We start from the raw sequence: 144,179 nt of genomic DNA on the forward strand, positions 1-144,179 counted from the left end.
GCAACATATTTACAGTGGTACACTGTAAAAAAAACTGAAACCTTATGAAACATATTGTTTCATTTTTTGGCAAAGAGTCACTGATCTGAAGTCTAGATGACAAGTTTCCTGATTTAGATCTTCACCTGAAAAACTTCTCAGTTAAATATTTCTTAGCGCATTGGCAGGCCTACATATTCAGTCAGTGAAATCTTGATTTGTGGCTTGTATTGACTTGAATTATAAGATATATCTGGACTTTGCAGGTCAATGTGGCTTACATTAAGTGTATTTAGTGTATTTTTACTTTTTTTACAAGCTTGTTTGAATTTATCTTACTTCACACCTCTTAGCAGTCACACAGCATTCCGTATTACCTTGTTTCTGTTCCTTATTGAAGATTTATCTCAGTCATCACTGAATCAAATTTGCAAACCCAACAATCATACAAATGCAACTTATACACGAGGTTCAGTGCAGCTTTTTTTATTCTATATTTATCGATTGGTTATTTTGGTTTCCTTGTACAGTCACGGCTCTCCTCTGTCAGTACATGTGTTGCTAGGCACGAGATATTGTTTTGATGTTCTCAAACAGGAAAAAGGCTGAGTTACAACTGAAGCTGAACTAAGCATCGAATACAGCTTTCACAGTTTGCACAGGAAGCGGAGATGATTGGTTTTGCACCACTGAATTTAACACCTCCACTCAAGACGTGTGGTTGCTCTGGTGTAAAGCAGGTTTTAAGTTGGATGATGTATTCAGGTATAAGTGTGAGGAACTAATCCTGCATGAACATTTTACTTCTGCTCTCCAGTCCAGAGTCCAGAGGAAATGCTACAAGTTTAACCAATATGTTTAAAGGAGTAAAGTTTGTGGGTAGTACCAAGGGCCTTTAGATAAGTAATTCTTTATATGCAATTCACTGTATGCATTATGACCACTTTAAAAAGGTTATATGGAAAGAAACCAGCATCTAAAGATGATGAGTAATAAAACTGTGACATTGTGTAAGGTATTAGTTTGATACTAATAGTATTACCAACCAGGTATATCGATCAGTCAGCAGGGCCCTGTTGATGACAAACTGAAGCTAGGCTTTCCTAGCTGCAAACCTCATAAATTAGACTAAGAAACTTCAACCTCTTGTGTCTGTTGCACTATCTAGAAAAAGTTTCAGCACTTTACTCTGTGGTAAGCAGGCTCCATTGCACTATTTATAAATGAAATAGTAATTCTAAGATACATGCAAAAGATAAAAGAAAAATAGCTTGCTCTTAATGTGCTGGTAGAAAAACAGACAAATATTCATTTGTGCTGTACTCCTGGGCTTTGTCAATGGGTTTGTATGTAGCTTTCAGAAGCTAGCAGCAAGTAAACAACCAAGAAACTGTATGTTTTAGCTCTTTTGCATTGGTTTTATAGGGTATTCAACGCCACGGATTGTCTTAAATTAGAAAAAAACAAGCCAGATTTTCTGTTTATTTGTTAAAGTGCAAGGATACAGCACAAACTCCGTGGGCCTCTACTTTGGGGTCCTTACAACGTGGGAGCCAGCCTTTCATGGCCCCCAAAAGGATTCTGTTCACCTAGTCTATCTAAGAAAGCCATTTGTAAATATTCATAACTCAGGATAATTTCTATGTTTATAAATTACTTTTTTGGTTTCATTGGACCTGTAATGCACCAAACACGCATGCTAACCAGTATGAATTGGTTTCATTCACTACATCCGAGGTCGAGACGGGTTCACTATTTCCCGGTGTGTTTGTTCCTTCGCCCTTCATATGCCGCTCCTTCCTGTGTGGGCGGAGTCTAACCAAGAAAAAGAGGTTTGTTGAACTGTGGGATAAAAAAAATCGACTCCACAGCAGCACAGGGTACGCGACTGTAACGTGTTCAGGAGAGCCAGGGACTCCTCGCCTCTTACATTGTTTTTATTTATTGTTTCGGGACACATTTCGGTACAAAAAAGACTAACGGTCAACATCTTCGGACGGTCACCGTTTACCGCCGTGCGGTTTATTAGCTAAATCAAAGCGGACTCTGTACAGTTTTAGCTAGTCTCCTCAGTGACTGTTTCTTTTTCTTTCAAGAGGACAGTTTTTCGGGACAGATGTTACTTTAAAACAACACACACGACGGTGTACTGTACTGCTAAGGTAAGTTTTTCATACATCACAGAGCTTTTTTTCCACATCTTGCTTGTATGTCAGGTTAAAGAACGACTGAAAACACAGTAAAAGACAAAAGAGGGTAGCAACAAGGAATGCTTGTCTTCGGGGGCAAAACTTTGGGTGTGGATTAACGATAACCTAACGGTCGTTAAGCTGTTTAGTCTTTCCCTTATTCCCTTATTCTTTTTCTAAGAAGTCAACACACGTTAGTGTTTTAACGTATTTTTCCAGTACTTCAAGTCTGCCCCTTAAAACTCAGACTGGGCTTTGTACTGAAAGTGGGCCAATGAGCCGCATTGTATGACGAAAGGGCTGCATGGATGGTTAAAGCGTGAGAAGATGGTGTGAGTTATCTGCTTACATTTTTTTAAGAGTATGTGGATATCTTAACTTGTCATACATACTTTTACAGATCATATTTAGTGTTTAAATCCCACATATATGCTTGAAATCATTACAGAAAACTACTTTGGCTTGTAATGAACATGTGGCTTTAAAGTTTCTTCCTTTAAAGCTCCTTGTGAGTAGTTTTAAGCTAGCTATGTAATGCACCAGAATTGTTATTGAGGCCTCTTTATGACATTAAAAATGCAACAAGTCCATTAGTAATGAGAGTTGGTGTATCTCTTTAATTCATTTTAATGTCTTTACCATCCGATTAGGGGTAGGTGTAAGACCATGTTAACTTTTTTACACCTTTTTTTGCATGTTCCATGTTAAGGCCCCCATTAAAGAAAAAAAAGGGCTGGACTTTAGTCAAGTAACACTTATTACACATGTATTTTACAAAAACAGCTAATTTTACTTTTTTTTTTTTGTTTGTTTCTGCCTTCAAAAGTCAACATTTTATTGATTTCTATCCTCTCACATGATGGCAAACTGAAAAACTTAGAGATATGGATCAAACATGACCATTAAGCACAGTTTAAAACATATTCTTTAAAGCTTTCTGTTCATCTGACACAATATCTGAAGCCATTTAAAACATCCATCAAGCCTTTTTCTTCCCTTTCAAGTCAAGATACGATTTCAAAACCATCTGTGCATCTTTAGTTATGCGCCTGGCACTTGGTTTCATTTGTCCAGCCAGACATTTCTCAATTTGTCAAAAGATATCCTTCAACACATGCTGGGGAACCCTAAATGCAGGCCTTGAGTTACTTCAGGGTTTTGATACTCCAACAGAAAGCCAAACAACATGTCTTTGAAAGCCAAACTCGTAAACATTGAGTGAAGTTGGACATTTAAAGAACAAACCACAGCCGGACCCCAGTCTGGTCAGCTCCATTGTGGACACTGGAAGAACATAAACTGTGGTTGGATTTAAAGTAAGACCGAGATGTGTTAAAGCTTGTCATATTGGTTAACCAGACGCTCATGTCAGACCTTGTCCTCAGCTCTGAATCAGGACTGTTGACTGTGCAGTATGTGAGCTGAACAAGATCGGTCTTGTCTGCCTCGTTCACTTCCTGTACAGGAATGGCAGCCTGAGGTGGTGTTTTTTTTGCCCTCCTGTGTTGAACCAGTGTTCTGTGCTCACCAATCTCAGCTGCAGGGCCTAATTTAGCAAGATGGAATCAAATGCCACAGGTTAATTGCTAGCCTGCCTTGGCTTACAGGCAGCATCTTAATGACATAGCAACAGCATGGTATCGAGGTGAGAAAACACATATGTCTTTGATCTGGAACAGTGGATGCAGGTAATACACACCAGGCCTGGTGATTGTAGACAGGAGGGGAGACGTGTCTGTAGACTGTCGACTCCCTGCAGCTCACTAAGTCACTTCCCTTAGTTACATTGTTGTCATGTTTGGACATTTGAGCATTGCTCGGCCTTCAGCGAGGAGTGTCCGGGGCAGTCTGAGGGGTCATTCAGCATTACTCAACAGTGGGCCATTACACCGGCTTGTCAGATATGAGTCATAGATGATGAAGCTTCCGGCGATGGCTGGGTGAGACATGTGGGAAGGGTATTTTGATATGAAGGTTCATGGTTTAAACATTACCCTTTATGAACATGTCTCTTGTAATGCAGCATGGTACAGTTTTGAAAGCTTAGACCTTTGCTGTTAGAGGAACTTGAATTAACTTATCCAACCACTTCTGCTAGGGGTGCACTGATCACAATTTTCTGGCCGATCACCTATCTTTAAAAAGCCCGACCTGCTAATACCGATTTGGGCCAATACCGATTTTTATTTTTTATAACTGACAGCATATACCTTCAATGTTCCAATCTTATTTTATTGAAAACCATTGAAGAATACCTGTGAAACAATAAAATCTTTATGTTTTAACTTTAACAACCAATAAAGTGTCCTGAGTTTTAGGTCTCAGAACAAAAAGAAACAAAGGCTGTCTGTCAGACCTTTTCAGAGATATGATCAGTTTCTTGTTTTTTTTTTTATACTTTTTATTTTGCATTTTTTAAGAGTGAACACAGGATAAACCTAAATTATGTTGAACTAAATAACCTTGGTATTACAACTAAAGAGTACAATTATACTTTTGAGAGATATGAACAGTTTCATATGAAGGATGGGCCGATCCCCCCAAATTTAGGCAATTCACACCGATTGATCGGCCAGCCAATTGATCGGTGCATGTCTAGTTTCTGCTCAATTTAGACTTCTGTTGACAAAAACTTCAAAAATAAATAAATCAAAAATGCGATAATCATCAGACTTAAATAGATATATGTATGTAAATTTAAATCTGTTCATTATTTAATTTATCTTGCCCATCCCTGTACGTAAGGTACACGTGGCATTTAAAGTCTCTTAGACTGCTGAACAGTTTTTTTTCCTTTTTTCCTCTTAATCGGGTTGACCTGTTATTGATTGTGTGGATAATTTTTTTTTGTAATTATTTTATATATATTTTTTTTATATTTTTATTTTACTATTTTGTTTTTTTAATATATATATTTTTCGACTTTTTGGGTCTTTTATGTTTATTTATTCATTTTTTTACCTTCAGGGTTTATAATGTTTTGTACGTAAAAATTCATAAGTGTAGTTATTGGCACTGTTATGCACCCTAAAAATCTCAATTAAAGAAAAGGAAAAAAAATAATTAAAAAGTGATAACTCAAAATTGCGAACGTGTTGTATCCTCCAAATTTAAGCTATTTTTTTTTAGTAAAGTGTGACTAATTAGCAAAACATTTGTATGACTGTACTGTACTCTAGGGAAACCTTGTTTTATACATTTTGATTTCTTTCCCCATATATTGTAACACAGTGGTCTTTTTAGCTTTTCAAGTATAGATTAAGACTGCAATGCTGAAAGCTCAGTGTTTATCATTTGTGACTTAGTCATTAATCTTTGTGTACTGTTAAAGAAAACAAGACTTGGTGCTGGTCAGTGTAACAAGTCTTGAAATGAGAAGTCTTAAACCTGTTATTCACGAACATTGCAGAAACATAGCTATTTTGTCTATTTTCCAAACTTCAAAATACTCCATACAGCCGACATGTTGAAGCTTCTGTACATGCTAAGCTGTCAGTGTATGCAAAAAACAAGCAGAATGGGAGAAATTTTTATATTTGTTCATACATATGTTGATGATATCTTGCATTCCTATTTAAAATCTTAAATTTGAAATCTTATCTGATGGTCACTGAAAGTGGTAGGAAAAAGACTTTTCTCACCAGCTTAATTTCTCATCTTGCCTTAGTGAGCTACTAATCCACATCTTATTCATGAAAACTTTCCTGGCTGTGTTCAAAAGCTTGTGGGAATCCCAGGCGTCATTTCACAACTTGACTGTCAGCTTTCAACCAGACCCGTGATCCAAAATTATATCACGCTCACTCTCCATCAAACTGACACAGTGAACTCAGGCTTCAGGTTGGGAGGAGGTGGAAAAGAAACCACATATTTCACATACGTAGTTTTTCCACGGCTCAGTATGGAGTGAGTTAAGGAGGAATGTGTTATCTCATCTCTCCTGGGAGGGTTGTGAGATCAGGATCTCCAGCATGTGGCAGAAAAAAAACCCAAACAGAGACGGCAGATCTGTGTTAGAAATCTACAGCAGCTCCAGCTGTATCTCTCTTCAGGATCAGTGGACAAATTCTAAAGGTTTAACATCGATAGTTTGAGCTGTCAACAGTCTATGCCTCTAACATGTGTTTAACATGTTGCGGCATGTCAGAGTTTATTTATTGTCCAGCTGTTTTCCAGAAATGAGGATCAAGACTGGTCACATTTTGTGAGGCTGAAAATCTTTGAGATCCTGTTTTGGGACATGAGCAAATCACCTGGAAAAAGACACTGTCCATGAACACTTTTAACTGTTTTTACAGTCAGCAGGATGTCAGCTGGTCAGAATGCTGAGCTCAGATTGAGCAACTTCTTTTCTGTGTCTTTGTCTGAAGAAACAAACTTCACCTGTTGATACTCATCCAGTTTGATGGCACTTTTATCTTCTATCTTAAAGGCTCTGTAACAGATTTTCTTCTCTTGATAAGGAATGACTTCTGTAGCTTTTCTTCATTGACTGTGTTCACAGTTAAAACCAGGAGTTCTTCCTCCTTCAGCAGCTTGTCAGTGGGGGGAAAGTGGGGCCTGGGTGTGGTTAAATTAAGGAAATGGACGGAGAGTCCCGCTGAGTTGTTTGGGGACCTAATGGACTGAAAGTGGACTGTGACTTTTAGCGGCAGGTGGGGTCTGTCTGGCTGACCGGGTGGCAAACAGAGCCTGAGGGGGATGGGTGCTGAGCTTGTTTTGTGGACTACCAGATGACCCACATGTGGTGATTGCCACTTTGTGCTTTGCTTGTTTCTCTGAGGAGCTCTCTTGGCACCTCAAGGCAGCATTTGTCTACTCAGGGATGGATTATGTTGCAGACCTGGGACATTTAAAGTTATATATTTTTCATATTCAAAACACCCAAAAAGCCAGATTTTTGAAGAACTGGTTCATGTTGTCAGGTTAAAAAAAAGCATTTAAAGAGCTGCCTTTGGCTACTTAAGATTTTTAATGTGTAAATACTAGGGCTGTGACTTTAACGCGTTATTTAGATTAATTAATTACACCACACATTAACGCGTTATAAAAATCAACGCAAGATTAACTCATGGGCTGCCAGCCATTTCAGAACATCTTGAACGATCTTTTAAGACCCAAATAATAATGTTTTCTATGACCATGTAAACACCAAAGTTACTTAAGAAGAGTTGACTCTCTTCTTTTATGTCTTTCTTCCTGTTTTTGGTCCAAAAAATAGAAATATCAAACTTTTTTGGTCGTGTTCATCTAGGGCGCTCCATCCTTTGATCCTCTCCAGGATCTCCGTCGTCTTTTCTCATGATGGCGCCGCTCTTTCTCTCTGAACTACAGCGACACATCCTCAGTTCGAGCGTGAGCTGCCTGAACTTTTCTGACTCGCAGCGCCTCTGTCATCTCACATTTCTCCTAATATCCATGCTGAGCTCTCGTCCAAAGAGCGCACCACCCACAGTAGTATACGAGCAGGATTTTGATTGACAAGCTCCACCAGACCCTGCCTCTCTTCGCTGAAAAATATAATTTACTTCTATAGACGCTGTAAACAGTAATCGAATGTCAATGGCAGTGAACACAGACATTTTAATTAATATTGTCCAGATGAAAAAAAAAAAGGATTTACAAATCTTCTCTTTTTCATGTATTCATTCCATTAGTCACACACTATAATTTTGTAATGCCCTAGAATTCAAATTCTTTATGTGGGGACCTTAAGCAGATATAAGATTAAAATGTGATTAATTAGATTAATTAATTACAAATCCTGTAAATGATTAGATTATTTTTTAATCTGTCCAAAAAAAACATATTCTAACCAAAATAAACAGGATTTTGTTGTTTAAACTTGTGTATGAGAATATTCAATAATTTAGTCCTCTACAAAATCTGTTTGAATTGAAAAGTGTTGCTTCTGATGTTGAATATTGATGTGATTAAAATGTGATTAATTAATTACGATTAATTAATTAATTACAAATGGCATAATTAATTTGATTTTTTTTTTGTTTTAATCAAGTCCCACCACTAGTAAATACACCTGAGTTGCTTGATTGGTTAATGCCCAAGTCTGGCTAAAACATGTCACACAGAATCATCCAAAGTTGACTTCTCAAAGCCTGGCTATCAGACCCAGTTGAAGCAGTTAATCTTTACTCTTACATGTTTGCACCTCAGCTGGCACCAAAATAGTCAGGCATTCTGCAGAGGCGCCAACAGCAGAAATGCACTGAGGAAGTAGGGTGGTGAACAAAAATCAACAGGGGAAAAAGAAGAAGAAGAAAACTAAACAATATAAAAGATACAGAGCATAGTTCAGCATACAGCCAATAACTTGTCATTTCTTTTCCTGTCCAAGCCATCTGGGAGGAGATCCAGTCGCAAATGTATACGCCCTCATGTAGTACTGATTAGTTCAGTTACCACAGTGAAATTTGAGGAACAAACTGTTAATGAGAAGTTATTTTCAGCTGCATTCAAGTTCCAGTCTCTGAGTTCAGCCTGTTATTAAAGTGATGGGCTAACAGAGCCTGTGGCTGATCAGGGGTGGAAGAACTCTGTCTGTGGTGGAGGCTTTGTGGCGACGGCATCTAAACAACAACAAAATGGAAGTTGTGTTGTTAGGTGGGTGTTGGATCCATGTGCACTTCTCTTTTCCAGAGTAGAAAGTGTACGCACCCAGCAGGGTTAGAAATGCACCGCGGCTGACCTCTGATCCCATGAAACAAGGAACAAGCGGGAAACCAGCTGTGGCAGCTTTCGTGGTAACTTCCAGTTTGATCTGAGTGACCAGTGCATGAAAAAGGAAGTTCTGAATTAGCTTTATTTGTTGTTTTTTTTGTTGCAACCAGCTCACTCATGAATTTTCACCCCAGATACAACAATGAGACAGCAGACAGCTTTAGATAATGGGATTCAATTTCAATTTTCTGACTGCAGCACATAAATGCTATAAACAAACCCATATGGGGGAACATAATGAGGCCTTTTTGTTGAGCTGTGGTCATCCAGTCAAAACATGGACTTTGTAAAGGATGACTAAACACTCACAGATGTGTTTTGCTCCACCTTTGGACAGCATCAGGCTTGTCTTTTCAAAGCCATATGAGCTGTAGCAGCAACATCAGGGCAGCCCACAGACCGGCTGTTAACAAACGGACATGTCCGGACTGCTGGCTCTTTATTTAACCAACACAAAAACTGTTAACAGGAAGTGGTGGCTAACTTCAGATTATCTGCAACTTTCCTTATCAAGAGGAAGTCTTCCATCCCAGACTTTGCGCATTGAGTTTGTTGAAAGAAGCTGATAACTTCACCAATAATGCAAAGAAAGAGTGAAGAAATTAGTTGTTCAAATGTTTTTCAACACAGACAGCTGTTTGACATTGACAATAGGGCTGCAACTAACGATTATTTTAGTCATCGCTTACTCTGACGACTATATTTACAAAAAAAAGGCTGAGAATGCATAATAGTAAAATTTGCAAAACCAAACATGCCTTGTTGTTTTAGCTGATGACTATTGTTAGCTTAGTGATATATACCAAGAAACAACATATTTGAACAAAATCAAACTGACCAGATGCTACATTTATAAAGTATAAAAAGTGATATGAATGTATTGTCACTTAAAGAATCAACAGTATGAGCAAAATTACAGAAAATATATTATTATATCATCAGATTAAGAACTTAGTGGGCCAAAAAGGCAAATAAATAAAAACGTGTCCTCAATCTTTTCACCTGAAGGCCAAACAGTTCACCATCTCTGCCCTACCACTATCTGTAGCAGCTAGCGCTAATGCTAGTGTTCGTTAAATGGACTCCTCGTGGTTTTCAAAGCAGGGGACAATTTAATAAAAAGACTAAATGAGTCCTAAAAGGCATACCATGCATTTCTCAACATATGAAAGGCGTGTATGTGGGATTTTGTAGCTCCCCACCTTGCTGTTGAGCTCCCCCAGCTCGTCATTGTGAGGTCATTTTTGCAAATGTTGCATTTAACATGCTGTCAGCTTTTACCCGGTGTGAAAAACTCCCAAACTCAGAAATTTTTGGTGGACAAACAGCTTTCTCTGGCTCTGCCATTATTATTTGTAATGGCATAGTTTATTTGTCTCCCTCACCTGCAGGCTCGGCTTCTCTTTCGATTTGTCGTTGCAGCCCTAATTGACAACGAGAAGATTTGGCAAAATTTTTTATGGGAGCAACCTACATACCAAGCTCTGTCGCTTGTCTTTTAAATGCATGTTCCTTACAAAAGTGGCTCTATTTAAAAGTGGAATGGACAGGCTTTACAAGGGCATAAGATTTATTGCCAAGAAAAATTATTTTGACTGAGTAACAATCTACAGAGCTTAATTTATCTGCTTTTTTTCTTAATATAGATATGGAATAATCTAAACAAGCTTTTTAATCCACACAAACAGTGACTTTCCTTTCCTTAACTCTGGTTAGCCCTCTGCTACCCCAGAAACGTCAACCAAAGAATGCGACTGTCAGACAGGCAAAGAAGTCACACAGGCAGTCAATTATTCACAGCACAGCTACATGTGTTAGCAGAGGAATGCACTGTGTGAATTTACATCAGAGACAGCTCTCCTCAAGGTCCCTGAGGCGTGCTTTCAGCCTGCAGATTGAATCAAAACGCCTCTGACCCGACTGCTGGACTATAACAGAGAGAGCCGTGAAAGATTGAGTTTCAGCTGGCTCACTCTGGCAGCTGTCGGAAGAAATTCTTGATAAAACATTTGTCTGGGTCTGAGGATGACCTCGCTGGGTTCAGAAATAGCTTAAAACAAACAAACAAAAAAAAAAACATCCAGCTTATTGTTATATGACCAAAAGAAGATAAATTTATAAAAGTATATAAGCTAATTGAGAACCTTAGAGTCTTAAGAGTTTTAGGTGTTTTAAATGATTTAAACTGTTCATTCAGTGTGGTGTAAAAAGATCTGATCTGTTTCCGTCAAGCCCAGTCCTACATCCACCCTCTCCTTCTTAACTTTGACCATACAAAGTCATAGCAGGCAGGGAACAAAGCCTGCTTCTCTTACTGTAAATATTAGGCTCTCAGGTCACATCATGAAGCCGACTCACAGACCCGCTGATGGAGGAAGAGAGGAGGGGGGCAAAAAGGAGGATGAGTCAAGACTTAATGAAAGGAGTACGCTCTGATGTTTGTTCACAACCCTTATATTAACCAAGCAGACGGGTTTGTGTCTTATCTCTCTGCCCTGGTTCAGTGTTTCCCTCTGTCTGTGAGGTGGCCTCACATGGGAAGTCAACTGATCTCTCTGCTGATATTAAGGACAGATAAAGAATATTAACTTGGCTTTAAATGGGGGATGTCACCATGCTTTTCCATTCAGGGTCTAGACTAATTTAGAAGGTTGTTTTCCTCTGTAGCATGTGAGGGAAATACAGCGTCTTTGTTGAGGGATCAGGTGATTGAGTGACACACAAAGGCGTTTGTCATAAGAGTTCATTTCGCCTTTCTTTATCCAAGGCAGAAAAAGAAAAACAGACGAGAGGTTCTTTTCTTGTTGTCAAACACAGATTTATATTGTTAACTTGTTTACAAGGTCACTTTCACTGGATATTTATCAGCTCCTGTTGTGTATTGAGTTATAAGTTTTCAAGACTTAGTCGGTCTGTCTGCCTGAAGTTGCTATCAGCTCTTATCAGCTGTGAGGTCCACTGGGCGGAAGCAGCTTGGACTTAAGTAGTCCACCATTTCCGCTGAATAAGTGGTGTATCCTCCTCCCACTGCTAGAAGAGTATCGAGTCAAAGAAGCGACCAAGCAACAAAAAAAGTATTTTTTTAAGACGAGGAAAAAACAACTTGGATGAAACAGCGAGAATGTAGAAGTGTCATCATCTTAGATTCAAAATGTTTACAGCGCCTGTCAAACTCAAGGCCTGTGGGCTAAATGTGGCCCACAAGAGCAAAAAAAGTCTGATTGTCTTATAATAGTGAAGTCAAAAGGGTATATTGACCATAAACTACGTTTCCCATAGTACCTACTAGGGGTGTAATGGTGCATGTATCCGTGCCGAACCACTCCATAAGGCCGTTCGGTTCGGTACAGTGCTGTATTTGAATGAGTACAGTAAGTTTATGTTAGCTGATGCGCATGGCTCTTTAATATTCACGTGCGTACTCGTCTATGATTGGCTGAGCAGGGAAGGCGATTTAATATTCATGAGGAAAGTGGTCTGTGATTCGTGCTTTGCGATCAGGTGCATATCATGTGGATGTGACGTCTCACGGTGAGCCAATCAGAAGATGAATATCAAAGAGCTTCAGGAGCTTGTGTCTGAATTGTGCATCATGGCTGCTGCTAACGACCAACCGGAGCTTGAAGAGCCTCCCCCCTCGCTGTATAATTGCAAGTTTTTGGTTTAATAAACATGATAAACAAGCAAATGGTTTTGCGTTGTTCCATACTGTACCGAAAATGTACCGAACCCTGACCCTAAAACCAAGTTACGTACAGAACCATGATTTTTGTGTATTGTTACACCCCTAGTACCTACTGATTATGTTACCTGTGAAGTGATGACATCCCGCCACTAGATTGCAGTATTTTCCCATCAGTACCATTTTCCAAACTAGTGGAATTGAGAAATAAAACAATCATCCCAAAAATGTCCAGGAAGAGAAAAGTTGATGGACGGCTGTTTTAAGAAAGATGAGAAGGCTAACATGTTTGTGTGCTTTAAGGAGAAAAACAGTATGTTTTTTGTGTTGTGAGGCCGTGGCGGTTGTCAAAGAGAACAATATACGTTGGCGTTTTGACACCAAACACGGAGCTTAGTGTGTCAAAGTTAGCCTACAAGAAAAACAACAAATAGTGCAAGATTTAAAATGCAAACTGCAATCGCAGGATGTGTTTAAGAAAGCCACAACCAAAAACAACACGGTAGTGAAAGCTAGCTTTATTGTGGCTGACGAAATTGCCCGCACTGCAAAGTATTTTTCAGAGGGTGCTTTTTTAAAGCAGTAGTTACATTTATTTTACATTACATTTGGCTGGATTTTATTCTGTTTTACACTAACATCTGGCCCTTTGAGGCCAACAGTTATGCTGATAACACCCCTGCTTTAGAAATATAACGATACATAGCTATAAACAAAATCAATTACTGTAAATCTGGGCTGTAAGTCACATCCTTAAGACAGTGACACAGTCTGTTTTGGGAGGGTTTCCAGAGGGAAAGGGTCAAAGTAGTGTAGTAGTGATTTTATAATTGAGGGGTGAAAAGTTCAATAAATGAAATGCCTGAATAAAAAAACACACTTTATGAAGATTATCTTTGTTAGATGAGAGAAGGAGAAAATTTGAAATAGGATTTTTGCACCCTGATGCTCATTAGAGAAGTAGAAAGGTAGAAGTACAGTTATCTATGTTTTTGTCTTTGTGGTGCACACATTAACTATACTTGCTCAAGTTATCAGCCCCAAAGATCATGTCTAGAAATAAAATGCCACTGCCTCCTGATCTAATGCCACTCTGTGACACAGAGGCCCCGCTTAACTCTCAGTTCCTCCCAATCTGTCAGCCTTCTGCAATTTGCAGCTCTTAGCAGGACAAGCCCTGAAGCGGTAAACAATCTTCTGGAATGCCAGGGAGGAGCCCTAATGGTGTAGAAAGTCTCTGCAGTTGGTGTGACTTGAATCCTGTGAAGCATTTTGCAGGAAAGTTTTTGTCTTTGTTGCTTAAAAGTTCCTTGAGTTGAGTTTTTGTTCAGTAGTATGTTTGTTTTAACAGTTCCAGGTGTGCAACAAAAACTCTGTTTCTGTGATTACATTTCCACTTGCAGCGTGATGCTATATCTCCACAGCTCTTAAGTGAAACCAACATTGTTGCGTGTCATTAAGCCCCTTTCACAGGATGTGGTTGTTTGGTAGAGGCATGTACCCTCTGACCCACAGCACTGGAGCAAAAATACAGCTTGGGACAGAGCATCTACTAAAGGGCATGAAAAAAAAAAATCTCATGGTTCAATATAAGATTAAATATCCTTGTTTGACTTTTGTGTAAGTGGAGATGGCACATTATCTGTTTGCACTTTTGCGAAAGAGACTGATTGAGACTCAACTGTCAACCCGGCACTGCAAAAAAGTGAAATCTTATCAAGTGTTTTTTGTCTTATTTTTAGTAAAATTGTTTTATTAAATTTGATATGAGCCACATTCAACTTACCAGACAATAATGAGGTCTGAATTGCTTGTAACAAGTTCAAAATCTGCCAATGGAATAAGAGAAATTAGCTAGAAAATTTGCTCAAAACTAGAATAATGTCTTCATTCAAGAAACTGTACAAGATATAAGATTTTTTTTTAACTTGTTACAAGCAAGTCAGACCTCATTTTTGTCATTAAATAATTTAAAAAAAGACATTTTTCTGGACTGGTCAGTTGAATGTGGATCATATTAAGTCTAACAAGACATTTTCTACAGAAAATGAGAAAAAAACTAGAAAAGCACTCAGAGAGCGCAGACCTCCGCCAAGCACATTGTGATTCTCATGCAACACTTAAGTCCTACTTTAATGTTATACTCCCTTTTCAGCAGACTGTCTGCTACAATTTGGTGTTAGTTGCAGGTTTGTATAATAATGTGTTACCTGACAGTGTTAAAATTATGATGAGCCAGTACATATTTCATATTCTGCATCTTAGTATCCAGAATATTGCCAGGATCTGGATCGTACTTTTACATCTGTCAGAAATTATGGTGACCTTGTCTTGCATTGTTTTGCAATGCAATCTGACCATTTATGGTGGAGTTTTAAACACGTGGTGAAAACAGTCCTATCTCACATTGATAAAGAATCCTTTAAAAAAATTCTGGATCCAGACCAACTCCAAAATTTCATCACTTCTTCCTTATCCCATTTTGAACATCTGAAAATTTCATAAAGATCTGTTTGTTAGTTTTTGAGTTATGTTGTTCTTAGACAAACAAACAGACCTACAAACTCTCTAACTCGACAAACTCTAAGATTTCAGTTTTTTTGCCGAGTGCGTATAAATCTGACTGAGGTCAAACACACTGAACATTGAACAGTCTTTCTTAGTTTGAGGATTGGGCAGACAGTCCAGGAAGTGTGTCAGTGGAGCTGTGGGAATGGCACAGATTCATGAGATCTGAATTAGCCTGACCAAATATGGAAACACACATGCATGAACACACATCACCTCTTTCTCTGTTTCCTGCTATCAGTTTCTGGCCTTGTCTCATGATGTTTTTTTCCTGTACACATAATGATCTCCCACCAGAACTATTCACCACACAGTTACTTTGAAGACTCTGGTCTTTGTTTGGATCTGTTTTTGGTGCTGTGGCTGCTTGGTTAATGCCTCCCAGCTCAGCTCATTGAGGTTCATGGAGCAGTCTCATGATGCCAGTCCACCACAGTTATGCTGCTCCAGCATGCTGTCGAAGTGTTGGTCATCCTAAAGCTCTTTCTGCTCTGCTGAAGTCATTACAAGTTTGCTGTTAGACTCAGAAGACGGGAAATAGATCAGACAAAACACTAACAAGGGTAAAAGTGACTTTTTTCTCTTGCCTGTTTTATCGTGTTCCCAAATTTTTCTCCTGTCTTGTGAAATCTGGAATGCCCTGTCTGGCAAAGAAACTACAGTATGAAGGCCTGTAGGAGCATGAATGTTTCCAAACCACAGTCAGAAACAAGTATGGGGTATGTTGGTTTGAGAAAGAGCTGATAAACTGACGTCACTGATTGTGGGCAAACCATTGCTCCACATTTGGAACATACCAGTGTTAGTTAAGCTTTCATAAAACATAATTTTAAGTCCAAGTAGCGCTAAATGTAGATCTTTTTCTCTTCAGTCACAGCTCCCTCTGCTTTCATCCTCTAACCTTGAATTATTTTTATTTTCTCCCTACAGATGGATCTGAGGTTACTTTTGATAGCAACGTTATCAGCAGTCCTTGGTGGCAGCTGGGCACAGCCAGGTAAGAGCATGTGTCATTAAACTGCGCACATTTCCCGGCTTTTCTTATCCGAACTGTTAAATATTGGCCAACCAATGGGTATGACACATTTCCAGCTCTGTAAACACACTGACCAGTGCGCTGCAGTTATTTTAGAGTCTATTGTTAGACATCTTGTGTGTTTTTTTCCTTCCTGGTCTTGTTTTCATTTACAGTTTGTCCACACAGCACAGTTCAGTACAGTACAGCCATGCTTTCACTTCTTAATTCTTCAGATTTGGTATTTCTCCATTCATGCTTTAATGACAGTGTGGGCTGTGTTGGCTTGTGGTGGGAGGCTTTTTTTTTATTTTTTATTACAAGCTGAAGTCATCGTTTGGTGAGCTGCCTCGAGCTTTTCTCAGCATGACTCAGTCCAGTGAGCTGGGAATAGTCTACCTTTTCCAGCCAAAACCCAAAGCTGCTTTCAATCAGTGTGCTAATGGAAAGTCTGTTTTGTCATCTCGGCTAAAAAGGAACATGTTTTGTCTTTTTCAGAGGCGAGCATATGCATCAAGAGAAACGCACAGTCATGTGGGGAATGTATCCAGGTCGCTGAGTCGTGTGGATGGTGTACGGATGAAGTGAGTTGAATCAGTAAAGCGGGCTCTGATGAAAACAACTGTATCTAGATGATCTTTCTCTGTGGGTGTGGCTCAGTCAGAGGTTTGTCTGGAAGTGTTGCTCAATGGTTGCATTGAACAAACACAACCAAGAAACCCATCTGACAGTTATTATCCTGTACATTATGCAATCTCTAATGAATAAACCAATGTAGTTTAATATAAAAGATTGGATAGAGACCATCAGAGTCATAGTTCCATGTGTTCAAACAAATCAAACTACCACAATGTTTCCACAATGTGTTGAAAGATTGAAGGATGCACAATCTTACTCTTATCTTTCAAGGCTGGGAGAAGTCCTGAATCAAGATGTTCTGCCTCAGGAAATGTGAATTTTATAACATTATCAGTTCTATCATTATGTAACCAGTTGTGTAAGAAAACAGGGATCTGAAAAAACATTGTTTCTTTTTATTTGAGGTGTCTGACACCAGACAACCAGAAAGTTTGATTCACTCACATGGGTGTGGTGATTGTTTAGGGAATGTTCTGACATGTGGTTAACAACCTCAGGTGGTCATGTAACCTTTATTTTGTTTTATCCTCCAAAATCGAAAGACAGACAGACATGTGTAACCCAGGAGGCTAACCCTAACATGTACAGTGTGGGAAGAAGGACAGACCTATATTAGGGAGTGGTTTCATAAACGATGAACACTAACAAGAACGGCTCCTTCCTGCCTGGGGTCTACACTCCTTTTCACTACGCTCTGCTGGGTAAAGACACCTGGTGCTCCCAGCCCAGCGCGGGTCCAAATCTCTAGCCAGACTCTTCTCCTCTGTTGTGCCCAAATGGTGGAATGAATTACTTAACTCTATACAATCCGCAGAGTCTCTTTCTACTTGAAGAGATGTCTGAAAACTCATCTGTTCAGGGAACATTTAAGCATTAAACCTGACCCTTCTCCTCTATGTCATCAGGGGTAGAATGAGTCAGAAAGTCTCAGACTCGGGATGGGTGCCTTTCACATTTGAAATCATGCTGTACCAATGCCAGGTACCTGGCAATGGGTACCGGTGCTCAACGGTACAAATTTTTGGTAATTTTTGTGTTAATGTGGTAAAAAATATCAATTTGTTTAGTAATTAGATATATATTTTTTTCAATTAAACATATTTATTCTTCAATATATAACCTTGCAATGCTGTGTTCATGTTCACCATGGAAAATCACCTACTCTTCCACTTCCTCATAGTCACAAGGTTGCATTTGGGTCCCTAAACATGGTACCTTTTGAATCGGTATCCGATACTTTTGACAGAAATTGGTCGGTACCTACAAAAGTATGTAGTTCGATACCCATCCCTATTTCAGACTCAGCTCTTAGTGAATTTCCAGCACTAATTTCTGAATGTTGTTGAAGGTTGAAGTGTATTGTTGCAGCAATTGATTGTGGTTAGTTGGCTAGATTATTCTACATTATTCAAAAAAGAAGAAGAAGAAAAGAGATATCCTGAACTTAATGGCAGCCCCTGCCACCAAATAACTTACAGCACTTTGTCACACTAACTAGGTTTTTCCTTCTGTCTAAATTCTTGCTTTTGTTGTACATCCCTTTGGACAAAAGTGTCTGCTAAATAAAACTGTAGAACTGAAGAGAAATATAGCGAGGATAAGCTCACCTGGGCTCCAAAGGCTGGTGGCGTTAAGGGAAGTGGCCGGCCCAAGCGTTATTGTCGAAGTTCAGATTTTATTAGAAATAAGTTGAGTCTTGACAAAAAGCAAAGTGGTTTCAAACCAAAGTGTTGTCTGTCGAGCCTCTAATGCCCAAGTGCGTCTGATGCATCAATTCCTCCATTTTTCACTGTTTGAAGCCACTTCTCTAAATTACAATAATGTCTTAAAGAGAACCGAGCTGGCTAGCAGTTATAAAACCAGTCCGTTAGTAATAGGTATTTATTACTTAGAAGAAATAGAAATATGAAAAAGAGAAACACTAGTAGAAGTTCTTATGTTATCTATCACACCTAACACGTGGGTTTTTTTCCCTTCAAGGTACAAAAGTCTTCCACTTTCTCTCTTTTTTTTAACAAAGACAAGACAACCACAAAATCTCCATCGATTGTAACCATGAGTGCAGCTACTTTTAAAAAAGACAGAGAACTTACACTAAAACAAGTTTAATGTTATAACGTTGCTGGTGCCATTTTTAGCATTTTTTAGTCTGCAAAATCAAGGTGATTACTTGAGAAAAAGGCATCCATTTTTAACTGAACTGAAATCAGCATTGTCTAAACACAACGTAATCAAATAAATAAGGAATCCAGAAGTAGTTGAGTGTGTTTGTTACTTTACCTGCTCGCTGTTTTAATCAGAGGGGGTGAAGTATTCTCATACAGTGGCTTCATTTAGTTCAGTATTTTTATTTTATTCTCAGATCAACCCAAAAAGAAAAAGTATGATTTAGATGTGCCCTGAACTGAATTATATAAATACTCTAATTAACATATTTTTGGTATGCTTCTCAATGCTGAAACATGAGTTGTCTAGTTTTTAAATGTTGCTGTCAGTGTTTACTGATGTGCACAGAGGAAGGCAGGAAAAGGAGTTTTCTCTGCACCACGTGGTTACACAGGAATTCGGTCAAAGCTCTGTTCTTGTTTTGACTGAGCTCATTGTCTCAAGTTTCCCCCACTTTGCCTTGTGGGATATCATGTGCATCCAATCTATACACTCAGTCTGTTTCTTCTCTTTCGGCCTTAAACAACAACCTGAAATGAAAACCATACCAGGGATTGATTTAAGGTGCATTATTGATCCTTATTGAAGTGCTGATTGTATTTCGAGCATTTAAACCTTCAATAGTCTTTGAAAAGGACTCCAAATTATTGTGAAATTACAACCTATTATATTGATATCTAAGACTCCGTATTGTCCTCTCTCTTGAGATGTTGATCAGTGGACTACTTTACCAGTTGCCAACATATTTCTTTATACTGAGGAAATTCTTATACACTTACAAACATTCCCACATGTTTCTGCACACACCCTACTTTGAGTCTGGACTTATAATTTGTGTGTGTGTGTGTGTGTGTGTGTGTGTGTGTGTGTGTGTGTGTGTGTGTGTGTGTGTGTGTGTGTGTGTGTGTGTGTGTGTGTGTGTGTGTGTGTGTGTGTGTGTGTGTGTGTGTGTGTGTGTGTTGGTAAGCCTTTTTACCTGTTCAACTTTGATTGAAAACATTCAGTATCTTGGCGTCTTGTCGAATGTCATTAAATCTTAATCTCACAGACTCTTTTCTGCTTTTTCTCAGAACTTCCTCTCAACAGGTGAGCCTAAGTCGGCTCGCTGTGACGATCTCAAGTCCCTGAAGAAGAGAGGGTGTGCTGTTTCCAAAGTCGAGAACCCACGTGGAAGCAGCACCATCGACAAGGACAAACCTGTCACCAACCGCAAGAAGGATGTTGCTGAGAAGCTGAAGCCTGAGCAGATCACACAGATCCAGCCTCAGAAACTCACTCTGACACTCAGATCTGGTGAATATTTCTTCATCATATTTTGCAAAGCTCTAAATGAGCTGAGGCAGTTCAAATGATACAGACCACTGGAGTTAAGAGAGAAAATCATCACATGCATTATGGGACAGCTGTCTATTTAAATAACGCCAGTTAAAACAAGATATACCCATAGACTGTTTATAGAAAGGAAAGCATGGTTCTGCCTTTACCATTGTACAGTTTGAAGCCAAAATACCCCCATCACAGGCACAGTCATTTTGCGGTTAGAGTCTGCGCAGTAGGGCAGCTAGGTCACAATTTTATTTTATTTTATTTTTTATTTTTTCTGAAGGTCTATTTTCTTTATGACGCGCCTTAATATTCCTGAAAAACCATACGTGACCATAGACTATATAAAGAATGGCTCTGCCATTTACCATTGGACGGTTATGAAGCCAAAATACCCCCGTTACAGGCGCCACCATTAGCAGCATCTGTGTACAGCCAGAGTCTGCACAGTAGAGACTGTGAGGGATTCTGGGAGAATCTGAGTGGAGCTGGGTGCCAATTTTTTATTCTTTTTTCAAGAGTCTAATCACTTCTTGACTCTACCCCCTGACATATTTTACTACCCCCGAAAAAAAAAACACATAAGAACGTCAGCTGTCAATCATTGTTAAACGTGACGCAAAACCTTGTTTTTAACCTCTTATAACTAATGAAAATGAAACTCTTCTGAAAAAAAGAGGACTTGAATACAAGGCAGCCAAATGATATATTCAAATCACCACAATAAACGGACGTGAGAAGCATTTTTACAAGGTGTATTAATTTTTCAAAGTTTGACCACAGCCCAGCTGGAATGACTGGAGGGATGTTTTTTTTAACCTATACTGCAGCCAGTCATCAGGGGGAGCAGTTTCTGTGGCAAACCCACTTCGACGTTCTCTCTTTTTTTTTTTTTTTTAACTTGTATGAACTTGACATAAAACCTTGTTTTTAATGTCTAAAAACTGACGAAAAAGAACGTTTTTAGAAAAAAAGAGGACTCCAACACAGTGCAGCCTATCTTCACAGCACATCACCACAGCATACAGATGGGAGAAACATTTCTATGAGATGTATTTGTTTCATTTTGACCACAGCCCCAGTCAAATGAATGGGGCAGACAGAGTTTTTGACCTGTACTGCAGCCAGCCACCAGAGGGAGCAGTTTTGTGGTGACCTCAATTCAAGTCAAGCTGAATGACATCCATGTTTTTTGTGTGTGTTTTTTTTTAATTTAGTGGAGTCCTGTAGAGCCAAATATGGCATTCAACAAAAGTTTTTCTGTCTGAGCCTTTCACAAAGATGAGTTTGAACATTTAAAGAGATAGTATGTTCTATTTCAAAGCTGCAGATTTTTTTCTTTTTTGTTTGTGATGTCCTCTTTAGTCAGACTGAACCTGGTGCAGCTGTAAAATTCTGAGCCACTCATCTTCAGTGGTTGTCTCTATGTTTGAAATGCCCCCTAACATCTGCAATGTCATTTCTTCAAGGCGAGCCACAGACTTTTGACCTGAAATTCAAGCGTGCTGAGGACTACCCCATCGACCTTTACTACCTCATGGACCTCTCCTTCTCCATGAAAGATGATTTGGAAAACGTGAAGAACCTCGGTACTGACCTCATGAAGGAAATGCAGGCGATCACCTCAGATTTCCGGATCGGTGAGGAAACTTGAACTTGTGTTTAAAGTCTGTAGTTTCATTGATATTTTACACCCATGATTAAAAGACATTCCCTATTAGGTTTTGGCTCATTTGTGGAGAAAACGGTCATGCCTTACATCAGCACCACGCCAGCCAGGCTCCTCAACCCTTGCACGGGGGGCCAGAACTGCACCAGCCCCTTTAGCTACAAGAACGTCCTGAAGCTGACAAACCAAGGAAACGAGTTCAACCGTTTGGTCAGCCTGCAGCAGATCTCAGGAAACTTGGACTCTCCAGAGGGAGGCTTTGATGCCATCATGCAGGTGGCAGTCTGTGAGGTAAAAGAGAGTTTTGGAGTATTTTATGTGCTCTCTCCTGGTTGTGTGTTCTGCTTGTGCTAAATTAGTCTTTTTTCTTTCTCCTCTTTTAGGAGCAAATTGGCTGGAGGAACGTGACTCGTCTTTTGGTGTTCTCCACTGATGCTGGTTTCCACTTTGCTGGTGACGGAAAACTCGGGGGCATTGTCCTGCCAAATGATGGGAGGTGTCACCTTGAGAACAACGAGTACACCATGAGCCACTACTATGTATGTATTTAGCCATTAACTGAATAAGAAAAAAGTATTTCTAGAGATTTGAAGAAGCATTCAAGCTGTTTCATTCTGCCTTTTTTACATCTCTGTTTGTTATTGATGAGCCACATGTGGCCAAACCAGCTGGGATCTGAATTCTTCCTGTCATTACTGATGCTTTGGTTTGTTTCTTTCTGTGTGTCACAGGATTATCCCTCTATCGCACATCTGGTTCAGAAACTGAGTGACCACAATATCCAGACCATCTTTGCTGTCACTGAAGAATTCCAGCCTGTTTACAAGGTGAGCTTTTTGTTTTACCGACATAGTATTACTTTAAAAAAGACGGATTGATTAAACAAATGGCTGATTTTTATCATTACTCTTGTTTCTATTTCAGGAGTTGAAGAATCTAATCCCTAAATCAGCTGTGGGCACACTGTCCTCAAACTCCAGTAACGTCATCAAACTCATTATTGATGCGTACAACGTGAGTCCAGACATCATTTTTCATTCATGTAGCTGAAGTTTTATTTTTCACTTTTTTGTTGTTTTTCTTAAAGAACTTGACATATTTTTTCTGTCTTTGCAGTCGGGTAAAGTAATTCATGTTTTGTGCACAAAGGTGCTGTGGCTACTGTGCAGGTAGAGCCTGTAGTTACTGTTTTTCTTGTTTTGGACAGTCTTTGTCCTCTGAGGTCATTCTGGAGAACAGCAGGCTGCCAGAGGGAGTTTCCATCACCTACAAGTCCATCTGCAAGAATGGTGTGGAGAGCACAGGAGAGAACGGCAGAAAGTGCTCCAACATTTCCATCGGAGACGAGGTACAAAGGAAACCATCTTATCGGCTTTCTCCAAATTGAAGAAAATAAAAAACTTATACAATTGTATAAAGTATGAGAAGATTCCTTTTAATAGTTTTTGATCCTGTTTTGTTGTTTCCAGGTGTTTTTCAAGATTTCCATTCAATCTGAGGAGTGTCCAGCACATGGCAAGACAGAGACCATCAAGATAAAGCCACTGGGCTTCACAGAGGAGGTGGAGGTCGTTCTGAACTTCATCTGTGACTGTCAGTGTGCCAAAGACGGAGAGCCTGACAGTGAGAAATGCTCTGAGGGCAACGGCACCTTCGAATGTGGAGCCTGCAAGTGAGTTTAGAAGAAAACGTATTGACATCAATTAGTGCAACTGAACCCTGTAGCCTCAAAGTGTGTTGGTTTCTAATTTCCAAGCAGAAGTTTAAATTCTTCCTTGATTAAAATGTTGCACTGTAGAGAAGAGAAAAAGTTCATCTCCCCTGTTTTCTCTGTTAGGTGTAATGAAGGACGAATTGGACGTCTTTGTGAGTGCAGCAAAGATGAAGTGCGGACAGAAGACCTGGACGCTAACTGTAGAAAAGACAACGGTACAGATATCTGCAGCAACAACGGTGACTGCGTCTGCGGCACTTGTGAGTGCAAGAAGCGGGACAACCCTTCAGAGATCTACAGTGGCAAGTTCTGTGAGTGCGACAACTTCAGCTGTGACCGCTCCAACAACAAGCTGTGTGGAGGTGAGCATTATGAGCCGCCAGTATTCATAAGACTGACAGTTTTACATCCATGCCTGCATTAGTAACCCACCTCTGCTTTAACAGGACATGGACGCTGTGAATGCAGGAAGTGCATCTGTGAAGCCAACTACACAGGCAGCGCCTGTGACTGCTCACTGGACATTTCCACCTGTCTTGCCAAGAATGGACAAAAATGTAACGGCCGGGGTGAATGTGAATGTGGAATCTGCAAGTGCGACGACCCTAAATTCCAGGGCCCTACCTGTGAGATCTGTCCCACCTGCCCGGGCGTCTGCACAGAGCACAAGTAAGTGTCATTGAAGGCTGGGAAATATTTCAAATACAGCTCACCACAGATTTTATTTAAAAAAGAAACAACACCTTGTTTTAGAGATTTTATTCCACTGAGGTAAATTTTGATGAAAGGAAATCCAAAACTAAAAGACAGATGACTTGATTCATAGTGGATTTTGTAAAGTCAGGGCTACATTGGTCAGATTATTTGTTGTTTTCTCAAGTATGAATGATGTTAAATGAAATTTTTCCAACCTTTGAGATTAATCAACAGACATATTTTGAAATATGATGAATTTAAAACGAGCATATCACCTTGAAGAAAGTATATTTTGTATTTCATCTTCACATGTTCCTCCATGTGAAAGTGCTCCAGCCTCATTGTTGGGACAAAATATTATCAGTAAACACAATGAAGGACAATAAAAAAAAACACTGGTTCAACAGTTGAAGAGACTTTACTTTCTGTACCATGAAGTGTGCGGTGAATTTATCCTGAGTCCATGTTTCTACAGGGATTGCGTTCAGTGCAGAGCGTTCGGTGGCGATGACAAGAAGGAGGAGGCCTGTGGGAACTGCAACTACTTCGACTTGTACAAGGTGAAGGAACGTGAAAACCTGCCTCAGCCCACAGACCAGAGCTTCCCACTGACACACTGCAAAGAGAGAGATGCCAATGACTGCTGGTTTTACTACACCTACGCCATCAGGAACAACAGCAAGGAGGTGTATGTGGTGGAGACTCTGGGTATGACTGGATGTTCTGTTGATTACATACCGATTTACAATTGATTTACTATAATCTTTTTTTATACAGAGCATTGTGTAATTTCTTCTGTGGTTACTCCTTATTGATATTTGCTTCATGATCTTCATCAAAGAGCTTCTTTGACTTCCTCTCGCCTTGTATTTCTCCATTTCAGAGTGCCCAGCAGGACCTGACATCATCCCCATCGTGGCAGGTGTGGTAGCAGGCATCGTGCTGATCGGCCTCGCTCTGCTGCTCATCTGGAAACTGCTCATGATTATCCACGACCGCCGAGAGTTTGCCAAGTTTGAGAAGGAGAAGATGAATGCCAAGTGGGACACGGTGAGTGAAGCATATCATAACATAAGAAGAACAAAGTATGGGAATCTAAGTCAAGTAACAAATATTTTAACCTTACTCTGAGCATTTTCAGCTCTCAAACTTTTTTTGTGGGAACTTATCAACTGTAAAGACATGAGCATAAAATAAAAGGGATCTAAAAACGAGAAGGAGATTTGGTCAGTTCAGTGCAAAGTTCCAGCCTTTGGCCCTTCACTGTGTCCTGGATCAACCTCAGCTCAGGTTTGTTCAGTCCTTATTTGCTCAGGGAGCAACCTCCCCCTCAGCTAGCAGTGCTGCCTCACACTGTCCACTTTGAACAACTGCACGACCATATAAGGAAATGAATCAGAAAAAGAGGAGGGCTGCTGGGAAGCTCCATTCCTGCTGCAAACTGAGAGGACCTTCTGAGCACCAGCTTGCTCTTCTGTGGGAAAAGGCCTCGAAAGAGTCGCATCATTACATCACTAAATACATGTCTCATTTCTAGGAAACACATGATGCAGAGTTTATAAACACAAGTAAATAAATTTGTCTCTGTAAAGATGTTTTTCATTGAAATACATGGGAAAAAGAGTCATAGTCAGGATTTACTTTGCTCTGGTTTTGTGAAGTTCATGACTTTTGCCCTTGACCCAAAGAACTTGTTCCTCTGTGGTTGTGATCCACTGAGGAAACAATAGGAGCTAAGTGTAGTCAAGCTTTGACATGCCCTCATAAAAAAGTAGAAGAAAACATTGAGAACACGAGGAAAAGGTACTCCCAACCGTGTGGGAGGAGGAGGTTTAAGAGTCAACCAAAACATAAAACGGGCCAGTGAATCCATAGTGTGTGAGTAAGGCACACGTCTGCATCAAGGTTTTGATAAATTTAAAGTTAAGTTTCAAAACAGCTTTTTAACCTTAAACATCTGGAAACACAGGCAAAGGAATTTATTAAGGCTGCAAAATAATATATTTTAAACCCTCTAATATTGAATATGGACACAAGTTATTACTCTGTTGAAACTGAATTAGACATGAAGACAGTACACTCTTTTTTTCTATTTAGCTTAATTGGCTTTCTTTGCCACAACAAAGTTTTGGGTGGTGTAATTTTGGCATCATCTTGATCCCAGTGATGAGTTCCTACCACTCTGAAACTGTTTTTTTTTCTGGCTGAGGTCCAGATCTTTGGTATTCAGAACACAAAGGACTTGTTCCAGTATAGGCAATAGCCCCAAACCAGCCCTGAAACTGACTCAGTGGAAAAGCAGAGCATGTGGAAGTCACACCAGCTGTGTTTATGACCTGATGGCAGGAAACAAACATCACAGGCAGCATTTCTACTACACTACCATTGTAAAATGTTTACTTCATTAGAAAGTATAAGAGAGTAGATACATTGAAATCTCTTATAAGTTGCTTCTTTTTATCAGCTGTTCTATGTTTCCCCAAAGCTCTTCTGAAGTTTTTTTTCTCTCACTAATTTTAAATAGAAACAGAAGTGTAGCTGTCCCACTGACTATTACAGGAAATGAACAACACACTACAACAATTGAATTACCGAGTAATAAAACTCTGAGTTCCCTGGAATCAGTACTTTCCTTGAACCAGAAACTTTTTCCAGTTTAGGATTTCATTTATCCTCTTTATTTTCCTTCTGCATGTTAGCAAGGGAACCCCATTTACAAGAGTCTCATAAACCATTTCCAGAATCCAGGCTATGGGAGTACAGGCACTGCTCATTAGGTCAAAGTTTGTATCACATGTTGCATGTGTAACACTGCATGAGCTCTCTCTGTGTAGAGCGCTGTGTTCAAACTAAGCTGACTATGAAGCAGGGCTGCGGTTAAATAAAGGCTTGGTGACTGCATGTTGTGAAAACAGAGAAGGAATATTCATTTTGTATTGAAGCTGGTGTTATGTATGAAGGGAAGGAACTATTTGAAGAACAAGGCTTTTAATTGAAACTGGAAATATTAGAGCAGTCAAGTTAAAACCCTGTATGCTTCGATTTGGTATGTTTTAAGGTTTTAGATGAAAAAGAAGAAAGCATTTCAGAGATGCTGGCCTTTTTCTATGTTGCATCAAGTGTTGGCTTCTTAATGATAAAACTTTACAGGTAATTTTAGGTTAAATAGTTTGTTAAAAAGTTTGCTATAATCCCAGCTGTTGTCATCACTCTTGCTTTTGTCTCTCCTCCTCAGGGTGAGAATCCCATCTACAAGAGCGCCGTAACCACTGTCGTCAATCCAAAGTACGAGGGCAAGTGATGGAGCTCTGCCTTCTCTGTGACAACACTGTATGGAAAGAAAATGGGCCAGGGTGCAGGGAGGGAGGGGTGGGTTTTTTAATGCTCTCACTGTTTGTTTGTTTTTGTGTTGTAGTCACCAAATGATAGCAAAGCAATTTGCCACTATTTCAGTTTGTTTTTTACTAACTTTTTTATTTTCTATGCATCATCTGAATTGTGTACATTCTGTATAAATATGGGGTTATTGTATGTTTTTTCTGTGCTGAGCTTGAGAGAGTGTGTTAAACTGATTTGTAGTTTTCTGCCACAGGACTGGGGAGGTAATGAAAAACCTAGCTGTGCCTTTTTAAGAAAATAAAAAAAACATCAAGCCATTAGTGTTTCGATCAGAGGTGAATTGGATGTTGATAATGGGCAGCAAAAGAAGAGTAGCTTTCCAAATTAGCATATACACAATGATGAGTGGGAGGTTAAACTGTCGTTTGTCGTGTGAGCAAAGGTCTCACTGAGTCTCTAATCATTTTGACTGAGCAGATACCTCTCTGTGTAAATGTTTCTCTGGATTGAAACTCCTTAAGTGTAGCACCAGTTGTGGTAGCATTGAAATGTGTACAGTATGTTTTGGTTTCTGTGTTAAGCCATATATGTATTCACTGAGCAGGATCTAAGGCGTAAGTACAGTTTTTTTTTTTTTATCTAATCCATCTGAACAATCAATGAAATGTGTCTTTTTGTCTAGAAAAGATGTTTTCTTGGGCTACCTTTTGGAAGTAGAGGACATCAGTGTACAGTAGTATTTACTGTGTGGCTCCAGGGTTTACTCACTTAATTTAAAGCCAACTCAGGTCCTTAAGTCTTTACAGCAATGCCAAATACACAAAAATCTGCCTTATTGCTAACTTAAGTAGCTTTTTATTGAAATGCCTCGTTTTATTTGTAGGAAATGAACTATGGTTGGGTCCAACTTTTTCTACATGTCTGTGATTCCACCTTTTGTGGTGCTTAATCAAGCGTTTTTTAAGAAAAAGAACTGGGAATAGTGTTCATGTACTTGAGTTTGAAACATCAAGGAGTGGATCTCTAGATCTGTGGAATTAGAAAAAAGGTTACAGCTGTCACCAGTGTTTTTAAGTGCCTTTTTTATTTCAAAACATTCACATTTGCAATTCTGTATTTCTGAAATTATTTATTGAATAAACATTGGAAACAGTTTACCCCCAAATTTCTTGATAACTGTTGCGTATGAACTGTCTCTTGAATGTTTTATTCCATTGTTTGATGTTCTGAGTGTTTCCATATTTATATTCCATAACTGTTTACAGGTGTTTTTGGGTGTGAAAATACTACGTCAGCTAATCTCAGGACAAATGCCTTTGGTTTATGCCTTTCACATCTCAATGAAAGCAGTGAAAATATTCAGCTTCTTTTTTAACAAGTCAACAATTTAGAAACTACATTGTATTGTCTGGCTTGTAACAATATGGATATGTTATACTTTTTTCTGGCCTACTGGTGCCATGCGGTAAAAGTTTACTTTTTTCCAACGTTAACATAACTAGAATGTTTTCAATGGAATTGGTATCCCATCTCCAGCAGAGGCATTTTGAAAATATTTGTCCCTTTATGAAGAATGTGATAACCCCAGTCTAGCTATAATTGCTTTGTTGCCTGTTGGACAGGGGTGGGACTTAAGGTTAAAATCTATTTCAGTAACTAGCTTTTGTTTACAGAAATGTTTTCTTTCCTTTTCTTTTCCTTTTTTTGGGACTTTGGTCAAGAATTTTATGGAAAGCTTGAGTCCTAAATAATTAAGCTTGGAAGATTTTACTCTGTACTGTTAATCCTTAAAGTAAAAGCTACACATCAAAATTACAGCTGAATAGTACACAAATGATAGTCATTGAAGTAGATAGAGGAGATTTGATTGGTGAATGCGCTCATACTTAGGTCACCCCTGTCTGCTTAATTCCCCGTTGAGCCACCACAGTCAAAAAGCACAGGCACGCCCTTGCTGATCAGCTGTTTGGTGAATTTGCAATGTTTGATATGCTCTAAATAGCTACACTGTGTGCAGATGGTGGAAGACTAAGCTCACGTGCAAATTTCTTGAAAGCTGTGCCAAGCTTTGTCGAAAACTTGTTTCTTTTTTACAAGTAAATGTGATATTTTTACTCCCGTTTTCGTTGTTTGACAGCCATTATTTCTCACAATGAGCTGTCGAGAATGATTAATAAAAAGATGCGTTTGTTTAAACTCTAATCAAAATTAATCCCTGTCAAAATACTTTCAAAATGTAAGACATAAATGTCACACCAAAATGGGCTAAAGGCTAATGCTTATATTGTGACATTATCAGCCAATCACGTTGCGTTCCATCCCTGTGGAGCGTGACGCCTCGAGCCCAAGTCTCTCCACAGGTGATTGGTGGCTGCGGCTGTCCAATCAGAAGCCGTGTTTTACAGCAAAGTTGTTAACCCCCAACAGTAGCACTTTGGTGTCCACCTCTCTAGTTTCAGCCTGCTTTACATCGACAGGAAAACAGACTTTTCATCGACCGAAAAACGCTCGTGTCGAGGGGGATACAAATCGGACAACGACTGCTTTTGACAGGATACCGGCACACCGTGTGTGTTTTCTCCTAAAAACCAGTTAGAAGAACTAGCAGTGGCTAACGTTGATGTTAGTTGGATCCTTCTCTGGCTAGCTGCGTCGTGTTGACTGGCGTTTTTTATAACTTCTGACGTGCAGAAATGTTTTTCATCTGTGTGTAAAACCCGGACGTTTGCTGACTAATCGACCTGGTGAGTATTTTCCTGTTATGGTATTAAGTTGTATCGACGGTCGCCAAAAAGGCCCACCGTGAACACTGTTTCTGGCATCAGATGATTTCATACACGCAATCAAATTCCTGGCTGGTCAGCTGGATGCAATTCAGCCCTAAAACACACTAGTTCCTCGTCAGTTTATCGGCTTTTAAGGCAAGGAGGCGGTGATATCAATCAATTTAGCCTAAAGGATTATTTTCATTCTGTATAACAAATATATACTTCACAGGTAGTTACATTAAAGGAAAAATTATAACGTCGGAAGCCTGATCCAGAAAACAGGGAGAAGAGTCATTAGCAGAGTCCATGACGGCTTTGAAGGCCTTATTGCAATGATATCATATGAGGGATTTGCATCATCCTGATTGTAAATGTAACATTGTTGGATCATGGGGTTTAGGGTGTGTGGCTAAACAGTGCCAAGCAGCTCCTGTGGTCTGACAGGGAACTGCTTGGCCCTGGCCTGCATGGGTCTGGATCCGTCATCACATTCCCTGCATTATCCAGGCAAGGCAAGTTTATTTCTAAAGCACCTTTCATACATAGAGCAACTTAAAGTGCTCTGAGAACATTACCGAGTAGTATTATGCTCAATCCTTATGTTATGTATGACCCTGCTGCTAGCTATGTTGCAGCTTGACATGGTTTACAGCTTATAAAACTCTTCATCTCAGAATGGTGTTTTTGAACCCCTCCCCCCACACACCCACCCCATTTCATCATTTGTCGTAAAGACTTAATTTGAACTAGTGTCTCTTTTATGGCTCCCTAACACTCTGGAAGCCTCTTCCACTGTTGCCATTTTTTTTTTATAAAGTTGTATTTTCAGGTTCAAAATGTAAGTTTTTTAAAAAAGCAACCTGTCAGGAAACGCAGAATATGACCTGTAAAGTCTGGGGAAAAAATCCTTTATATGCGCTTTCAGAAAGTCACCAATTTGTGATGTCACAATTTTAGTTTTCTCACATAATTCTTAGTAGACCAAAGCATTTAGATTTAAATTGAACAATTAAATCAAATGAAAAAGCACATCACTTCCTCAGAAATTAACAACATCAACATCCAAGATAGATTTTTTTTAATTAAAGATAAGAGTTTATTAGTTATCAAAACACCAAGACAACATGTGCTTATTTTCTTGGAGGTCTTCTGAATTATAATGCCTTCACTGTGAATTTTCTTAGTTTTTAGGAATCCCAGAAGTCTTCTCTGGGGTCTAAGACCCTCAAGTCATACGCAGCCCTTTTTACACCTTTCACCAATATCTTTTATGTTGCAATTGAAAAAAGAATAAACTCAAGAATTACTAAAGAATTAATTCAAATAGGAAAAACAGTTAGCCACAAGTGGTTGCATTCATTAGGGTGGGGTAGGTGGTGTCAAAGAGGAGCATTGTTAGAGTCGACTAAAAGGTGGTCTTAGTCAGGCCTGGTCAAACATCCTCCAGGAGAAAATTCCAGGTCTGTGTGCTCTTTGATTACAAAATCCTGCTTTGTTTCCTACAACAATAGTAGTGTGTCTCTCATCCTACATGGACTCAAAATGGAGCTGGTAACCAATATGGCCAGGCTTTACAGACCTGCTTCCTGTCAGGGATAAAGCCCACTGTTGTAGTTGTCTCACTCTCTATAAAAGCCTGTTCAGGACAGTAGAAGAGTAGTTCTTACTACACCATCTACATCAAGGGAAGTTAATCAAAAAAGGCCTAGAAATTGGGTCTTCATTGTTGTCCTGGGATTGTGTCAACTCTGTGGCCATTTGGGGACAAACCCCACCCTCATGGGACATTTGCTGGCAAGCACAAACTATGTGAGGTATGAGAGTACTGTAGGTTGAGAGAGCCTGTTAGCATGTTTACAGACCCTACCAAGATTTCAAAAGGGACCCAATTCCTAAGGCAAAATAATTATATTCAAGCTGTTGATGTTTTTCAGTAACAGGACACTCAAAATGCTTCATGTCTACAGATCAGCAGATCAGAGTTTGTGTTTAAAAGTAGGAATTGCAATGACAGTTACAAATTAATCAGAGGTTCAAAAAAACAGAATTTTTATTTTGATACACAGTAGCTCGCATGTGTGACAATAATAGTGGCAGAGAGCTCAGCTATAAAGAAAGGACAGGATACATCTTTGAAGTTATTGATTAGTCACTGTTGCTTCCACTGAAACTTATCACATGTAGTGTTAAAGGGATCAATGCGCCAACAAAAGCTAATAGTTTGATTTAATGGGAAATATGGTGTTATTTCTCTCAGATTTAAATATTCACATAAAAAAGTTGCCATGATTTCAGATCTGTTTTGCATGATTTAACTTTGTTCCTGTTGTTAATGTGCACACAATTTGTAAATTTTAAAAAACATTTTTAAAAATTAGACATCCAAAATTCACTTCTTGTTATCTAGTACTCCCGTGTGATTCCTTTGTATCATAATTTAGTGGCGTAAGACTTCTTAAAAAACGAGCCAGTTGTTGTTCACCAAGTCAATTAACCCAAATACCAAAGGCAGCCTGCTAACAGGCTTTAGCTCTGCTGACAATAAAATGTGTCTCTGGAGATCTCATCGCCACTTTTAGTAAAATTTAGTTCAGATATCTTATTCAACAAGATTTTATGAGTCAAATATGATCACATTCACTTCCACAGGGTGTATGTAAATGTGTCCCAAGGCATATTAAAAGGACTGCCTTCACAGCTGATGTTCTCTGTGCAAACAGTATCTCCATTTTGCCCCAACCACATCCTACTGAAGTTAAAACAATGAGAAGAAGCAAATAGCAACTACCTGCCATCTCTACATACATGGACACAAAACTAATCTCTATTTAGATTACTGGTTTAAGACAATACATTTGGTTAGCTTAACTCTGCTTTACCATGATCAACCACAGGAATGAGGGGTCACTAAAGTTTTCAGAGCTGCTGATGTTGACAGCACAGTAGCAACCTTTTCTACCTCTTGTCCCTAAATTCAGAGGGGAAAACTTTGACCTTTAAGGTAAAATGTGAACTTCAAAGACGGAATATTCAGATTTGAACATAGCAGAAGAATTGTGCCTCATCCAACGTCTTGACTCCTGACAAAACTTCAACTCTGCCTGTGCAACTGAAATGATGGCACATTTTTGAGGCATCATTTGAGTTAGGATTTAAAAAAAGTAACATAACAGAAACGTACGGCAGCTCAGTATAGCGTTTTCAGGGGTAGTTCCTATCACCTGAACCGACAGCACTGGGAGAGTTGTGTTCAAGTGGTGGACAAATGTTTAGTCCTTGCTCCGCCCATTCACCCCTTTAACAGTTCACAAAAAAAGAATATGGCTTGAAGGGCATTTTGTTTGATGTCCTCACAAAGCTGAGGTTTTGTTATCCTGTCATCCAGAGTTTTAACTCAATGTTCCTGTTGCTCTTCACAGCTAACTCTGAGGTCGTCACAATGCCGTCAGTGGATTTAATGATGGACGGGGAACTATGTTTCCTGTGGATGGATCCTGGCTGAACATAATGTCTCCAACTGGTAAGGTGTTAAAACAATTTAAGACTAATATTCTACGCATGGATAACTTTGTTGTTGCTGTGGAGTGCTACTGGTGTTGCGTTGTGCATTTTTAGCACAAACCTATCAGTCTATGATCCCTACATCCACAACATCATGCCACAAGTAATCCCAAAAAATACTTTTACTGAGTCACACATCCAGCTGCACTGCGTCTTAAGCGCTAATATGCTGCAAATGGTGTATTTTTGCTCTGTTCAGAGACATGTTGATGTTCTTGGGTCAGCTCCTTTACCTGTCAGACCAGAAGAGGGAGACATTGTTCAGGTGGTGAGCATGTTGCTATGATACACTGCACCTGGCATAAACAGGGCTCTCAGGTCTGCTGTTATGAGCTCAGCGCTGATAGATAAGGTTCAGTGGATCTGAAAAGTTCAGTTTACAGGAACAGCTCCTTCTGTGGTATTTGAGGCGTTGGCCTGCAGTCAACAGTGTGGAATTCTAACTCCTACCTGTGTACTGATTTTGTTGCTCCATTTTTTAGACAAACTACGCAAATACAGTCTTTACACTGGAGCATTGAACTGAAAATGCAAATAGATGTGTAAACAAAGATGAAATGGCATGTCTTTTTTCTGCTCAAATTTGAAGTATATGAATTGTGGTGTTTTGGATGCTCTGTAATTATAGTTGTGTTGCTTTGAAGAACCAGAAGCTGATATTTGACAAATTGTCTTTGAAAATGTTGTAAACTTAGTTTGGATCCCACGAAAAGAGGCTCGACTTTAAGTGCTTGACAACAAATGTTACCTGATCAAGTTTAATTACAAGAGAAAATAATAGGGGGATATGAGGACAAATAAGCTGAAAAGATAAAGCAATTAACAAATCAATTTAATAGAGGAATGAGGGGCAATATAGGATGGAATAGAATAAAAGATATAAAAGAGATTAACTGGTATGAATAACAGAAGGCAAAGAAATGTACTGTAGCATACTTCTTTTTTAAAAGCAATGCAATGTGGCTCAAGGACGCTAGATTAAGTACTTAAAAGGAAACAATTTTAACTTTTGAAATACAGAGCAGAAAAAAACTATTTGTGTAGCTATTAAAGAGGTGTGTAAAAGCAAAAACATCAAATTAAGCTATATTGTTATGGGTCTCATTACCATGCAGACATGCACTGTAACATTAATAATTATTTAAATTTTAATTTGTTCTGAAAACGTAATTTTGATGGCGACATTTTTATATACGCCAACGTTTTTGCATCATTCATTCAAGGTTAAGTACGTAAAAATATTAATGTAATTCAATATTTTGTATTTAGTTAAAGTAAATTAGTTGTTAGTTGTTTTTTTATATGTTAATTTATTATTTTTTCCGTAAAACAATCTGTTTTTCTTAATTCTATAGTTATTTTTTGTAATTTATGTTCCGGCCATTTCTAATGTTTATTTCAATAATTTATGTGCATGTGTACAGAGGAGTTAGTTTGCAAGAAAATGCCCCCTTCCCCCCACCCCCGCAACGCGCAAGCGCTAGGGATCGTGTGGGAATGGTCGGTCCACGAACTGGGGGTTGGACCGCTCTTAGCGAAACAGAGCAAAAGAGTTTTAAATGTCCGCCATGTTGTCCATGGCGCACTGAACCAACGGTAGGGAGCGGAGCGTCGGAAAAAAACAGTCCGAGAGAGAGCGACCAAGATCCGGGCCTTCCCCCGGCTCCGTTGGCGACGCCCTAAATACAAGCTACAACCATTCGAACGTTAGAATAGAGATAACCGCACAGAAACATCCATGAAAGCTCCACTCGGTACCGTTGTGAATATTAGGAGATCCGATAGATTTATATTGCATCTCGACTTGTGAAAAATGAGTAAATTGTCGTTTCGGGCACGGGCGCTGGACGCTTCCAAGCCACTACCCGTCTTCCGTTGTGAGGATTTACCCGACCTACACGAATATGCATCCATTAACCGGGCTGTGCCACAGATGCCTACGGGGATGGAGAAAGAAGAGGAATCGGTATGGTTTTAAAATGTGAAATATATGCTGTGGTTTATTTTTTATTTTTGAATCATCACGGGCGTCCCTCTTTTTTTCTGCGCAAGCTTTCACAAAATGGCCGCCAATTTTCTCAGGAGAAACACGACGGATTTCGGTTGTTAACGGCTTCTTTGTGGGACATGGCGGGATGTGTGGGTTACGCTGGGACACATTGTGTCGAGATTGGTTAAAATAACCCGGTTTCACCGGCTTATTTTTGTGTGAGGTGATTTTCAGAGTACAAAGGAGTCATGTGACTTCAGCAATTCCGACATTTTGTCTTGCCTGTCAGGATGGGGCCTTGTGTTGGCGTAATTGCAAAGGACCAGGGCAAGGGGGAGCTAGTGATATCCGATTATATGTGGCATCTGAGCTAGTAGCAGGCAGAAATGTCAACACTACTGCTTTGCTTTAAATATAAACTCAGTCTCTGTCAGTGTGAATCTGATGTAGTGTTTGTTGATGTATGTCTCTGCACACGTTTCTGTGTCTGTTGACATTGTTTTAGCACGTTTTGTTAAAACGTAGCTTCAGTTAGCCGTTAGCATCGTGTCTTGTCAGATCTGTCTGCACATGATACAGCCCTTCATGTTCGTTTGTACAGTGGCCGATGGTTGTTTTTCATCACTGTCTGTACTTGCAAAGCAGCAGCTGTTTGCGAGATATTGCATCTGAAATGATTACAGTGTAAACTCTTAGTTCTCTGCTACAGCTGTTTGGCTTGTTCACTTTTTGATGGAGCTATGATATTAAATAATCCAGTCAGTGGTGTTGTTTTAATTAGCATTTGTCTGGGTTCTTAGTGCTGGCGCTATGATTTCCTAGATAAACAAATCCCACCTTCAAACCATCATCACTTGATAGTGAAAAGCTCTACAACTCATTTGGGTTGCTAATTGAGAGACTATTTGGTTGTCTGACGATGTATGTGTCTGAAGATGAGAAGATAAACAAAGTCAGCCTCTTGCTCGAGCTGCATCCCTCTTGGGTTGTTGTTGTTTTTGTTATCAGGGGGATAGGGGGGTTGTTCATGACAAATCATCCCTGTGGGAGTTCTACAAAGCTGTTCTTCTACTTTTTTCCACATTCATTAGGAAACAGACTTCATACTTGGCTGAATACTGAAAACAAGATATACGCTAATGGCTGACCGTACAGCCTTGGCTGGTGTTTAACTCTAAAAGGGGAAAGAAAAGTTACAAGGGAATAACCTAACTGTAGAGCTTGTGTTTTGCAGCCAGTCTTCCTCCAGGCTCCTGCAAATGCTTGGTGTCAGGGGTTCAGTGTGTCAGATGGCACAGCAGGCTGGCAGACCAGCAGCACGTGGCGCTCAGGAGGAGATCAGTGCAGCGGGAGGAGGTTTGGGGGGGTTGCTGTCACTTCAAAGTCTGTGCTCTGTTCAGCTGGAACACTCAGGTTATGTAAGAATCATATTATCATAAAAGGTAGGCTAAGGTCTGCTACCTGCCTACCTGACAAACGCTCAGTGTTTGGAAACGTCTCTTTTTAAAACTACCTTTAGGTGCTTGGTGGAAAAACACTTTGAGTCATCCACGGTGGGTTAAAGTAATGTACCCCACGCTATTTATGAAGCACTCCATGAAGGGATGTTCTGTTGTACTGCTTGTCTTGTTTTTATACTTTTGAAGACCTCCATTGGGACTTGAATCTGCGAGTCTTCATTTTTGATCTTACAGGAAATAGCTGTTGTGTGTTTCTACAGATATACTTAACCCACTGAGCTCGCTACCGTCACCACCACTCTGTGTTCTGTGGTTCACAGGGTGAGTGTGTGGTGTCCCAGCACTCAGCCAATCAAGGGCTTTTAAAATTGAGCTGTTGAACTCGCACCACAGAACAACGTGTATGCTTTTCTTTGAGCTACATTTAGCGCTTCTGGCTTGAATCATTGTTGCTTGTCTATCTTCTCGGAAAGCATTTCTAAACCAGTACATGGTTTTGTAATTTACATGCTGTGTGTGTGTTTAGTTTGGCTTCATCAGTGAAAACTCCCTGAGCACGTGCAGTTTGTTTGTTTTGGATCAGACACTTTGTCTTGTGTTTACGTTTGGGTGAAAGTGAGGTCAGTGTCTGCAGCCGTGGTGGAAACCCACATGCATCTGTTTTGCCAGACACACTCCTTGTGCTCTTTTATAAAACACACACAGGCACACAGAAATTCTGGCAGACCCCCAGATTCCCACTGCGCGACCTTGCTTGGTGGGAATGTGGAGCGTTTCACCTGTCCAAAGTCTCTGCAGCTTACATGCTGTGTTAAAGAAAGCTGCCATGTCAGCTGTTTCCCTCCTGCTTTTTCCTTCTTTGTTGACAGTCCTGGGCTGACGTCTATGTGGGCAGCGTGGGAAATTAACACAGGCCTCGAAGGCAGGCTCTTGATCCAACTTCACAGCATGTTTGGCAGCTTGGAAAGCTGGAGCTAAAACACCACCTGAGAGAATGACCTGTGAATTTGGGAAATTTCATGAATGAAAGCCCACATACAGTCACTGAATTACTGTCTTCATAGAGCTATCAAAGCAAAACAGGCTGATTCTGTGAGACAGCTTCAGGTGAAATACTTAAGCATGGAGACATTCACTGTTGCTGAGGTGACGGCTGAATTTGGGATTTTTACTCTCGCTTGAAACAGACCCTTCTCATTGGAATCTGGATTCATTTGACTATGCAAAGGCGCCTAAGGGGATGTTTTCATTCAACAAATAACTATATTCATGCTGCATTTTGATGCAGACAAAGCAGAGCCTTTGAAAAAAATGGAGCGTGCTCAGTTTAATCAAATGAGATGAAATCATAAATCAACCCAAACATTGTCTGACCTATGGTTGCTGCAGAAAGTATGAGTCAGTGATTGAAAACAGAGCTTGCAAAATTGTAAGACACATTCAGTGAATGTGAGGATGTTTCCACCTTTTCACGTTCAAAGCCGTCTCTGTCTGCAAAAATGTGTACATAGATCACTGAAAAACTGGATTTTGAATTAAAATCTAGTTTATTTAATACCTTTGCAATGTATAGTCATATGCAAAATGGTTTGTAGATGTTTTAAATTCTTTTTGTCTTGCCTTATCCTCCTGTGTCACTAAGGCGAATGGAAAGTGTCTTGATTCGTGACAAGTTACTTTCAGAGTTTGAATCCTGCAGTGTTGCTGTTAATTTCTCATCCTGCTTATGTGAGGTGTTAAAAACCCTCCTCTCCCACGCAGCACATAAAAACACTTCCCGTATGTAGCGATACATCCCTCGACAGCCCTACCCGACCGTCCCCTGTGGCTGTCCGTCATGTTAAGTGGCATTTACAGTGTCTGGGACAGTAGCCGTCAGAGGCGAGAACGGCGGAGGAAGAGGAGGCTTGGGCTGCCTCAGCAGACTTGACAGTGATCGATGTGGTCATTTTAGAAAGGCTATTTCTGGACTCCAGTGTGCATGTGTGAGACAGCCCCAGCGTGAGAGAAACGCTGTGTGTCAGGGCACCAGCTAATGCTCTGTATTCTGACCATTCACCTCAATCTAAGTCTATTTATTCTCTGGCAAACAGCCACGGCCGGGAAAGTAAACAAACACATCGCTTGATTAGGTTTGGCAGCCAGCGTGTTCTCGCTCAGGGCCATTTTTGATTTTATGAGTTTTCCCCTCATTGTGGAGAGGCCTGAGGAAGTCAGTGCGAGGGTTTGGCTGATCGCTGGGGGGGTGATTCAGTTGGAATCTGATAAGAATACGAGGGTTACACAAGCATAGATGCACAGAGGAGGTCGTGGCAAATACTACAGATTGGTTAAATGTGAAATAGTTTTGTGTTGTGAAACTCAACTTCTCCCACTAAGAGAGCAGCTACATCATCAGAACAGATCGCCAGAGTGGATGAAGCTATAAATGTGGAATAAAACCATTTGCCTTGGGTGTAACAGATTGTGTGGAAGGTAGTTAGCCCCGATAGTCCAAATGGTGTTGATGAGCACATCGCTCTGGGATGTAATAAAAGACATTTTCATTTAGTGGACTCGTATGTTAGATGTCGACAGACGTGATGGTTTACTTTAGGTCACTTATTGAAAGGTAACTTTTCCCTTTTCAAATCATATCCCTGTTTTTGTTCTCGAGATTCGTTGTGCTTTCAAGCTAAAGTAACACTTTTTGTATACATTGTGACGACTGGATGTTGTGCTGTGGACTCTATCATGATCATGAAACGATTTAAAGAAGAGACTTTGGAAGAATGCCGTAACCAGGATTTATTGTTACCAGTACAAAACTGTCAACACTGACCAACACTGATGTGCATCACCTTGATAATTCTCTGTCATCAAAACAATCAAGGATGAATTTCAAGCTAAAAATAGCAAAACAATCCCCTGCCATGATGGTTCTTCCACATTGTTGTGAGGATCTATTTTCCTTGTCTATGAAACAATGCTCGGCATGAGAGTCGGCAGAACGAACACTGATCTTTCATGAATTGGTACAGCTCTCTGAATCATCGCATTGAAAAGCCTGCCTGCTTTTTCTGCCACAGAGGCTCAAATAAATCTGTTTCCTGCTACAACCAACTAAAACTACAAAGCTGAACACTCACCTCGTGTAACCTCTCTAAAACAGTTTGTCGTCCTCATGTTATGGAATCCACGTGGTGTCAGTGAAAGCCTACATTAAAGCAAAATCCATTTGACATCATAAGCTGGAAAAGCTTGAGCTGAAATGACCCATTAAACCAGCTTATATAGAAGTTTAAATTCCCTCTCCATGTAATGGGACTGCTTAGAGGAGTCAGACGCACTGCTAGGGCGCTGAATGTTAATAATTACAGTGTTTGGACCCACCTCAGGATGAGGTGTCGGCTGGATTAAGAGCTGGGTCCACACCACAAAATGCAACCCAAGAGCATGGTACCAAATCTGTGTTAAAAAAAGCGTTTCACACAGTGATGTGTGGAAATGTCAGCCAGCAGCAGCTGAGGTGATACATTTCTGCTTTCTCGCGCACCTGCGTGGAGATACAGCTGGAAGAAGAGATTGATTGGGTGGAGAATTTGAATTTCAATGCAGATGTTGACTCATAATTCAGGATCTATAAACGCTGAGAGATGAAAAACTTCCCATTATACTACTGTATGGGCAGGGGCGTATTTAGTGGTTTGGGGGCCCAAGGCAAACCCAGTCGATGGGGCCCTCCATGTCCTTGTAACCCATCTTCCTCAGAGCTAGACTGGCCTCCCCTGGGTCCACTGTCTCTTTCCGAGAATCAAGGCACGAGACAGTGCTAATCTTGTACATGGTAACTTAACGCAACTAAATGCATTTCCTCAAGTTCTGTACTTTAGTTTGATTTTAAAAAAAGTGAATACATAATTTAGTCCACTTTGTCCTGGATTTGAAATCTTTTATGGTTAATTGACAGCTTATTTGTCCCACAGTGGGGAATTTACAGAGTAACAGTAACAAACAAGAAAGTTGGAAGTGAAAAACATTACAATAGGTAAATATTGAAAAAAATAATAATTTAGTAAAGAGAAAATATGTAAATATCAAGCAAAACATAAAACTGGAAAAAAAATCTACTGAAAGAGGTGATATTGACAGTTACCATACTTTTTGGTACTATTATTTTAAAATTAATGTATTTTTATTTGACCCCCTGTCCAATGAGTTATGTAACAAAAAAGAGATTTTTTTACAATAATGTTTATCACCAACTCAAAAAGTTTGATTTTTAGAAAATTATCCTGTTTCCTGGGCTAGATGAAGTCCTTAAAATCCTAAAAGTCGTATACCTTTATCTGAGATCTCAGAGCGACATTGTTTTTATTTTCAACTTGGTTGAAAATGAGAAAAAAATGGGAAAAAAAAAGTTTTTTATCACTTTCTTCCTGAATCAAATTTTCAGATCTAGCCCATTGAATAAGAAGGGAGGGGGAGTACCCAAAACCATCATTAAAGATTAAGACTTTGGATGTATTTTGAAGCATGTGAAGTAAGATTTAGAAAAAAGAAATGCTTTCAATTGAAGAGAACTTCATAAATCAGTTTTTAAGGGGTGCTTTGGGGGCCCCTGGGAATCTTGGGGCCCCAGGCAACTGCCTGTGTTTGCCTAATTGTAGCTACGCCCCTGCATATGGGATAGGGCAGAAGTATTTTCTATTGGCTGCATTACCTATTGAGACACAGATAAAGCTGAGAGGTAGTTTACAGCACAGTTTATGGTCATAGTACGTGTGTATCAGATAAAACTACATAAACTATGTAAGCACTTTTGAAAGCTAAGGCAACAACAAGTACATGTGTTTGTCTCTTGTGCCTCTGCTTTTTACTCCACGCCTAGTATTCCTAACTGGACACAGTATGATGTGTCTGTTGAGGGGTTTGTAACTGATGCTATAATAGTTGATGCAAAGTCTTGCTGTGGATGTCCCCTCAATCTTGTGTCTCTGTAAATATCTGCGTACAGGCTTGATGTGAAAGGAACTACCTTTTCCACTAATGTTTTGTGTTCCCTAAGAGTTTGCACTCGCATTACACATCAGTGACTATGCTGTGACTGGTCTTTGTTGTTTTTATCAGTAGAAATTGTCAGTTGTTAAAGACTGTTTGTTTTTCACATGGTGTGACTGTTCTTCAGTGCAGTCACGCGTGCTTTCTTTTTGGACTCATTCATTCACACACTCCGTTTGCCTTCACTTAACTTAGAAATTCCCCCCTTCCCCTCCCTTTTCTACTCTTGTGTCTCTGACAGCCTGAGGGAAAACAATAAACACACACCTTCTCCTTGGAGAGCTGCTGTACGAGGCCGGCAGCACGCTGCCTTGTTGACAGAGCGCCTGCCTGTGGCACAGCGCCCAGCTCAGGGGCCAAAGGCTCTACTACAATGACTGACTGGGACTGTTCAGACAAGCAGCCCGCCAGCAAACCAGTTAGTCAGCTATCCAGCCTGTCTGTTTTCCCTCCTTCAGGCACATGAGCCCTCAGCAGGCTTGGCAGCAGCCCGCTCTCATCACAATAGCGGCAGTTAGATAAGGCCAACCGGCAGAGCGTTGGAGACAAATAGTGTCAAGTTTTCCCTCAGTGTCCCTACTCTGAGATGACGCTGGTGGGTCAGATTTAAATGTAGACGTCTTAAGACTTAAATAATAACACCTAATTCTCACGGAGAGGTCTATAAGAGCAAAAGATTTCAGGAAACTCCACATTCAAAGCTCTGTTTCTGCAGAGCAGGATTGTTTTGATCCTGTCAGCTCTTCTCTGGCTGTTTTTCAGAGATTGTTGTATTGTCTGGTTGCCAGATGTTGCTCAATGTGTAACTGGATAATAGTGAGTTTCCTCCCACAATTCAGTCTGCAGGTGTACATTTGGCTTGTTTCTACGTGAGTCACTTTGTTGTTCCCTCAGAACACAAAGTGTGATGGAGTGGCTTTTGTTTGGTAATGTTTGACTTTGCCATCGTTGGCTCACGATTTGGTCTTTGAAGCAAACTTCATGGAAATATTCTTGAGCTGTGGGTTGTTTCAGCTCTTTGAAAATGTTATCCTCTCTTTTTGAAGGGCTGATTCAGCTACAGAATTTATTGTTGTGTTTGATATGATGCTTGACAAATGTCACCAATTCCAAACTTTATGTTTTGAGTGGACTTTTTCCAGCTTTCAGACATCAAAACAGTTTGAGCACATTGATCAATACAGTTTGACGTCTTTTCAGTCAAACCCATCAATCTGATGTGCTTTCGCTGCCTGATTACTCGCTCATTCACAGATTCCTTGCTGACAGTCAGCAGTATCTGTATAAGCAAATCACAGACTCATTTATGTTGTGTTCTCTAAGGCCAGCATTGACATTCAAAAGCCTGTGGGGTAACTTGTGAAAATAACCTCTCTAAAAAAGTAGGAATTAGAGCAGAGCTGTTGTATTGATAGGAATGATTCCTAAAGGTAAATGGCTCCAACTGTTCCTGCATGGAGACTGATATTACACCCAGCAATGTGTCTTTTCTGTGCATATGTGTGGCCCTTTGCACCCCCTGCAATGTTATACCAACTCATTAGATAAACAGCGCTCAGTTTAACTTTTTTTTTTTGTAACGGTTTTCCTAAATTTTTCTTTAAAAGACCATGAACTGTGTTGCTTTTTAGCAGTTAGTTTATATTTTACAAGCTAACATCTGTAATTAATATGTTAACATTGGTAGTCGCTGCTGCCCTGGTTCTTTTTGGGCTTTTTTTAAAGGGGGCATATCATGCTGAACCCTGATTTAATACTTACATATAATATAATACATTTGAAAACAAGACCTTTCACCCCCTGAATTTTCGAAAAATGAGATATTGTATTTTTTCTGATATCCTAGAACGAGATTTGATGCCTCTGAAAAGAGGTCATTGCCATTTGGCTTAGAGATTTTGACCTTCATGACGACATGAGGATCCTTTCCTTTTTGTTGGAGTAATCTGATAAAGCAGCTCCTCCTCTGTGATGTCAGTTAGTCACACAACCGCCACCGAGGGATACACCCACCAAGAGCCGAGTATAACCGTATAAACTATACATGTTACAGTACCGGTTTGACTCGCCACACTGAAGCGTCCTGAGATGATCTGTGTCGAGGTGGATTTTCTTCCTCCTGAGCTGCAGAACCGTCCGGGTCTGACTCGGGGTCCAATACAAAAGGACGTATCCTACACTCTGCCATTTTATTAGTGCTATCAATGCCTTACAGTGAAGTTTTGGCAAACAGCAAACTTACTGGGTTTCCCCTATCTAGTATGGCGATTTTGTAAATACTGCCATGCTGCAAAAACCGCCCCCTGGCTCTATCCCCTCAGCCCCTCTGATAGAACTGACCAATCAGAGCACAAAGGGCTGTGACGTTGCGAGGTTACTAGAGGTCATTCTCGAAACAGAGCGTTTTAAACGAGATCTTCAGAATGGCCTAAACTGAAGATATTGAGAACGCTATTGTGGGGCAATGAAGGAACTAAATGACTTGTACTGAGGGCAGAAATGCTTTACAGGAATCCTAGTCTGGCATAGTGAAAAGGAGACACAAGCATGATATGTCCCCTTTAAAGATCACTGCGGCTGCTTTTTAAGCCTAAGCTAGCGCTACCACATCACATCGTATCATTTTGGAGCTCTTATTGCTCTCATATCAGTTTAAGGAGTCTGTCAGCTCAAAGACACCAGTGTACTTTGTCATCTGTCGCTTTGTAATCAAATCTGTTTGAATGGTATGAAACTGCAGTCCATGTGTCTCAACCTCCATCTGTGTCTCTGCAGGAACATCATCTCCAGCGGGCCATCTCGGCACAGCAAGTGTACGGCGAGAAGCGGGACAACATGGTCATCCCGGTCCCCGAGGCAGAGAGCAACATCACCTACTACGATTCCCTCTACCCTGGGGACTACAAGATGCCAAAGCAGCTAATTCACATACAGCGTGAGTGGGCTTCTCTAATGGCACGAGAGTGATGCAGGAGGCAAAGTGGATGAAGCTGAGAAAATGATTTGGATAAAGAAGAAGAAGAAATTAGTTGGATGGGGTGCATTTCAGAGCCTTAGTTGTGCCATTAGGTTGTAATATTTTTCCCCTCAATTACTGCAAATGCGTTCAATTACTCTCTGAGGCTGTTCATCAAATTTGTAAGAGGCAATTAGAAGATTTTTCCTCGTTTCTGTTCTTTTGATTGCCCATCAAACACCACTTAGTCCCAAAAAGTGTGATTGGATTAACATTTTGACTGTAAAGCAGAGTATGAGGACTTTTTAACAGCTGTCATGACTGGAGTGATGTTTTGCCGATGCAGCAAAATTAGATGAGACCAGATTTTAGTTTTTAGGGGGGAATTGATGAAGTAAGGTGTGTAAAAGCCTTGAAAATGTTTGATTTATTTATGATTTATAGATAAAACAGGTCTCTGCTGTTTCTTATAGGTTTTCCTTCATTTAATAGCATTAGGCATGTGTTTTATGAGCTTTTACCGGCTTGTCATATGTTTGTCAAAGTAAATGAGTTTGTGAGATTGCCTCGTTCAGTTATGATATAAAAGGAAAATGAGTCGGCCAGATTGCTGAGTTCAGTGACCACGTCTGTCACAAGTGGTTGTCATGATTGTTTCTCTAAAGGGAGGCAATTTGCTGAACTCTAACAGAGACACTGTTATCAGCAGGAGGCTGAAAGGACAAATGTTTGGTCCTGTCAGAGCGCTGTTGGTCTAATTTCAGAGTTTTCACAGAAGCAGAGACGGTCTGAACGGTGTAGGAAGAGTCTGGGGTTATTTCCAGGTTTGAAAAGTGTAGTTTGCTGCCAACAAGCGTTTTTGGACACATACAGCAAACTCTAAACATTTTGTCTTATCCACCGCAGTATAAACAAAAAAAAAGGAAGAAAATAGATTGAAATCTGGATGCCAGTCTTTCTTGGGAGTTTTCCTCAAAGCTGGTTCATTATGAAAACACGCTTTCTTAATTAAATCTGAATGTAAACAAAAATACAGCGAGTCTGGGGGGTTTAGTTTTCCAACAGAATACATTAAATGATTTGAATCAGTCTTGCTGGTCTCAGAGGTTTGAGGAAGCTTAATTCAGCGGATAGCTTTTATATTTTCTCTTTCCTGATTTATGTTCACACTTAACTGAAAGGAAAAGGCAGAGAGTCACATTTTATGCTCCATCTAAAATGATAATGATGGTGGTGTTTGCGTCACCCGTGAGGGCGACTTTGAACTGCAGAAATATTACATGTGTAATATTCCGCTGTTAAGTCTGGACTCCATTAACTTGTCCTGATAAATAGTCGGGTCAGAGTGTATTTTTTCCAAGTCTACACAACAAAACAGGCAGTTATTTTTCCCTGCATGTCAGTTCTCTCTGTTCCTCACACTTTCAGATGTCTGGAGGGGCAAATCTGCTGTAATTACACCAGATAATCATCAAGTGTGTCTGTAACCTGCAGACCCGACAGATGCTGGTGGACTGTACTATTACTGCATCACTCTTTTCGGTTAACTGCACGCCATTAGCCTTTTGTAGTTCAGTGACCCTCTGCAGAAGGGTGATGTGAATGAAGGGGATAAGACTGGGCTCTGTTTTACTTTGGGATTGTCTGAGTTGACAGATTTTTTGTGTGTCAGGCTCCACAGTTTGCATCTGTTTGTACATGATCTGCCTTACAAGAGTCTGTTACGCAGCCAGTTGGATCCCAAGCTGCATGATTGAGGCAAAAAATGGTTCTCAGGATTATTTTTGATTAATATTAAATCAGATGTTCACATTTGATTTTGTACCTTCTGATTTTAAGTTAACAAAGCAGTGATTGTAGTGTCAGCTAACCAACTGGAAATGAATAGCCGTAAATAGTGACACAGCAGGGATTCTCAGAGCTGTCTGTTTCAGGTTTTAGTTCCAAAAAGTTTATGTGGCGTCCTGGCAAAAACGTATAGTTTGAGATGTTCAGGTCAGGTTTTTTGGCCTCCAGTTCAATAAGGAACATCTGCTGATACTGAAGTGTGACCCAAATCCAAAACCGATCAGTTAAAAACGGCCCAGATACACTATGTCCCGAACCGGGTACTTATGATCGAAATGGGGGACGTTCAGACTTGAGTAGGGCTTGATACCCTACCTGAATCTATGTGCGTTAATTTGAATTCTACTTTAAGTTTTACATTTTCTTTGGCACGTATGAGGTATTGTAGCCAACAAAAAGCCATAATAATAACCAGGGATGCACCAGAATGACGATTCTGAAAGGAAAAAAAAGAAAATAATATGCATCCCTGATAAAAACAACCTTGATACGCTGAATATTACTGTGCAAATTTTGTGTGAGCTCGTGTTTGGACTGATGGTCATAGTTACTCAGCTGGTAAAGTGTGGACTGCATGTGCACACTGAGCTCTTGCTGCATCATCCACATCCAGCCCTCTGCTCTTTACTGTGTGTCATCCTCCTGTCCTGTTCCTCTGTAATCTTTACAGAAACTTGTGCAGGGCGAGCAGCCAAGGCTCATGCTCAGTGTGTAGAATACACAGCCTGACAATCTTCTCCTCCAGTCATTCAATCAGAAGCTCTTTGGAGCCGTGTGCTGGACATCATTTCTTGTCTTCAATTAGAATATTTATCACTGCTAAAAGCCTTTTTGTTTGAAACATTGAATCACTGAATGATGAACTCCAAACACTGACTGGTGTGTAGGTGGAGGTCTTGTATCTGTGTGGGAATGATGTCAGAGCAGAGAACTGACTGTATACATCTCTTTGTACGTTTATTATGTGACTTCACAGCAAACACAAACTGACCCCGAAAACACAAAATAATACTTTGAAAGAAAGTCCATGACTGCTTCATACCACGCAATAAGCTGAGGGTTTCATTTGAGAATCTGACTGCTAAAAAACAAACTGATGAGGCATGAGTTAGTTTCTAGTTTCACAGGATGTTTTTTAATGTAGGTGTAAAATCTGCTTTACAATGACTCAAAGATAAGCTTTGTGGAAAGTCTGCTCTGTTTTTTTCAGAGATTGTTAAGTGATGATGTGTGAACTTGGCTGGAAGCTGGTCAGTCGCTGTTAAATAATTCTGCATGTGGAGCTTTCACTCATTACCGGACCAATTAAACAAACTCTACTGTTGAGCTGATGTAGAGAGGTCATATCAACCTGATCTCTCTGAAGATGTGAATATCCGAGGGCATCAACACAAACAAGGCTCTGCAATCAGGGGATCTGATGGGAATATATATGTGCACTTTCCTGAAGTCCAAGCTCCTTTTTTCTTACTTTAATGTTAAATCTGCAATGCTTAATAAGCTTTTCTGCTCCTGTTAGTGACTCATACATTGTTCCTTTTCTTGACCTGCAGCTTTCAGCTTAGACGCAGAGCAGCCAGACTACGACCTGGACTTGGACGATGAGGCGTTTGTCATCAAGCTGAAAAAGAAGATGGAGATCAGTTTCCTGCAGTTTGAGGAGATGATTGACCGTCTGGAGAAAGGCAGTGGACAGCAGGTGTGTCATTTTTCCTCCAGTTTTAAAAAGCATATAAAACGTACCTTAATAACCAGTGTGCTTGATTGCAGACATTTAAAACCTGTCGTTATTACAGCCCACTTTTTTAAAGATTCACCTCCACCATCATATAAACTCATCTTTCTCTCATAGCTCGTGAGCCTTCAGGAGGCCAAACTGCTACTGAAGGAGGACGACGAGCTCATCAAGGAGGTCTTTGAATACTGGAGCCGCAAGAGGAAAAACAGCAAGGCGAACGCCCTGATCCACAATGTGAAGCAGGAGAAACGGGACGGCTCCAGCACCAACGACCCGTACGTGGCCTTCCGACGGCGGACAGAAAAGATGCAAACCAGGAAGGTCAGTCGTCTTTGTGCTTCAGCGGCAGCTTGAAGGTGGCAGTAATTAGCTCTTAGATTAGTCTTTTATTGTGGGCCACACAAAAACAAGTCGTCGTGCTTTAATGAGATAGATTCGAATAGATGTGTCATATGGCATCTGAATGGTTTGAATTCGAGGCCTGAAAAATAAGAGTTTCATTTCATATTCACTGAAACAAAGACAATCACAAGCTTTCAAAATAGATATTTAATGCACATGCATGAATCTACCTGTTGGTTTCTGACTTTAAAATAGGTTTAATAAATGCTAAAATACATTGAAGTTTGTAAAACTATTTCATTAAACATTGGAAGGAGACCTGCTTATTTCCAACTTCGTGATTTTGATCTTTTTCTTGGGTTTTGTTTTGTTTTGTTTTTTTATTCAGTGAAATGCCACAGAGCATTTCTTGCATTCTGTTGCTCTGTTAATCAGTAGGTTAATCAGTATTAACCTCATTCCGACCAAAATGTAGTTTCAGCGTTTTCCTGCTAATGCCAACCATTCAAAACTGTTGACCAAGACTTTTCCTGTTGTCCAGCATTTTGTCTGTTATCAAAGCAGACCCAATCAGGAGGAATATGGCTTTGAAACCTTTTTTATAGGAAATATGTTTTCATATAATAAAGCCCGAGTGATTCAAGATAAAACATGTCATGGTTACATCTCACTGTCACCATCTTTTATGAAAGCCTTGATTAAAAAGCTGAAACAGATTTTCAGTATCTGACCCTGACATGCCTCAAACCCCCTTATTAAACAGCTCTGATTTCACTCCTGCATCATGTCTCTAAAGCTTTCACTGATGCTGTTGGGTTGAACACTGTGAGTGAATAGAAGGGCAAAATGTGAGTTTTAAAGTGCTTTTAAATTGTTGTTATTCGTCCATGCTAAAAAGAGAGGTGCTTTGTGAGTTTTTATTGAGCGGTGTTGAGAATGACGCAGAATGAAGGCCCTGAAAGGATCGAAAGCACACTTTTTTATTAAACCTGTAACCTGAACTTTTGTACACTCCATAAAAGACACATGAGATAATTTAGATATAACGTCAAAATCCACATCACAGACCAGATAGTTGAGGAAAAACTGCACCTTTTGTGTGAGACTATCATATTTTGACAGACTCATGTGGATTACATTTTGATATTTTCTATTTTTTTGCAAAAAAACCTGAATGGTCATCTGAAGAATAAACTCTACTCTTTAAAAAACATCTGCTCTTGATATCTTTGTTTTAAACAAAGAAAAATAAAACATGTTTAACAAGTCGTTGTTAAAACTTCTTCTCTCCCACGCTCCCTTTGAACTTTAGAACCGTAAGAATGACGAGGCGTCCTATGAGAAGATGCTGAAACTACGCAGGGATCTGAGCCGAGCAGTGACCATCCTGGAAATGATTAAGAGGAGAGAGAAGAGCAAGAGAGAGCTGCTGCACCTCACACTGGAGATCTTTGAGAAGAGGTTTGTCTCTTTGTGGTTCTTAACACACCAATTGCATAAAAAAACAACTAAAGTTTAAGGTGTAAGAAAACAAACCTGGAAAAGGGCACATGGTCTGCTTAAGGTCTAAAACTAGGATGAGAGGACAGTTAAAGCTGTGTTTGATTTGCTTTACTCATTGTTTTTCTTTTTTCCCTGTCAGAAATGTCATGTCAGACTTTGGTGGTGAGGTGATGGCAGAGGTGTTGGCTGAGCGGGCGCTGGTGAGGCCGCAGATCATTCCCCTGGTCCCTCTCACCAACCAGTACCGACACCAGGACCACATGGACCTCAAGGACTACAAGTCCAAGGTGAGGCTGACCTTCAAGATGAGGACAGTAGTTGAAAGAAACTAGTGTTGATTTTTTGACCAGTTTTCAAAAGTGTGTGCTCTTGTCTCTAAACTGTTTTCTCCATTTTTAGCCTGAGAAGTCAGAAGTTCCCCGGCAAAAGAGGAAATATGAGAAAAAGAAGGTGTTGCCTCTGTCATCGGGAGCCCCCCACCATCAGGGTCCTGTGGTTTTCAATGCAAAGGACCTCAACCAGTACGACTTCCCCAGCTCAGACGACGAGCCCTTCTCCCAGGTACAAACACCGTCCTCACCAACTAAGGTGCTTATTTTTGCTAAGACATGCTGTTTTAAAGAAAAACACTCACTTAGTTAAAAAAAACCTTTAACACACATAAACACAAACACATTTGTAACATCATTCACTAGAAGACTTGCAATAAACTTTTAGTTTTTTAAGCATACACAGAACTCATTCTGGACCTTCACTTTATGAGTTCAAACTTTGCCACTGCCCTCAGCTCTCAATCCTTATAATTCTATTCAGACTTGCAGAACCATATGAAGCGAGTGGGTTGGTTTCATATTCATGTTGGAGCGCCTGGCTCTAGAGGTATAAATTATGCTCCTCCACTGACCCTCTTACTGACCCTTTGACTCCTGTGTCCACAGCTGCACTCAGGCTCATCAGAAGCAGAGGAGGAGAACGACCCAGACGGTGCCTATGCCTTTCGCAGGAAGGCAGGCTGCCAATACTACGCTGTAAGTACAGCGAGCATCATTCCCATTAGGTATAGAAAGCTTGTCCCACCTAAAGAGATGCATAAATGTCTCATTAGCAGTACCTGACTGTTGAAGGTGCTCTTGAAAAACAAAAACAGGAACACTGATCTCGAAGAACAAGGAGGAGGTTTCATTATGACAGGACCACCCTGACATTGAGCATTTCATTTGCATGCAGGCTCATCAGAACCGTGTGGGGAGCTGGCCATGGTGTGGACCCTGGGAGGACGGTTTGGCAGAAGCTCGCTTTCGCTACAGTCTCACTACGCTCACTGTTCCGCGGCGCTGCCTCGGCATGGCTCGACGCCGTGTGGGACGAGGTGGCAGGTCAGTTAAGTTTCTGTTCAATGGAAATGAAATGTTTTTACTTGCGTGATGCGATGAGAGTCATGGGAGTATGCAGTGTTATGAAGCAAGCTGTACAACAATTTTCTTTGTTCAGTATCTCCGGCACATTCAAGACATACTTTTATCAAGCTTTGAGTTAACTTTGACAAATATGCTACAAGACCTCACCTCCTCCCCTCCTCTTGCAGGGTGTTGCTCGACCGGGCGCACACGGACTATGACAACATTTTCCACGGACTGGATCAAGAAATGCTCGACCTGCCTCTCCCACCCTCTCCTCCTCCCCCTCCTCCTCCTACAACTACTTCACGCTCGCCGGCCACCAACAAGTTTGCCAGTACCTCAGAAACAAATACCTCAGACAGAAGCTCCACCCCCTTCTCCTCCCCCTCTTCCACGGACCTCAGTCAGATACTGTTGAATATAAAGTCGTGCCGATGGAGGCACTTTAGACCACGGACACTACCACTACACGAGCTGGACAATGCCCACCCGCTATTCAGGAAGTTGAGTCGAGGCCTGAAGCGCTCGCTCTCGGCCTCTGCAGGCGGGGGGCAGCACGGCCCCCAGCGCCCGACAAGGGTGGTCCCTGCACCCACACCCACTGCTGGTAAGTGAAAACACACCCATACACACACACACACAGTGCTTTACTCGACTCAGCTTCAGGCTGACGTCATGATCTTCTGGAGGATAGGACAGACTCGAGTCGTTCAAAGTGCTGTGTCAAAGTTTGTCGTTCTTCATCTGGTTGTTAGGGTGTTACTTGGCATTCACAGCACTTCACCTCACGTCTCCTCCCACCCCACCCAGTCTGCAACGTGTCAATTAAATCGGAGCTTGATAAATAAATTCATGAGATGCTCAGGATTTGTTTCAGGTGTGTGGAGACCGAGTCACGTAGAGGTGAATGCAAACTAAAAGCCACAGATCCCTGGTGGTGTTGATGTAAAGGCAGTCAGGCGTTAACTTTCTGCTACATGCTGTAAACAGGAGTTCTGCTTGTTTAGATGCACATGAAAAACAACTGCGCATTGATTTCTAAAGATAAATCTGTTTTTATGAACCACAAAGAAACTCAAAGCAGCACATACAAGAACAGGAACAATTGGTTCAGTGATGAGACCCACTTCTGCAGTGACTTAAGTCTGCAGAGAGCCGCCGCGTAGAAAGCTGTAATTATAAGGTTCAGTGTTTTGATTAAACGATTCAGTGTCAGGTTGCATGAAATGTGCATGAAGCGCGTTCCAGATGGAGGCGGCACACGCCGTACGAGCTGTGACTGATAAACGCTCAGAGTGATGAGGAGTTCTTGATCCTGTGAAGCAGAGCGTTGAACGGCTCTCAGGGAATAAAAGAATCAATACTGCACTGAAGCACAAGGCCACGTAATACCTTGAAATGTGGGAATAGAGGTTTGAAATCAATGGAAAACCTTTAAAGAAAGACTTTATTAGGGGATATTATTTACTGGAGGAATCGCTGGGATGTTCAGTAGACCGTGGGTGAAGTCAGATATTCCCAACTCGTAAACATGTGAGGTTGTAAGGAATTTTAGCAATTAGTCATGAATCAAGTCATTGATTTTGAACGTGCTGAACATGTTTTTCCATTTTGCATGAGATCAGCTATTAAGGTGTCATTTGAAGCGTCTTTCAGTGGAAACCAACTGGCTAAAAGACATTGAACTGAAGACATTGAACTCTTATATAGCTTTAGTATCCCTCGTTTTAAAGAAAGTGTGTATTGGATCAGTTAAGGCGTTCTTAAAAACTAATTTATAATCACTGGCTCATGTTTTCAAAGACGGATCAAAGAAGACATCTCGTGGTTGAAACACGATCACGGTCAAATTAAAGTGGTAACATGCTGCTTAGCAGTCAGATTTCCCTCCTGTTCAGAATCAAATGTTTGGACTAGGGCTGCAGCTATCGAATATTTTATTCGAGTATTCTACTGAATATCCCATCAATTAATCGAGTAATCGGATAAAATACAATACAGCAGTTATTTTTCGAATGAAAATTTTTCATTTTAAGAAATAGAATTTTCTTATACAGCATGTCAATATGAGCACTTGCTTTGGTAGCTCCAAAATTTGTAAACACACTGACACATTTTTTGTGCCTTGCACATGTCATCAAATGTTGCGGACCTGTTTCGTAGAATGACCCATTAGTCTCCAAACTCAAGAAAATAAGCTAGATTTGTTGCTAGTTGCTATTTTGTATAAGAGGTAACTTGAGGGGTCTGAAAACTCTCTTAATATGGCCTCAGCTCTATTTGAAATACCACTCTTTGATTTTTTTTTTTTAATTAAACGATTCCTTGAGGCGGAGAAAATTACTCGAGTATTTTTTGTAATCGAGTACCTCAAATCATTCGAGGAATCTTTTCAGCTCTAGTTTGGACCAAAGCTCAGACAATTAGATCATCCTAAGCTGATGTTTCCTTGTTTCAGGAGTCTATTTAGAGGCACTGGTTGCTAGTTTTTGCTAATTCATTTAGAATGGTATCATTTCCCTTTGATGTGAAGTTGTGTAAGGTTGGCAGTCCTGTCAGAAGAAATATTGGTTAAGAAAAACAGTGTTTGGATAGGTTGATGCAGGAAGCCTTTGCTTTCCTTTGTGTAGCAGAAAAATCTGTTTTTTTGTTTTCCCAATCCTTAAAATGCTCAAAAATCATGTCTGTTTAAGGCTTTGGGTACCCTGCGAAATGCTTCAGAGGCAAAAATGTGCAACATCCACGTTACTGAAGCATCTACAAGAGCAAGCCTTGAAAAGGCGTGTTTGTATAAGAGTCGTTATAGCAGCTACTTTTTCAGTCTTTTGAATAGAAATTGAAATTTGGACCCACTTATTTGTCCACAAAACATCCAGAAGAAAATCAGTTATCTGTGTTGTTGTTGTAATTGCTTGAGGATAGGACTATTATCTCCTGAAGTGTTTTGCTTCAGTGAATGGATGTTTAAGTATTTTTAAATATCACACATTGAAAGTCGTAGTTTAGTTTTAGTTTCTCATCTTGGTGTCTTGAAGCTGTTTTTGTTTCAATAAAGGATGCTAATTGGGATGATTTGGGAGGAAAACGAGAGCTTGAGAGTTTCATGTGGAGCATAAGTCACTGTGTCACCTCAGCAGGTGTGGCTGAGCAGTCGAACAATAGGAGCCAAAAATAGCTGCACAAACATTTTACAGCCAAGGCATTTCATATTCTGACAGCTGTTTGCCACGCGTCCACGTTCAGCAACAGTTTGATTGGTCCACCTGGATGGCTCGGTGTGTGTCATCCTGCCAGGCTTCCGTACACGTTACTAAGACGGGAGGTCAGTTCAGTTCTGAGTCAGGAGGCTGAAGCAGACTGATCCCTTCTCCAGAAACCATCACATGAAAGAGACACAAATAAAAGAATTGGGTCTAAAAAAGGAAGTCGGCTTGTTTACGCGCTTGTTTCTAGATTTTTATTGGAGTTCAGTAGAAATTTGTCATAAACTAGGACTGGAACTGATGATTATTATTTTGGTTAGTATTTGGTTGTTTACACGACCAGTAATTATAAAGTTGAGTCGTATTGTGATATATGCTGTATTTTCTAAAGCTCAGGGTGACACAGTGACATCTGTGTTTTCATCAACAACCTGAATATAGTCTTTTCACTGTCAGATGAATGTAATGAAAAGGAGAAGACTTCACAAAACTGGATCAGTTATCAAAAAACTTAAATAATTTAATAGTGTTTCTGTTGTTTAAATTTGTACAGCAGTGTACCAAAAATGTAAATGACTTGAGATCGTGCCTGGATGATTCACCGACTCTCGCCTCTCTTCCTCAGCTTTCACAGCCGAACAGTACCAGCAGCATCAGGAGCAGCTGGCCCTGATGCAGAAACAGCAGCTGGAGCAGATCCAGCTGCAACAGCAAGCCAACAGCACCGCCACTGCAAACAGCACACATGTCAGTATCCAAACAGAACACTCTCTGATGCCGCCGTGTGACCGTTTCCATTATTTCCTCACTGAATTTATTTGTTTTCCTCTCTGCAGGGTATGGCGAACACGTTGGACCAGGCCAGCGCTCAGTTAGCTGCCACAGCCCTCGTCACTGCTGAGCAACTGCTGGCTATGAAAACCAAGGAGGAGCTGGCCCTGGGAGGCGGAGTCAACGGCGTCCTCTCCCCCTCAGGTATGAAGACTGCTGCAGAGTCAAAGAGTTGAACGTTAAGGAAGGCAGAGGATGTAAGAAGAGGGTCTTGTGCGAAAGATTATCAACCATTTCCCATGTGTCTTATAAAGTGACTGTTTAAAATTAATGCAACCATCCTATGCATCCTACCCTCCATTATTTTGTCGAGATGAATGACGTAACCAGGTTTAAAGTGCTCTTAGAAAAGTGTTGCAGTCTGGTGACACTGAGCAGACAAAGCAAACAATTAACCTAAAGTAATTACAGTCCTAAACGCTGTGCAGTGAAAGAGCAGATAACAGCACAAAGCAGACAGAACAAAAACCAGCAGCACCAAACCCCCCAACAACTGATGTCGTTTCAGGCTGCAGGTTTTTGGAGAAAAGTGACAAAAGAAAATTTCCATTCCAGAAAACGCAGATACAAAGTGCTGCATCTAAGATCTGTCCTCCACAGATAAAACACTGCAAACTCAAGAGCCTGATAATCACTGCTGAAGAGTTTTTGTTCCTGTATGTACTGTCTTTGTTATTGTGGAGAAAAGGAATGAATCCATCCCTAACATGACCTCATCCTCGTAGTAGATTTTCACTGTCGTTTGCACAATTTAAACGCCGTTTTCATCATTTTGCAGCGTTTGAAGTCGCACTTTTAAATATATATATATGAATTGAATCAGCCTTGAAAGCTTCACTGGAGGACAGGTTGTCAACGATCATTTAATAATTAAAACCTTCATCTCCAAATCCCACCCTCCACCCTGTCACCCATCTCCACCCCAAGGTGTCTACAAGGGCTTGCACCTCTCAAGCACAGCGTCCCCTTCCCCCGCCACCCCAGCTCCTCCCACCACTACCCAAAAACCCACCCTGCTCCACCCCTGCACCACCACCAGCTCCACCTCCGCCACCAGTAACAACAACGGCACCGCCCACCCTGCCAACACCACTACCACCACCGCCGCCACTCAGGTCCTGCTGGGAAACAACAGCCTCCGTCTGGGCGTTCCCACCGGGAAGCGCGTCCACGCCCCCCGGACGCTGAGCGCCACCATGCCGACATCCGCCTTAAAGCTCGCTCATGCAGCCGCCGCCACCGCCAACTGTCAGAAACCTAAGGTCACTACGGCCGCAGCCTCGCCGTTGGACATAGTGCCCAGGTAAGAAAGAAAAAACATACTGAAACAACATGGTTATGATGCTCTGACAGAAACAGAAAAGACAAACCAATCAAAGCCTGAGTCGTTTTAAAAACTAAACTTTCTCCTGAGACTTGTAGACTTGACTTTAGGCGACCACAGAAATGGCCTCTCGGCGTTGATAAAGTGGTTTGTGTTAAGTTTGTAGATATCTCAAAACAACAGAAATTGAAAAGGCTGTTTTCAACGCTTTTCAGTCGGGGATGATTTAGGAAAGCTTTGACCTGTTGTGTTTCTCATCGAAATTCAATTTCTTTTGAAATCAGCCAGTTTATTCTGTATTGATGTTTTTATTTGTTGTAGAGAAAAAGGGCCTCTGTGAACTGCACTCATTCCAACATTGATTTTTACAGAGTCCATTATAAGTTTCTCACTATGGCTCTATTTTAACAAACAGCTCAGCTAGTGACAATTAAAGCTCCTTTCCACTGTGGGAACTAAGAGGAAATTAATGGAGCTTCATTGTTCTGCCGCCAAACTTCTTGGGACTAAAATTTGCCTCTGAGAGTGCAAGAAACCTTAGGATACCAACATCTATGAATACTCCAGGAAAAATACATGCAGGGAAAAGTATAACTTGTATAAAACATTTAGTTTCACAAGGATGTCACAATTTAAACGAGTTAACAGTTTAATACCACAGGAACAAAAATTACTCCTTGGTATCTTACAAACGGCTAACTCTTAAATTTCTACAACCTTAACGAAAAGCCAGAACCCAAATTGAGAAAACATGTTGTGATCATAGACTGTATAAAACATGGACGAAGCATCCGCAACGTCACCCGTCTGTTCCTGAAACCATGAAATGAAGCCAATCCTTGGACGCAGCCAGGCGCAATTTTTCTTACTCTGCAGTTTTGAGGATTTTAAGATCACAAGTTTACCCGATCAGAGGCGCAGCTCATGTGACTAACAGGTCTAACACCCTTTAGCTGTTAGTAAGGAGACGTAAAGCCCATTTCTAGAGTCAGCATTTCCAATATGGCTTCATTATGCTAGTTAGGACCAAACAGGTATCACATCAAAGACTATGTCCATGTGTTTTACTGCCTTTGGTTAATAACATTCCTTTCAAAATAAAAACACAGGAAACTTTATTTTATTTTTCCTATTTTTATTTTTTTTTATTTCTTAAGGCAAAAAAACACTGTTGAGTTGCAACCCTTTAATTGAGAACCACTGTGGTTTAGAGTGTCACTTTTGAAAAGAAAAATTGTTATTTGTCTGATTCATGGCTTTGTTTTTATTAGAGATGCTGGCTTTCTTCACTTCCTCTCTTTGGCTCATGACTGAAAACATTTGTTTTGTTTTCACAATCTGCTTTGATTTTGATGTTAGTGGGCAAAAAATATTATATATAACAAAAATTCATATGGTATTGAAAATGATCCAGCTATTGAGAATTCTCACATCTTAGCCACATCCATGTAGTAGTAGTTTGGCAGGAACACACAAAATACTCATCGGAAATTGGGGAGAAGAGAACTGGAAGTTTAACCTTGTGATCAGTATTAAGATTGTTTTGTTTCTGATCATCCTTTTCTTCTCTTTCATTGTCCTCCAGGGAGAATCACGAACAAGACAAGCCAGCACTGAACAGTCTATCAGAGAACACAATGGCCATGGAGGTTACGTAGCCTCCTGCTCACAGCTCGCAGGAAGAGCAACTCCTCTGTGGTCGTTTCTTTTTTTTTCTTTTTTTTAGGTGCTATGCATCATTTGATAGTCGTGGAAAAAAAAGTGGTGGCGGAATGAGCACGGCAAGGCTGAGTTTCCATAATAACTGTTCTGGGACTTAACTGCAATGCTCGTCTCGTACAATTTTTTTTCTCTCTCCCCATTTCCCCATTTGTTACTGTTAATAAGAGATCGTCTGTAAATTCTTAATATGGCAATTATATGTACAGTACTGCATATTTGTAATACCCCCCTCCCTGACCCCTGTTCTTGTATATAACATTACTTGAATACAGAATTGTTCATTTGTGATGTTTTGCACTCAAGATATTAAAAAAAGAAAATCAAAATTAAAAAGAGAAAACAACAAACTGCAACTGGTGCGAGTATGAGGTGTGAAAGTTGTACCACAGAAAAATGTATGTCATCACATGCATGGTGCGGAACCTGCTGTTTGATCTATTTATTGTGCCGTGTTTACAAAGGTTTTTTTTTTCTTTTCTTTTTTTTTTTTTTTTAAATCTTCATTTTTTATACACTGTACCCCTCACCGGTTCCCCGTGTTATAGTCAGTGTTTAGCTAGAGTAAAATAAATCTGTATTTTTATTTTTTTTATTTTTTTTGGATGTTGCAAACATGGCCGGGAGCTCGTCTGTTTTTGTCAGGCTGTCTCCTACGATGTGTCCATGTCATTTTAAATCCATGTAGACATGCATTCATACAGGTTGAGGTGCAGGGACGTAGAAGAAGACGGCGGGTGTGGATTTGTTTGTTGTAGGCATCAGTTTGTCTGTGGGTTAATCAGTTTCCACAAAGCTCTTCCATACATATATTATTCCTGAGACAAGTAACAAAACAATGGGGACGAAGACTCTCCCAGAAGACATCGCTGCTTCTGACTTATCTAAGCACTATTTTTTTTTTTTTGTCTTTTTTTTTTTTACCGATTGATGCTGCTTTTGTATGATTTCAGTTTCTGGTTTGCACCAGAGGCTTTATTTACATTTTGTTTTCTTTAGAAGATAATCCCCCACCTTCATTGTCATTTTTTAAAAGAAATATTTTTGTATCTACCACTTTTTTTATTTCAAAATTCTTCACAAAAGGCTTCATTTTTTTGTTACTTGTTGATCTAAAGATTTAAAAAAAAACTAAGGGAGAAAAAAAATGCAGTAACTGACATTATCATTCCAGCTTCTACATAATATGGAAAAAAAAACATGTATGTATTGAAAGAAAAAAATACAAAAAGGAAAAAAAAGACAGTTTTCTCTACTTTTAAGAAAAAAAAACTCTCCAGAAGGCTGCAAGGCCATGAACCACACGTTATCGGGTGCCTTCATTTGGGACAAAAAAAGAAAAAACCTAAAAAATTTGCTCTCTTCTGTGAAGAGTTTGGTACTGAACAAGGCTACTTGTAGTTTTTCTTTGTCTGTACCACAATCCCAATGCCCATTCCAATGGCCCAGTTGATTCATGAGTTTTTGTTTTGTTTTTGTAGACCCTACCACCACACACACACACACATACACACATACACAAAGAGACACGCATACACAAACACGGGAAAATACTAAGAACCCTTTGAATTGTCACAAAATGAAATAAAAATCCAGGGCATTATGTGTTTTGACCTGCATGTCTCGTTATTTGTCGTCTTTGTCTTTCATGTTTTTTGGAAATTAGATGCACAGTAGATTTATTTCCATTCTGAGTACCAGGAACCATAGTAGGAAGAACTCAAAGCTTTCTTCACCTTGTTTTCTGTGCATTCACCTGGATTTAAAACACCAACTGACATCAGGGAAATTTCAAGCTAATTCTGTTTTTCCTACACTAGTTTTCCACTTCATAATAGCAGTGACATAAGTCCCCTCTTTTCTTGTTCCTGGAACTACTTCTTGCAGTGTAAATGCACCTTTATCCAAGTTAGTCCAAAATAACTGCCAAACTCATGTCATCATCTTTTATCAGTCTCTTTCTGGCTTATAGCCAGCCGACTCCAAAGCTCTAGTCTATTTTTAGAGCTTTGTTTTGTTTGTCGTATTCAGAAGAGAACATGAATGAGTGAGCAGACTGTCCTGGCAGCAGACCAGTATTTACTTCAAAGTGCTCCAGAGGTGGTTGGTTGCTTTTGTGTTCAAAGGCTCCTGTGACCTATCTAAAAACTTTTCTATGTACATGGCAGATGTGCTGACTCATACAGGTGAATTAATTTGGATACAAACATGAAATCTGTATTCATAATGTAAAGTAAAATATTTTGAGGCTCATGATATCCAGAAACTAAAAATCTGAAGAGGTCAGCAGATTCTCTATGGGGCTCAGGTCAGACAGGTTATCTGTTCAGTCAATCTCAGTGACATCATCATCAGCTAAATATTGGGTCATAGTTCTTGTGTTGTGGGCAGGCGCTAAATCTTGCTGGGAACAAATCTGCGTAAAGTTTGTCAGCAGATGGAGGTGCTCTCAAATCGCGTAGCTCCTCTGTGTTGTCTCAGCTGTGTTGATCCTGGATTAGATAAAACTTAGCTGATGACATCACCACTAGAAACTTCACTGCTGGGCTTCGAACATCTTGGATTCTGTTTCCCTCCACTCCTTTCTCCAGACTCTGGACCCTGATTCCAAAAAAAAAATCCTGTTGTTTTTGTTGGATTTGGAACAAGGACTAAACTACTGAACATCAGCCAGGTCATTTTCCACTTTGGCTCTGGTAAGATGCTTCCAACACCTCTGGTTCTGGTGGTCTGGTGGTCACTTTGCTGCTCCAGTTCAAAAACCTGAGTTTGATAGAGCTGGCAGGAAACACAAGTATACTGATAAGCATATTTCTTCAGCAGCAAACTGTGTAACAGTTTATCTAATAACTTGTACTGAACTTATTTCAATAATGTAAAAATATAAGACATAGTCCTCTTGGCCTGTTATACAAGTTAAAACAAAGCAGTAACATCGACAGCATGAAAAAAAATATGTGTAGAAAGCAAGCATCAAAAAAAAAATATCGTCACCTTCTTAGAATAATTACCCAGATAATTTTTTCCTTTTTTTAAAAAATGACTTAGATAATAATTGTAGGAAGGCGACAATGTGAAAAATAAAACCATCCAGTCTTCCCACAGACTTTCTTCTTTAGCTCATCTGCAGACTTTTCTACACCCTCAGTGGCTGCCTTAAGATTCTTAAAATTGTAGAAATAGGTAATATTTCTCTGTCATCTATTCCCTCTTTCACTCTAATTCTTCTACCTTTCCATTGTCTCCTCTTTGCCTGATTTAACCACCTCTTAGCAGTCATAAGCTTCTTTCTTTCCTTTGACACTCATACAAAACAAAAGCGAGATCAAGAAAGAAGTCAAATTAGCTAAAAGATTTCAGTAAAATCACTTTAAACTTTACATCTTTAGAGTTTGGTTAAAGAGATAATCTCTTTGATCTTTAAACTGTAAATCTCTCTTCACTGGCTTCCAGTGGCAGCTCAAATCAAATTCAAAGCTCTTTTTCTGACGTACAAAACATTGACAAGAACTCCTGCTCCTGCCTACCTGGGGTCTCTCATCCAGGTCTACACTCCTTCTCACTCACTACACTCTGCTTGTGAAAGACGCCTGGTGCTCCCAGCCCAGCACGGCTCCAAATCACTAGCCAGACTTTTCTCTTCTGTCGTGCCCAAATGGTGGAATGAATTACAAAACTCTATACAATCCACAGTCCCTTTCTACTTTAAGAGATGTCTGAAAACCCATCTGTTCAGGGAACACTTAGGCACTTAATCTGAGCCTTCTCCTCTGTGTCCTCAGGGATAGGATGAGTCAGAAGGTCTCAGGCTCAGCTCTCAGTGAACTTTCAGCAGCAGTTACTGAATGTTGTTGAAGGTTGAGCTATATTGTTGCAGCAATTAATCATGGTCAATTGGCTAGATTAACGGCAGCACCTGCAGCTTAATAACTTTTAGCCTTTTGTCAAATTTACTAGGTTTTCCTTCTGTCTACATTCTTGTTTTTTTTGTACGTTGCTTGGACAAAAGCGTCTGCTAGATGAAACTGTAGAATTGTACTGTAGATAATCAAACTGAAGTTTAACAAAGACATAGGACTGATAGATGTGATGCAAGGAGCAAATTCATCGTGACGTCGAAATAAGAAAAGAATCTGAAATACACCACAGGTCACACATTTTCAAGTCTTGAAATTTGAAAATAGTCAAGTTAAGCTTTCATTTATTGACAGAAAAAGTGTTTTAAAGGATGAAATCTCTTTTGTTTTTGTAAAGCTGTGGAGACGAACGTCACATGTAGAAATGAGATCAGTACGTGAAATGTATTTTTCATTAGTCTTATTCAAAAGAGGCCAATTTCTGCAGAAAAGTCCAGAGCCCGTGGTTGAGGTGAATGTAGAAAAGGTTCGACCTCAGAACCTCTTCTCCTTCTTTTTTTGCACACTGCTGCATTGCGGTATAACATTTCACTTCATTAAATATATAGGTTTAGATATATGCTGGATTTCTCAGTGCTTTTTCAAGTCCGGTCAGGCTCGCTGCTGCTGTTTTCCCGCGGTTCCATATTCATTGAAGTGAACACAAATTGGTTTGGATAAGGAATGACATTTAAATGTAAATTCTACCTCCAAATGGAGAAAAAGAGGAAAGTCGATAAGAGCTGGAAAATAAATCAGCAGAGTGGAGCCTAACTCCCACAGAGAGGCCGTGTTATCGTCTGCGTCTGACTTGATCATATTTGGATCTTCGCCTGTAATTGCTTGTTTCAGAAAGATGGGGAGAGAGCAAAACTGTAAATGCAAACAGTTTTTTAAGAGATGGGAAGAAGGCTGATTTGTATTCCTCTAGAAATGTGCATCTTAAAACCCTGGGAAGGGATAAATCTGGCCTCTGACTTTAAATGATGCAACACAGCCAGGAGTAAACCTCTGCAGAAAGTTGCTTTAAAAAAAGAGCATGTTGCTTCAGAATATCAAAATTAAAATCAGATTAAATTCTTCTCCAGTTTCATCCTTGTCACTGATGTCAGTATCTTTCTTGGCTGCTGCTCTGATGCTGGTTGGGGCCTTGAGTGACGTTCTTTTCTATAGAGCTCAATCAGAGCTGCTCACAAAGAGGCTTTCACATCACAGCCTCATTATCTGAGCTTCATGTATGCTGACTTTATCTCCCCGGGCCACCTTCGTACCTTCAGCTTTCAATTACCAGCAGCTCTAATGAAGAGCAGGCACACTGAGTGCAGAGTGTGGACGGGCAGGTTCATTAGAGCTGGTGAGTCAGAGGGTGAAGAGGGATGAGGAAGGTTGTCTGGCTTATCAAAATCACCAAATAACGGACTGTCTGCTTCGTGAGTCTCCATCACTACCGTCTGGGATTCACAGCATCCAGACGCTTAAGCTTCATGCTGCCCAGAGTTCATGGAGGTTTTATGATTGAATCAGTAAACCAAAGGGAACATTTACAACATGTCGTAACTCCATCTTCAATAGCTGCGCCTTGTTAATCTCAATCTGTTTGAGCTCCAGGCTCTTTTAATACCTAATTAAAAGTTTCAGATGGAAATACATCCCTGATTGTTTCTTGAACTTCAAGAAGTCACCAAGAAGAAGCTGAAGGGTCAGAGTCTCCTCTTTGGGCGGCGGTAGCCCAGTCCATAGGGGAGTGACTTTGTAGCCAGAGGGTTGCTAGTTCCATGTCCCAGCATGGACCAAGTTTGGGAGTGGGCTGATTGCGGAGGAAATGTTAGCATAATTTCCTGAGCACTGTTGAGGTGCCTTTGAGCAAGGCACCATGCCCCTCAACTGTTGTACATTGCTTTGGACAAAGGCGTCTGCGAAGTGAATTTGAAAATTGTAAGTGACAGGTTTTTATTTCAGCTTATGCTTTCTTAAAGATAGATTCATAAATTCCTACCATCTCCCAATGAGGAGGAGATGAGGCTCTAGCCAGTCTGCATTCATTGTTGGGGCAAACGAATAAATACTGCTCATCCTTTCAAACCAGAAGTCAAACTGAGGACCTTTCTGTTGTGAGGCAACCGGCAATCCATCCCTGAGCAACCTATGCTGAGATCTGTTGCTACAAAAAGTCAGTTGGACTTTCTTAGTCTGAGAGAATATATCAACAGAAAATGCTCATTTTTGCTAATTCTGCGCTATCGAAGGGGCTGTGAGAAGTTTGAAAGTGATCTTGAAAAAGTCTGCCTTCTAGATTTATGCCTGACTGTAATCCACACTTTAAAATGAGACTATGCTCAAATGCTACTAAGCTACCTGATCAAGTCGAGCAAGACAGGATTGATGTACGGCACGTCAAGGTCTCTATGACAACACCACACCGGCCGATGAAGCTTAGTAGAGAAAGGAGAGATCTGTGATTTTCTCTGCTGAAAATGATTTCTGTCATTATTTTTGTAGTGATGGTGGACACAGGAGCCTAACTGTCAGACAGAAACAAAAACAGAAGAGCAGAAGACAGCTCAACGGGAGAGTGATACAGCCCGAGCTAAAGGCTAACACAGGGGCTAAACTGTTTGGCATAATGTATATTTCAACCCACAGTCAGCAGTTATTCTGCAGTGGTCTGTTCAAACTTGAGAGTCTATCAATAAAATGAAGAGTGAGGTTACGTTAGCTCTGCTTGGTAGATGACTGGCAGGACGTAGCTAACCAGGATTCACAACGTTACACATTACAGACATGTCTCATGGCATCAGGCAGTCAGTAGCGCTACATATAAAGATAAAGATAAAGATAAAAAATACTTTATTAATCCCAGAAGGGAAATTCATTTGGTTTGTAGCTCATCTTCCAAATATTAAAGAATTGAAGACTCTGGTGGCTGCAGGGAGGAACGATCTTCTGTATCTCTCAGTCCTGCAGCGCACAGACGTGAGTCGTCCACTGCTGCTTTTTCTCTGGTCTGGTCTGATCTGGTCTCTTTCTCATATGGACGGCTACTTAACTACCAAACAAATTGACAGTTTGCTTGTCGTCACCAAGGGGCAACATCCAGTTTAGAGAATAAGGCCTATGTGGGATTTGCTAAAAGTTGCTGTTCATCGAGAATCAGAAAGACCTGAAGTCACGTACACACACAGCCATAAAAACAGACTTTTACGATATTAAAAAGCATATTTACTGCCTAGTTCAAAAAATAGCTTGAGTCTGAAACGCTGATTTTGTTATCAGCACACACTGTATGGTGGGTGAATTTTTTTCTAACTCTACAGTTTGGAAGTTAGTAGGATCGTTTGATTGTCCAATCAGAGACGGATCAGCAGTGAAGCTCAAAAGTTGGCGACATATCCAGGGTGGCTGCAGCTGTGGATTGGCTTCATTTCACGGTATCAGGAACAGACAGCAGCGTTGTGGAGACTACACCTATGTTTTATACAGTCCATGGCTGCCACGTTAGCCTACAGATAGGCCGTAGCACTGGGCTGCTAGTAGTGCTACACATAGCCGGTCACTAACGTTAGGTACAAACTTACATTTACCTGTTGTCATGTTTAAAACAACAATGCTACGTATAGGGATGGGTACCGAATTAGGTACTTTTAAAGGTACCAACCAAATTCTGTCAAAAGTACCGGGTACAGGTTCACGTAGAATCAAAAGGTACCATGTTTAGGTACCTAAATGCATCCTTGTGACTGTGAAAGAGTGGAAGAGTAGGCAATTTTCCAAGCTGGGCATGAACACAGCATTGCAAGGTTATATATTGAAGAACAAATATGTTAAGTTGAAAAAAATATATATTTTATTATGAAAAAAATTGATATTTTTTACCACATAAACACAAAAAAGTACCGAAAATTGGTACCTATAGACAGGTACCGGGTATCAGTACCGCATCGTTTCAAATGTGAAAGGTACCCATACCTAGCTACGTAACTGTACTGATACCTTTCCCTGTTACGTAATAACCAGTAAAAAGTGTCTCGAACAAAGAAAATTAATTCCAAAAAAGTAACGTCTTTACGACAGTGTGCATTAGACTCTAGGCCAGAAGGTGGCGAAGCAGTCCAATTAAAACAGATCCTCCTCATAGCATCTTTAACAGAGCAGCTATTTTATCATGCAGGTCACCACGAGACATCAGAATGAAACTTTTAAAAGTCTGTTCAAAAACTCCTCACAGTGCCTTTACTGATAAATAAAAGGAAACACTTATCAACCTCAACAAAATCTACAAAGTGAGAGACTCTGATTTGTCTGCTTCTCACCGAGTGATGAAAATCATCGTAACTCTGAAGAGAACGATGAAACATGTAGAGAGGAAGAGGGAGATCAAAGGAGGTTTAATGAAAAGATGTGACAGGTGAAAACAATCAAGTATAACCTTAAGGCTGGGTGATGAAGTGTCAGCAATGTCTTCGTGATATCAGCCCGTTGTGAGTCAGCAACTCACTCTGAAGCATCTTAACTCTGCGTGTGAGCACACAAAGGGAACATTACGCATTCTGTCCTTATTTTATTTTAATCAACCTAGAGTACAAACCGCAGCACGTCCACACGACCACAGCTCAGAACTCAATTATGACTTTGTGATTGTGTCAGCAGAAACAAAAAGCAGCTGGGTGGTGAGGGGAGTCGCCCACGTGTTCATCGTCTGTGCATCTCAGATTCCCCTGGTTCCCTGGAGAGAGGCAGGATGAAGGAGGGATTATTGGTTACACGATTGAATTATGTCCCCCTGAATGTGTGTGTGCGCGTGTGTGTGTTTCTGTCATTTGTTAAATTAAAGAAAAACCAGAGATACAAGTGGAAGTGGAGGGAATTAATGCATTAGGTATTCATGGGCTTGCTCATTGGAGCTGTGAGTGTGTATTCCTTTTATATGTGTGTGTGTGCTGGTAACTTTTAGTGACACAGGGATTATGAAAGGTTACTACAGGTCAGGTTTTCCTCCCTTAATCTGTAATTCCAGCTCTGCTCTCAAACACTCTGATGCTGCCATAAAACCTCTGACTTTTTACTTTTTTTTTTCACTATTGGTGAAATATTTTAGAGTGACGTCTCAAGTCAGACATTTCTTCTAGTCTAGTCCAATACGGTTTGAAAGCTGTCAAAATGTTATTAAAATAAGAATATGATGGTTTGCAGATTGTTAAAAGCCTCTATTTGATTCTAAAAATAGGGTGCACAGACAACTTGTCGAATGCTAAAACTGAAACATTTGATTTTTGGAAAATAAATGCACATTTTACATATTTTTTGATGCCAGCAACGTGTTGCAGTAAAGTTTCGTTGGATCACTTCTTTTTTCACAATGCTCTGTGTGCATTAGGGAACCCAGGAAACCAGTTTGTGGAGTTTTGTAAGTGAACTGTTGACCCATTCCTGCCTGATACAGAATTTGGTGGTCCCTCTCTTCTTTATACAGCAGACAATGCATCATCCATGATTTCCAAAAAGACTGCCAAATTTTGATCCGTCAGACCACAATACAGTTCCAATCATTTCAGGATCACGTTCACATGTTTTCCTCCTTGTAAGGCATGATTTTGACCTGGGGCACCTGCTGGTTTCAGTTGCCATCAAAAACCCTGAATCTGAGGTTGTGCGAACAAATCCAAAACGATGAGCTTTCATATACAGGTACAGGATTTGTTATACAAAACTTTGGTTTATGCTGTGTGTGAGTAATGTGTTTGGTTCTAAACATAGACTGTAAAAAAAATGGACATCATCTTGCTTAGCTTGAAGTAAGGTTGCCACAAAAACTGCTCCCCATGGTGACTGGCTGCAGAATAGGTATAAAAATACAGCTCTCCAGTCATTCCAGATGAGCTGTGGTCAATCTTCAAAAAGTTAATACACCTCGTAGAAATGTTTCCCATGTCCGACTGTTGTGGTGATTTGAAGATATTATTTGGCTGCCTTGTATTCAAGTCCTCTTTTTTCTGAAAAGTTTCATTTTCATTAGTTTAAAGAGGTTAACAACAATTGACAGCTGCTGTTCTCGTGTATTTTTTGGGGTGACTGTAAAATATGTCAGGAGGTAGAGTCAAGAAGTGATTAGACTCTTGAAAGAAAAAAAAATAATTATTATTTATGTAACCCGGCTCCACTCAGATTCTCCTAGAATCCCTCACAGTCTTTACTGCGCAGACTCTGGCTGCACAACTGCTTCAATGGCTGCACCTGTGATGGGGGTATATTGGCTTCAAAACCGTACAATGATAAATGGCGGAGCCACGTTGTCCATTCTATATACAGTCTATGGTTCTAAACAGCAAAAATGACAAATATATATCAGAAAGTGACTTTTGGAGAAGTTTTGGAGCTGATGCAGTGCTCTCCACTACAGAGTTGTGGCTGTTTTTAATGCAGTCACCTTGATTTATTCTTTGGACCCTTTTGTGAAAGTTTTTTTATGTAGATTCTCTTAATTTTTCAATAATGTCAAACCGTGTAGATGATAAAATTATCTGCTCATTCAGTTTCTCACAGAGTTGTCAATCTCTTTGTTCATTTAGTACCTGGCTTGCCTTCAGTTTTTAGTCCGTATGGTGATGTTTGAGAAATTTACACACCTACATTTACACAAACACTTAATCTGAGCTGTCACTCTTTGGTGGTGGGTATCAAACCAGCAGCCTCTCTGCAGCATCAGTGGTCAAACTCTTTTCCTGGATTGTAAAATTTTAATCCTGAGGGGATTACAGAATCCCTCCAATGTTTGAGGATAAAAGAAACTCCTGATTCAATTATTCTTCTGCGGAGGAACACTGTGGAATTCAAATTATGGTAAATCCCTTTTGAAGACTGTGTGTGTGTGTGTGTGTGTGTGTGTGTGTGTGTGTGTGTGTGTGTGTGTGTGTGTGTGTGTGTGTGTGTGTGTGTGTGTGTGTGTGTGTGTCTGTGTGTCTGTGTGTGTCTGTGTGTGTGTGCACACTTCTTTGTATGTTTACTAGTGTGTGTCTGATGAGGATTTTAAACGCAGACACTTGTTGGTATCTGGCTCCGCCTAGTGGTCAAACCCTGTAAGTGCTCTGAATCTCTTCACTAGAACAAATTCTTCTGAGGCTCTTCCTCATAAATTATTTCTTACATCTTTTCATTTTTCTAATTCAAAAATTTGTTTTTTTCCAACAAAAAGCTGCAGATAATAAACTTTCCTACAAGTTTTACATTTGCATCATAAAACTTGGACTACAGACTTGATATTCCTGCTTTAACGCCTGAATTCAGATTTGAAAACTTATATCTCAAGTTTAGATAAGAAACACTGTCCTGTAAAGAAATAAATGTTTGGATTATGCACTGAAATCCAAGCTTCTGCACTCAGCGCTCAGTTTTGACCTGCAGGTCAGACAGAAAATAGTTTGTCTGACCTGCAGTTCACCTTCAAGAATGTGAGACTTCACCCAGACTTACCCAGGAATATTTGACTCAGTCAAAACACAGCTCCTTTTTAAGTTTTTTACTTTGTGGAATACATTTTTTTCCCCCAGTGAAACATCAACAGAAAAAGAGTGAACACTGTTTTTTATTTAACCTTTTATTTACTCAGGGTGGAGAAATCAAGCGTTCATTCAAAGCATTTCTTGAGAGCTCTGCTGCTCGCACACACACACAGACACACGCACATACACACACACACTGTCACACACAGCAGCCACAGACCTGGTTTGTTGGATGCTGAGCAAACAAACTGAAATATTTGGAGGTTAGGTGTTTCTCTCCCTCTCAGAAACACTTCACTTCAAAGAGGTTTGCTCTAACACGCTTCACTTCCTCACGTCTATTTTCTGAACTCTGCAGCTTTTATTAACGATATAAACCTGTAAATAACAATATTTCAGAGAGCTGGAATTAGAGCAGTTTCTCCAACCTGTGAATAACTCTATCGGTGTTTCAGAGACAAAAAAAACTAAGTCCAAAGAATTAAATAACTTAACTTTCCCCTGACTGAATAAACTTAAAAACATATGAAGACTATTTTCAAATCATGTGCAAAATTTCTATGATACTGTCACTTAATGCCTTAAAATGCTTAAAATGTTACTTTTTTGTCTAAAACAGGGATAAATAAGTTAGTAAACTATATCAAAAGTAGAGTTTCTGCTTTTCACAGACATGTAGTGGACTAAAAACTCAAACTAGAAGTTCAAAGTTGAAATGTGCTCACAGATATCTGTACATTCAGAGAGCGTCAGCATCCAAAAGATGTTTTGGACGTAAATTTACATTTAAAAAAACAACACATTTAAGTGTTAAAACATAATGCTGCAATTTTAAGTGTTAAAAAATGTGAAAATATTAAATAAGTACAGATAAAAACAATAAAAAGTGATATTATAATAGAAAAAAGTTCATGCACTGTCGCTGCAAAAAAGAAAATATTTGCTTTAAAACCTAGATTTTTACGGTTTGAGTTGTAAACATTTGTTGAACTCATGTCCATCATGCCACACAGAAAACAGTGATTCTGTGGATCATTCTGCTAAAACAGAAAAATAAAAATAAAAAAATAATAACATTATAAAAAAGCACTTTCCTGCCACACAATGTGAGTCCTCGTACCAGGAAGTCTGTTTAATGACGGAGAGGACGCAAAATGTACCAGTCACATGATCAACCACATGTAGATGCTGCAAACAGCAAAAGATCTGCCTTTAAAGGGCCAGTTCAACAAAACTGCATCAACTAAAAGCTCCAAGAAATCTTTTCCAGGTCAAGTATGACTGACGACTAACTGAGCCTGCTCTTACCTTCAGACCTGCAAAACCACAACTTACTACATACTTAAATATCACAAGGATATGAGAATATAAGAAGCAAAGTTTTGATTTTTGTGAACTGGCCCTTTAAAAGTACACAGAAAGCTGTCTTTTTCATAGAAATCGTTGAGATTTGATAAATGTTAATCACCATCACTGCTCTTCTCAGAGAGCTGGACGGTGGTTTGTAGAGTCATTTCTGCAGGATACACAGCTACACCAAAAAAAAAAAAATGGAGGATGGTTGGATGGTTTGTTTTTTTGTGTTTTCATCATAGACTGTACAAAAATAATGGACGTGGTCTCCCCGGCGCCACCTGTCTGTTTCTGAAATGGACTTTTGAAGCAGATCGGCTATTGCAGCCATATTGGAAGTACCGGGGACTTTGAGTACAGCTGAGATGTGCCTCTGATTGAGTGAGCTCACGGTCTAAATATCCTCTTGACTGTGGGGTTAAAAAAAAATTCAAACCCCCCCACATTGTGTGTGGGTGATAAAATTAGCGATTCAGACAGGAAATGTTTTTTGAACCAGGCTGTGAATACATAAATTTCTGTTGGGAAAACAGCATTTTTTCCCTTAGTGTGTATGTGACCTTGCAGTATTTCGGGAGCCAGCCTCAAGCGGACACTGCAGAAACAGCAAATTTTAGCAAGTCTTCATTGACTCACATTTGTAGACTGGAGGTTGCTGCTTGGTTTTCATGCCTAATTTATGTTCTTGATGTCATTGATTCAACAAGGTGCCTGAAACCTTCCTCGGAGATTTCAGAGATCAGAAATCTGGTTAGCATGGAGGCCACTGGAGCTCCTTCTCTGGTGTATGAACTTAAAAAAGTCCCACATGGCGTTCTTGGACCCATGTTAGTGTGCGTATCCAAAGAAAAGATGCTCTGTGTTCTGGCTTTAAATGGGACGATGATGTGAAGTTCCTCAGGTCCAAGAAAAAACCCTTTGATTACAACAAACATGACTTATAAATAAAGTTTCCTAGACTTAATTTACACAGCTAGCAAAAGGACATTTCATGAGAATGTTTTGTGGGATGGTTCCTACGCGTTGTAGTCGTCGGCTCATATCCGGTTGGAGATCATCCTGGTGTTCAGGTTCAGGAAAAACGACTGCAGCTTGCACAGCTTACACTTCTTCTTCTTTTTCTTCTTACTGTTCCTTCCTTTCTTATACACGCCGTCGTATTTCCCTTCCTCATCCTCCTCTTCATCCACCCAGGGCACCCAGGCTCCCTCATGCAGGTCTGGGTTGGCTCGGGGATCATCGGGCGGAAAATAAACTGGGACGGCTGTTTGGTTGTAGTAGACGAGTCTCTCCAGAAGCCGCTGGACCACGTCTGGTCTCTGGTCTGCCAGGTCCTGCCGCTCACAGGGGTCGGCTGTGATGTTGAATAACCAGATGTTTTTGTGGGCGGAGGTTTTGTAGGACGTTGTTTGGGCTCGTTCGAGGTTCCACCAGGGACCGGGTAGTGTGGCAAGCACCTGAGGAGTAAAACATGTCATCGTTTGAGGCTGAATCAGACGTTTCAAAATGAGTCATAAAAGTGGAACTCAGTGTTCTGCTGTACCTGTGGGGGGACCCAGTCTCCATGACCCGGGTCTCCTGTGAGCAGCTTCCAGTCTCCCACTCTGATGGCAGCTTGGACTGACGTGTCCCACACAGGAAGGGGGGACTGGAGCTTAAACCTGGGTGTTGGTTGGGATTTGGGAAGCAGACCTCCTTGCTTGGATGTATTCTGATTCTGGGGTAGTGTCCTCCTGGACTTGGACTTAAGATGAGATTTGAGTTTGGCCTTGGATTTTGGTGGAAGTGGTCTTGTCCAGGACAGGTTTTCAGAAATGGTCCTCCTGGATTTGGACCTGATACGTGGTTTGATCGGAGGCTGAGATTCAGGAAGAGACGTTCCCGATGGCGCTCCACTTGAGTGGGACTTGTGATGTGGTTTGTAATATGACAGTTTCTGGCTCTGAGGGTACACTTTGGTCTTGGTCTTGGTTGTGGGTCTGGGTTTGTGTTTGGGTTTTGGTTCAGGGAGGGGTTTAAACTTTCCTTCAGAGTGGTGGGAAAACGTTGGCGGTTTCTTGAACTTCTTCACCTTGAACGCTGACTTCTGCTTCGGTTTCTGCCTCAGGATCTTTTTCTTTTTCAGCTTCTTAGAGGCTGAGCCTGGACTTTTGGGTTTGGTCACTAAAACAGTAAAAGAAGGCACGATTTTATCCATGAAGGATTTAAAGTGAACATTTGTTGGTGTTTAATTTGACAGAGGCAGGTTAAGACTTCCTAACAGATAAAAAATTACTTTCCATAACCTGTAGGTAGAAGGCTATGGTGAAAATTTTGAGTTATTCACCAAGTTTACCAACTCATTTTGATCCATGAGCATGCTAGCATTGCAAAAATTTAGTGTAAATCACTGAGATCGTATTAAGTGATTTTGTCTTATTTCTGTAAAAAATGTCTTTTAGACTTAATATGAGCCACATTTACCTGACCAGTCGAGAAAAATAAACATCTTATTTCATGTTATTTAAAGACAAAAATGAGGTCTGAATCACAGGTAGCAATTTTTAAAAGATCTGCCAATGGAACAAGAGTAAAGTTACTTGTATCAAAACATTATTCTAGTTTCAAGTAAAGTTTCGAACAACTTTTTCTTGTTCCATTGGCAGATTTATTTTACTTGTTACAAGGAATTCAGACCTCATTTTTCTCTTTAAATAACTTAAAGAAAATACATTTTTCTGGACTGATGATTTGACTGTGACTTATAAGTCTAATAAGACAATTTTTACTGAAAATAAGACAAAAACACTTGATAAGATTTCAAATTTTGCAGCAATCACACTAATGGTTGTGATATTTGATCATTTTGCAGGTAGCAAGGTGTTGAATCACCTTAGTCTGTACTTGTGGGCTAAATTAAATATGGATCATTTGGTGGACAAATAAAGAATGTTCTTCTAACCCTTTCATTAATTCTAACCCTGAGCACTGCAAAAACTGAAATCTTATCATGTGTTTTTGTCTCATTTTAATTAAAAATTGTCTTGTTACACTTGATATGAGTCACATTTACCTGTTCAGTTCAGAAAAATGTCTTGTTTTAAGTTATTTGAAGATGAAAATAAGGTCTGAATTGCTTTTAACAAGTAAAAAATCTGCCAAAGGAACAAGAAAATTTGCTTGAAACAAGCAAAATGTCTTAATACAAGAAACTTCTCTCCTGTTCCATTGGCAGATTTTTTTTCACTTGTTACAAGCAATTCAGACCTCATTTTTGTCTTTAAATAACTTGAAACAAGACATTTTTCTGGACTGGTCAGGTGAATGTGGCTCATATTAACTTCAACCTTGAAAGAGAAAAATGAGACGGGAACTTTTGAAGGTCAAACCTATAATCATACATCTGATGGTATGTTGGTGAAATGTATAACAAAGCCAAGAAACTTTCTGTCAGAGAGACAATTAATGATGTTTTATTATTTTGTTGGTTACCTGAAGCTTCTCCTGCTGAGCTTGGACGGTCCCACTTTGTAGTTTGAGCGTGAGGTTTGTGCAGAGGGTCGATGTTATGAAGGATCTCCTGACGAGGCGACTCCTTTCCTTCACTGATGGTCGGCCAAACATCAAAACCATCCAGGCCCTGGCTCTGGAAAGAGGAACATTACCACTATGAGGGCGCAGAGAAGCTAAATACACACTGCAAAATAATGAAATCTTATTAAGTGTTTTTGTCTTGTTTTAAGTAAAAATTGTCCTGTTTTACTTAATAGGAGCCACATTCAATTGGCCAGTCCAGAAAAATTTTTTATTACTCATAACAAGCACTTCAGGCCTCATTTTCTATCTTTGAATGAGACATTTTTCTGGACTGGTCAGGTGAATGTGGCTCATAGTAAGTCTTTCAGTAACATCATGGCCACTTTTTCAGCACTATGTTGAAGCAATAAACACAACAGACAAGTTGAGAAGCAGGAAAAAAACAAATCAAACTTTTACTCCTTCAGACATTAAATCCAAAAATAAACACACACAGTGGCTGGAGTTCATGTGTTTCTAATGAATCTCAGTTTCACTGATTATCTTCTTTCCTGAGTACTTCAGAGATAAGTCTTCTAAAACTAAGTGATATTCTTGTGACTGACCAGAAATCAAAAAATCTTATGTTTTCTCAAATAAAATGGAAAAATCCAACATCTAGCATTTGCATTTGTTTGCAGTGCTAAATTAACTCATAGACCACTAATGTAAAAGAAACTGAAACAAAAAAACTTCTTGAGCTAAAATCAAGGCCAAAAATCCAGATTCTGCAACTCTGTTTAAAACATACTGAAAGAGATGGCACACAGAAGTCCATCAGGTACTATAAAAACTGATTAAAGATCAACATGTTCCTGCGTGTTGCCAGAAAAATACTTGAACCCCAAAGGAGTAAATGATCATAAATTTCCTCTGGTAATAAAGAGTATCAGGTTCCTGTGTTACTCACACTGTTGTGATTTCAGCCAAGACATCAGAGCTTATCTTCCTTGGCATGAAAAGCTTCTTTTGTCCTGAGCCAACAAAGCTCTCTGGGAGCTGGGCTCAGACTGAACTGACATGACAATAAAAATAATTTATTGAACTGAAACACAAATTATAATACAGCCACTGTAAGGAGACCGTGCACTTAACATAATGGCCAGAAGCAAATTTATCTATGTGAGGGCAGATGAAGACATTTTTACAGTAGCGCTGTGTCATCTGACAAAGTCTGATTGGGCTCCTTGTTCATCTCTTACTGTGAAAAGAAACTTTGTGTTGATGTGAAGTCACTGGGATTCATTTCATCCATCAAAGCTGACTTTGTCTGAGTCATGTATGTTGGCAAGAAAAGAAGAAAAATATTCAGGACCAACATCCAAAGTACCGTGAAGTAGCTGCTCATATTGTCTCCTGGGTGGCCTTGTTGAGAAACACATCCCTACATCTGCTGTGTTTTACAGAGCCATTAAATGGTCTGAATGCACTCGGGGAAAGAGCGTTTCTCTGATATTCAATCCTTACTGTCCCACATTCAAAAATGGAGAGGATCATAAATTTGAAACAAACCCCGTACAACAAACTACAAAGCAAAAGCTCTTAAGAAATCCATCCTTTTTGAAGCCCTGAGAGAGCTCTGAGAGCCACCAACCTCACTGACGTTCCCTCCAGCCAGTCCCACCAGGGTGGGGAACCAGTCGGTGATGTGCAGCAGGGCTTTGGAGACTCGTCTCCTGCGCTTTATCAGAGGGCTGTGGACGAACGCCACTCCACGCATTCCACCTTCCCAATATGTCCCCTGAAAACACAAATGAAGCAGTTTTTGATCCTGTGACAAATTTATAAGAACGAAGATGGAGGCTGTCACAAACTCTCTTCTACCTTCCGGCCTCGTAGCGGCCAGTTGCTCCCTCCTGTGAACGGCTGGGCTCCGTTGTCAGTGGAGTAGATGATGACGCTGTTGCGGTAGTATCCGTACTTTCTCAGGGCGTAGGTGACATTTCTGACTGCCTCGTCCACCGTGGACACCATGGCAGCAAACTTTCTCCTGGCCACATTGGCCATGTCCCGGTACGGGTAGATGTAGGACTTTGGAGTCTGTAGAGGAGTGTGGACTGCCTGCAGGAAAACAAAAATACATGGTCAAGATGATCTGCTGCAGCTCAAACCAAGCATCAGAATGGGGGAGAAAGGTGATTTAAGAGACTTTGAACGTGGCATGGTTGTTGGTCTGGGTATTTCAGAAACTGCTGATCTACTGGGATTTTAACCCACAACCATCTCCAGGGTTTACAGAGAATGGTCCCAAAAAGAGAAAATATCCAGTGAGCAGCAGTTCTTTGGGCCAAAATGCCTTGATGATGCCAGAGGTCAGAGGAGAATGGACAGACTGGTTGGAGCTGATAGAAAGGCAACAGTAACTCAAATAACCACTGGTTACAACCGAGGTCTGCAGAAGAGCATCTCTGAACGCACAACATGTCCAACCTTGAGGCAGATGGGCTACAGCAGCAGAAGACCACACCGGGTGACCCTCCTGTCAGCTAAGAACAGGAAACTGAGGCTACAATTCACACAGCAACACCAAAACTGGACAATAGAAGAATGGAAAAACGTTGCCTGGTCTGATGAGTCTGGATTTCTGCTCCACATTCAGATGGTAGGGTCAGAATTTGGCATCAGCAACATGAAAGCATGGATCCATCCTGCCTTGTATCAACGGTTCAGGCTGCTGCTGCTGGTGTAATGGTGTGGGGGATATTTTCTTGGCTCACTTTGGGCCCTTAGTACCAACTGAGCATGGTTTAAAGTCCACAGCCTACCTGAGTATTGTTGCTGACCATGTCCATCCCTTTATGAGCACAGTGTACCCATCTTCTGATGGCTACTTCCAGCAGGATAACGCTCCATGTCATAAAGCTGGAATCATCTCAGTCTGGTTTCTTCAACATGACAATGAGTTCCCTGTACTCAAATGTCCTCCACAGTCCCCAGATCTCAATCCAATAGAGCACCTTTGGGATGTGGTGGAACGGGAGATTCTCATCATGGATGTTCAGCCGACAAATCTGCAGCAACTGTGTGATGCTATCATGTCAATATGGACCAAACTCTCTGAGGAATGTTTCCAGTACCTTGTTGAATCTATGCCACAAAGGATTAAGGCAGATCTGAAGGCAAAAGGGGGTCCAACCCAGTACTAGCAAGGTGTACCTAATAAAGTGGCCATTGAGTGTATGATGACAAGGTTTAATGAACATATCACTCGTGTTGTGCATTAAAGTTGCGTAAAATAATTGTACAAATATTGCGCCCTCCCCAACCTTTCCCTCTACTCCTGCTTAAATACTTTGTTTCCTTTTTTTCCAGGAGGTCCCACAACGAGTGCATGCAAAGCACAAGTTAGTACTCACTGTTCCCGTCTCAGTAAATCAAATCAAACATTTATTTGTTTGGCAGTTTGTTTTGCAATTGTCCGGGAATCAAAGTGATTATTCATAAACTCCTCTGACCAGCAACTGCAAATCAAACGAACATGGCTGCCCATGAAAAAAAGAAAGTCACGAAATCTTCAAATCTTCTTGATGCCTCCGAAAGTCATCAATTAACAAACAAAACAACATGTAATCTAAGAGTTTAGTGCGTCTAACTTCCAATAGAGATTCTTGTGTGGCCTGATTTTAATGACAAAGCGAGGCGCTGCATGGGGCCAAATCCATGATGCTCATTGACTAACTGTTCCTTTAATGTGGTTTCCATGTTATTACAACGTTTCTGGATCCAAAACATCCAGACGTAAACAACACGCCAGGCTCTGATGCATCTGACCTATTTTATGAAACTTTAGGCTCCACTGACTCTGAGTCATTAGGAACAAATTACAAACATATCTGTTTACGCAGGTAACCAGCTGGGATGTATTTATGTTTATATGTGTTTATTATAGCAGTTGATTATCATAAATGGAAATTTCAGTCCCATTGGTGGGTAATATCTATTTCTATCATTGATTTTTCTGTTTCTTTTTTCCATATGCCTTCATTTCTTACATCATGTTACGGATTCATCTCTTTCACTTCTGCTTCTCTCCTCTGATTGGCTGGTTAGGAGGATACAGTGTGTACAGCATATTTCAGAGGTGTGAGCTCTGACCCAAACAGGCTTCTTGCCTTGGCTCTATCTTCTCTCTAACAATCCTTTATCGACTTTTCTTGGTTATCTCTCTTTCTCTCTTCTGTCTTCTCTCTCAAAAGGAGGAAATACAGGGGGAGGTAAAGTGAACAGCCCTTTCCGGCTGGGGTGATGTACGGTTGTATTCTTCAAGACATGACCCATCAGTTTCTGATACGAAGTTTTGAAGCCATATTGGAAAAGGTGAATTAAAGAGTTGAGCTTGGAGTTCTCTGATAAACATCTATAGGAAGTCCTTCTGTCTTTCAGGTGAGCTCTGCCTCTAAATGATCAAACCTAAGACCTTAACTCATTGGCTGCCATTGACGTTAACCACTTACTGTGTCTATTGAAGTACAGATGTCTCGATCCGGTACACTGATTGGTATTTGCACCTGATATGGCTATTTTTGGAGGATTAGATAGTATCGACTTTTGTTACGTTATCGGGACTAACCCAGTTTTCATGTGTTTTCAGCACTGTCACGCTTTACTGCTGCTGTAAGTCAAACCATGTTGCAAACACCTACGCTATGTGGGACTACTTCTTTTTGGAAAGCAATGCAAATACAACAGCATCTTGCAACATTTGCAAAGTGAGTGTGAGTGTCCTCGAGGAGGTACCAACAGGGCTCACTTTAATACAACAAAAATGATTTGTCATTTACAATGGAATCACCCAATTTGGCAAAGAATATCATGAAAAAAACAGATCAGGTCAAAAAATCTGTATTGGGTCTTTCCTATATAGAAGCTGATTATGTTTTTCAGCGTGGGGAGGCGGGTTTTGTGAAGCTTGTCAATTAGTTTTTTGGCTTGTGAACAACTGTGGGCAAGGGTGGTGCTCTCTTAAGACGAGAGATGAGAATAGATATGAGAAGAAGATGTTAGATGATAAAGACATGGTGAGACGTTGCAAGTCAGAAAAGTTCAAGTGTACTACAACTGAGAGTGTGTGGCGCGACTGTGAGAGGATTAAAGGATGGAAGGCCCGAGATGAAACATTCTAATAAAGTACATTTTCTCTGTTTTTTTTTTAAAAAAAAAAAAAAGCAGGAAGAAAGGCATGAAAGAGGAGCGTCTACTCTTTAAGGAGGTTTCAGTGTTTCATAGTCATAGAACATATTATCTGTGGGTCGTAAAAGATCGCTCAAGATGCCCAAAAAATGGCTGGCAGCCATTAATATCTCCCAAACTGCTGACCCCCCCCCAAAGGGTTCAGATGTTTGAAAAATAAGCTATCCACTGAAGTCTGTAAACTTGATCATCTCTGCTGTGAAAATTGTCTCTTTTGGCTTGGTGTGTTTGGGGTTTCCATCACTTCTGGAGCCAGCTCCAAGTGGACACTTGAGGAACTGCAGTTTTCAGCACTTCCACTTAAGCTTCTCGCATCTGTAAGCTGCTGCTTGGTCACGGCCTAAGATTTTTTCTTTTACGCTGGCTTTGCATTTTCTGTCTTCACTTTAACGTCACCCTACTGACTCTTTTTTCTCCTTTCTTTCTCTCTTCTCTTCCTTTCTTTCTTGTCTTAAATATATCCCACTCTTTACTCTCTTATTCCACTTTTTCCTTTTTGGAGATTGGGGGTTGGAGTAGGTAGAGCATACAGTCCAGCCCAGTGATTTTACGTGCACTTACTTCTACAAACTGAAGTAAGCTAGTGAACTTTTCTTTTATCAAACCTCTTCTTCTGTGATACCTGCAGAGAGAGCAGCAGGAAGAGCGGTCTGTCTGTGGGGTCGTGAGTCTCCAGGATCTTGCGAGCTCTCTGTGTGAAAAGCGTGGTGGAGTACTTCCCCTCCTGGCCCCACGCTACTCCTTCATCGTCATGGAGGTCATACCCACAAAGTCCTGGGCCATCACAGGACCCGTAACTGAGGAGAGGATGGAGAAGTGTGAGAAATAGAAACTCAAGACACATCTCTAACAGTCTTTGATGTGAGAATATTCATAGGTTACCTGTAGTAATCCACACTCCCTGTTAAGGAGCCAAAGAAAGTGTCAAAGCCCTTTCTGGTGGGTAGGCAGGCCCTCCTGGAGGAAAGTAATGTGTATTTATCAATCTGCATTAATTAAGTCTGTGTGAAGTAGTACAGGTTGCATATGACACATTCCTGACCTTTAAACTAAAACTCGTGGGTGAAATTCATCCGGACCATCTCACCTGTAGAATCCCAGGTGCCACTTTCCGACCATGTGTGTGGTGTAGCCGGCCTCTCGCAGCCTCTCAGGTAGAGTGTCCATGTGTGCAGGCAGACAGCTCGGCTGCCTCGGTCTGATGATGGAGTGCTGTAGTCCTGTGTGGATCTGATACCTGGAAGAAAAAAAGACACGTAATCAGACTTACTGCTTTGATCTAACATTCACTGCCTGTCGCCACCTGGATTCAACTAAGCAAATAGGTATGAGCCTCCTATTGGATAATTCCTGTATTGGCGATTATCTTTCAGTTGGCAACAAGTTGTTCAACCCCAAATGGTCCAATGAGTTGCTTCTCGTTTCTTAACCAACCATGTGGAAAGAAAAATCCTGTGGTTGTGGAAAAGATGTTTGTCTGATTGAGAGGGGTCAAATCATTGGCATGCATCAAGAAAAGAAAACATCTAAGGAGATTGCAGAAACTTCTAAAATTGTGTTAAGAACTGTCCAAGGTCCAAAAACTGGAAGGATAGTGGGGACCCATTGTCTTCAAGGAAGAAATGTGGCCAGAAATTTGTGATCACTTAAACATTTGTTGAATTCAAATGGAAGAAAAACAACAGTAGAAGTCAGGGCTATGTCAATAGTGAAAGTAAGAGCATTTCCAGCATTAAGAAAACCACTGATCAGTGGGGCTAATCGGAAAAAAAAGGCTCTAATTTGCTAGGGAGCATAAAGATGTGACTCTGGAGCAATGGAAGAGGGTCATGTGGTCTGATGAGTCCAGATTGACCCTGATCCAGGGTGATGGGCCATTAGGGTAAGAAGAGAGGCAGATGAAGTGATCACCCATCATGCCTAGTGCCTACTGTCGAAGCCTGTGGGGGCAGTGCTATGATTTGGGGTTGCTGAAGTTGGTCAGGTCTTGGTTCAGCAACTGTCTGTGCTCAAAGAATGAGGTCAGCTGACTACCTGAAGATACTGAATGACCAGGTTATTCTATCATTGGGTTTTTTCCTCCCTGATGGCACGACCATATTCCAAGATGACAATGACAGGATTCATCAGGCTCAAATTGTGAAAGAGTGGTTCAGGGAGCATGGGACATCATTTTCACACATGGATTGGCGACCACAGAGTCCAGAACTTAACCCCATTGAGAATCTTTGGGATGTGCTGGAGAAGGCTTTGCACATTGCACAGAGTAAGACTCTACCATCATCAATGACAGATCTTGGTAAAAAATTAATCCAATACTGGATGGAAATAAATCTTGTGACATTGCAAAAGCTTATCGAAACAATGCCCTATCAAAGCAAAGTTGTGCTTTTATTTCACACAAATTTTAGGCCTATATATTTTTGGATTAAAAAAAAACTTTATTGTCCATCACAAGGTGACAGAACAATGTATTAACACATAGGTTTCTGTCTAGCATTGTTTATAATACTTACTGCAGTCTGATTTAAAGAGTCATTCGAAGTTCTTTTTGTTTTGTTTCGTTAATCGGAAATTGTAGAGGGTATTTAAAGTAAGCTGTGAAATGTGTTGGGTCAGCAAAGAATGAATGTAACATTACTGAACAAAACATGGAGATCAAACAAATGCATGACACTATTTCAAAATAAGATTTGAAATGGTAAGTGTAAGTGAACAGCCTCTCAGTTTTTTTGTGTGTGCATTTCAATTAAAAAGTAAGTTAAACAAGCGATGAAATATGACAACATAAGTGTTGCTGCCTAACTGGTAGTTGCATGTATGTAACGACATTGAATCTCCAGCTTTAAGTGTCTTTTCCAGCACTAAGATGGACAAAAACAACCTACAGGGCTCTGCAGAGGAAGAAGCTCAAGTGTTGTTGAGTCTTTGTACTCATCACATACGAGCAGTCTTTAGACACTTCAGGCTCGTCTTTCATCTTGTGATGGGGTAGTTACAAAGGTTTCAAGAGAACTCAGTGAAAACATGAACACAGGTTTTGTCCTTCAACAATCACTCCAAGGCAAAATGAAGGATTTGTTTTTACTTTGAACGCAAAAACAGCCGACACGCTGCGACTTGTTCAGGCTTCCATTATCTGCTCTGATCCTGTGTTGGAGTTGTTTACAGGGAGACAAAGTTTTCTTTTTAGACTGATTCACTTTTTGTCCATGCAGCTACGCAACCTTCACAGAATGAGCTCAGAAAGCATGGAGGTGTTGGTACCTGCCGGTCATGAGCTGGCTACGTGACGGCGTGCAGATGGGCTGAACGTAGTAGTTCTCCAGCGTCACGCCTTCAGCTGCCAGTTTGTCCAGAGTGGGAGTCTTGAGGGTGGGGTTGTGGTAGCCGATGTCATTGAAGCCCTGTGAAAGAAATTCAGCCACAGAGTGTTCAATGTTTAGGGGAGAGATTTGCAGCTTTTTGTTTGAACCACAGATTATCCTTGCTTATTAACCCAAACTGTCATTGTTTTCCGAATAACCTTGTGTTATGCATCAAATATATCAGATGATTTAAGATGCTCCCCCAGGCTCACCCACCTGGTCGTCTGTAAGGATGAACAAAATGTGCGGCTGGTTCTTCGCTCCTCTTTTAGCATCACTCCGTGCGTTCCTGTCATTCTGCTCCTGGATCTGGATCTGATTCTGTGTAAGCCGCTGAGCTGACAGGCAGTCCAGGCTGAAGAAAACACTCAGCAGAGTCAGAGCAGCCGCAGCAGCCTGCATCTTCTCTGCAGGAGCCCTGAACACAACAACAACCACAACAAAGAGAGAGAAAATAAACTTCACAATACAGTGAGGACTTCTACACCAGCGAGGTGAGGCTTTAAAATGTATGATTCAGCACGTATTCACACAGACGTGCTATCAGAGGTGGACTCGCTGTAGATCATAAAACCACATTTACAATGGATTTGCCAACTTGGCTGCAAGTGGGATCTGAAACGAATCCATCTGGTTCGGCTAAAACTCTGAGGAGGTCTTTTTTTCTCCACCGTTGACAATCTTTGGAGCTGAATAATGACCGTTACAAAAGGATGAAAACATTAGTGGTGCCTGAGACAGCAGAAAATGAACAATTTGGATGGAACTTTTCTCTTTTTTTTTGTCTGATTCCTCTGCGGACAGTGATCGGGATTGATTTGGAGGATAATGGTTTCTACAAAAACAGAAGGGGGACAGTCTGTTTGTTGGAGGCTGCAGCAAAGTCAGCAAAAATTTATAGCATTTGATTATATCAAGCCAAGTTATCATGTAAAAAATATAGTACAAAAAGAAAAAAAAATGTTATTACAAACTTTAGATTTGGAGAAAAAGGTCGGATTTCATTTTATTTTTGTTTTTAAAGTCCTGAATGTACACCAGGTTAAACAAACTTGATCAACTTTAAAGAAAGTAAAACTAGCATAAACTAGTTTTCAATGACGTTCGTATGACTTCATCTGAACATATTCTTTTTGTACTCTACATGAAGTTTTGCCCAATTTTCCATCAAAATAAAGTGCATATTACACTACTTTCCAATATAACGTAAGGCAAAAGGCTATTTTTTTGAGTCTTTCATTGTGTTATAATGGGTTTTATAAATCTTGACACTCTTGAATCATCTATCACTTTTCATTAAATGAGTCAGTTGTTATGTGTGCCGGTATGTGTAACAAAAATACCAAGAAACACACTCTAACACCGTCAGTTTTGCACATTTTATTTTCCAAAATAACCTTAAATCCAACAATTTTCTCTTGCAATATTAAAAACAGACGCCAAAGTAATAATATTGACTTTGACTGGAGCACAGTGATGTGTTTCATAGTTTTCGTCTTCCTTATGCTCAGCAAAGATGGGTTTATCTCGTTAGATTGCTTATCTCTAATACCTAATAAACCAGATGCAATCTGTTATTCATCACACGCTCTGATAAAACAGCTGAAACTCTCTCTGCTTTAGATTTTCACAGGTATTTTAAAGTCTTAGGACCTTCACATCAAGTGTGTGCGTAATGGAAAACAGCAGATTGTGTAAATCTGTATAATTTAAGACATGTTTGCTAATGTCAAGAGGTTTTCAAGATGAGTGTTGATCGTCTCTGTAAACTCAGCTCAGAGTGGTCACAAAGCTGATGACTATGAGGGCTAGATGCCTCAACTGGTTTCCCATTAGGTGACACACTGGTACTCATGGCAACAGGAGAGGGTACAGACACACACACACAAACACACACTAACACACACTTTTCTCTCTGCGTGTGTGTGCATGTGTTTTCCCTGGCTCCCCTTCTCTGTGACAGCATTGTTAAAGTTTTAGACTAAACAGGCACAAACTGATCTCCCTGCATTGACTTTGTTTAATAATCAAGTCACAACCTGATGAAAGCGTCACTAATAATATTTTTCTTTTTCAGTTTTCATTATGACAGCACAGCTTCATCAAGATGTCACTTCCCCAAAAGCTCCATCATATGTTAACAATCACAAATCTTCTATTAGGATTCACATCGATCCTTAAAGAGTGAAGAAAAACTGTGTTATTGTAAAGCCAGGCCTGAATCAATACCTCGATTTTGGATCAATGGGAGTGATCGGCTCTTCTCCTCCCTCCTCTCCTCTTCTCTTCAGTTCATTCCTCCGAAGTAGGATCCTTCTCCGGCTCGCAGAAAGTTTGGATTGAGTAAAGTTTGCAGGAGACGCCGCATGTCCTCAAGTTTCCACCAAAACCTTCTTCCTCCAGTCTGAGCGTCCGCACTTCCAATGAAATACGACCGACGTCGAGTTCGACACAATACAACGACGACACTTCCGGTCTGTCCTGTCAAAATAAAGCACTGAGTAACGGCTGTCAGCTCAGGAGCAGAGTAACGGTTTACTAGGAGCAGTGTTTCAAAGTGAGAACTCTTTAACTAAAGTTTTCAGTAGATGAAAACAGCAAGCTTTTAAACACAATATAAAGTAACGGCCTGTTATTACAATTGTAAAAAGGTTACAGTACCTAATGTACCATTTTAGCAACCTAGCTAGCCTTACATTTATGCTAGTCCAAGTTTTTCCAATACATTTACTTTTTCTCCTTTTTTTCTTCTCCTTTTTTTTTTTTTTTTTTAAATTTTTTGTTTTAATGATTCAGCTTGCTGGCTTAATTTACATGTCTGATATATGGCAAGACAGCAATTAAACAATAAACAAACAAACCAAAGTTGAGAAATATTATCAGTATATGTTATCAAACTCATGTATTCTTTCATATTCTAATTTTTTTTCAATATTCATTATTATTATTATTATTATTATTAGTATTATTAGTATTATTATTATTATTATTATTATTATTATTATTATTATTATTATTATTATTATTATTATTTATTTTTTTATTTATTCACAAAAAAAATAAAGAAAAAATTTCTAAGACATTACATTTACAATTCCATGAATTAAAAAAAAATTCTCTTGTACATTTTTATCCACATATTTAGAAGTAGAGGCTCATACACTTATATTATTTTCATTGTGGAGATAAAATAGACTTTGTGTCTCGGGGGTAACTTTAATCCAGGTCAACTAAAGCAAAATGGCTCCAATAAATTTAAAGGTTTCAGAGATAAACCTAATTCTTAACTAATATATAACTTTAATTATTGTCTTTTTATAGTAACAGGCCTACTGTTTGTATTTTAAAAAGCATCTTTATTTGTTATGTGTGTAAATTAGATAACCCAAAGTACCATTACTTTTATGCTTATCAAGCACATTTATGAATGAACAAATCCATATAGTACACATTCCTGTACTTTTTTTGCATTCAAACCAAACCCACACACATGAACACAAAAATACACTCATATTCTATAATTGAAACATTTACATATACCTCCGTAAATGATTAATTTAGAATCAGAATCGCAATTTATGAATCAAAGCCCTTAAACAGTCTTGTCCTTTATGAAAATCATCTTTTTCTTTTTCATTTTTGAAGTCTTTTTCAGTCGTTTTATTCTGAAGGGCAAAATGAGAAACATCCGTAGTTTTTGTTTTCATATTTCGTACTTTTCAGAGAGAAAGGGGTAATAAAGCTCCTCATTCTTCTTTAGTCTCTGTTTAATAGTTACTTTTATGTAATGTACAGTCGTTGTCATCGCAACAATGTGCCCTGTTAGGGTTAATGGGAGCCCGGACAGAACATCACCCGAGGCGGTGAGACTACAGGCTGGACTGTTCAAGAGGCAGAGGAGCCAGCTGGCACTCCACAGAAAACCAGGAATTTCTCTCTTTACGCAACAAACTGTGCAGCTGCACTACGGCATCAAGTCAAGCAAAGAAAAACCCGTTTGAGACTGGAAAGAGGTCAAATAGATCAAGTAATAAAGACTGTTATTGATGATTTTATGTGACATGCGGTATGCTGCTACACTTTTAAATTGGCTGAAAACACGCGATGCCAAAAACAGTTGCATCAGAGGAGGTGTAGAATAGAATGGAATAGCATTGAATAGAAAGTACTTTATTAATGTAAATGTGTGCACAAAAATGACTATTCATTTATTTATTTTTTTTCGCAATTGATCAGTCCAAGGAAGACAAAGATCAGACAGGGGATTATGGACAGTGAATGGGCATTATTTATGTTTTTATTTACCATATATGCAGTGATTTTAACCATTGGTATGGGATCAAGAAACTCTTTAAACTGTAGATGTTGCAGCAGTCTGTGCCTTTATTACAAAAGTCAAAAAATGAAATCCAGTTGTTTTTAAACGAGACTGTTTTATAAGGAAAAAAATAATTAATGACTCATCTTTTTATGAAAATCTTTTCCCCAATAAGAGACTCCTCTCCGATATTTATTTTTACAAGTTTCTTCTTGTGGTGTTGATTCAACATTACGTCCCAAGTTTTACAGCTCTCTGGACTGCAGCGAGACCCTTTGCTGGTCTTGGTGAGTCTCCACAGCTGGTGATGCTCCAAGTTTCCAACAAACAAAGCAGCGGTGGAGGTGGTGTGTGATTTATTAAAGCCTGATTCACTGGCAGTGAGCAATTCATGTAAGAATGCTTCCAGACACCGACGTAGCCCTTTAAGATAAGGAATGGCTGCTTATCCAAACCTGAAGCACACTTTTTAGCCACATCACACATAATATGTGAGTCACAAATTCATGTTATGAATAAGTATTGAAGAATTTTATCATTTAGGTGAAGTTAATGGGACAAAAAACAGGGATAAAAAGGCCAAGATGATGACACAAAATCAATATGAACCTTAAGATAAATTGGGAAAAGAAAAAATACAGATGTTTTATCCACAGAAATATCAAACAATTTTATATCTTGAACTTTTTTTATAAGGCTCACACTCATAAGATTGTGTTATGATCTCAAATCTTTCCTTCTTATCTAATATCTCATCACTCTGGTATCCTTTTTGACCAACGTAAACTTCCATATACATTATGCACGCTCTAGCTTTTGTTCAAAACAAGCTAATTTTGCAGTATATCCTTGAAAACAAAAACAATCACTTTTCATGAACCAAAAACTACTTTCTAATTTTAAATTTTTACAATAAATACATCTATTTTAACCAAATCAAATGCTATAAATAAAACAATACATTCAACTTTTACAAAGATAATATAAATGCAAAAAATACATCAATAAATTAAGTAAATTAGCCTTTAGTGAGGAAAATGCATTAAGTAGATTTTTGTGAAATAATCTGGTTTGAAGTATCTTTTATTAAAATTAAAATTCCTCTGAAATTGTAAATATATATCTCAAATAAATAATGTCTCTCCAAAAAGTGACATTTTTCAATTTTATCTCTTGTTAATAATAATTATGTAAGGCTCTCTTATGTTGTTTACTTTTGTAAGCTTGTGCAAATATACTACAAAAACTCCACTTCCCATAATGCTTTTCGAGGGGGGCGTCGTCCTCAGCGCTCATGCACACACGCTGAATAGCTAGCATGAGGTGAACTGTTATTAACTGGTTAATAATATTCCAGTTGTGGTCGTCCCAGTCAGAGTCGGTCCACCCGGACAGCATGGCCTCGGAGGAGGACGAAGCTCTGCTGCTTCTCATCTACCAGCACCTGAAGACGAGCGGGTACAAGAAAGCTGCGAAAGTGCTGGAAAAACACGTTCCTCAGGTAAGAAGTGAGGACTCCGTCTTCACCATTTGCTGCTCGATCCAGCCTACAACTGACCTGACTTGGTTTAACCTCTGTAACACATGCTGATCTGATTGTTTGGATGGTTTCTCGGCTCTTCTGATAAGACATCCACATCCCTACACGTTGCATAAGAGCATGAATTAAACATAAACGTGATTTCAGTGTGTGTTTAGGCTCCAGTGTGTATGCAGAGCTGCAGGTCATACCATGTGTGTGTGTGGGGCAGCCTCAGAGTGTGTGTGGAAGCACATGGCTCCTTCCTCGGGCCTCCTGCAGGAAAAGAACATTATGTTACAGGAGCTGCATGGCTGTTCAAGAAACCCTTATGGAGGCCTGCTGCTGCAAAACAACCCCCCACTCCAAACCTCTCAACACATTTACTGCAGTTAGAGATTAAAGTTGTTACTTTTTATTCAAATGCGTACAGGTTTTGGATTTTTGGCGGCTAGTTAAAAAAAAAAAAATGGAGCCTCATGAAACTTGTATTTTTCTTGCTATAAACCAAGCAAAAACAAGAGTCAGAGAGGACTGGGCAAATTTTTATGAGCCCACTTACTTAGCTCTACTCAGCTGACAAATGCATGTTCCTGCATTTAAAAGGGGATTAAACAGCTTTCCAACTATATAAGATTTATCCCCAAGAAGCATTGCTACAACAAAGAAATAATCCACCAAAAACATGTTTTTCCAACATTTTATCCTATGTTTAGTTGTCTGGTTTCCTATAGACTAAACAATTATTGGTTAATTATAACAGATCCAAACAAAAACAGTTGAAAGTTGCAGCTCTGAGATGCCTTGTATGGAGGCCCCAATAAAAGCATCCATCTTGTTTTTTTTTTTTTATTACATTTCCTCATGTTTTCGAGTTGTTTTTGGAAGGTCTTGATTTATTTTCTTGACATATTGCTGTCTCGGGATAACAGAAGTGGTTTTCCCATTACAAGTATAAGTTTATCTCATTAGGTAAAAAAAAATAGGATCATTTTTCAGATAACCTAGACATCAAAATAATCAACTGGTGGCTGTAACAGACTGGGCCACAACACACTTTGCTGCCAAGTCCAGCATATGAAATGTCCAGAAGCAACTAAGTTTAACCCATTTAGACATGTATCCAATATACTTTCAATGGTTGATGCCATATGTGTGTTTATCCCTTTAAGTTGTAATGTGTGCCATCCATGGTAGCTGTCAAAATGCCAGTTGCAATAAAAGCAAAAAAATATATAAAAGTAAGAAATAACACTACACACCACAGACAGCCTTAAAGTTATTTACAGGCATGTTGCATCCGGTCTAAATCATAAAAATTGGTTAAAAGATAAAAAATTCTTCTCGCCTATCAACGTAGAGCACAATATATTTAACATGTCTTAACATGGGATCACAGAGTCTGCAGGTAAAACCATGTCAAATTCACTTTGCAGAGCGTAGCTAGCACTAGCAGAGCTAGCATCACCAGTCATCAGTCCTCTTTGCATGTTAGCATCCACATGCCTGTGCTTGTTCGACATTACTCTGGTAGAGTGATCCTTATCTAGTTTAACCGGACACATCACTCACAATTTCATCTCCGGTTTTTAGATTAAAGTTCAGAAAAACTGTGTGGCGCTAGGTCTGTGCTTGTTTACATCTGGGTAGTAGACTGTTGGCTGCAGACACGACGTCAGATCATCATATCAGACCAGCAGTAGCAAAAATATCAATACTTAATTTAACTAACAAGTAATTTTGTTGACTAGCAAGGATAATGTGCCAATATTAAGTCAACTGAATGCGCACATCTCCAGTCTTAACTTACTTTATTGGTATCTCAGTTGTTTTGGCTAGTAGGCCTCTTCTCTTGTGATAGTGGGATGATTTTTTGGGGGGGATCTAGAGATGAGAACTGTCGCCCGGTCACGCTGGTGATTCGGACCAATGCTGCCATTGTCCTCACTAATGAGGTAATCTAAGGCTGTTTACATGTTTGTGTTGTTCTTTTACGGCTCAGGGGATACAAGTTATGATCATCGGGCACAAAGTCCAGATCTCATCAAAACAACTGAATCAAGCTTTCATGAGGAATATACGATAATAGGAAGTATGAAAGCATCTCCTTTCTTGTTCAACTTCCGGCCTTGACCATTTGCTTCGTCTCGTCTCTTCTTTCCACCCCCACATTCTCTGCCTCTCATCAGCTGTTCCTCCTAATAATGGAAAAAATGCCCTGGAACTAAAAAAAAAAACAGCTGTTTTTGTAATAACTCGCCCAACATTGTGGCCTTTTTTGTTGTCTCTTGCACTCATAGCGTGGTATTCTTTGTGTCTGCTGTGGTGAAACTTGTGCTTTGGTCAGTCAGAAGTTTCAGGTTTCAGGCCCACAGGCTAAAAATACCATCGTCCAGAGCTGCTGACAGATTTTTAGGAATGCACAGATTCGCAAGAAATGTCTTCACAGTTTTTTCATTAAACACTTTCAAAACTACCATCTCTTCCAATTGTCCCACCGTCTCTAAAATTCCTTCCAACGTACCAAGCTCTTTATCCAGAGTCTTTCATTGGTAGTCGCTCTGTTGAGTGGATTCATTTCCTGGAGCATGTGGCATCAAAGAAAAGCCATTCCCTCACCACAGGAAATTTGTCTTTTTCCCTCTAGCTCATCTCTTTTTTTTTCTGTCTGTTTGATCATCCATGGGTTTAAGGAATATCTGCAAACCACATCACAGTGGCTGCAGTGTTGATTTTTTTTGCTGATTTTTCTGAAAAAGTTGTGCTATATTTGTTCCTTTTTGTGTATCATGTGTGGTATTTTTGTTTTTTCTTGTAGGTGGAAACAACTGAGGAGCGCTCCAACCTTCATGATATCTACACCGGCTGGATGAAGTAAGTTGAAAACGTCACATGGTCTAGATGCAGGGGTGTCATAACTTTTTAGCCTTGATATCCAAAATAAACCCCTTGCCATAGGAATACATTAAGGCCCTGTTTACACAACGTTTCACCCCAAAACGCAGAGAAGAGCATCTGCATTTTCACGAAAACACTAAGGGACTGCGATTTAACACCACAGCAAATGTACACCAGGTCCTGTTCAGACAACATGAATGAACCAGTGAGAATTAACTGTTGAACTGTTTTATTTTGCGCTTTAGTTAACTTAAAAAAATACTATGACTCTGACGGTTGTTAGTTTTATTACTAAACTTTTTGACTGTTAATTTAAGTTTTATGTATCAAAAGTATTAGTAGCATCGGTACTCGGTATCGGTGAGTACTCATGAGAGTACTCGTACTGGTATCGGTCTGCATAAAAAGCGGTATCGAACATGCCTAGCTGAAATGCACCAACACATTTGCGTTTTATCCTATAATGGTTGATGTGTAAACGGCCCTTAAAACAAGAAAAAAAGGGACTTAGATACTTAAATGAGCTCACTAGACCACCTTTATGCACATATTGTTGTGTTAATCTGCTGACACTGATACTGTTGTTATCCTGGCTGAGAAACCTTGGGGGATTTGTTGTGACAAAGAAATGTTAAAAATGGATAGAAAATTTCCTTCTTTAATGGTTTGATATATATTTGTTGGTTTTTACAATAAAATATGCAATTGAACATAGTGTTTTTTTTCTTGGAAGATATTCTGAGGCCCTCTGGTTCAGGTTTTGTGTCCCCCATGTTGGGAACCACTGGTCTAGAAAGCTTCACAACTAACACTAAACCAATACCTTAAGGATTTAATGACTGCTTTTTGATTTAATTTTCAAAAGTTTATCCCAGTTCAGAAAGTAAAACTGACTATAACCAGGCCTAAATAAAGTAAGGAGAAAATAAAAACAGCAAATGAATACATAATTGACACCAAAAGAATACAACTTTTGAGTAAAGAGACCAAACCTTTACATATAAACTAACATAAAACCAACTTACAAACTAGTCCAAAGGTAAGAAAACATGGAAGTCACACAGTGTAAGGGTTAATGAGTCAGGCAAACAAAGTAGAACTGGTTTGTTGAGTGTGGCTAGCAATGGCAGAGCTATTGTTAGCCGGGTTAAAGTCCATATGTGGACATTGCTTCAGTTGAGTTAACCAGAAACAGCCTACATACAACGTCATGTGAACTTTGAGAAACACCTCAAACCGTGATGGGACGCTGTCTTTCATCTGATGCTGACTAGTGAGGGTAACGGCATTTATAATCCACAGGCACACATCCCTGCTTTAAACTGAGCCAATGACCTAAAATACAGATTTTTACATGCATAAAGCTCATTTTCTAACCACGGGGGTTGAGTTTCATCCACAAAAATGAAAACATCTTTATTTTTCTTATATACTGGCCACTGGAGACTGAAAGCTGTGTCCGTGCACAGGATGTTTCTATAGGTGTGTGTTTGTGTATCTGTGTGTGTGTGTGTCTAGTGTCTCCCCGTGAATGAACAACTGGCCTTCTGCCTGGTGCTTCCTGGGATTTGGCTTCTAGTCCCCGCCACCCTGAAAGGCTTGAATGTGCAGCAGATTACTGAATGAATGAATAAATGACCTCAGCTCACATCTATGATTCCCTCAGTGTGAATCTCACACTGAAATTATACAAATCAAACAAGGCTAATATCAGCTGTGTCAGCCAAACCGCAAAAAAAAAAGCCCTTTCGAACAGCTGTTTTATTATGAGAGGTTTTTATCCTTTTTCAGAAAGTTTCCTCTGAGTTTATTCCTCTGAAATAACACATTGATGGTCTTATTAATAGTATTTTTTAAAGTTGTTTCTGGAGTTTTCTTGTCTTTATTTTGTTAGTTCACTATTCTATATCTATTCCCCTCATCCCACATTTGCCAGGTGTGTGTTTTCAGGTTGAGCTTGTTTCTGCGTTAAGCTCTTTGGTCACATACCAACACATTCTCCTGCCAGAAGGATTTTATCTGCTTGGAAACATTTTTGACGCTCAGACAGCTATATCGGTTGGCCGCTCTACAGAGGATGTGGAAATGCTTCGACTTGTTTGAACCTGTAGAAATTGAAATTCAATCACATGCAAAACAGGTGAAAAGATAAAAAACTTTTAGGAGGCTGCGGCTGTTAATTCGTGTTTTGGTTACTGGTTTTAAACACTTCAGATTCATGACAGAAACAGAGATGTTGATTCTAAATTAAAACATCACTCAGCATTTTTTTCCTCCCAGAAAAGTCTGTGATTAATAAAATTTGATGTGTTTTTGTGTGTTACAGGCTGTGCTCCCTGACTCAGGATGCCAAACAGCAGACAAATGGCTCCACAGCTTTGAAGAACAGCATCAAACCAGAATTTGCCACCAAGGAAGAAGTTGTAGAAGAAGAAGAAGACTCCAAACTCTCTGACATCCCAAGGGAGAATCATGTGGATGCCAAACCTCCATCAGGTAAAAGCTTTTGATGTTTTTTTTTAAGTTTCTTCTTTGGTATAAGTTTTAGCAGTGATCACCTTGGCACTGTCTGTATCTGTGTCTCTGCTGTAGAGTCAGTGATGAAGGCTGAGGCAGTCTTGGAGCACGTGCAACTTCCTGAAGATGAAACTGAAACAGATGCTGATATTAAAGGAAAAGAAGAAGAGATGGAGACAGAAACAGGGCAAGAGGTGAGCAGAAAGACTCAGAAATGACCTCCCTGATTCGCTGAAACATTTATGTGAGTCTGAGATAGATGTAAGGTAAGATCACCAGCTCAAACAAACCATCCTAAAGTTAAGATAAGTGATGGTTCCCGCTCTTTAACTTCACACATCAGTTGTCTTTAATCTCTTTCTTACCCCCCCCTTTCCATCCTCTCAGCCGTCACACTTCTTGTGATTGTTCTCATGATCTGAGTGCAGCTGACACGGTCCTTCAGTCCACAAAGTGCAGCTGTTAAGCCCTCATTGCCAGGAGAGGATACTGGCACTGTTACTGACGTTTGCAGGAAAACAAAGGGGGATGTTCAGACGATGGTGGCCTTTCAAACAACTAGGCAGCAAACATTCAATTTAGGGCTGGATGACATAAGAAAAAATCCTTTCATAAATTTTTTTTAAATATTTTTTGATATTGATATTTATCAGGATATAAATCAAATAACTATTTTGTCAAGCTTTAATGCACCTTAACTCAGAAGTGAGTTGTGAAGACATCAGAAGGTTATTTTTAGCCCGGTTTCCACCAAGCGGTCCGGTTCGGTTCGTCTTGGCACGGCAAGCGCTTTATGAAATTTCCACAGACTTATCCCAGGACAGATCCCCAAATAACAGACAGAAAGAATGTGTTTGAATGTTTTTTGTTATTGTATATGAGTAAAGAAAACGTTTCATGTTCTGAATGGGGAGAACAAATCAGTTTTTACAGTGAAGCGCTCGTTAAATCCAAAGTCGACCTCAAACAAAGGATGAGAAAGTAAAGATCTCATGACTGAGATGAGTGAGGACTCATTTGGCAGCAGCAGGAAGTCACCGCACAGTGGAAAACACACAGAAACACACACACACATAACTGTTGTCCAGTGGCTGTAATAATGTGCAGATGGATGGACAGTAGCTGCAGTGTTATTATTCCCCTTTGAAATTCACAGACACACATTTCACGTCTGCCTCTCCATCCTGTAGCTGTTGGTTGTTATTTCAGGAGTGTGTGTGCGTGTGTGTGTGTGTGTGTGTGAGTATCCCTGTTCTTGTCTCTGTTGGCCCTCTGATACAGCAGATAGAGCTGTTTGGACAGAAAGTGTGTGCGTGTGTGACAGGATGATAATCTTCTGAGACAAAGTGTGTGTGTGTGTGCGTGCGTGTTCATGAGTGTGTGTTTGTGCCTCTGCTTGTCTCCAGACTCTGATTACCTGGCTTTGTGTCTGACAGGAGAGGAGGAGCAGTTTTCACTGATTTCTCTCTCTGGTGCCGTTTCTCTGCACTGGTTTTCTTCTTTAAAACATTAAAGATGTTTCTACTGAACAAAATTAAAAGCAGACACAGTTTTTCTTTGACAGTCTTTTGTTCTCCGTCCTCTGGCTGATCAAATTACACCTGGCCTGCACGCAGCGCACATAACATATAAAATCTGTCAAACATAATTGATGTTTTGTGCCTGAAAAGTTTAATGTCAATGCTAATATAAATACTTTGGATTAGTAGTTTCGCATTGTTCAGCTGGGAATTATTTATTTAATCCCATTAAGTATGATGAGTGTTTCCAAAGCGTGATGTATCAGGTTTCTTTGTGCCACTGACATTCACTGCCGTCCAGAAAGTCATTTGAAGCATCTGTGAGAAGGGCTGCTGAGGGAAACCTCGCCACATAACCCTAACCTTGATGAGCTGGAAAAGCTGCAGTTCCTCGAGTGTCCACTTGAGGCTGACTCCAGAAGCCACACAATCCCACTGACTGCACACTACATAGACACAGCAATGCTTAAATCCTGACTGAACAGGCATTTAACCCTCGATTACAACATCATTGTTATGATCCACAACAGAAGAGTTTTTTATGTTGATCCAAAGCAGAAAGTTTATGGACTCGTGTCAGCTGTTTCAGCTCCTCCTTTCCTCTGCAAATCAAATAAACAACTCTTCAGGAGCTGACATCTGTCAACAGAGTTGTCTGTCTTTTTAAAACCAGCCAATCAAAACTTATATTCCCACAAATAATAATTCTATCTCCATTAAATTTTCATTGTATGATTTTTATTGTAACCAGCCAGTAGGGGGAGTGCTAAATGCTTTAGCTTCATGGTCAGTGAACACCAAGAGACAACATCTGGTTCAGAAAAATGCTACTTTTTATACAAACAATTTCAATTAACAGTGACAGATGATTTTATTAAAGATAACACTGTCATTCTGCCATTCAGTTCAAAATAAAACAAAAAATCTCTTTGATTTTATGATTTGTTTTTAATTAAATAACAAAAAGTGCAAAAAAAAACAAGATCTTACAACTGTCTAAATTTTATTTATTTGTTTTTTCTAAATTGACTGAAGTGCAAAATAAAAAAAGTTTAACTGCTACCTCCCCCTGGTTCATTCATATTGTCTGAACAGGACCTGGCGCACATTTGCCATGGTGTCAAACCGCAGCAATTTAGCGCCAACTACTGGCAAGAAGGACTTACTCAACACATTTTTTATTGCTTCGCGTATACAAGTACTGATCCCTTGGAATAAGGCAGCTATTGGCCCGATACCAATACCAATACCTGGCAGGGATAGACTGATTATCGGCCGGGCGGATTATTGGGGCTGATATTTGGCATTTTGTAGCATATCAGCATCTGCCTTTTTTTTAATCCGATGGCCGATATGAAACCCATTCAAAACTGTGTCCTTTTGGCTCTGATGCTTCTCTGCACAGAATTGTGCAGAAATGGGAGCTGTTTAATAAACATATGCTTGAAGGCATTTGATTGCAGTTAAGTGTCAGAGTTTGTATTGTTCAAAATTTTTTACGCCAAAATTTTGGCTTCAAATATCAGGTATTGGCCTCCTTGCCTACTAATAATCGGTATCGGTATAAGCCCTGAAAAATACATATCGGTCTATCTCTAATACCTGGTATCAGTACTCGCCCATTCCTACATATTACACACACTGTACAGGGGTGAATATTTTCTGACTCAGAGGTTCAGAAGATATTAGGATCATCTGATTGTCCAATCAGAGACACAGCTCAGCTCACATGACTGGAGCCCTGTAGCTGTTAAAATGAAGCTCAAAGCCTGCGTCATATCCAATATGGCTGCTTCTGCAAAATGGCTTCATTTTACTGTCTCAGGAACAGACAGGTGATGTCACAGGCGTTAACTCCGTTACCTACACAGACGCTTTGGCTGGTAGCTGACATGCACCTCCTCCTGAAGTTAACTTCAAGCTGAAACGACGCAGGCTGCAAACTTTGTGCTTGATCTGCTGAGTGGGATTGTAATTTCTGTATTTACCACATTTTCAAAACTTCCCTAAATTTATATCGTCCAACTTCCTCTCTTTATCCTTCATTGTAATTGCATGATAAAAGATGTCGTAGCTTCAATATAACATGATGCACTTAAAATCACTTTGAAATGCGAGCAAAAACCTAGCAGGCTGAAAACTGCCCTCTTGTGGTTTGGAGGAGCACTGCAGAGTGATTGGGTACAGTGCAAAAGGATTAACCAGGTTTATTGTTATTAACATAATCAGTTGTATATTTGAGAAATGGTGTGAAGATTCACTAACAGGCAGTGAAGTCAAAAAGTCCCCTGGTTTTTGGTTGCTCAAACAGAATTGGCTTCCAAAGAGGAAGACGTAGCCCATCTTTAACCTTTGAATCTCATTTAATGAGGCAGTTAAAGGAAGCAGAGGATTTCTGGATTGATCTAACCCAACACCAGCAGATACCCTGCGTTCTCTGACCCATGGTGAAGGAGGAGAAGTAGCTGGGATACATCATTAAATCCTGTTAGTTGTCCTAATTGCCTTCTCGTCCATATCCTACAGCCGGCTCCTGTTGAAGAGTCTGCTGAGGCGTCTAACAAGGCAGAAAACTCCAGCGTGGACACGGAGGAAGTGGATGAGCCCAGCAGCCGGGTCGACCCTGAACGTGCTGCGTCTGATCACGCTGAGGATCAGCTCACAGCTCCTGAAGCAGCCGGTTTAGACAGCGAGACGCGTGAGGAGAAGGAGGATGATGATGATGAACCCGAACAGGTTAGTGACCCGAGGTTGATCCCAAAGTATGCGGCTGTGTAAGATCCCTCCTCCAGCAAACAATAAAAACTTCAACTGGGACTATTTGACTTTCAAGTGCTGCCAAGGTGTCCATATCTTATGGCTAGTTAAACCTTTTCATCAGAATCTCTGATTTCAGTTTCAGGACTAAGTTGATGTGACGGCTTAATGCTGCTGAATTTATCAGGAAGCTTTTTATCATCTGTGACATTTCTGAACTGCTGTTGTCTTCATTGCCAGACACTAAATCAGCTGATTGAGCCTTTATCACCCACCTGTTAAGCATGTTCTTGTGCTATTCTCACGAAATCAGCAGAAATGAACGTAAATCACTTTCAGACTCAACCCATAAAAACAGAGTGCTGGTCGATTCCTGGCTCTGCAGCTCTGTCCACATCTGAAAGCCATTTTTCAAGGGTTTTTTACTGGCTGCTGCTGCTTGTGCTGTTTAACTTCCACTGAGAAACACTCTTAGCTACTCTGTTCTTTCTTTGTCTGACTGCTGAAGAATTAAATGTCTTAAAAGTTATTTATGGTGGGTAAGAAAATGATAACTGAGTGTTAAAAATGTTTCAAACAGTAGAACTTTGATTTAAAAATGAAGATGTCAAATTAAAATTCCTACTTACCTTAACTTGACAGCCTTACTTTTGGCCTGAGTTGACTCCAGTCTCGTCTTTGTTCCTTCGTCAGACTGAAGAAGCTGCAGATGATCCGACAGCTGTCACTCAAACAGACGTGACATCTTCCTCTGCTCCAGAGGCGGAGGAAGAAGACAACGGTGAAGCAGAGGTGAAGTAACAGTTCATACTCTGGTTTTAATATTCAGGAGACAGAGTCTATATCCTTTGTGTTCCCTACTTTTTCCAAATCTTACAGTGAATCTCATAATATTGAATTATAATTAAAGAAAGAACTGGTTTTAGGATGTCTCACAAAAGCATGTTGCTCGAATGTGTCTGGTTCTTATATTTTAGTTCCTGTCAACATTTTTCAATGAGATAAAAAGGGGTAAACTCACAGCAGCTTTTGTTGTTTGCATGGAGCAGAAAGAGTCCAGTCTGGGTAATCTAATTAGGAAAAGAAACGCAATGAAGCAGTGAGAGTTTAGGAAACAAAATTAAGCAGGAAAAGAAGTTTTAGGACTGAAAATAATCAGAGGAATTCTTTGTGTCTGGTTCTGGAGACCGTTGTTGACCTGTTGCTTCCTCCTGCAGACCACACAAGACCTGACGTCTCAGGAGACCAATGAGCAGCCAGAAGAGAGTGAAGCCCCGCCCCCTGCAGGTATGAGCAACCAATCAGCTGCTTTAAAAACCAGGACGTTCTCTAGGTGTTATGTTTGGCATCTTCTCTGCCTCTTTGTCGATGCGATGACAGAAATGACACGCTGTTGTGAAGAAGCTGCTTCAGAGGCAGGATTTTCTCTTCAGGAAGAGCCGCTGATGAAAGACTACAGGATGGTTTTAATCTGTTTTGATCAGAAAAGGCTGCAGGTATTTGTCTTGAATCAGGTATCTAGGGGCCTGTCTACCCCTTCAGATTCATGATAAGAGCTCATCCTCTAAAACAAAATCTACAAAACTCATCCCACTGATAGATCAGGCCTCTTGATTTGTAGCACTATGAGCTGACTGAGAGACACTTATTAGATGTGAGATTTCACACATGTTGCTTTGAATCATGTTTTTATTTTTATTTTTATTATCTCGTCTGCTCCATTCGATGATGTCAGGGCTGCAGCTGAAATATTATGTCTAGAGCTGCTAACACCACAGGAAAAAAAATGAAGCAACAAGTTAGCCTGAGGAAATAAACAGTAGGTAATTATCAAAGTCTAATTAAACAGAAAAGTGACGCTTAAAGCTTTATTTGCATCATGATTTTTTCTGCTAGTTCTTCTGTTTTGATCTGAAAACCTAACTGTTTGGGTTTTTTATGTGTAGATCATGTTTCTAACCTCCCTATTTCTTTATTTACCCATATCATTGTTTTGAAATGATAGATAATGACACCTAGTGGTGTGTAGTATCAAGTATCAAGATTGTGATACTTTAACCTCTGATATAACATTGATATTTCAACTCTTAATAACGATATTTTTGTAAAAATTAAAAGTCATGCTTCAGCTGAGTTAGAAGTAAAATACGGCTTCTGTATTTCCACTGCAGTAGATGGCGCCAAAGAGCTACTACACTGTATGTTGCTAATAGATAGTATAATCAATATCATCTTACAGTATATTTTAAATATAAAGTCAGTTTGCCATAGACATCAATGTTTTCCTTGGTCTTTTTGATTTTGAGTAATATTTTGATTTACATAAACATCATCTCAATTTTTTTCTTAGTAAATTTTTGTAGAATATTGCAATATATCACAATATTATGATATTAGAGTAGACAAAATGACATCCACTTTGACATGTAGATACAAACCAACATTAACCTAAAACTGCATAAAACAGTCCAATTTGTCATAATATCAAAACTCTTAAAGCTATGGTCTAAGATCTGAACCCCAGTTTGGTAGATGAGACACATTTGAAAAAGACAGCCTGCCCCCCCTCCGTGTTCCAAGATCCCGCCCCCCAGCTCGTATTACCCTAACTCGCCGAAAATGTAACAAACCCGACAGTTATCCCCCTTGTAACACACAGTGGCAGCTTTTTCAATTGGACTGATCAAAACCATAAATTAGCGGGATGAAGCAGGTCTGGCGTTGCCACTGCCAGCTGATCAGAGCAGAGCCGACTGTGGGCGAGGCTTTACCTTTCTTACCGTGTCGTCACCAGCTCAGTTTACAATGCTAAAGATGTGTGGCTAACTTGTGCTAAAATCTATTGACAGAGCCTACCCGTTCTGACCAGCAACGTTCAGTCATTAGCCAGTATAGGCACAGACTGACCAGAGTTATTCAGCTGGCATCTCCCACTGTAGTAAGCAAAATAACCACCTGTTTTACAGAAACTCGTCTGTCTCAGCGTCAGTCTTCAGTCCCAAATCCCTCTGCAGCTTTTTCCACCAGTCGTACATTTCTCCAATATTCAGTCTCTGTTGGCACCCTGTATCGCTCATAATTCTTCCTTGCTTCAGCCCTTTCCTCGAAACTTTTCTGTTTTCTTCCCTTCCCTGTGGAGGGTAAGAGTAACAGCTTCCTGGTTTTGGTCTTCTCCGGCTCCATGACCGTTCAGTAGCTGAGCAGCTAGCTGACGTGAGAGGAGTAGTGGGGAAGGACGAGGCAGGACCATGGATGGATAGACTCGCGCACAAATCCGAAATGAGGGGAATTACGTTCGGATTGGTCAATTATAATATCGTTGTGCAGCTGATGTACTGAATAAAATTTTTTCTTTCTTTTTGCTTTTTATATTGCGTTGATCGGACCATCCAACCAACAATAATCCATAAACAGTGTTATTAATAATTACCAAGCTTCCAAATTGTAGACCATAGCTTTGAATATGACAAAAAGAAGGAAAAGCTTTGGTTTCACCCATCCTGGTCATGGGCTGGGAATGAGGTCATAGACACAGCTCCTTTCTGGGCTCTGCCTTCACCACAGGGTCCAAATCTGATAGCGATGCCTCCTGGGCGCCTCCCGTTAGAGGTTTTCTGGGTAAGTCCAACTGGCAGGAGACACAGGGTGGACCCAGAATGAGTTGGAGGGATTATCGGTCCCAAGTGGAATGAGGAGGCCTTGGGGTCTTCCAAGCAGAGCTGGGATGGATGGAGTATCGTCCTGGTTTAGAAAATCCTCTTATCGTCTTTTACTTCTTGAACTTTCTTTAAGTATTTAAATGTAATAACACTGTGGGGTTAAAATATGTATATGTTGAATTAGACGAACTGACCTTCAAAAGTAACCCTCCAAGTTTGCAATTTCATTTCAGAACAAATCTCAAACTGAGAAGTTTTTTATGCTGTGCACAGTCTAGTTGCACTTTTTCCATGTGTTATTATTCTGCTTTGTCTTTTGGAGGAGAAATTGTTTGTTTTCTTCTGCTGGCACAAATGTTTCTCATTGTCTCTTTATGAAGAAAATGGCGAAGAGGAAAACAAAATGAGATTGTGTTACCTCGAGGAACTTTGACTCGACACCAGGAGTTGTGAAGAGTTTGAAGGATTGCTGCCAAAGCTCAGAGAAGCAGGCCTGGCAGCTCTGCTCAGAGCAGTTTTCCACTCCGTCAGTCACTTGTTTAACTTCTCAGAGGGGTTTGTTAAGCTTGTCAGAGCTTGTTAAGAGAGCTGGAGCAATGGCTGATCAGAGAATTTCAGTCCTCGGGAACACAATCACCTCATTTGCTCCTTGCTGCTCGCTCTGCTTCCAATCAGCTGTGAGATTATTCGAATCTTTACGAGCCCCGCTCTCTGGATGCATTTAGACAGACTCTGTGATTTGGGAGCAAACACGTCTGGATTTAAAGGTTATGGAAGATGAAAGCTGCTTTACTTTGCTTTTTATTTTTATTGATGTTGTTATGCTTGAGTTTATCCATCTGCAGCGATATGCATCAGATTATTTAAAGCCTTGATTAGATTTCACTGTGACTTTATGAATACTGAATCAAAAGAAAGACCCAAAGTTTTTGAACTCCATCATTCTGATGAAGAAGCTAGCTGAACAGACACTTTCTCAGCATGTATTTTGACTTGTCAAACTAATGACTCTACAAATCGCTGCACTGCTTTGAAATAATTGCTGGATCAGAGCCATCAGTAATTAGTTACGCCTGTGTCTTTGTTGCTCTGACAAGTCAAAATATCTGCTGAGAAAACGGTCTCAGAGCTGGATTAATGAAAGAGAAATAAGAGTGCTGTGATGTAGTAGAAGAGTGTCACCACGTCTTCCTGAAAAATGGAGATTCTCATTGATTGAAGATTTCAGCTCAGTAGTCCTGAAACATGAAGACATTTTTTATTTAAGTATGGCAACAAGTCTGACTTCCTTTACTCTTTTTGTGTAAAAAATGTCTGTTTTGTATCTTTTATTATGAGAAAAAATGTGAATGTCAACTTAATATGGTGTTAATATGGTGATTTTAAGCCTTTTACCCTCTTACAAAAGGTTAGCAAATTATGCTGATTTTGTCATTTGGTTGAGCAGTTGAGCTTGTTTTATTGATTTACACAAACTCCAATTATTTCTAGTATCAGATTTATTTCATTGCTTATCATTAATATATCCACACTTAACGTGTTTACTTTTCTTTTTGTCTTTTTCCAGAAGCTGACTCTGAAAATCCAAAGGATGAAGAGGAAGTGGAGATTTTAAAGGTACATTTATGAGTGGCAGAGTTGATTAACTAACAATCAGGGTGTCCGCAGCGTCTTTAAAAGTTTTAGAAGTTGATAAATCAGTTTTTGGTAAATGAAGGCCAATGAAATGTATTAATAAGTCTTAATTGTGGTTTTATGAGGTATTACCGGTAAATGTTATTGGTATTCAAGCTAATCGAAAACAAATCACACAATCTCAGGCACACGTCCTAAATTTTGATAATGATGAAATATGTTCTTGTTTTTTCAGCAAGTTAGCCTCGGATAACTGCTGTTACTTGTTGTGGAAGTATCAATAAACCAACCTATAGTTTCATTTATTCTTTCAAGCTTTATTCACACTTTTATGAGCCTTTTTTTGTCAGTACTGCCACTGCAGAACTTAGTTGCGCATTAGCAACAAACAGTTTCCCATTATCCCACCAATTGGCAGAGCTTTTAACACGGCAGCCTCCTTTGTTTCACCAGAAACAGATTTTTAAGACATTAATTTCTTGTAAGTTTCACTACCAGCCTCCATTAATTTGAAACCAGTTTTATTTCAGTGTTGCAACATCCCATAATGCATTGCATGTGAAGGTCTCTCTCAAAAAAGGCAGAATTGAATAAAACAACCCCATATGATATTTTTCCCCAAATATCTGATTATTTTTCTGTTACTGAAACTTTATTTGAGCCTGAAAGGGTAAAAATGTAAACTACAACTGTTGAAGATGGGTTTCTAACAATAGCTTTAAGTCGTGATGAGGTCTTAAAACTTTTTGAAAGGTTTTGAAGAAGTCTTAAAAAGGTATTGAAGTTGACCTCAGGATTTCAGCAGATACCTTGACAATATTTTAGTTTTTTGTTCTCCAAACAAACAGAGAACAACTTTCTAAACCTTAGAATAAAAATTAAAAAAATAAATAAAAAACCCCCAAAAGAATATGATTGTGATTTTGAATGTTCCAGAGTTTACTCATTTCTAAAGTAACAAAATTTATTGAACACCATAAACTGCCTCAAATTTGCTTAAGGAGTGTAACATTAACATCTCCACCTCAGTTTTATACCATTTTAATCAGCTTACAATAAATCTATCTTCATGTTTTAGATCAAAATAAGAAAAAAACTGCCATCTGTCATCTGTGCCTGTTTACATCCAGGTAGTAAAGCAATGACAGCTCATGAAAAGTGGCTGCTTTTCAGCTTAGACATAACGCATTTCCACCTTAAATAATACAAATATTTACAACACTAAATTTGCACATCCATAATTATCACACTGTGTAATAAAAATTACACTGATTTGTCTTTTTACTTTTCTGTTTGTGTGTTTGTCCTAAAGACGGAGGACAGTGAGCCTAATGAGCCGACGGAGGATGACGCTGGACCCACTGACCTCCCAATCGCTGACGCCGGTAACACACTTGCTCTCAGGAATAGAAACATTTCACACACACAATTCTCAACTTCACATCTTCCTCCAATCTTACATAAGTCAGACAATATTAATAACCCACCTTTTTGAGCCTTTTTTCATCATTTTTGTAAATTGATTCCTATAAATGGGCCAGACAGTAGCTTTTTTTTAATCTATTTTTCAAGACAAAGTTGTTTTATAACTCATTTGTTTGCTGTGATTCAATTTTGGTTCAGTTTTCAGCAAATGTATTCCTTAAAAATATTCATGAAGTTTAGTTGTTGAAATATTTTTTCATCCCCTTTTTTTCTGAATTTATTTTTCTCCTGAGTCGACTGTGAATTTTATTTTCATGATTTATTTATTTTTTCTTATATTCCAGAAAGATATTTGATTTTCTCTTTTTTAACAAACCCAAACTATGACTCACATTAGATGCGTCAGTTCTGCTCTACTGAGAAACAAATTTAAGCAGGAGCCTTTTTTATTCACTTGCTGTGCAATTCAAATCATTAATAAAGGATTATTAACGTTGGGTTTTTGTTATAGAAAATGTTACGGATGCAGCTGAGCCAGATGCTTCCATCGTCCTTAACATCGAAGACGATGAGGAGGAAGCTGCTGAAACACCCAAAAAGAAGAAGAGAAAGAAGAACAAAAAGGGAGTAGAGACGCCATCAGCAAACACGGCCGCCACAGACACATCCACCGTAGAGACACCCTGTGATACTCCACCTGCCACCAAGAGTGCCAAGAAGAAGAAAAAGGTGAAGAAGATAGTAGTAGAAGAGGTGGTGGAAGAGAAGCAGGAAGAGGAGGATGTTCCTCCAGTCACTCCACCAGAGAAGAAGAAAGCTAAAAAAAGGAAAAGAGAGAAGGATCCCTCGGAGGAGAAGAGTGAAGAAACTCTGGTCGCTCCTTTAGAAGATGAAATCAAAAAGAAAAAGAACAAATCAGAGGAGGTGAAGGAGGAGATAAAGGTGGAGAACTCTACGAGTTTGGTAGAGGCGACTGTGGGAAAGAAGAAGAAGAAAAAGAAGAGGAAGATGGCCGGGCAGGAGAAAGCTGAGGTGCAGTCTGATGAGGCTCCAGCAGGGGGCAGTGCTGTCACAGAAAAGACCACAGAGGCTGCAGGTTAAAAAAAAACTCATCTTCTCTCTGCTTTTGACAACTTTTGAGTCATTTAAAATTCACTGATCCTAAAAAAATAATTGGTGTTAAACTTAATCCTCTTTACTAATTGACTAAATGTTCCTAATCTGGTGTCATGTGCAGTCACGGCGTCGCTACAAAAAGATGTTTACCGATTTTTTTTCTTCTCTTTCCATTCCTTAAGATGAAACCTCCGTGCAGCTCTCCTCCAAAAAGAAACGACGACTTCGGCTGAAGTTGAGCCGCAAGAAGAGAAAAATGCTGAAGAAGAAAGAGGAGAAGATGAAAGAGAAGGAGAAGACTGGTGACGCTGACGCTGCCTCAGGACAGACTGAGGGACCAGCAGATAACAAGAAGCTCACAGGGAAAAAGAAGTGAGTGGTTTGTATTTTTTATTTGATTCAATGCCTTTCCTTCTGAAGCAGACCTAAAGAGACTGAAAAAGGGTATTTAAAGCACAAACAATATGAAGTTAAATCAAAAAGGTGGGCTTAAAAAGTTCAGTAACTAAGTCTGTATGAAAAACTTGAAACCATCTGATGAAATTTTGCTGCTGATTAGTTATGAACATTTACTACTTTTCAGAAACAAAAAGACTGAAGAGGCAGCGGAGGAGACCACCAATCAAAAACCTGCCAAAAGACCTCCACCTGACGGAGCCCAGCAGGATGAAACACCAAAGAAGAAGAAGAAGAAAAAGATGAAAACCAATCCCGGACAAGAAGAAGGTTCCTCCAAAGAGAACAACCCACCAGAAAAAGAGAAGAAGAAGAAGAAGGAGGATGGTGCTTCAGCTGAGCTCCAGGTTACTTTAACCCCAGTGTTAAAAGAAGGGAAGAAGAAGAAGAAAAAGAAGTTGTTTGAGGCTGCAAAAGAGGAAACAGCAGAAAGTCCTGCAGCCGTCACCACGAGCCAAGAAGTCTCTGCAAAGAAAAAGAGTGAGAGAGTCAAATTTTACATCTCTTCTTGGATTTTCTTTAATAATATGTCTTTGAAAAGCATTTAAACTCTTCACAACAAATAAGTACATTAATTAATCACACCGCAAATTAATGGTTTACAAAAATTAGCGGACGATGAACTCATTGGCTTCCAGCCATTTTCAGAGCATCTTGAAAAGTCTTTCAAGACCCAAATAATATTGTTTTCTATGACGATGTACACACCAAAACTACCTAAAAAGAGTGGACTCTCTTCTGTGTCTGTCTTCCTTTTTTTTGATCAAAAAAGCAGAAAAAATGTACTTTGTTTAATCCCATTATCTCAGGTGCTCCATCCTTTAATCCTCTCCATGATCTCCATCGTCTTTTCTCACAATGGCGCCGCTCTTTCTCTCTGAACTACCGCGACACATCCTCAGTTGGAGCGTGAGCTGCCTGAACTTTTCTGATTTGCAGCGTCTCCCTATGCCTCTGTCATCTCACATCTTCTCCTCATATCCATGCTGATCTCTCATCCAAAGAGCACACCGCTCTCACCCACAGTAGTTTACGAGCAGGATTTTGATTGACAAGCTCCACCAGACCCTGCCTCCCCCCGCTGAAAACAGTTTTATTATTTTAAATGACTCACAATAAATACTCAGGTGATTTTATTCTGATTTGATGTTTTCAGAGAAAAACCGACTCCAGGAGAAGCTGGTGGAAAAAAAAGCTGCAGCACATGCACAAACTCCTCAGGTAAGAATCAAAGATGGCTGCAATAAAGCATAAACAAATCTGTCTTTCAATAAAGATTAACAATAAAGAAAATAAGTTCACATCCAACTTTGTGTTTAAATGTTTTGTGTGAGTTTGAAGAGGAATAAAGTGAGCCGCAAGTTTTCTTTCACAGGTGATAACACAAGAAAGTATTCCCTCACCTCATTTGTTTTTCTTTTGTTTAATCCTCAGAAAAAGAAAGCATCAAAAAAGTCAATCACCTCTGAATGAATCTGGGTAAGTTAAATGTTTCAACCTGAGGTTTTTGAAGCTTTGAGGTGTAGAGGGAGTTTTTAAAGGCAGATTTTTTTTTCCAGCACAGCAGTCTTCAGATTATTTTATTTGATAAAACTACACCTCAAAATCATTTTGTCTGATTCATTCACTTAAACCTTCATCTAATGTAAAATGTGTTCACCAAAAGACTGACGTGATATCACAGCACTCCTGACACATCGAGCAAATTCTCAAGCAAAGAGATCCTTGACGTTTTACAGAGAATTAATGTGAATCTCTTTTTTTTTCCCTCCTCCAGAATTCTGTGATCAGACGTCAGCAGAGATGAGAGATTTTGTCGACTTGTTCTGAAGCTTTCAGGTCCAGGTACAATCTGCTGAACTTCGAGTGCCTTCGTCAGTGTCCATGTCGGCGTTCTAGGTCATTTCTCTCCTGTTTGTTTTTTTTCTTTGTCTGTCATGAAGCTGTGAATTTCACTTTTTTATTTGGGTTTTGTTTACAGAGTTCTGATGTTTACACACTGTTTTTCTTCATTATCCCGTGAGATGAAAAAAGTCAACTGATAAATTCACTACTTTGATATTCCTTTGTTCCCGAGGACCAACGTTTGTGAGGGAATAAAACTCCAGCAACTTGATTTTCCTGTTTGGGTTCTTTTTTTCTTCAAACTGTCTTCATACTTTTATCAACAAACTTATAAGTGAACAAACTCAAAAACTCATTTGAGATTTGACCTCAACTCTGTGTTTATCTATCTCTGATATAAATATGCTTTCAAAGGTGTTTCACCCAACGTTTCCACTAAGTGTGTTTTTGTAAAATATTGTAACCTCATCAGGTCATTTAAAGATGATCTGAGAGACAAATTTTCTTTATTCAAGGCATCTTTTTACTTGATACAACGTGCCAGGGTAAGGGACTTATCAGTACAGTTACGTAGTGTTACAGTTTGAAGCGCGACATCAAACAGACTTTGTAGCAGCCAGCTATATGTTGGCTACATCGGCAGCCTTGTGCTCTGAAGTATCTGTAGGCTAACGTGACAACAAGTAAACACTGTCAGTTTGTAAGTAGTTCAGGAGCTGTTTTCTGTTTGTTTACAGCCTGGTACGCTAGGACAAGTCTGTAATGTGTAACATCAGTAAATCCTGGTTATGTCCTATCAGTCATCTACCAATCAGAGCTAACGTAACCTCACTCTTCATTTTATTGATGGACTCTCAAGTTTGAACAGACCACTGCAGAATAACTGCTGACTGTGGGTTGGAATGAACATTAGCACATACAGTTTAGCCCTTGTGTTATAGAGTGATACAGCCCGAGCTTAAGGCTAATTAGCCTTTAGCTCGGGCATTTCCTTGGAGATTTCCTTAAAACATGCAGACACTTTCCACCTTTGGCCGTTCACTGTGGATTGTTGGACTTGCAGACGACACCTTCCTCATCGGACTCATCTCTGATGGTGACGAGTCCACCTGAGGGTGGGTGGGACATTGACCATCTGGTGACCTGGTGCAGTCTGAACATCTTGAAGCTTAACGCTCGGAAGACAGCACCTCCAGAACCCTCTCAACCTGGACACAAACTTTCTGAGACACTCTCTTCTGTCAGGAGGCTTCTGTCCATCAGGGCCAGAACCTCACGCCACAAACCAGTTTCTTCCCATCTGCAGCTAGTGTCATCAACAAGGTGATCTGCACCTCAGTGCTTATTTGTCACCTTTAGTTTTCAGAGAAAACTTTCCGTCAAGAACTAAGAGTAAACTTTCATACACAGTGTTTGTTTGCTCACCAGAGTTGGTGTCTCTTTCACCCAGACCTGGAAACAGGGCACAGAAAGTACCTGTACACTTGAGACACCAGAGAAGACTTTTTAATCTGGTGTTCTTAAGGTATTAAATAGAAGAGAACTTGAACAAAAAAAGAGTAAAGATTGAAGACAGGATTTTTTTTTTATATACGAATCGTTTTAACTGTTGCTGGTTTCACAGAAGGTGTCAAAAGTTTCTTGATAACATATATTCTCTTCTTATATTAAATATCTGTTTTCTTTTTTTATTGAAAGACTTTTTATGTGATTTTTTTTTTATAAATCTGTCCAGAAAATTTCTTCTCACAGCTTCCTCTGAATAAAAACTTTCACTCAGTTAAGTTAATTTACTGAGTGATGAAGGAGCTTCTTCATCGTGATTATATGTAATCACAGAGCCGATGCTGATGTTTCACATCTCTTTTAACGGTGTGTACAGCGTGAAGAGGACATGTCTTTTCAAAGTGAAAAAACTGAGCAGGATACTAACTTTCTTTCATCACCTCCTCGATCTAATCTGTGATTTACCGTGAATGTAATTGGTTTGAATCATTGGAAAACACCACAGTCGGTTGTGTTTGCTATAAAGTACACACAACTCCATTAAAGCGCAGATCTGTTTAATCCAACAATCGTTTTCTCCATGAGACAAATAAGAGATTATCTGCATGAATGACTTTTGTTCAGAGAAGCAATTAGGTTTAATTACAGGAAAAATTAGTGATGAGAGCAGAGGAGCAGCCAGCAGAGATAACAACTGTAAAACTGAGCCAGGAGAGCTTACTGCGGAGCCGTCTGAAGACTTTGAGCTTAAATCAGAGCTAAAAGGCCGATCTGCTGAGATCATCACTTCCAGTTCCCCTCAGGTTACAGGAGCGAGCGGTGGGAGGGTTTAGGAGGTGAACTCTCTGACTACAATGTCCATGTAATGAAAATATGAGCTCATAACGGAGATTTTTTACTGCTGCTTGGTGTATTCATAATGCAATATTTAGCTGAAGTCATCATTTACAGAAAATAATTATTGTTTTCATTCAAGTGGAAACAAGAACACAAGATTTTCCTGTTTCAACAATATCTTATAGCATTAACAATAAACTAGAATAGTTAGGAAGATTAATTAAAAATAGAAATAGTGCACTCAGAAAAACAGACAAACCAAACCAAAGTCTATCTGGTAAGGTCTCACTAAACCAGAGAACAGGAACGCAACAACTCTTAGAGCTGACATCTTTAAACAAATACAAGAACCATGCAATATAAAACTAGAAAAGCACTCAGAGAGGGCAGACCTCCGCCAAGCATATTGTGATTGTCACCAACACTTTAGTCCCACTTTAATGTTATACTTCCTTTCAGCAGACTGTCTGCTACAATTTGGTGTTAGTTGCAGGTTTGTACGATAATTTGTTTCCTGACAGTGTTGAAAATTATGATGAACCAGCACATATTCCATATTCCAAATCTTAGTATCTAGAATATCGCCAGGATCTGGATCGTACTTTTGCATCTGTCAGAAATTATGGTGACCTTGTCTTGTATTGTTTTGCAAAGCAATCCAACTATATATGGTGGAGTAATATACACATATGGTGAAAACGGCCCTATCTCACAATGATGAAGAATCCTTTAAAAAAAATCCTGGATCCAGACGGTGATCTGGATCACCTCCAAAATTTAATCACTTCTTACTGATCCAATTTTGAACATTTTCTGAAAATTTCATCAGGATCTGTTTGTTACTTTTTGAGTTATGTTGTTCACAGACAAACAAAAAACAGACAAACTCTCCCAAAATCATAACCTCCTTGGTAGAGGTAATGAGACCATGAGGAGGAAGAAAAAAAAGCTAAAAGCATTAATCAACAAGAAAAAGAAAATAAGGGCAATAAAAAGAGGATGGGAGCATAGAAGGTATAAAAGACAATATCAATCAATAAAATAATGAACAAGAGATAAAACAATAAAAAAGCTAACAAGACACTAAAATCGAGATAGAAAAAAGAGAGATATAACATAGAAGACAAAATAAAAATTGTGATGAGAAAATATGAGGGTTCAAAAATCACATCAGAGGACACAAGACAAGGTTAAAGTTATGGATTGGTGCAGAAATATTTGAATGACAATGAACTAAACCCCGAGAAAAGGTGGAAGTTGGTGCTTTACATTAAGAATGCAGAATAAGAAATATTTGTGGCCAAAAATGTTGTATGCAGGTCAAAATATGAAATAATATGAAAAACATCCTGATAAAATCCAGATCCTGATCTTGCCATAAAAAATCCTGACATATATATTTTACCCATATCGCCCCCTACTGGAGAACATTTTCCTTGGTCAAAAGCAGAGTTCCCTGATGTTAAAGCAGTACTTTGAAATAAAATGTATTATTATTGTTGTCGTTATTGCTAATATCATTGATCTTCAAGACCTCAGTCATGTCTAATTGAATCTAATCTGAGAACAAAAACACAACAGAGTTTATAGAGACAGACTCTAAAAAAGTTTTAACTTAAACTTCAGAAAAAGATGAAAACCTTACCTCCATGGCTCACATGCATTTTTAAAGCTCATCCTTTATACATTCAAAGCTGTATGATAAGAAATAAAGTTTAATTTTCTTTATAAATGTTACTCTTCAGAAAAATGTCAGACTTTCAGTGATAAACACACCAATAAAACTCCAAACATGAAGCATTCAACTCCTAAAACTGGCAGTTATTGTTTGAAAGTGAAATAATTATGAGCTGTGAATGCAACAGGAACATAAAATCCAGATAAAGTGTGGTTTTTATTCATCTGATCATGTCCCGTGTGTGATTTAGCCTCCTGGTGATATACGCAGCATTAACACCACTTTAGTCTCCATGTGTGATGTTTCCACACGTCACACATTAACCTTCAGCTACAATTACTGAGAAACGCTCAGCTCATCTACAAAACAAACGTGTCTCTGTGAAATGGAGTGAAATGGAGCCTAAACAACATCAGAGCTGGAATATCTGTCAGTAATTAAAGCTCATTTCACAGCGCTGCAGTTTGTGAAGCCGCACACATGCAGCTAATTGTTCTGGTGGATGCTCGGAAACACACCGCAGCTGTCAATCAAAGCACGACCTTTCCAACCACCGAGCGGAAGCAGGGATGAACAAAACTTTTCAAAGAGAGCCACATTTGTTTTTCAACAAAGGGCTGGAGGCTCTTACTGACAAATTTTTGAACTGTCAAAGTAAAATATGAATGCTCAGTTTGATGTTTCTGTAAAAATCAGTCACTAAGGTCAAACATTCTTCATCCAACAACACAGGCTGATGAAATCAAACTTTACCTGTCCCTCAGGTGTCTCTTGATACCAGATGATAAGTGGTCAGTTTTCTGCAGTGTAAATGCTGCGTAAACGTCAGCAAACTCTGCTTCTGGCAGGAAATGTTCTCCAGTAGGGGGCGATGTGAGGAAAATACGTCAGGATGTTTTTATGGAAGGATCATGCTCTGTTTCTATCAGGAAGCTCTAGAAAGGCACTGTGGGCAGTGTTAGCAGAGGTCGTTTTTCGTCAATTTCATGTGCTGGGGCCTAAGACATGTTAAAAAAAAAAAAAAGGACGTTATCTTGCTCAGCTTGAAGTAAGGTCCCCACAAAAACTGCTCCCCCTGGTGGCTGGCTGCAGTATAGGTCAAAAAATCAATCTCTCCAGCCATTCCAGATGGGCTGTGGTCAAACTTTAAAACATTAATACACTTCGTAGAAATGTTTCTCACATCTGTTTGTTGTGGTGATTAGAAGATATTATTGGGCTGCCTTGTATCCAGGTCCTCTTTATTCTGAAAAGTTTCATTTTCATTAGTTATAAGAGGTTAAAAACGGGGCTTTACGTCATCTTCAGTGATGATTGACAGCTGCCAGTCTTGTGCATTTTTTCAGGGATCGTAAAATTTGTCAGAAGGGAGAGCCAGGAAGAGAATAGACAATCGAAAGAAAATAATTTCATTTCATGTCATCATTTTTGCTACCCAGCTCCACTCAGATTCTCTCATAGCCTCTACTGCACAGACTCTGGCTGCACAATGGCTGCCAATAGTGGCATCTGTTTCGGAGGTATTTTGGCTTCAAAACTGTAAAATGGTAAATGCCAGAGCCACACACAGCTGTAACTTGACAGCTGATCACCTTGGCCACTAGTGGATTACAATTGTGATTAAATAAACTCTCTTTTACTTTGAAAAACAAACTCTGGTCTCCACCTTCATTAATCGGTCAATTATAATTTGTTATTCCCCACACCCCCTAGAAGTACAGTGAACGTAACACCCAAAACATTTCTTTTTTTTCTTACATTATCATTTTAAGCAAATTGTATGCATAATTTTTTACCTTTTCTGCACCATTTCACAACTATAATCTCATCTTGTGTCCTCTTGTGTCTTTTTTTTAACTCTCACATTTTCACACCATGATAAAAACATTCATCTAAAGACGTCAGCTGTAAGAGTTGTTGAGTTTCTGCATTATTTACAGAGCTTTAGCTCTATACAGGTAGCTTTTGCACTGTCCAAATGTAGTTTCTGGCATTATACTATTATTGAATATCTTGGCTTTTGGGATCAGCCTCTAGTGGACACTAAAAGAACTGCAGTTTGTTGCATTCCTTAGCTTTATTTTTCAGGAAGGAGGAAGCAGCTGCAAGGAACCACCCAAATAAGTTTGTTTGATCTGATAATTATATTGTCTTTGTCATTTTTTCTTAATATTACATAAAGAAAACTATTTCTTACCATGTCAAAGAAGCTGTGTGAGAGTCGCCCAGTGCCCAAAGACTGGCTCATCACCATCACTGTCATGCTGTTATTATTTTGTTTCTTTCTTGGCTCCCTCGCTCTAAAGAGTAAAATTAGAAAAGGAGAGCATTTGCTTATTAGTGAAACTTAAAATCTGATGAACAAAAATATGGCAGGAAAAATAAGTTAGAGGTTATTGCATAGAGTGAGGGAATTCCCAAAAGTATGTGTGAAGTAGATAAGTGAGGTGTAACAAGCTTTTTGAACACCAGCTTTAATAAAATACCTCCTTTGTCATTCAGAAATACCAAGCAGGTTTCAGGAAGCTTTCTGACCGTCTGTCTTTCCCAATCACTCCTGCTGCATTGCTTCATTTTGATTTGTTTGTGGAAAAACTCCTGCAGTCCAATAAAACATGAGCGCTGACTTTCCTCCCTGAGGCAGAGACCTGAAAGCTGCATCGACTGGATGGACTCTAAAGCGAGCTAAAAATGAGCTACCTTTATATTTTTATTCCCCCTGCGTGAGGATGTGTTGCTCATTTATTTTCTCTGAATTCTTTTATCCTGAATCTCTGACGTCCCAGCAGAAGCCGAGCGGCGCAGAACAAACCCTGAAGTTTTTACCCATGTGCAGTCTGAAGACCTCAGCAGAGCTGTAGATTTTCCAGCAGGGAGCGGTGTTATTGTGTTTGTGTGAGATGGCAGAAGTCTGCTGAGGTTTGTCCTCATGATTTGTTTGTCCCGCTGAATGAGTTTTCTGTCTGTCATTAAAGCAGCCGAGCAGGGAGAAGCAGTCAGCACGACTGTCACAAGCTCCTCTGTGACTGCTCCGAGTTCAGCTTTCCCTGAGGCTAATTCTCTGTCTGCCTCAATATACGTCTGTCTTTGTTTGTGTCCACCTGTATATTTCTGTTTGTCTCTGTTTTTTTTTAGTCTGTGTTTTTCCTTATATAAGTTTGTCTTGTCTATCTGTCCTTGCTCCCATTTCTATCTTTTGGTTTTCTCTGTCGCTATTCTTGTCCATATTTATCCATCTATGTACGCATCTTTGTATCTTCATATTTGTTTGTCTCTGTAATTTCTATGACTAATCATAGAATAGACTTGATTATCGCTGAGGGGAAATTCAAGGGTCACAGCAGCAATACAAGAAAACAAAAGTAAGAAAGTGTATACAAAGTGCAAAAAGGTCCATTAGAAAATAGATGATGACAGTTTGTCCATCGTTCTCCAGTTCAGCCAGTCTCCACCTCCACAGGGTCCAGGACTGAGCTTCTTCAGCAGTCTGTTCAGTCTCTGTCTCCTGGATCCTGTCTGCTCACAGCAGGTGAAGCTCTTCCAATGTGGCGTTGGTGTCTGATGTTAGCTCTGTTATCCATGTCTGTGAATAGCATGATGCTACTCTGTCCTCTGGTATTCCCTCTATTGCTGGGTTAGCACAGCTAGCTCGTCCATCTTATTGGAGATAGATCTTACGTTCCCAATAACGATGGATGGAAGGACAGGTCCATGTCGACACTTCTTGGCTCACATCTGAGAACCAGCACGTCGTCCTCACCTCCTTCTCCTCACCTTGTGGGGAAACATCAGGCCTTACACCAGTTAGCATTGACTTGCTACAGGCTGCTAACGGCTGATTTCACATGTAAACAATGCAGCTATGGTTACATGTAGGATCTCTATACAAACACAGGAGCAAAAATAGTGAAACTATCACTGAAGACAAAACCAGTTTGGTCTCCACGACCAGCACATGAACCAAAGTAATGACCCACTCCAAATTCAAAAATGACGAAAAAGAGATGAAAAATTACAAGAAACGAACAAAGAAAAGACAGCCGCCGCAACAAGCAGGCACTTGGGCAGCACCTAGCAAAGAGAAATGATAGCTCTGACTTAAGCTTTCTGTCCTTATTTTTTATTCTCTGTATGGATGCGTATCTGTCTGAATATCGCTCGCTTTTCCCTCTGTATATTTCTGTTTCTTGTCTTTTTTGTTCTTTTGCCGCTGTGTCTCTCTGTGTCTGCATTTGTCCTTCTAGTAACTTGATTTATATACACCTTCAAAATATGTTTAACAAAGTACTGAAAAAAGAGGAGACAAGCAGGAGAGAAGCAAGAGATGAGCAACACTGCAAAAAATGGGAATCTTATCAAGTGTTTTTGTCTCATTTTAAGTAAAAAAAAAAATCATCTTATTACACTCGATATGAGCCACATTCATCTTACCAGCCCCGAAAAATCTCTTTTTCAAGTTATTTAAAGACAAAAATGAGATCTGAATTGCTTTTAACGAGTAAAAACATCTGCCAGTGGAACAAAAAAAATGCTTAAAACTAGAATAATGTCTTAATACAAGTATCTTGTCCCTTGTTCCATTAGCAGATTTTTTTTTACTTGTTACAAGCAACTCAGACCTTATTTTTTGTCTCTGAAGAACTTAAATGAAGACATTTCTCTGAACTGGTCAGGTGAATGTGGCTCGTATAAAGTTCAAAAAGATATTTTCTACTGAAAATAAGACCAAAACACTTGATAAGATTTCAGTTTTTTGTTACGGTGAGAAAGAGAAGAGCAATACAAGAGCAAGAGCAAGTCTCTGAACATTTCTGTATCTGTTTCTTTCACTGTTGCTCTGATATGCCTGGTCATCTTTTTTTATATCTTCTTTTTTGGTTTTATTTCCAAAATTGAAACCAAGGGACCACTTCAAGAAATAAAAACGATACAAAAGTGCTTAAACCTTCAGTTCACTGTGTGTCCACTTGAGGCTGACTGTAGAGGCATCAAAAATCACATACACACCAATTTAAAAGGCTGATATTTACAGCTACAATAAACACGTTTACAGCTTGGCACAAAACGTGACATCTATGCACTGTACAGAGTGAAATTTAAAAGATATTAAGATTATGAGTTTGCCTAATCAGAGCTCAACAGAAGTTTAAGTCGCCATTCCCAACATGGCTCAGGACCACGATGGACTTCAAAACTGAGCTTCAGGAACAAACGGACGACGTCACAGAGACTGGGTCCATTTATGAAGCAGTATATGATGTGTATACGTCTTTCTTTGTCTCTATTTATCTTTTCACCTGTAAATCCCTCCATTAATCTGTCATTTTAGCCTCTGCAAGTCTTTGTATTTCCATTTCTATGTTAGCTTTTATTGTCTGTGTTTTCCCCCGTTTCCATAACTCTTCTTAGTCATCCATGTCTCAGTTATTCAGCTGATGCTGCCGTTCAGAGCAGCTCATATCATTTTAATCAAAGCAACAAGAGCAAAAGCTGCTACTTCAGTAAACCTTTAATAAAAAGAATCCACTTTGACTGATTGATAAAAGATAAAGAAGAGGACTTGAGGTTACTAGTGATATGTGAAAGTTAAATCAGGCCGCAACAATCTTCTTAATCAGTTACCAAATTTAGTTTCACAAAATCAAACCCAATAATCTGGATGAATTATCAAAATCTTAATGATTTAACTGATTTCGCTGTAACTTAAGATATCCTCAAGACTTCATCACAACTGAAGTAAACACTTTCAATATTTTCACAGAATCATCCACACACTAGATAAAGAGTCTTCACCGAGACAAATATTATGAATGAATCGGTCTGAAGCTCAAAAGCTGAACTGTATCCATCTAATCCCTGCAGCCCGATATAATCCTGCAGCCTGAGTCATTCTGGCAGGAGTGGAGGGGGCCGGCTGTATTATCCTCCGCTGTATAAATAAAGGTATTGTGTCGGTATTCTCAGCACGGTCTCCATTCAAATGGGCCAACAGCAGAGTAGCTGTATCAACACACAGCGCTCCCTCGAGCCACTGATAGATTACTCATGCTGGTTTGGGAATACATGTCACTGCATTTTATGCATATTCCTCCACCTGTGTGTGAGTGGGACTCCATATGTATGTTTTACTTTTTATCACAACCTCCCTGCCCTCTAGACGTTTCATTTACTGTATATATGGATCATTGTCTGACAGCTCAGTCTATATTAAACCTGTTTATTTCCATCCATCGCTCAGGATAATCCCTGAGCTGCAGCAGCAGAGCTCCCCTCACGCCTGTCTGCAGACTCACAGCTCCTGTTGTGCTACGTCGTCTCTCCTTTACATTTTAAGGGTCTTTTCTTTTATGAGATCTGAGCTCTGTCTGCCTCTGTATGGAGCTAATCAACCTTTATGTTGATGTTTGGCACTCAAATTAATCCTGCAACAGTTGCAGGTTAGCATTGCAGAAACAGGAAGAGATAATCCGGTGTTAGTCATCATTTTTTTTATACACAAAGACAAAGAAGTAGCTTGAAATAAGTGCAGAGACAAAAGCCTCAAGCACTCCTGTCAGCAGAAGTTCCTCTCCGTCCTTTCCAAGGACGTTGTAAAACTATTTTTACATTACTAAACCCTGAAAACGTTTGCTGAGCTTTATCTGCTCGGCCACAGTCGTAGGATTGTCCTTGATGAGCTGTCTCCAAATACCCTTGAACCGGCGCTCTGAATACACGAGCTGGAAAGTGGAGAGTGTGGAAGGTTTCATGCTCTAAGGTGATTTGAAGCATCTTTAAAAGCGAGTCCTGTGAGTATGTGTTGCAGAAAACTGCTTATTTCCCAGTAAATGTTATCAAAGGGAGACACGGGGGTTGGAAATTGAGCTTAGGAGTTAAAAAAAGGAGAACGTCAGTTGTATTTTACAGAAGGATTAAACAAGGGAACTGTTAGAGAACTGGAAGAATCAAGAAGGATTTTTCAGAGCAGAAAGCTGCTTCTGGTGAAGTAATGAATATTAACTGGGAGCTATCAGGCCGACCTTCTGCACAGTTTAATACTTGAATGAAGAATCAGAGGAGGAAAATGCAGGAAGAGAGGGAAAAAACCAAACAGTCTCTGAGTAGAAGAAGAGAAAGACTCATAACTCAGGCATCTCAACTTCCTGAAGCTCTGATGACACCCTGAGTTACAGGATCTACATTTACAGATGGAGAGGTGTCAAAGTGAGAAGGCTACACACACCCACATACAGACACAAAATGCCTTGAGCCGTTTAGTCTGTACCTGGACTGAGGTCTCTCCAGGCCCTTTCCAATCCAAGTCCCCACTGACTGAGCTATTGCTGCCCCTGAGCTACTTTGGCCCCAGGGATGTCAGTATCTCCGGCTTAGATGTGCTGGAAACTGCAGATAAAGAGAGGAGGAAAGCCTGAGGATATGAAAAAATAAAGTAGGGAGTCAAGAGTGATTCCAATAAAGATATACATGAGAATTATTAAACCACAGAGAGGATGAAACCCTTGTTTTGTTGTACAGATTTCACTTTATGAAAATACTCAGGGGTTAAAATCTGTTCATCTCTGGATTCTTTATCACTTTTAAATATATCCTCTAGGTAATCTGTGTTTTTTTTCTACTGCTTTTCCTTTCAGCAAAAGCATCCAGGGTCCTTTGCTGTGTGTGTGTGAAAATGTTATAAGGGCTTTTGACATTTAAACTTAAGACAGATACATTTTTAAGTTGCAAAAGCAAATTTTCTTCTGTAGTGTTGCATCATATCACCCTAGCAAAGACGCGTGACACAACTTTATTGTCACATAACATCACATAGCTTACCACTCATTGACTGTATATAGAGTGGACAGCTTGGCTCCGCCATTCATCATTGTACGGTTTTGAAACCAAAATTCCCCCGTCACAGGCGCAGCCATTAAAGCAGTTGTGCAGCCAGAGTCTGTGCAGTAGACACTGTGAGGGATTCTGGGAGAATCTGAAGGGAACCGGGTGACAAAAATTAAATTATTTTTTTTCTTTCGAGAGTCTAACCACTTCTTGACCCTACCTCCCAACATATTTTACAATCACCCCAAAAAATACACAAGAACGGCAGCTGTCAATCATCGTTAGACGTGACGTAAAACCTTGTTTTTAACCTCTTATAACAAATGAAAACAAAACTTTTAACAAAAAAAGAGGACTTGGAGACGAGGCAGCCAAATAATATCTTCAATTTACCACAGCAATTGGACGTGAGAAACATTTCTACGAGGTGTATTCATTTTTTGAACACAGCCCATCTGGAATGACTGGAGAGACCGATTTTTTTGACCTATACTGCAGCCAGCCACCAGGGGGAGCAGTTTTCGTGGTGACCTCACTTTGAGTCTAGCAAGATGACGTCCATTTTTTTTTTTACAGTCCATGAAACCACATGCGAAACACCATGTAAATAAACACCGTGAAGTGCTATGACGTGTAGCGCCTCAAATACACCAAATACGTCTGCAGTCCAATTCCATTGTGCTGCATCCTGAATGCATTTGTCAACTCATACCGGCTGCGTGTTTGGTCCGACGAGTTCCTGTCTCCATTAATAAGCCTCACTGCATTCATGTTGGGCTGTAAAACCTCAAACCTGTTGACTTCTGGTCTGGCTCCACTCATTATGTCCATTTGTTTTTGGTGTCAAGCTAAATATGAACTGATTCTGACATAGTTTGTTTTATTTTGAAAGTCACTCAGTATTTTTACGAAGTTAACAGTCACAACTTTCTGTCCCTCTTGATCTTGCCTATCTTGAATTTATGCGTCACAGCTCTGCGTCCATCAAAAATAGGATGGCTGCATATTACCTGTGACATGACGGACCAGTCAGGCAGATGGACTGCAATGGATCGGATCGGATTGGATCCAGTGTAAGTTGACACATTGACTTGAATGGAAACCTATTTGTTCTGTTTGCCATGTGTGTAGACACACTGCAGATACATCTGGCCTGTTTCAGCAATAACTCAGCATAATGCAATACCATGCAATATAATGCTACTACGCAACATATCGTAACAGTACTTCACATATAGTATTGTCAAGTAAAGTGTCATTAAGTTAAGTATGAACAGATAAAGAATCAACATGTTAAGTATCGTCACCTACAGTATCATCATGTAAAGTGGGTGATCTCACTCTGCAGCTCTCTCCAGCTTCAAACCACTTACTAAGCATGAACAAATCAGAAAAAGCTCATTAAAAAAGAGGAGTTATTTCTGCAGATGAAGCTTTGGTCCAGTGGTCCAGTGACTAAAGGAGTATTTTAATATCTAAGGTGAATCCTCCTGCCTCCACAGGGAGGATTTGAATCACCATCATTGTCAGGCTGGAAAGGAGAAAGCTGTAAAGATAATGGATGGATGTCTCCCTACTACCACTTAGGGAACATATCAAAGATTAAAGGACTCATGTCCCAGCAGGACCTGGAAAAACTGGTCTCTGCATGCATCTTCAGTCAGCGTCATTACCCCAACAGTGTTTTTACAAGTCACATTAAAAATTTTCAGATGCACAGAAGAGTCCGCACAAGGACTAAGAAAGTGGATCTCATCCCTCAGGTTTCTTGGAACAGATCTGCTTCCTGTCCCCAGAGTCAGAACCAAACTCCCAGAAACAAGTCTTATTATATTTTATCCTCCTGCTCTTTGTCCCGTATTTCCTCCCTTCATCTCCACCTGAAACGGTGACAGCATGTCAGCGCAGCTCCAGTCTTGTTTATGTCGTGCATTTGTCTCCGTGCAGTCCTACAAATTAGATTGATGTCTCTGATTAAATCAAATATTCAAATGCCTGCTGTCTGTGTTTGTCATCTGGCTCTAGGGAAGTTCATTTTCTCAGGTTTGCTGCACAGCTTGGGGAAAAAAAAAAAAGCTGTCGCTGCATGTGATATGAAGACATGCACTGTTTCAACTTAGAGTGAACTACAAAGAGTTCAATTATTGAGATGATCGCTGTCGTGATTGTCAGGCAACAACATAACAGAGGGCTGAAAGAGGACAAGAAGAGGAGAAAGACAAACTGGTGGGTTTATATTATGGTAAGAATGAGCTCATTAAGTTGAGCTGACACTTTCTATCCAAGAGAAATCACAAGATAAAAAAAGCAGGTGTGTCTCTAAAAGTAAGAAGAGTTAGGATGTCGCTCTCTAAATAAAAGCACCAGAAGAAGTCTCGAATGAACAACATCAAACACAGGAAGGACCTGACAAACATTTTAGAGCTTCACACTTCTCTTTGATAAAAAGTTGGACGATGGAAAAGTCCTCTGCAGGCCAAACATGATATGATGTAATCTGCTGTTTGTATCCATCTCACTTTCTTTACCGAGCAAACCCTGGTTGAGGAGTTTCTCCGTCAAAAACAGAAAATAAACGTCTCTTTGCTAATCCTGCTGCAGTATCAGGCGTCAAGAAAAGAGAAATACAGAGAAAGAAAAGTATCCTAAGACAAAAATCATTGTGTCTAACTTACTTCTCACTGTCAACCTTTACCAGCAGAGTTACCAACAAAGACACTTTCACACCTCATGAATGCAGCACCAAAACCTAGGTGAGGACAGTTTGACTTATTCTAACTCAGGTTTAAAACCTGTGTGTGAACTCCAGCACACACTAGAAAATAAACACAGTTCAGCTTCTCATGATTCACTACGAGGAAAACATTCAACACCTTAAAAGCAGGGTCTGCAGGAATTCTTGTTACTTGTTCGTAAACACAGATTCAAACCATACTCCACTCCTTCGTTTCACTTTGGTTGTGTTTTTCTTGCTCTGTCCACTGTTGTAGCTATGCAAGATAGCTTCTACTTCTTGCTAATCAACACACAAAGCCACTTGCGCACTGGGCGCTCTGTGATTGGCTGATGTAACCACGCTTACTCTCCGCCCAGAAACATCCTGATACAACCAAACCATCAACATACAGGCTGAGGAAGGAGTCTGAGGCAGACAGACACTGACACAAATGTATAGAGGGCGGAGATCCTTAAGACTCTACCTTGAATTTCAACTTCAAATCACCTCAACATAAGCTTTTTGCAGACTCTGCATTCCTGGATTAAAAAAAATGCTTTAAGATTTCTTCATCCAATTGAAACTTTTAAACAGGTTTTGCACATTTTATATATATAAAAAAAGAGCTTGTATGAACTCACTTCATCTGTTAGGTCACACCGGCTATGTTTACATGGAATCAGATAAGGTCAATAATCTGGTTTCTGGAACGTTCGGAATAACCCATTTACATGGGTGAGCAAACAGAGTTCTTTCTGTTTACATGGTATCCTGATCAAAATGGTAATGCACAGGCAATATCTTGATGCATGAAAAACGTCATGACACAATGCATGTCATCTCCGCTTCGTCTTGCTGTATCCATAGCAACAACAACAACAGCAGCAGCAGCACAGCAGACTTTCTGCACTCAAAAGACCAAGATTCCTTGGCGTATACCAAGCGGCAACCTCTGGTCTGGTAATATGAGACAATGTGGAAGTGCTAAAATCTGCTGTTTCTGGAGTGTTCACTTGAGGCTGGCTCCGAAAGTAGTGGAAGTCACATACACACCAAGCCAAAAAAAGCCATTTTCAAAGTAGATATTAACCTATTTACAGCCTGGTTCAAATAACGTCTCCTGTCTGAGTCGCTAATTTTACTACCGGCACACACTGTCCAGGGGGTGAATTTTTTTCTGACTCGGCCGTTCAGAGGATATTAAGATCACAAGCTCCCCCAATAAGAGGCACAGCTGAGGGTCATGTGACCGACAGGCGCCCTATGGCTGTAGGCGAAGCCCTTGCCACTACCAATATGGCCGCTATAGCCAATGTGCATCATTTTCCGTTTCAGAAACAGACGGGTGACGTCGGCGAGACTACGTCCATGTTTTATACAGTCTATTGTATATACATGACCAAATATTTGGGTTAAAAAAGGAGTAACCTGGGAGTGTTTTGGGGGGTTTAAAAAACTGGAAATTAGGCATATCCTGGTTTTTCAAAGGGTTATTGGTGTTTACATGGCCCTTGCACAACCGAGTTATTGCTGGTATTCCAAATATGAAAGGGTTAATGACTGCATGTAAACGTACTGACTGTGTAGTTTCATCAGTTTTGTTTTATTATACATTTGTGAAGTTGTTTTCCTGTGAAACATTAATGAAAAAATAACATTGATGTCCTTATTACTTCTACTTTTATCTTTGCTTAAATATATAAAGCTATGCTTTAGATTGTTTCATTTCTCTTAGTATTTAATGATTCATCTTGTTTCCAAGCAGTGTCTTACATTTCTCATTTTGATGCCATCTCATTCTCTCATGGAGTTTAATGCTCAGAGTTCAGTATTAAGGCCTTCAAGGGTGGACTTTAGGATTGGGCAGCATGTAAGGGAGTGGATTTTTCGTTACATGCTCTTAAGTCACTGACTTTACACAACCTGCAGACAACCAGTATCTGCAGAAATGCTACCTGTAAGACAAACATACACCAGAGGACTCCTGATACCAACATCTGGTCCCAGGCTTAAAAAAAGATTGTGCAATTTTCATGCCAATTCTGCAATAAAATCATATTTAATCACTGATACAGTCAGCAGATATCCATTAAGTAGCCTCCTGATGAGCTGATTCTTCATACTGAAGCTCTCCAGACTCTGGATCAGCCCTTTAGCCCACATCAGGTCTGGATCAAAACCCTTGCCTCAACTCCAACCTCCCAGCCTCCAGCTCCTGCCCCTTCGTGACCAGAAAACAAACCTCTCCACCTGTTCGACCCTCTGCCGGCCTCCTGCCTCAACCTGAGCTCTTTCAGTCTTTCACTACTCGTCTGTCAATCACCTGAGGCTCCGGCAGCCCTGGCGCTCTGCTTTCCACCTAGGGCGGAAAAACCAATTAGCGTCTCTGACAGTCGGCCGCAGAGCTTCAACTCAAGTTTCACAACTCGCTGTTTCTTTCCTCTCTCGGTGACCATGGAACAATCTGCTCCATTGACCCGTGTCAGCGCAGGTCAGGCGGAGAGAAAACGCCGCAGGATACCTCAGTGTGGTGGTGATTCTATTATCCCCTAACTGTCTAAATCAGACCCTGTTTGTCCTTTTTAGCTCTTCCACAGGGGCACTTGTTGTTTTTGTTGTTGTGTCTCTGTCTGTGACAAAGTTTATCTCCAATCAGGAAGTATTTCTGGAGTTAAATGAGTTCGTTTTAACGCAGCAGACATTGCACAGTCACGGCACAATCACCCACTGAGTTTGTCTGAGCTTCCTAAATCCAGATGACCCTCGTGTGAAACTGTTAATTTTCTTCAGCAGCATGTGTCGCTTTTATTTGTGTATGAAATCTGTGTTATTGTTCTTTGATGGCACATTCAGCTGTGCAGCATTTGGAAAACACGCATTTCTTCTTTTGATTCCAGTTGGCAAACACACAAGGCGTATTGGTGGGAAGGCAGCGTGACTAAATGTTTGTCTCACTTTAACAGAAGCGACACAGGAAGTGACGATAACATATCAGTCTGTGGCTGTTTTTTTCAAACTGTCTTATCAGTGTATATAAAACAGTAAACTTTAAAGAAAGAAAATAACTCTATTAAAAAGTTATCAGTGGTTTTTACTTTAAGAGCAGAATTATAGTGTTGCTTACTGAGATCCAATTCAGCTGTAGTTCAGCTTCTGCTTAATCTGTCTTTAGCTGCTTGACGCTTCATTGTGTTTGTCAGTTTGTCAGAGAGTGTGTCTGATTTTTGAAACTTTAATGGAAGTCTACAGATGTTGTTTTCTAGTCTTTTTCTTTTTTTTTTTTTTGCAGTTTTTTAGTAAAAACTACGGTGGCTGGTAGGTATTAGGCAATTTGAAAATTAAAAACAATTTGCAAAAGGAAGAAACACAAAGACTCCAATGAAACAAAACAAAAGTGCTGTCACAACAGAAGTTAAAGGTCAGTTATCCCAGACACAGAACTGTTGTGATAGTAAGTTAAATACTGTTTCTATTTTGACTCTAGCTATGATAAATACAGCTATAATGCTAATGTCATGGTACGACCAAGCAGCAACCTCTGGTGTTAAAATGTGAGACAATGCTGAAGTGTTAAAATCTGCTGTTTCTCAAATGTCTGCTCGAGGCTGGCTTTGTAAGTACAGGAAGCCACATACACAGCAAGCAAAAAAAAAAAGGTTTTTTTTTTAACTCGGCAACTTAGAGGATATTAAGATTGTGAGCTTGTCCAATCAGAGGCACAGCTCAGCTCACAACATGACTAATGTGCGCCCTATAGCTGTACCCAAAGCTCCTGTCACTTCCCATATGGCCGCGATAGCCAATCTGCTTCAAAAGTAAGTTTCAGAAACAGATGGGTGACGTCGGGGAGACTACGTCGATTAATCATACAGTCTATGAGAATGACTGATACCATGTTGCTCCAAATTCACTCCACACCTGCTCCACCATCACTCCAGGTTGCTCCACCTTCTTCACAGTCATTCCACACTCATTCAACACTTGCTCCAGGTTGCTCTGCATCGCTTAATACTCCCTCTGAACCTGCTCCACATTAGCCGCGTTTCCACCAAGCAGACCGGTTTGGTTCGGCGGGCATTTTGTGGTGTTTCCCCTGACTTATCCCGGGACAGATCCCCGAATAACCGATACGAGCCGTCCCACTTTTTGGAAACCTTCCATATGGGTGCCAGACTGAATCGATCCACTCTCGAAAGGTGGAGCTACAACACTGCAGACCATTGATTGGTCAAAAGAATCGTCACTTACCCTAAGACAGTGGCTGCACTTTGTTTCAAAGAGCTACATGCCAATCACAGAGAGGACGAAATGCTGCATGTCTTCCATCTGTGCTCTTTGTTTACTGTGTCGCGGTTTTCTTCTTCGTTGGATTTATTAGCAGGGTGAACTGTGTCACGCTGCTACAGCGTCATGCTATTGTTTAACAGCTGCAGCTTTCGGCATCCGGTTTACACGCACCCTACAAGGCGGGCACAGTATTGCTGTAGAAACGCAAACGGGATCAGGCTTAACTGTACCAAACCGTGCCAAACCATATTGAACCAAACCGGCCTGCTTGGTGGAAACGCGGCCTTTGTTCCACACGTATCCACATTTACACCATATTGCTCTCTCGATACTTGCTCTAAATTACTCCACGTTGCTCCACATTTCACCACTCTACACTCGCTTAACACTTGCTCCATGTTGCTCCACTCTCGCTCCACATTGCTTCACACTCACTCCTAAAAATATGTCCTGATCCTGTTCCAGTTTCAGGCATACTTCAGACTTGTGATATGAGCAGTTATGGAGCCAAACTGGAGCAGGATATCACTCCGCTCTGCCGTCCTAATCAAAACAGATCCCACTCTATGTCTTTCCAAAAAATACCCTGCTGGCTTGGCTTGCTGTACATGCTCTCAACATACTTGTGACAGCTCTAGTTTTTTTATAGCTTGATCATAACATGATCTTGCTGGAAGCAGCTGTTCAATTTATTGCTGATTTATTAACATCAAAAAAAGCTAGCAGTCCCCATCTGTCATGTAGCCTCTCGGGAAGTTTAATGCTCAAAGTTTGTGTGTGAATTGAGAAATCAGATCAAAATCAGGCTTGAACCTTTTTGTTTGTTTGTTTGTTTTGTTTTTTGTTTGCTGAAAAGGTCGCCTGATTCAAATGAGTGTGTATAAAGCTTTTGAGGTCAAGCTCCAAGTGGACGCTCGAGGAACTGCAGTTTTGTTGTGTTGTATAAAATCACTCCTGGAGTTGATTTCATAGTAAAATAGATGTTTCAGGATGACACCATGACACTTTAACAAGCAGGTAGAAGCAGGAGTTACGGTTTCATTAAGTAGTGAAAGGTATGAAAAATGGCCATTTTCATCTGTTATGTTTGACAGGTGAAGCCAGATGCTGGAGGAAGTTTTTCAGGAGGAGATTCTGTTTCTTACTCCTCAAGAAAAAGAGAAACAAGGAGAGACCTGTACGCTGCAAAAGTTTGCAGATTGGTCTCTGTAATTGGAGAGAAGAAGGTGACAAAAAGAAAAGAAGAGCCAGAAAAGCACATGAGGGATTGGAAGTGGCGATGGAGAAGCGATAATGACAGGAAGCACAAACGCAGAGTGCTCCACAGGCCCCACATCCAGGCTCAGCTTGGGGTAAAAGGGAACGCTGTCGGTTTTCCAACGTCTCCTCCGGCTTTAAATAAATGCCAGACGACTTAGAAAGAACCAGAAGGTGGGAACATCACCGGGGAATCTCTTTTTGAAGCTGAGGAAGAGGAGTGAGAGATAAATGGAGATCCTCTGGGGAGCGACATGAAGGAGAGAGTAAAACAGTTCCTCTTCTTCACCTTCACAGTTTTTCCCCAGCCTCCTCATCGTCTCAGTTTCTGCCCTTACTCTCTGACACTTTGTTCCTTTAATTCAGCTTCTTCTCAACCAATTTCCACTCTCACTGTCTTCTTTTCTTTGCTCTTTCTTTATCTAATTACCATCCCTCCTGCTGCTGTACCCCTCAGGTTTTTCCCAAATTGAGGCTCGTGTAGCTGTTTTAAAAACAACATGAAGAACACAAAACATAATGTTTGGTGCCAAATTCTGTCTGTCAATGTGCAAATTCAGCCCGCACATAAAAGTTTTAGATTTATGCACATTTGGAATTGCTTTGTGCGTTGGCGGCTCTCCCAGAAGAGCTCCCACTTTGCTCTGTTTGCGATGCTTTTAATTCGGTCGACAGTCAAACACGATTCACAACACTCGCAAACTTAACGGTCACTAAGTCAAACTCTGGTTGGAAGCAACTGAAGCTTATGTTAATCAGTTTCAACGGACAACAACAAATTAGCATAATGTCTGAATTACAATTGAGAAACACAAACTTTTCTTTTTGATTTAGATTTTTTAGTCAGATAATGTCAAAAAGTCCTAAGAGTTTTAAATCAGTGAACAAAGATCAAAACCCAGCAGGGACCACTGTTATTTGTCTGCTTCTCAAACCTGCTCCTCAAACTTCCAGTCTTATGTTAGAACAAAGTATTGACATCTTCTTTTTGAGACTCAACAAAAGTACAAATACAAGGTGTTTGAAAGTGTTTTGACTGGCTCGCTCTGCGTGTGTGCAGAAACATCTGTCGAGCAAACCCTCAGACAAACACCTTCAGGCTGTTCAGCGGTGTTTCTCCTGTTTTCAGCTTCAGCAGCTTCTGGATCAAATCCAGCTAACGAGACAAAAGACAGAGGGATAAATGACAAACCTGAAAACACTTCACACAGAAAGGACACAAGTAGCTCTTAGAAATGATTGAACTCTTTAAATGTATTCCCCAGTCTAACTTTTTTATGCAGAGGATCAACACATATAGATACTGACCCTGAATTGAGCTAACAACAGCTCTTTCTTAAGCCATGCAGCTCGTTGTGTTCGCACATCTTCTTGGTACTTTGCATTCTGCGAATCATACCACGTAAGGTTATACTCCTCAAGATGCAAACAGATGTGATTCTCTTTAAACGAGACAGAAATCATCATTCTCCCACTTTACAGTCTGTGCTACACATCATCCTTTATTGTGGCCTTAGAGAGATCTTGATTGAAGAATGTTTTGAAGACATTGGCAGTGTAACAAGTGTTCTGTTTTTTTCAATGTTTCCAGGGCCAACCTGGAAATCAGGTATTACTTCCCCAGTCCCAACAGCAGACCATGAATCTGGCAGGCCAGATATCACTATATATTGATATCAAGAAGTGGAATGCATGAAATGCATTCCACTATCCCATGGGCTGTATCTGGCCTGCAGACCATGAGTTTGAAACCCTTGCTCTAAGGTACATGGACTCCATGATGCAAAAAACTGAAATCTTATTTTCTGTAGAAAATGTCTTTTAAAACATTATATAAATACAAATATGTAAATAGTAATATTTTTTCTATATTTCTTTAAATTAACTCAAAATAAGACAAAAAACACTTGATAATATTTCAGATTTTTTGCAGTGCATGGTGCAAAACTGCTCAACAAAAGTTTGGAGAACTTAAAAAGTCAGAAATCTCTTTTCAATCTCTTCTTGAAACTCACTTTTACAGACCGGTTTTTATGTGATTTTTCAATTTATAGTACTTTTTTATTGTATTTATTTTTAATTATTTAAACATCATTTCATTATTATTATTATTATTATTATTATTATTATTATTATTATTATTATTATTATTATTATTATTGTTAATATGATAATAATGATAATAGTAATAATAATAATAATAATAATAATAATAATAATAATAAAAATAATAATAATAATATTAGAAATAATAATAATATTTCGATCTTTAATTTATTTTTTATTTTTTTTAAATATGAAAATTTATGTTCATTGATTGTATTAGTAGATTTTTGTGTACATTAATACGTATGCTCAAATAGGTGTTCACACATTATTTTTAATTTTGTGCTTTTAGTCATTTGCTTAGTTGATTAATGTTTTTATTCTCTTACCTCTCTCTCAGAACCTTTTTCCTCTTACCTCCTGATGTGATGTCGTCATTTCTCCCTTTTTTTAAATTTTATTATTAATATTTTTTTAATGTTGTTTCCTGTATAATATCTCACTTCCCTAAGCCTGGTGCTAAATAAATGAAGTTCATCACGTTATTATAACAAGTATAAAACATTTGTGGTATATGGATGTTATTGGTCCAAGCACAACTGGTCGAGGCTATTCGGACTGGATGCAGCTAACTATGCTAACTAGAGGTAGTTCAACTTCTTCCTGAGTTGTTTTAGCACAAACTATTGCATGTTTACCTAAAATCTGACGTTATTCCTAGCTCTGTCATCTACCATCAAATGTAAATGAAACAAACTACTGAGCCTCCAAGCAAACAGCTACCGATGGACACTAGGATTTGCAGTTTTTTGCGTTGGCATCCTTTTTTTTACTGCAAAAAATAAGCTTGGTTTTAGCAAGAAGCAACTGAAACATACAGGAAACAGTTTGATGAAGCAAGAAAAGGATAGGAGCTGCCAGGGGAGGAGAGGTGAGAGGGCAGAGCAGTGAGGAGGAGGAGGAAGAGAAGGAGGAGGAGGAGAGGGCTGCCATGGCTACAGAGGCTCAAAGACACAGCTGGAAGCTCATTCATTCGTGTGTCTGCTGATAGAAACATCAGAGCTCCGTCCTCAGACTGAAAGCACGCTATCAGCGGCCTGCAGCCTGCTCTGGGAGGGAGAGGGACAGAAAGTCAGAGTCCTGGTTCAGCAGCTTTAGGTTCATTATGCAGATTACAGGGTTAAAATGGCTCCATTTAGCAAGTCCAATTTCTCCTTTATGGCCTTTCTAAGCGAGGGGACGATCCATTACACGTTAGCAAAGAGCAGCGAGGTCAGAACAATCAGATTAGCAGCACATCTCGATGTTCAACATTTTTCTTTGTCTGCCGTCTTCACTCAGAGAAAGAAAGTTATAAAGACAGCGTGTGAGCTCTTCACAGCGCTCTTTTGGATTTTAAATGTGAATGAGTTGGTCTACGGTCAAACACACTCCCACACATCAACAAATATTCAGACCTTTATCGTCTTTGCTGCAGCTTTAATCTCTAATTTTGCAATCAGAACACGCCTTGCAGAAATAAAGCAGTGCTATAATGTAAATATATGATGTATTATGCAAATATAACCTTAAGATAGTACATTAGATTTCCACAGCCTCTGTGTAGGCTTTCTTCTGCTTATTAAAAAACTGCATAGATGTGCAGCGTGGGAAGGGAAATATGTGAACAATGGAAAGGTCAGATGAAGATTGGGAAACTTTCTTTAACATATTAATCAATTTACAGTACCAATAACAGTAAAAATCACAGTGATAAATATTCAGTAGAGTATTTATAGCCATTAAGGATGATTTACAATTCTAATTTATTCTCCACCACGATCCATTTATAAATGGTTGGCATGCGATGGGATTAAAGCATAAACATGCAAATGAAAAATCATGTTCTTTATATTAATGCGTGTTAGTTAGATACAGTTTAATGAGTCTGCTGGCAGTGGGAGGCAGGGAGACGGGTTTATTGTTCAGGTTTTTTGGCTTCTGCTGGTGACGGTGTAGAGGTTCAGGAACGTACTGTAGATTTCATTATAAAACACAAAAGAAAATGTTGTTACTGAAGTGCTCTTCTCAGACTTTTAGAGGCAGAAGTGTTGGGTCGGCATGAACAACCTGACTGATCTGAAAACCCATCTTCAACAAACTGTGTGTTCAGACACCTTTCTTCCACAGCCAGCGAGGACTTTCACAAATTTGGGCCTCAGTTGCCGTTTAATCTGTCGCCAGTTCTACAGTTTATCGTACTTGGACACTTTTAGCAGATAACAAACAAATATAAACTGACTTTATTATCATTAGCTGTTAATATAACAATTGTGCAGACAATGTGACAGCGTTTCTCTAGGATATAATAAAGTAACCATAAATTAAAACACACACACACCACCTTCAAGCATCACCATGTAAGCATGCACTCACACATGCCCCTCCACTCCCACACAAACACACAAACACACAAACACACACATCCCTGTGTCCTAACAGGGGGTAAAAAAGCAGCAGCTTGTGATTTCAGTGCCAGTGAAAGTGCATACATGAAAAATGGTGAATAAGTCACAATCTGTCCCTTTAACTGCCACAAGCCACCCTTTGTCAAACTTGCACTCAGCTTGCCAGATCACTCTTCTTTGTCCATTTATTGTCATCTCTTTTTCGTCATCTTTGCATTTTCAGTGGATCTTTACTTTGTATGGTTCTTTTGTTGGTCATGGACACCAAACTGGTTGTGTGTTCAGAGAATTTTTTTACTATTTTTGCTCTGGTGTTTGTCTGGAGATCCTACATGTAGCCATGGCCACAGCATTTACATGTGAACTCAGCTGTAAGCAGCCTGTTGCATGTCAATGCTAACTGGTGCAAGGCCTGATGTTTCCCACAAGGTGAGGAGAAGGAGGTGAGGACAACGTGCTGGTACTGAGGTGTGAGCTAAGAAGTGACAACATCAACCTGTCCTTCCATCCATCGTTATTGTGAGTGTAAGATCTATCTCCAATAAGATGGATGAGCTAGCTGTGCTAACCCAGCAACAGTGGGAATACCAGAAGGCAGAGTAGCATCATGCTATTCACAGACATGGCTAACAGAGCTAACACCAGACACCAACGCCACATTGGAAGAGCTTCACCTGCTGTGAGCAGACAGGATCCAGGAGACAGAGACTGAACAGACTGCTGAAGAAGCTCAGTCCTGGACCCTGTGGAGGTGGAGGCTGGCTGGGCTGGACAATGATGGACAAGCTGTCATCATCTATTTTCTTATGGACCTTTTTGCACTTTCTATACACTTTCTTACTTTTGTTTTCTTGATTGCTGCTGTGACTCCTGAATTTCCCCCTGTGGATAACTAATGTCTATTCTTTTCTATTCTATTCTATTCAAAATGTCATGACTGTCCCAAAAGTAGTCACTGGGCTAACTCTGACCTTTAACCTCTCCACTATATATCCTGAATCTACAGTTATAATAAAACATTTCACAGTATTTCCACTGTGTTTATGGGCAACAAGTCTTCATAATGTCTGTATGAAACGTGCTCTAAAGGGCTAATATCTGTTATTTCTTGGTTAGAATGCTGATATATCGGCACTGATTGGGAAAAGTTGTACCCAAAGTCTGTGTTGAAATTCCTCAGTTGATGCTCATCAGCAGATTCTGCACTGATGACAATGTGAATTGATTCAGATCACTTCATGCTGATCACACGTCTCTGCACTCAGCGCAGCAAAGAGCCAATCTTCAGGAGATTGAGGAGTGATGATCAGCGGCCCGCCCTCTGAAATCTTAAGTGGGTTTCAAAAGTCAAGACGTGAAGCAGACAAACACTGTGGAGGTGTCGAGACCAGACTGAAGAGTGATGAAGTCATCTCTTTTTAGTCATTGGGAATTTAAATAATACGACAAAAACGAGTCGGCTTTTGAAAGATTAATTCTAACTCCCTCTTTTAATAAACACTAATCTTTTACATGAGTGTTTACATTAAGCAGCAGGGTGTAATTATTTGCCTCTTGAATCCTGAAGCTTTATACTCGATATTATTTCTTTTCTCTGCTTCAATTATATCAGAATAAAATATTTAATACTATTTATTTTCTCTGGTTGTGAGCGTCAATGAAGACTGAGTGGGAGGAGATTTGTAGCTTTGGCTGGAGAGACCGAAATATCAAACGATGGATTAAGAGACTCATTTTTATTCCCAGACAGTGGAAGAGAGATTACCCAAGATCCTCTGGGGCCAGGCCAAGGCATGTAGACAAAATGGTGGGTGGCCAGCAAGTTGACACAGTAGCAAACTGTGATCCAGCAGCCGCCAGGGGAGAGGAAACATGACAGCGTGAGAAACAGATACACCAAACATTCAGATGATCGATGGCTGCTGCTGCTGCTGGTTTCACAGCCATGAGGATAATAAAAGCAGATCATATTACTGCAGCAGCTGAATGTAGCTTTTATTAGAATGGAAAAATAGCCGGTATTACGGCTGTGTTGTTGGAGGAATATAAATGGGGCTGCAGAATCATTTGTTGATCCGTACGTTTTGAGATTGGGCTTCAGAGAAATGGGAACGGCTGAGAATCAGAACAGAAATGACCCAACAAAGGAGGTCGTTCTGGAGAGATGTGGGGCCCCTGGGAAATCAACATAATGAAATCTTCTCACCTGAAAACACACCGCCGGGTCGCAGAGTAATTGGATTTCATGTGGTCGCCCGGATCAGATGGAAAAGTGAGGCGGTGATGGTGTGGACAAACACAGAGGTCTCTGAGTGAGGAGGGTTTAAGTGGCCTGTAAAGATCTAACAATGCAGTGAGTGCAAGACTATAACTGCTCTGGTGCTTTGGTGCTCCACCATAACACAATGATAAGACAGCCCTGAATGCTCCAAGTCCAAAATCTTATTCTCATGCTCACAAGAAATGCTGTAAATATATCAGAGTATGACGCACTTTTAACTCTTGTTTTTCAGTCTTTTAAGATGTTGCATCCAAAAGAGAAACTCAAAGAAGCAACCAGCCACGCTTAAGACTGGTCTGTCTTGTGTTCTTCCTTATTGTTCGCAAAGAAAAAGGAGTATACTTCCATGCAAATAAATCTCAGGGAAAGCTCGCTTGATTTACAAGAATCTACGATTTTAGGCGAATATGGGTAATAAAAAGAAAGCAGGTCTGCCTATAGGCTACTTCACAACTATCTGTGCTATTCTGGGCTTGGCTTTACTACCATATGAGACAGAGCTATAAAAAATAAAAAAAATTGCATGGATACTGAAAATCTATGAATTTGACCAGTTTCACTAAATTTATTGTCGCCTTTTCTTCTGCTATTTATGTTTTTTTAATGATTTTTTATGAACTATTTATTTCTAGTGATTGTGTTTTTAAGCTTGTACAGCTCTTTGGTCACTGTGGCTGCTTTAATATGAGCTAAATGAGTAAAGCTTGACTTGACCTGACTTGACAGTTGGACCCCTTCAAGAGGAGGCATTCTGCTTTCCCATATTTAAACATGGATAGAAAGTAACAATGCTGGATGTCCATGCTAAACGTGTGGAGATTTTAGGACCTCAACTTATTCATTTGTTGTACAAATCTCTGAATCTGGCGGTAACCTCCTCAATCAGTCCAGTCTAAAAATACAAGATGACACAACAGCACAAGTTCTGCTGAAATTATGTAGTCATTGCACCATGATCTCCAAACTGGTTCATAAAACATTAAAAGGGCGGGCCTCAAACACCAAGGTCTCCTTTTAGATTCTGACAGGACTCCAGAGGGCTGGCCAATCAGAGTGAGGGAAGTTTGTGGAGCAGAGAATAATATAGGAAAAATAGGGATTCGTTTTTTAAGGTGTTAATCAGGTTAAGCTAGTATGGAGGTACCAAAAGGACAGTATAGGCCAAAATAGGAAAATAATAATAATAATAAAAATATTAGAACTGTCACTTTTACTTGTTAGATTAATTAATTACAGCTCAAATTAATGCGTTATAAAAATTAACGCAAGATTATCTCATTCACTGCCAGCCATTTCTAGAGCTTCTTGAACGATCTTTCAAGGCCCAAATAATATTTTTTCTTTGACTATGTAAACACCAAAACTACCTAAGAAGAGAAGACTCTTCTTTTATGCACGATTCCTGTTTTCGACCCCAAACAAACGCGAAACGTACTTTTTTTGATCGCGTTCATTCTGGGCGCTCCATCCTTTGATCCTCTCCATGATCTCCGTTGTCTTTTCTCATGATCGCACCGCTTTTTCTCTCTGAACTACAGCGACACATCCTCAGTTTGACCATGAGCTGCCTGAACTGAACAGTGTCTCACTATGCCTCTGTCATCTCACATCTCCTCTTCATATCCATGCTGATCTCTCATCCAAAGAGCACACAGCTCTCACCCACAGTAGTTTTTAAGCATGATTTTGATTGAGAAGCTCCACCAGACCCCGCCTCTATAATCATCAGTGTATAGCAGCGAACACAGACATTTTAATCTTGGCCAATTAAAGGACCCATCCATGGTGGTGGCATGTCACTTCACATATGCACCACTAATCAAACCAAACAAAGTTGAGGTGACAACAGGAATGGAGATGACGATTGCGAGTGAGGCAAACAAATTTTTGGGCCTTTGAACAGCAAGATTAATTACAAAAAAAAATGAAGATGGGTCAACAAAAACACAATTATTTGTAACTTATGCAAAAAATAATTTGAAGCATACATCAGATTAAAATGCGATTAATTCTATTAATTAATTACAAACCCTGTAATTAATTAGACTATTTTTTAATTAACCAACAGGAATTTAAAAAATAATTAAATTAATAAAAATGACGCTTTAATTTTTCTTTCATAAAGCCAGCATAAAAAGTGAAAACCCCCTCTGTATCTCAAAGTGGTGTAAATATCTCTAGAATTTATCATGATCAATGCTGCACACTGGGGATTTGCTCACTTATATATAACATCTTGTTAATTCCTTCCTTTCTTTATTACTTAAGTTACCTTTTACTGTCTTTCTCTCACTTAATGTTAAACTAACTGCGTTACCTTGAATTACTTTTAATCATTGGCAAGGTGTTTTTTATCTATTTTATTGATCATTTTTAAGCCTTTCAGTCCCACTGTTTTCTTCTGGGTTGTTATATCGATGTGCTGTGTGTTATCAGGTTGTACCCGCGGTAACCACTCCAAATCAACAGCCATTGTTGTGGCGTTTTGACCAATCAAATCTTTAACACAGCTGGATAATGAGTATAAAAAGCCAGGAAATGATGTGACTCACTGCAGCTTAGTCATTATGATTCACCAATATCCGTGACAGGATGAGGACTGCCAGCAGCTCACAAACACACTGACCGTGAAAGTAAGTAAACAAGAAGGTATTACAGAGGCCTGCGCCTCAGTTAAACAGCTTCTATAAACAGCAGGTCGCCTCAGATCTAATATACAGATAATGTAATGACTCTCCACCAGTCTGCGGCTGCAGGGAGAGGGAGTAAACAACCAGATGATGCTGAAATGAATAAGGATCAGATCCCATTAGGGCTGCAGGTGTTTTCTTTCAGCCATTTGAGAATGTATTTCCTCCAATTAGCCCTGTGTGTATGGGAAGGAGGGAAAGAGAGAGATAACAGCTAGGTGTTAAATACACGACACTTTTCGTCCGGGCAGAGGAAGTCATTTGGTGACAGGATATTTGGGCTGAATGTGATTATGAATTAATGTACGCTCTGATCTGTGCCATCTGCTCCGGTGGTTTCACTCATTTCTATGGATCAGAGGAGGCAGAAACTATCCAATGGAACTGAGAACGACTGCTCCCAAACAGGACGGTAAAGGTTGCAGCCAATCTGACTAAATGGGTTTTGGAAAGCCAAGAAGATTTTATCGAAAGCACATTAAAAGAAGAAAAGACAGACCTAAATATATTTAAAGCACCAAATCACAACAAGTGTAATCTCAAAACTTAAAAACTTGCAGGTAGAGACTGAATTTAGCAACTTTTCTCACCTGTTCAGCTACAGCAGAAACAACAGCTCCAACCAGATACAAAAACAAATTTGAGTTTCTCACTTTCCTCTCAGGGCTCTTTTAGGCATCTGTTCAGACAAATACTGTCTGCTCCGCTGTGTTTTGTGAAACCTAAGGGGACCTTGTAGTTTTTGTTATATCCCTGTGGATTTTTCCAACTCATCTGTTGTTTCTGGATCCCCAATATTCCTCCATCCTGATCTTTCAGTCAGTTTTCTGTCCGTATCAAACTGTCTTTGGAGCTGTGAAAGCCCTGGAGAGTGCTGAAATGTGCCAGCTCTTATCAAACTCTAAGAGCTGAAGCTGGAAGCAGTCAAACAGCAGCAGGCCTGTCTAACAAGCTGAGGCACTGAGGGTTGGTGTAACAAGCTGCCTTGATGAGTGGACGTGTGTTCAGCCGAGCTGTGACTGAACACGGAAACCTCGCAGCCGAACCACTCGGTTATTTTCTCCTCAGGTGAGACCACAGATAGATGCTCACCTTTTTTAGCAAAAATTATCCTAAACAGTGGAGAGCAAAGAGTGAAAAGATCAAATTCATCCCAGGTGGAGCCAAGCTGGTAAGAGGTGTGACACAACTCCTCAAAACTAATGAATGCTGCAGGAAGGTGAACTGTTACTGAATGAAAAGTAGCCATTAAAGAAATTTAAGACAATTATAATATTTAAAAAGAAATTAAAAAGAAAATTAGACCAATTACAAAATTGAAGTTTGGTCTTTTCAAAGAACTACTCAGTTGTAACAGCAGTTTTATGTCTTCTGTGGCCCAGGATAGATTATCAAGGATTGAGTGTATGTGATGGGAGTGCATATAAGTTAATTGTAAAATGATAATTAAGAAGCAAACGTAGTCTTATAATTGGAATATTTCATGTTTAAAATACTGATACTAGGATAAAATGTGGGGCAAAACTTGTTTGCGATTACACAACAGTTACATGAGATTTGCACAAATTGTGACAATAACATTGTTTTTGTAAAAGAGAAACACAATTTTGATGCATGGCAACAGCGGATGAAGCTTCAAGAATGCTGTGTTGTGGATTATTAGGGGTCCTAAAGGGAAAGGAGTTGAATTTTCAAGCTGTAAATCATGTAAAGATACCACAAAGCTATCAGAGGGACAATAATAAAGGTCCCATATTGTGCAAAAATCACTTTATTAAGTCTTTTAGTGAAATTTGTGGGTCTTTGGCTTTCCTCCCAGCCCACAAAATGTGATATTTAATGACAAAACCTGTACTTAGTAGTGCTTGTGAATGTAAAATCCTGACCTTAAACGAGCTGTCTTGATTTGGGGGATTTGCTGATGTCAGCGATTCCCTTTTTGGACCAATCAGGAGCAAGTCTGACCTGATTGGTCCACCAAGGCAGATACCCCCAAACCCCCTCCCCGCCTACTACCCTGCTGTAGAGGAGAATGCCACAGTTGAAGAGCCATCACTGCTTTGTTTTTGGCTGTAAACAGCCACATAGATCCATGCTCAAGCTTCCCATCTCAGAAGAAGACAAGACTAAGTGGCTAGAGTTCATTTATCAAGGAAATATGCCAGCTACACTCAGTAAAACTGTGCATGTGTGTGCTAGCTACTTCACAGCTGACTGCTTTTCCAACTTTGGACAGTACAACAGAGGGCTAGCAAATAGACTGGTCCTGAATCCAGGCGCATTACCAACCATCCTCCAACAAACCTGGGACCCTGGAAATGTGAGTATTTTAAATGCTGTGTGCAGTGCAGACAGGTCCCCCCTGTCTCCGTGTTAGCTTTAGGATGCTAACTTTAGCTGCAGTTAGCCTGTTGTTTTAGCCTGTAATGTTACGGTAAATGAGCTTCGCTGTTTTGTAAACATTGTGCACTCGGAGCTCGTGGCGCCGCTCTCAGTGACGCTGAAGAGCATGGCAGTATCAGCGGTGGCTCATTTACATATGAAGGTCACGCCCACTAAATCACAGCATTCTGAACAGAGGGGCTATGAGAGCCTGGAAACAATACTGCTGTGTTTGATTTATTGGCTTTTTGGATGATCCATATTAAACTTCAGAAAAGGAGCAGAATATGGGACCTTTAAACCTAAAAACAACATAATACCTCCTCTGTTGATATCATATTGCTACAGTGCCCCTTAGATGAGTTTTGAAGTAACACATTGTGCTGTACTTCAGAGATACTTGTATCATAGCCTGCATCAGAAAATAGTAACTCCACAGGCACTGAGGGTAGTGTGGAGGACACTGAGAAGGCAAACAAAGCAGAATGAGCAGAAACCACTGAGACACTTAGAAAATCGTGATATAAAGTTTACGAGCACAAACGAGTCTTAACGCTGCCGGTAACTGGCACGAAATAGCAGCTTGTTGGAAACAGAACAGGAGTAGAAGAGCAGCCACTTGCCGGTGAGTAATCAGAGTAGCACCTCCACACATCTCACCGCCTACTACTGTTGCATGGAAACAACAAGAGCTCCCAACAGAAAAGTCCCAAAACCCTGTATGAGACACTAACACAGGAGAGATTAGAAAATCAAAAACTCGCACCAAGGACTACAGCCACTGTACATGGGGCGCCTGCTGAACCAGATTTATTGAGATTTATTTGGCCTATATGACATGTCAACATCCATCAGTACATAAGTAGTAAAGTCACAGCGGGGGATCTAGTTTTGTCTGGGTATACATGCAGAAAAAGAGAATCAGACTGTAGCTCTTTATGTTTTTACTTAGGTATATGCCATGGTGTTTGTTTGTTGTGCTGGAGACAATATGAGTGCAGTGACCCTATTAATCATGATCAACTACTTCCTTTTCTTGCAGAATCCAACTGTAGTCCAATAGCAATCACATTGCCGAAATATGCTTGGTCTGTTCTTGGTCTGACTAAGCTGTTTACATGCGTCTTAATAGTCTGATCTCGAGCTGACTAAGCTTGTAGTCCAATTTCTGAAGCTACATGTAAACGTACTGACTGTGGTAATGTGACAGAACATTGGTTTACATCAGAAACAGACAAAAACACTTCTCAGTGGTTGAAGATTATATTTAACCTGAGAGACCTGAAACACTTTCTCATTTCGTTGGAGATAGTTAGAAACTTGTTTGCCACAGTGAACAGTAGCAGGAGGGCAGAGTAAGCAGATAATGTGCTCGAACTAATCCCAAACTTTTCAGAGTGCAACTTCCAGAAACCAAGATGCCAGAAGCTGGAGACCCCCACTGCCTCTGATGGTGGTTAAATGTTGCTAACAGCTGGTAAGCACTAATAGGCTTATCTACAATGAACTTTTCAACAACAAAACAAAGCTCAACAGCAGCAACAATCCTGATGTAATTTCAGTGTAATTTTAAAAAGGCTTGAAGCAGAATGAAGGTGATTTTAATGTTAAGACTGCAGCAGTTATGGGATCATTTAAGCAGCAGAGGAGGGTCTGAGTGCCTGGCTGAAAGCCCCAAACACTTCATTTAGACAGTCTGCAGAAAATGAGCCCAGTGCACACATGTGGCTGTGTCACCTGTGCTGCTGTATACTGACCTGCTACAACTGCTGGCTTGGGTCAAGCAAAACATGTAATTATCTTATTTGGTGTATCTATCTTAAGTTTTACCTCTGTTTTTGCATTTATTTTTTAACATTAATGATAAAACATGCAATTAAGAGCAATCACAAGTTCTGACATTTTTGGAAGGCATCACTCAGACTTTCTATCAGTGTCTCAGGAGCTCCCACTTTGGGAATAAATGAACTAAGTGTTTTATCTTAGAAAAAGGACAGTTTTAGTTAATCTTTGGGGCTTTTGTGCCTTTAATCAGGCAGGAGAGGACGGTGGAAAGAGCAGGAAACAGGGTGTGATTGGAGGCTGTAATGCACCAGGAACAGGACCCAAGATGTCGAACTCGGGAGACGGGCAAAAAGTTCAAATACCAGTTTAACCAGTGCAGATTTGGTACACGTGCAAAGAGACAGGCAAAAGAATCCGATGTAAGGCAGAGACGGGGTTGAAAAAACTTGGATTAGGATCAAAATACAAATGTGATAATGCTAGAATGCTGACACAGGATACAAGACAAAGTTTGACTGGGTTG

The 144,179-nt window shown here is 39.9% G+C and overlaps 4 protein-coding genes across 6 annotated transcripts; 3 read left to right on the forward strand and 1 right to left on the reverse strand.

The window, feature by feature from the left end:
* Window positions 1-1,807: 1,807 nt before the first annotated feature.
* Window positions 1,808-28,875, forward strand: LOC141804595 (integrin beta-1-like). The gene is made up of 16 exons (XM_074689110.1): window positions 1,808-2,141; window positions 16,087-16,153; window positions 16,670-16,755; window positions 20,047-20,269; window positions 21,769-21,939; window positions 22,021-22,259; window positions 22,352-22,507; window positions 22,700-22,795; window positions 22,893-22,982; window positions 23,176-23,316; window positions 23,438-23,640; window positions 23,806-24,044; window positions 24,129-24,351; window positions 24,854-25,086; window positions 25,262-25,428; window positions 27,614-28,875. Exons 2-16 carry the CDS (start codon window positions 16,087-16,089, stop codon window positions 27,677-27,679), a joined length of 2,400 nt encoding a protein of 799 aa, XP_074545211.1. The 5' UTR covers window positions 1,808-2,141; the 3' UTR covers window positions 27,680-28,875.
* A 1,273-nt stretch (window positions 28,876-30,148) lies between these two features.
* On the forward strand, window positions 30,149-60,994 carry LOC141804305 (enhancer of polycomb homolog 1-like). Of its 2 annotated transcripts, XM_074688658.1 has the most exons (15): window positions 30,149-30,461; window positions 33,905-34,005; window positions 45,312-45,471; window positions 48,894-49,039; window positions 49,193-49,399; window positions 50,733-50,881; window positions 51,063-51,210; window positions 51,323-51,484; window positions 51,862-51,951; window positions 52,151-52,299; window positions 52,509-52,930; window positions 56,152-56,273; window positions 56,363-56,501; window positions 57,285-57,660; window positions 59,267-60,994. In XM_074688658.1, exons 3-15 carry the CDS (start codon window positions 45,372-45,374, stop codon window positions 59,337-59,339), a joined length of 2,283 nt encoding a protein of 760 aa, XP_074544759.1. In that variant the 5' UTR covers window positions 30,149-30,461; window positions 33,905-34,005; window positions 45,312-45,371; the 3' UTR covers window positions 59,340-60,994. The 2 variants fall into 2 exon arrangements, with proteins under 2 accessions (XP_074544759.1, XP_074544758.1); XM_074688657.1 differs by lacking the exons at window positions 30,149-30,461; window positions 33,905-34,005 and adding an exon at window positions 35,538-36,012.
* A 9,926-nt stretch (window positions 60,995-70,920) lies between these two features.
* LOC141804942 (arylsulfatase I-like) lies at window positions 70,921-86,677 on the reverse strand. The gene is made up of 11 exons (XM_074689623.1): window positions 86,488-86,677; window positions 84,475-84,676; window positions 84,158-84,297; window positions 81,978-82,127; window positions 81,773-81,847; window positions 81,513-81,687; window positions 77,525-77,761; window positions 77,295-77,441; window positions 75,617-75,770; window positions 73,689-74,308; window positions 70,921-73,602 (listed from the first exon to the last, which is right to left on the reverse strand). Exons 2-11 carry the CDS (start codon window positions 84,658-84,660, stop codon window positions 73,183-73,185), a joined length of 2,304 nt encoding a protein of 767 aa, XP_074545724.1. The 5' UTR covers window positions 84,661-84,676; window positions 86,488-86,677; the 3' UTR covers window positions 70,921-73,182.
* A 3,166-nt stretch (window positions 86,678-89,843) lies between these two features.
* Window positions 89,844-110,212, forward strand: LOC141804917 (uncharacterized). Of its 2 annotated transcripts, none has more exons than XM_074689593.1 (15): window positions 89,844-90,077; window positions 92,914-92,969; window positions 95,320-95,489; window positions 95,586-95,704; window positions 99,557-99,766; window positions 100,430-100,579; window positions 101,005-101,074; window positions 105,014-105,063; window positions 106,394-106,466; window positions 107,018-107,602; window positions 107,805-107,994; window positions 108,206-108,558; window positions 109,235-109,299; window positions 109,513-109,557; window positions 109,856-110,212. In XM_074689593.1, the coding sequence occupies exons 1-14, from the start codon at window positions 89,973-89,975 to the stop codon at window positions 109,549-109,551; spliced, it is 2,235 nt and encodes a 744-aa protein (XP_074545694.1). In that variant the 5' UTR covers window positions 89,844-89,972; the 3' UTR covers window positions 109,552-109,557; window positions 109,856-110,212. The 2 variants fall into 2 exon arrangements, with proteins under 2 accessions (XP_074545694.1, XP_074545695.1); XM_074689594.1 differs by having other exon boundaries at window positions 89,845-90,077; window positions 100,481-100,579.
* The last annotated feature ends 33,967 nt before the right edge of the window (window positions 110,213-144,179 follow it).

The sequence above is a fragment of the Halichoeres trimaculatus genome, unplaced genomic scaffold, assembly GCF_033239565.1.
Source record: "Halichoeres trimaculatus isolate MK-OKI-2021-1 unplaced genomic scaffold, fHalTri1.1 fHalTri1_scaffold_15, whole genome shotgun sequence".
In the NCBI taxonomy this organism is placed as follows: Eukaryota; Metazoa; Chordata; class Actinopteri; order Labriformes; family Labridae; genus Halichoeres; species Halichoeres trimaculatus.

Bases quoted from the DNA above. Each gene is read 5' to 3' on its own strand.
- LOC141804595 (XM_074689110.1), top strand. From the start codon at position 16,087: ATGGATCTGAGGTTACTTTTGATAGCAACGTTATCAGCAGTCCTTGGT. The intron at 23,317-23,437 runs GTACAAAGGAAA...TGTTGTTTCCAG, and splicing joins ACATTTCCATCGGAGACGAG to GTGTTTTTCAAGATTTCCAT. The intron at 24,045-24,128 runs GTGAGCATTATG...CTGCTTTAACAG, and splicing joins CAACAACAAGCTGTGTGGAG to GACATGGACGCTGTGAATGC.
- LOC141804305 (XM_074688657.1), top strand. From the start codon at position 35,860: ATGAGTAAATTGTCGTTTCGGGCACGGGCGCTGGACGCTTCCAAGCCA. The intron at 45,472-48,893 runs GTGAGTGGGCTT...CTTGACCTGCAG, and splicing joins GCAGCTAATTCACATACAGC to CTTTCAGCTTAGACGCAGAG. The intron at 50,882-51,062 runs GTTTGTCTCTTT...TTTCCCTGTCAG, and splicing joins CTGGAGATCTTTGAGAAGAG to AAATGTCATGTCAGACTTTG.
- LOC141804942 (XM_074689623.1), bottom strand. From the start codon at position 84,660: ATGCAGGCTGCTGCGGCTGCTCTGACTCTGCTGAGTGTTTTCTTCAGC. The intron at 81,848-81,977 runs GTGAGATGGTCC...ACTTTCCTCCAG, and splicing joins TGGCACCTGGGATTCTACAG to GAGGGCCTGCCTACCCACCA. The intron at 77,762-81,512 runs GTATCACAGAAG...GTTTTCCTGCAG, and splicing joins TCCTGCTGCTCTCTCTGCAG to GCAGTCCACACTCCTCTACA.
- LOC141804917 (XM_074689593.1), top strand. From the start codon at position 89,973: ATGGCCTCGGAGGAGGACGAAGCTCTGCTGCTTCTCATCTACCAGCAC. The intron at 95,490-95,585 runs GTAAAAGCTTTT...TCTCTGCTGTAG, and splicing joins GGATGCCAAACCTCCATCAG to AGTCAGTGATGAAGGCTGAG. The intron at 107,995-108,205 runs GTGAGTGGTTTG...ACTACTTTTCAG, and splicing joins AAGCTCACAGGGAAAAAGAA to AAACAAAAAGACTGAAGAGG.